This window comes from Daucus carota, chromosome 2 (assembly GCF_001625215.2).
Source record: "Daucus carota subsp. sativus chromosome 2, DH1 v3.0, whole genome shotgun sequence".
NCBI classification, from domain to species: domain Eukaryota; kingdom Viridiplantae; phylum Streptophyta; class Magnoliopsida; order Apiales; family Apiaceae; genus Daucus; species Daucus carota.
This window is the reverse complement of record NC_030382.2, coordinates 11,721,539-11,843,434: the sequence shown is the minus strand read 5'-3', so window position 1 is coordinate 11,843,434 and position 121,896 is coordinate 11,721,539. Positions and strand designations below refer to the sequence as shown.

The 121,896-nt window shown below is 35.7% G+C and overlaps 16 protein-coding genes and 3 long non-coding RNA genes across 24 annotated transcripts; 17 read left to right on the top strand and 2 right to left on the bottom strand.

The window, feature by feature from the left end:
- Positions 1-1,474: 1,474 nt before the first annotated feature.
- LOC108205939 (uncharacterized) lies at positions 1,475-7,433 on the top strand. The gene is made up of 8 exons (XM_017376072.2): positions 1,475-1,772; positions 1,858-1,951; positions 3,416-3,538; positions 3,624-3,672; positions 5,683-5,782; positions 5,909-5,970; positions 6,072-6,130; positions 7,111-7,433. Exons 1-8 carry the CDS (start codon positions 1,621-1,623, stop codon positions 7,213-7,215), a joined length of 744 nt encoding a protein of 247 aa, XP_017231561.1. The 5' UTR covers positions 1,475-1,620; the 3' UTR covers positions 7,216-7,433.
- Positions 7,434-7,551: 118 nt separating this feature from the next.
- LOC108205938 (uncharacterized) lies at positions 7,552-9,307 on the top strand. The gene is made up of 4 exons (XM_017376071.2): positions 7,552-8,171; positions 8,277-8,388; positions 8,609-8,742; positions 9,004-9,307. The coding sequence occupies exons 1-4, from the start codon at positions 7,785-7,787 to the stop codon at positions 9,154-9,156; spliced, it is 786 nt and encodes a 261-aa protein (XP_017231560.1). The 5' UTR covers positions 7,552-7,784; the 3' UTR covers positions 9,157-9,307.
- A 5,478-nt stretch (positions 9,308-14,785) lies between these two features.
- Positions 14,786-18,956, bottom strand: LOC108208279 (protein MAIN-LIKE 1-like). Its single transcript, XM_017378797.2, has 4 exons — positions 18,498-18,956; positions 16,423-17,276; positions 15,838-16,321; positions 14,786-15,685 (listed from the first exon to the last, which is right to left on the bottom strand). Exons 1-4 carry the CDS (start codon positions 18,507-18,509, stop codon positions 14,834-14,836), a joined length of 2,202 nt encoding a protein of 733 aa, XP_017234286.2. The 5' UTR covers positions 18,510-18,956; the 3' UTR covers positions 14,786-14,833.
- Positions 18,957-19,089: 133 nt separating this feature from the next.
- Positions 19,090-21,870, top strand: LOC108205870 (uncharacterized). The gene is made up of 3 exons (XM_017375985.2): positions 19,090-19,348; positions 21,095-21,307; positions 21,381-21,870. The coding sequence occupies exons 1-3, from the start codon at positions 19,136-19,138 to the stop codon at positions 21,600-21,602; spliced, it is 648 nt and encodes a 215-aa protein (XP_017231474.1). The 5' UTR covers positions 19,090-19,135; the 3' UTR covers positions 21,603-21,870.
- Positions 21,871-22,318: 448 nt separating this feature from the next.
- LOC108205869 (acyl-CoA--sterol O-acyltransferase 1-like) lies at positions 22,319-23,558 on the top strand. Its single transcript, XM_017375984.2, has one exon. It carries the CDS (start codon positions 22,449-22,451, stop codon positions 23,526-23,528), a length of 1,080 nt encoding a protein of 359 aa, XP_017231473.1. The 5' UTR covers positions 22,319-22,448; the 3' UTR covers positions 23,529-23,558.
- Positions 23,559-23,924: 366 nt separating this feature from the next.
- On the top strand, positions 23,925-25,462 carry LOC108208813 (acyl-CoA--sterol O-acyltransferase 1-like). The gene has a single exon (XM_017379363.2). The coding sequence runs from the start codon at positions 24,269-24,271 to the stop codon at positions 25,340-25,342; it is 1,074 nt and encodes a 357-aa protein (XP_017234852.1). The 5' UTR covers positions 23,925-24,268; the 3' UTR covers positions 25,343-25,462.
- Positions 25,463-28,042: 2,580 nt separating this feature from the next.
- On the top strand, positions 28,043-28,674 carry LOC135150089 (uncharacterized). Its single transcript, XM_064086253.1, has one exon. It carries the CDS (start codon positions 28,268-28,270, stop codon positions 28,568-28,570), a length of 303 nt encoding a protein of 100 aa, XP_063942323.1. The 5' UTR covers positions 28,043-28,267; the 3' UTR covers positions 28,571-28,674.
- A 1,528-nt stretch (positions 28,675-30,202) lies between these two features.
- Positions 30,203-31,580, top strand: LOC108208571 (long-chain-alcohol O-fatty-acyltransferase-like). The gene has a single exon (XM_017379100.2). The coding sequence runs from the start codon at positions 30,256-30,258 to the stop codon at positions 31,330-31,332; it is 1,077 nt and encodes a 358-aa protein (XP_017234589.1). The 5' UTR covers positions 30,203-30,255; the 3' UTR covers positions 31,333-31,580.
- A 3,554-nt stretch (positions 31,581-35,134) lies between these two features.
- On the top strand, positions 35,135-36,975 carry LOC108209913 (BAG family molecular chaperone regulator 5, mitochondrial). Its single transcript, XM_017381124.2, has 2 exons — positions 35,135-35,956; positions 36,768-36,975. The coding sequence occupies exon 1, from the start codon at positions 35,362-35,364 to the stop codon at positions 35,929-35,931; it is 570 nt and encodes a 189-aa protein (XP_017236613.1). The 5' UTR covers positions 35,135-35,361; the 3' UTR covers positions 35,932-35,956; positions 36,768-36,975.
- A 45-nt stretch (positions 36,976-37,020) lies between these two features.
- Positions 37,021-39,530, top strand: LOC108209911 (5-OH-xanthotoxin synthase). Of its 4 annotated transcripts, XM_017381123.2 has the most exons (4): positions 37,021-37,134; positions 37,240-37,382; positions 38,045-38,636; positions 38,782-39,530. In XM_017381123.2, the coding sequence occupies exons 1-4, from the start codon at positions 37,021-37,023 to the stop codon at positions 39,391-39,393; spliced, it is 1,461 nt and encodes a 486-aa protein (XP_017236612.1). In that variant the 3' UTR covers positions 39,394-39,530. The 4 variants fall into 4 exon arrangements, with proteins under 4 accessions (XP_017236612.1, XP_017236610.1, XP_017236609.1 ...); XM_017381121.2 differs by having other exon boundaries at positions 37,021-37,382; positions 38,048-38,636; XM_017381120.2 differs by having other exon boundaries at positions 37,021-37,382.
- A 298-nt stretch (positions 39,531-39,828) lies between these two features.
- On the top strand, positions 39,829-41,808 carry LOC108206594 (5-OH-xanthotoxin synthase-like). The gene is made up of 2 exons (XM_017376947.2): positions 39,829-40,904; positions 41,088-41,808. The coding sequence occupies exons 1-2, from the start codon at positions 40,017-40,019 to the stop codon at positions 41,697-41,699; spliced, it is 1,500 nt and encodes a 499-aa protein (XP_017232436.1). The 5' UTR covers positions 39,829-40,016; the 3' UTR covers positions 41,700-41,808.
- Positions 41,809-42,339: 531 nt separating this feature from the next.
- Positions 42,340-42,992, top strand: LOC135150261 (uncharacterized). Its single transcript, XR_010288572.1, has 2 exons — positions 42,340-42,394; positions 42,504-42,992. It is a non-coding gene; the product is annotated as an uncharacterized LOC135150261 (long non-coding RNA).
- A 2,569-nt stretch (positions 42,993-45,561) lies between these two features.
- On the top strand, positions 45,562-49,299 carry LOC108207059 (umbelliferone 6-dimethylallyltransferase, chloroplastic). Its single transcript, XM_017377525.2, has 12 exons — positions 45,562-45,694; positions 45,868-46,175; positions 46,265-46,348; positions 46,568-46,642; positions 46,778-46,861; positions 47,164-47,253; positions 47,748-47,849; positions 47,947-48,042; positions 48,179-48,250; positions 48,667-48,762; positions 48,833-48,937; positions 49,032-49,299. The coding sequence occupies exons 1-12, from the start codon at positions 45,598-45,600 to the stop codon at positions 49,071-49,073; spliced, it is 1,251 nt and encodes a 416-aa protein (XP_017233014.2). The 5' UTR covers positions 45,562-45,597; the 3' UTR covers positions 49,074-49,299.
- A 5,481-nt stretch (positions 49,300-54,780) lies between these two features.
- Positions 54,781-62,798, top strand: LOC108208950 (umbelliferone 6-dimethylallyltransferase, chloroplastic-like). Its single transcript, XM_064086625.1, has 23 exons — positions 54,781-55,026; positions 55,121-55,204; positions 55,285-55,359; positions 55,445-55,528; positions 55,649-55,738; positions 55,801-55,899; positions 55,995-56,090; positions 56,181-56,252; positions 56,548-56,643; positions 56,756-56,860; positions 56,954-56,990; positions 58,117-58,202; positions 58,398-58,481; positions 58,577-58,651; positions 58,898-58,981; positions 59,720-59,809; positions 60,550-60,651; positions 60,721-60,816; positions 61,172-61,243; positions 61,642-61,737; positions 61,814-61,918; positions 62,076-62,167; positions 62,450-62,798. The coding sequence occupies exons 1-22, from the start codon at positions 54,781-54,783 to the stop codon at positions 62,115-62,117; spliced, it is 2,016 nt and encodes a 671-aa protein (XP_063942695.1). The 3' UTR covers positions 62,118-62,167; positions 62,450-62,798.
- A 4,980-nt stretch (positions 62,799-67,778) lies between these two features.
- Positions 67,779-76,589, top strand: LOC108208949 (phosphatidate cytidylyltransferase 1). 2 transcript variants are annotated; one of them, XM_017379588.2, is made up of 13 exons: positions 67,779-67,958; positions 69,488-69,588; positions 69,660-69,896; positions 70,605-70,858; positions 71,250-71,401; positions 71,632-71,773; positions 73,277-73,433; positions 73,722-73,769; positions 73,868-73,954; positions 74,883-75,011; positions 75,101-75,157; positions 75,919-76,002; positions 76,119-76,589. In XM_017379588.2, the coding sequence occupies exons 3-13, from the start codon at positions 69,822-69,824 to the stop codon at positions 76,206-76,208; spliced, it is 1,275 nt and encodes a 424-aa protein (XP_017235077.1). In that variant the 5' UTR covers positions 67,779-67,958; positions 69,488-69,588; positions 69,660-69,821; the 3' UTR covers positions 76,209-76,589. The 2 variants fall into 2 exon arrangements, with proteins under 2 accessions (XP_017235077.1, XP_063942509.1); XM_064086439.1 differs by having other exon boundaries at positions 67,798-67,958; positions 69,488-69,896.
- A 1,897-nt stretch (positions 76,590-78,486) lies between these two features.
- Positions 78,487-82,559, top strand: LOC108208947 (protein RECOGNITION OF PERONOSPORA PARASITICA 7). The gene is made up of 3 exons (XM_017379586.2): positions 78,487-79,633; positions 80,020-81,895; positions 82,163-82,559. Exons 1-3 carry the CDS (start codon positions 78,625-78,627, stop codon positions 82,170-82,172), a joined length of 2,895 nt encoding a protein of 964 aa, XP_017235075.2. The 5' UTR covers positions 78,487-78,624; the 3' UTR covers positions 82,173-82,559.
- A 431-nt stretch (positions 82,560-82,990) lies between these two features.
- LOC108207057 (putative disease resistance protein At1g50180) lies at positions 82,991-85,482 on the top strand. The gene is made up of 3 exons (XM_017377523.1): positions 82,991-83,369; positions 83,456-83,803; positions 84,641-85,482. Exons 1-3 carry the CDS (start codon positions 82,991-82,993, stop codon positions 85,480-85,482), a joined length of 1,569 nt encoding a protein of 522 aa, XP_017233012.1.
- A 351-nt stretch (positions 85,483-85,833) lies between these two features.
- On the top strand, positions 85,834-88,842 carry LOC108206720 (uncharacterized). Its single transcript, XR_001804172.2, has 2 exons — positions 85,834-88,167; positions 88,340-88,842. It is a non-coding gene; the product is annotated as an uncharacterized LOC108206720 (long non-coding RNA).
- Positions 88,843-99,729: 10,887 nt separating this feature from the next.
- LOC135150260 (uncharacterized) lies at positions 99,730-114,608 on the bottom strand. Of its 2 annotated transcripts, XR_010288570.1 has the most exons (4): positions 113,636-114,608; positions 112,030-112,287; positions 106,393-106,650; positions 99,732-101,011 (listed from the first exon to the last, which is right to left on the bottom strand). It is a non-coding gene; the product is annotated as an uncharacterized LOC135150260 (long non-coding RNA). The 2 variants fall into 2 exon arrangements; XR_010288571.1 differs by lacking the exons at positions 112,030-112,287; positions 113,636-114,608 and adding an exon at positions 107,999-112,022 and having other exon boundaries at positions 99,730-101,011.
- Positions 114,609-121,896: the final 7,288 nt, after the last annotated feature.

Sequence of the window (121,896 nt, the reverse complement as noted above, 5' to 3'; positions counted from 1 at the left end):
AGGTAAACCAACTCACTCTTTTTGGGACGGAAGGAGTAATTGGTGTTCTAGTTCATATTTCAATTTTTGATTAGTTCATATTATGTGCTTAAATCTGTTATTGTTTGGGTTGTTTTGTATCATATTTGTCGTTTTGTCCGTTTTGATTATCCGTGCATGAAAAGATTGGATCTGTAAAATCAAACTTTTGTTATATGATTAGTTGCATATGTTGTTCAGTATACTGATATTCTTTTATGTTAGTTTTATCGTTAGTGAACATTGATGAGCGCGGTAATGGTATTGAGGTGGCTCAATTAGTAATTTTGGATGGTGACAACTTTTAAGTTTATTGTTTGATTTGAATAATAATAAATGTAGATATCAGTTTCAGTTTTTTTGAATGATTAGTTGACTGTATGGATAATTGTTATCTTTGAAATTTTATCTTTCGCTACCTGTTTTAATTTAAATTTAAATTTGTGTGTTGTCATTATCTTTTGCTGATAATTGTACCTGAATTTCTTAATTCATGGGGCCATATAAGATTGGTTTATAGCGCCTTTATGAGGTATTATTGTACCATTTATGGTTGCTCGATGTATACCAAATTTTTATTGTGCACATGAAAAAAAATTGGCTAAAATTATGACATATTTGTTTTTTTACAATATTTTGTCTTTTAATTTTAACTATATTTTCAAGTTCAAATTATATTTTCTTATGATTTTATTCCTATTAATAAGCAATTATTTTTAAGTGAGATTTAACCTTTATTATATATTTATTTATTAAGTATCTTATATCTAACAAAAGAGATTTTATTGTCTCTTTGGTGTAAATTTTTAAAATGTTCCGATTTATTATAGTTTTTTGCTAAATACTTATTATAGTTTTAAGTTGGCTTTTTTATTCTTTAAGAATCTTTATAATATTTTTTATATATTTATTTTTATTTTATTAGTAGTTTGTTGGCTTTTCTCTTCAATTTTGTTTTTAATCGATTTTGTCATATTTCTTGTGTATATAAACTTCTTATGTTGTATTTTTTCAGGGTATCCAACAGGAATAAAGGATGAAAATTGATTAAGACCTCTTATAGGTGTTTCTTATCGAACGTTTTATTGTCTAAATATCCAACATGGTTCTACTTATTATTTTTAAAATTTTCTTTTTCTGAATTAAAATTTATAATTTATATTATTATTCATAAAAAGAAAATTTTAAAAATAATAAGCGGAATTATGTTTTTTACTCTCCTTAAGTTACATGCAAAAAATCAAAGTGACAAGTAAAAAAGGACGGAGGTAGTAACATATTTATAATGCAAAATATGATACCAGAAAATTTGAAATTTTAACAAGGAGATAAAAATAAAACTTTACAGGCTCTTTTGGGTTTGTGAGTTATATTGTTAGTATTTTTTTTAAACAGGCCCACAAATAAATACAATCAAAATCATATATCCAATAATCGAAAAGCCCAAAACTAAGACCGTGTTTGGCAAAACAAGTCACAAACCAGACCATCCCACTCCGATGAGAACAAGAAGAAACTATACATCAAATACATCAAAAGCAGTTGAGAGCAAAGATATAAACACAAAAATAAGCTGCAAATCAACAACCCCAGATCAAGAAAATGGCAGAAGACTTAGTGTTGGACACAGCAATAAGAGACTGGGTACTTATACCATTATCAGTTGTTATGGTACTCATTGGTGTTCTTAGATACTTTGTTTCCAAGCTCATGCGTTCTTCTCAAACCCCTGATCTCAAAATTGTCAAAGAAGGGTACTTTTTGAAGATATGTTTAAGTATATGTGTATTTGTTTGTGGGTTTATGTGTGAATGATGCTTTTTTGAATTTGAATTGCAGGCAAGTTATAGTGAGAGCTAGGAATTTGAGGGCTGCTGCTAATTTTATTCCTCTCAAGGCTTTTCGGGCTCGAAAAGCTTATTTCACCAATGAGGTTTGTTTACTATTGCATTTACCCTCTTTTCTGTGTTTAGTTGTGTGATGTAAAGGTTTCATTTTGATGAGTCTTGAGTGGTAAAGATTTGAGCTTTGTGTTTTTAGGTGATTTTATTTGTAAGTCGAGATATTGCTGCTGTAATTGAATAGTCGGAAATGATAAATGCACCAATGAGTTTTTTTTTTTTCTTTTTTGGGTGTGTGTGGGTGTGTGTGTGTGTGTGTTGTCAAATGGTATAAGATATTAATTGGCTATCTTATTTGGACTCGGCGAAAAGTGTCCAACATGCATACGTCAATATTTTGAAATCTTTTCATGTTTTTGGCCTGAAATAAGCCATGTCCAAGTGTCAAATTTCTGATATGGGTACCGGAGGGTAAATGAAGAGTCGGGGTAATATAGATGATTCAATGATCCTTAAAGTGTAAAAGATCAAAACTTTATGTTTGTAGGTGAATTTCTTTGTTCGTTTAGGCTTCACTTTGAAATTGAATAGTTCGGATATATGATGTTCTTTTTTTCGAAATTAGTTTGTGGTTTATGAATTTTGAAGGGATTTATAATTTCAATAAATTTGGTTGGTGTAATTTCTTTATTGTTTTACACAGTTTAAAAATGGTAAAAACATGGGTGTTTAACATGCTGATTGTGATTGGCGGTTATGGTTATGGTTTGGATCCAATAAAAACGTTAATGCACCCAAAAATTGTTAGGATGATAGAGTTCTAACTACATCAGCATTTGTGAAAGAACGCAAAAGTATAGTATCTTTATTTGTGCAGTAAAGATTGGAAGCTATTTGATTGATTTGAGTCTCTAGGATTAGGATTATAATTAAGGTGTGCATTTATGTGCCATGCAGTTGTTTCAAGAGGTTTTCAACCACTTGAAACAAAAGTGAGAAAGGAACCAAGCATAAAAGATAGTAGTAAAAGAAAGAACAAGAGGAAGATTAGTAATCTAGAGGCTTTCGCTTGCATGCTTATTTACTTTCTCACATCTTTGTTAACTCATGTACAAATTGACATTGAAGATTTGAAAAGAATTGCTTGTGTTTTATTTTCAATGTTGTGTAGGGAAGAAATAATTTTAGACATTCTATTGAACCATACTACTTGGGCAGGAAACCATTTCTACAGTCTATGCAGTCGATATCAAGGTCTCGTGCTTTGCCATATAGATTTTTATAGTGGAAAAGGGTAACTTTGTTGAGAATATGATATAGAAATCATCTGTTTCTCTCTTGTATTGACGTATACACTGGAATTGAAAATAGCATGTAATTGATAGACTTGGTCAAATTAAAAGTATAAATTAGAAATAGCATACAACTGCTGTGCTTCTCCCTATATATGTTACTAGGCAAGTGGTTGCAACTCTGTACTTACAAGAGCTAGTGCACTAGCTAAGACTGATACTGATATTCTGACTATATGTACTTAATTGGGTACAACATTGCAGGAAAATGGATTACTTCACGTTCCTAAGGGCCAGGCTGCTTCAAATCCACAGGCTCAAATGTTCTCTGATCCCAACATGGCGATGGATATGATGAAGAAAAACCTCTCTATGATCATCCCCCAGGTAATATACTTTGAAAAATATAATATTCTCATTTAAAATTTACTGAGATTGATTTCTAATGTTATAAGATACATTTTCTTACCAGACTCTCACTTTTGCATGGGTTAACTTCTTTTTCTCCGGATTCGTAGCAGGTATGTATGCTTTTTCCCCCTAGTTCTTTTTTTTTTTTTTTTTTGCTAAATTAGAATTTGGATAAAAGAGGAACAAAAATAAAAATTCTAGGGGCATTCCCCGCGAGAAAAAGCACAGGAGACTAACACTAGGGAAAGCCAGCTAGAGCATACAATTGTCACAGAAGACTAAGAGGGGTGTATTGGATTGGGATTTTAAAGCATTTTTTTGCATTCATGAAATCCGAGGGTATTCGATTGGGATTGTTTGAAATCCATTAAAATCTTGAGGTATTCAATTGAGATTTTAAATTATGCTACAAAATCTGATGGTATTCAATTGAGATTTTAAATTATGCTTTAAAATCTGATGGTATTCAATTGGGATTGTTTAAAATCCATTAAAATCTGATGATATTCAAATGCTGATGGATTTTTTTGCATTTCATAAAATGATGGATTTTGTGGCATTCTTCAGTGTATTTTAAGTTTTTTGAAATCCCATCAAAATCAATGAGATTTTGAAGTATTGTAATTAAATCCTATCAACTCTGTGACATTTTATGAAGAATCCGCACAAAATCAAAATCCCATACAATCCATTAAAATCCATGGACTAAAAACAATCCATTAAAATCCCAATCGAATACACCCCCGTAACTTTGACTGAGAACTATAGATGAAACAACTAATACAGCAGAGATGCTAAAGAAATATTTCTACTGATGCAACGCTGAAGTTGAACACACGAGGCCAATTTTTCACGAACATCCCTTTTAACTCCAGCCACAAAATTTCCAAGACTACAATGGTGGCCACATTATGAATTCTGAGGTTCCTCTCACGCCAGATTGCATAAAAAAACAGCAGAAACAAAGTGGTAGGTATCATCCTTCTCAACAGCTACAGTGGTGGCCTTAACACAAATATTCCCATTTTGAACTTCAGCGCAGTTGCTAGAAATAGAAATGTCCCAAGAAGACAAGACACGTTGAACAAAGGCGCACGAACAGAACAGATGCTCATGTGTTTCATAAGCTACACCGCACATAACACAGGTTCTGTCCACATTCATCTGGAAATTTACCATTCTGTCTTTAGTGAGAAGCCTCTCCTGAACAATTAGCCAGGTGATGAAGGAGAACCGGGGCACAGAGTACTTACACCAAACAAAGTGTAACCAAGGAGGCATGGTGCTTAAGGGCCATAGTCCATTCCAAACTATGCTAAGAGAAACCAATTTAGCAGGCTTACCGTCCCAGAACAACTCATCGTTTTTATGAATCACAATATGTGATGCAATACTCGAACAGTGCAATCATTAGAAATTCCGGTGCACCACTCCCCGTCCCTGATAATAGTCCCAACCTTAGCCAGAGTAGAAGATTCGAGTAACGATATGACCCGTCTACCCAACCTTTCTATCAAGGGTCTGCCTGACCAAGGATCATGCCACAATAAAATAGACGAGTTCCTCCCAATCTGAAATCCAACATGATTTTTAGCAACATCTCTAGCATTCAGAATTTTTCTAAGGCCCCAAGAGGATATAGCTGGTATCTTAACAGTCCATAGAGCACTATTGCGCAGAAAATATTTGTGAACCCATTGCAACCACAAGGAATCTTCATTGTTGTTTATAATTCTCCAGATTTGCAACAAAATAGCGCTTTGATTCCAGCTTAAGAGCTCCTTGAATCCCAGACCTCCTTCGTCTTCCCGTAAACAACAAGAATGCCAAGCAACTTTATAATGACATGAGCCCCGCAGCAGTACCCTTCCATAAAAATCGAGCCATAATACCCTGAATGCACTTGAGGATCTGTTTAGGAAGGTAGAGAAAAACTGACCAGTGCCCCCTAGTTCTTACTTTTATTTAATGGAACCTGCCTGTAGTTTTTGTCTTTCAATAAAAATTTCGAACTTGTCATCTTATATCAGTATACACACTTCCTTGTCTACTATCTACTATCTCTTTATAAACCCTGACTCTATGCTGATCTGGATCCCTGTAATTTTTTTTCTCTCCAGCAAAGATACCTTTTCCACTGACTCAGAGGTTCAGGTCAATGCTTCAGAATGGAATTGATTTAAGTACAGTGGATGTTAGCTATGTCAGCAGTCGATCATGGTACTAATTTAACTTTATGAGTAGGAAGTCGGTTTCTGTCGGCTTTGCATCAAGTTATATTTGTAGTCTTTATTGGCAGAATGGCAGTGATTAGCTAACGATTTTTTATTATTTTGTTTTTATCAGGTACTTTCTCAATTTATTTGGATTAAGAGGCTTATTTAGTCTTATCCTAGGAGAAGAAAATGGTTAGTGTATATTGCGATGTTTTAGACTTCCACAAGTTTTCTTTGCTGCATACATGCAGCAAGTTGTATTAGTATTGGTTTAAAATGCCTATGTGATGCAGCTACTGATGACACACAACGCATGATGCAGATGAGTGGATTTGGCTTTGACCCTTCGAAGGTAGATGTTATATTAGTTTCATGATGCTATTAAACTAAAAAGTATCTCCTTTTTGGGTTTCAAACTTCTAGAAATCTTAAATCTGATGTAGTCGGGGTGATTGAGGAATGGAAGATTAGCCTTTAGGCCATTGCTTTCCTATTCCATATATTGCAGCAAAATTGGCAGCAATACATGAACTGTGCACCATATTTAGGATTATGTGGTGTTGTTAAACAACTTGTGAGCTTTAGACTTGTAAATTGAGCATTAAAAAAGGATCTCCAGTATTATTAATCATGCATTGCATGTATGGTCCACAAGTAGTCTTTAGATAATCTGACCACCGACTAGACCTGGATATTATTATCTAATGAGTTGCAAGTTTCCTTGTCAGGATCTGGTACTTTCCTGACCTAGTTTGGGACTTTGTTTGGTGTTTTCTATATGTATAATGCAGAAATAGAGTAACAGCAGAGAATTGAGAGAAGAATAGAGAGAAAGAGAGGTGAGAAACAGAGTTTAGATGAGAAGAGAAGAGAATTCTAGAGAGAGAAAGTAGTTATAGAGAGAGAAGCAGAGAGAGAGGTTTTGGAGGCAAAAGCCAATTTTCATATCATATCTGGAAATGAAAACTACATCAGTATTTATAGGTCTGCTTCTCCTAACAAACAGACTAGCATTACAACTACCATAGAAACTTACTAAACTTACTAAAGTACCCTTACTACTACCCTTACTACTATATTCTGTTTTACTATACTATTCTGCTACCAGGATCCTGACATTCCTCTGAAAATCTATTAAAAGAAGCCATGCTTTTGTCAAATACTTTTAGTTTTACATTATGCCATTTTCTTTTTATGATGTTTTAAAAATTTTGCGGAGAACCAGAAGTGATCTGTCTCTTTGATTTCTGTATGTATTGACCTACCAACTTTTTGCATTAATGCATTCTGTTTCATCATCCTCACTGTTGTTTTAATTTATATACTTATCAGAGTTTGGGTGCTGAGAAAGATGGGCTTGACATAATTCAGCACGACTGGGCAATGCCAAAGTTTGAGCAGCGAGCTGAGGCTGTACTCAGGAAGCTAGTTAGCTGAAGTGGCACCGTAGAACCTTATGTGACTAATGCACTGTATCCTTTTTGAGTGCGGTTTTGCTTTTATAGTAAAGTCAGAAAGACTGCATCACAATTGTGATGGTCAAAATATCGATACCTGTCTATAACCTTATTCAGATAAAATATTTTTCAAATTCTGGATGTGTAATAACATTGTGATTCAAAGGCGTAATTATTTTGATATTTCATTTTTAATGATCCTCTTGTGTAATAATATTACTACTTTTATTAAATGTTTAGCTTTTACGTATACTAATGATTGTAATTAATAAGATAGTTGGATGGTATATGAATGGTTTTTTAAAAAGGTGTATGAGAATATATTTATATAAGTTCTAATTTAAAATTTAAAAAAAACAAAATTGTTCACAAACTTTGAACAAGACAAAAGGTGAGCATTGTAGGGTTAGTTTGGAAGTCTCCCTGCTTAAATACTTGGCAGTTTCCGAGGAGATCCTTATCTTGCTACCAGTGCATATAGCTTTATTCTTCAGCAAGTCTTTATATGGCTACTATCAAATGTTCTAATTTAGTTCACTCAACCTTCCAATGAGTTCACCTTCTTTACCATCAACTTGTCATCTTCAATCATGTAGCTTTCCACCAAAACTTAAACATAAAAACTCATACTATAATGTGATATTTAACAAGGCAAATTCAACTGAAAGATCACATGTTTCGGGTTCCAGTTATTGTACTCATGATCATGCATTGATAAAGTCAAGGTTTTTCCCGAGCCACTCCAGCTTATCAGTCATAGCACGAAATGCTAAAGGTTCAGGAGGGGAAGAAGACGGTAGAGCACTAGAAACAGTTCTTAAGCTTTATACAGCGATCAAAGATCGTGATCTTGACGTTCTTTCAGATGTCATCGGAGAGGAATGTCGATGTGTGTGCAACTTTGTCTCCGCTTTTCAGCCCTGGGAAGGAAAGGCTGTAAGTTGATTCTGTTTATGTATACTTTTTCCAGAATTTCAATATCAGCACATGTATTCTTTTATTTTGTAAAGATACAATATCCATTGAGATTTTATTTTGCAGCAAGCACTTGTATTCTTTTCCTATCTGCTGAGAAAACTAGGAGAACACATTGACTTTGTGGTGCAACCAACATTTCATGATGGAATGACTGTAGGAGTTCATTGGAGACTAGGTAATCTCATTTTATTCAACTTAACAACACTAGTCCTGCAATTATTCTGAAATTTAGCTTGTTTAAGGTAACTTTATTTGTGTTCTGGATACCTAGATGCTAGGTAGTAACTAAAATCAGACATGAAAGGACATTCTTTCTAAGTTGATAGAGTTGCTGTACTTGCATGATCAATATTTTTTTTTTATTATTATGAATTCTGCTGATTACTTTTCTGCAGAATGGAAGGAGACAAAGATAACTCTTGGCGAAGGGTTCAGCTTCTATATGTGCCACGTTTACCACGGAAAAGTGCTGATAAAGAATGTGGAAATGTTCATGGAGCCCTTGCTTCACATTGAGCCTCTCCGACTGGTAAGCCAGTATGAACATTATATTACATTTCAATTGAATGAACTGTGGAATTAAAGAGAGCTAGCTAGCAGTTTAGGGTAAGAGGCGAGGGAGCATGCTGGTGTTGGGAGTAGGTTTTTAGCATACCGATCTTTCTAATTATTCTGTCTCTTAATGTTTGGAGTTTTTTTTACACACATCTTTATAACCAAAACAAATTTTTAGCCCATCTTGCTTGATCTGGTATCATCTACATAGTAATATTTATCACCATTTTGGCAGAAAATTATGGGAACCATCATGAGTGCAATTGATAAATTGGGTTCAACAGAGCTGTCAATAGACATGGCGAAAGGAATTATTAAACATACATTGCTAGCTTTGCTCTTCTTGGTGGCGGCACTGACAGTCATTCTGAGATTCGTTTTGTATTAGTCCAGCCTTATGTGTTCAAGACAATATTTTTCTGTTTTTTGACTTGGCTCTTCAATTCAGGTGAACAATAGCAGGATGCTTGGCTGATTCCAGTAATATTAATGTCAAATGATGAAATTTATTAATAAATTTACATGATTCACATCTTAAATTTGCTTTTTAGTGTCTGATTATAGACTTATAGTACTACATGACCCAGTTAGCTCTGATTTCAGACACAAAGGAAACACACTTTTTTTTTTTTTTTTTAAATTTAGAAAGACTAAGAATTTTGATGTTCATTCTGGTTCAAATACTTCAAATAAAACAGTGCACAAAATTTGTATGACTAAAAGTAATGCTTGCTCCTGTCATTCATACAGAGACTTTTCCTATCTGAACTATGTAGTAAAGGCCTGGTGCTTATTATACTCTTATGTATTATGTATTAGACACTAGTATTTTTACCCGCTGCCCATGGTGAGTTTTTAAATATTTGAAGTTAAAAATAAATCATGTTTATTATATTGTCTAATGTTATTAAAGAAGTTTGTTTGTAAGAAGTATTTTACGTTTTAAATTTCTTGATTGTGAAACTATTTTTCTACATAAAACGGGTTGTACCTAAATCATAATATACCACCTGTTGCGAGAGGAATTGATACAACACCCCCAGAACTATATTGCACAATTATAGGGATATTCGTTACAACTACATAAAATACGGCTAGCTCTTAGGGGCTACCGTTAACATAAACTAATAAAAAACAAATGTGTTTAAGGGTTGAGCTGGAAAAGGTAAGTGGCTCTTAAATCACCAAGAGCCTTATGTTTCTCTCTCCTATCTCCTCAGAGTTAAGAGCCACTACATTGCTCCTAACTTATTTTTTCGGGTAAGGGCCCTAAATAACCAGATTTGGGGTTAAAATGCCCCAAATAACAAAATACCCAAAATAGGGCCCAAAATAACCAATAGAGACGATTCTGTAGTAGCGTTTTTGTTTAAAAACAAAAACGCTACATCGCGTAGCGCCTTTAACCAAAAATAAACTAAAACGCTACATTGCATAGCGTTTCTGTTGTTTTGCATAAAATGTTTAAAAACTACAACGCTACACGAAGAACCGTTTTGTCTTTAAAAAACAACACGCTACAGAAAGAAGCGTTTGGATGCAATAAAATAATTCAGAAACCAAAACGCTACATAAAGAAGCGTTTTGATGCAATAAATTAATTCAGAAACCAAAACGCTACATAAAGAAGCGTTTTGATGCAATAAATTAATTCAAAACTGGAAACGCTACATAAAGAAGCGTTTTGTTGAAGAAAACGCTAATGCCTCTAGCGTTTTCATTAATTTCATGTGCCAAAGGCAGTAGCCAGAAGGCTACTGCCATGCCACCTTAAAAAACCAATTCACACCAAATTCAACTTAAAAACCAAAACGCTTTACCCGTGTAAATTACATAAACAACATAAACTAATTCAATGTAAATTACATAAATAACATAAGCTAAATTCATAACAAGATAGAAAATTCATATCATAAATCATTCATACAATATTCGCCAAATTCAAACAACCATATCAAATTGTACTTGAACCATAGTACTACAACAATAAAAACAACTAGAGAATCAACTATCTCTCGATGAAGTCCCTCCATGCTTTCCCCGGCTCTGGAAATCCATCTCGTTCTTGTACCTCGTTGATTTTCTTCGCCCCTTCTTCTTCTCCATATCGGGGTCATGCACAACTCTCGGGAAAGCAAGCTCGGTAGGATATCGAGGATCACCCTTGTTTGGAATTGGCTCAAAGATACCATTATAAATCTTCGATTGGTTCTCTAACTTATACCAATCACCAACAAACCCATGGAAGTCCATCCTCACATGTGAACAACATGCAATTACATGGGAGCAAGGGATTCTATAAGCTTGAAATTTTCCACAAGTACAACTAGACTCCATAAGACGAACCGTGTGTGTGTTTCCCCCTTTCAACCCATCCTTCCTTGTAACTACTTGGAATAACCAAGTCCCCCGATCAAATATCTTCACACTATGACCCGTGGAACGTCTTACAGCACGGTTCAAGAGATGGGATGCATATTTGGTGAAAATATGACCTTTCGATACTTGTGTTGCAATCTCAAGGCGACGTTGATCAAAGTACTCAACCGTCTTATGGAATAGTACTCGCACCAATGAAGTAAGCGGGAGCCTCCGAGCATCGACAATTGCATTGTTCCAACTCTCAGCATGGTTGGTAGTCATGATGCCAAAACGATGATGCTCGTAGTCATGTGCCAGTGACCAGTTCCTTACTGGTTTGTCCTCAAACCATGCAAGTGCTCGAGGCTCTAGTGCCAACAACTCACCCCATAGTAGTTCAAATTTCTTAGGCTGGACCTGATATGCCAACTCAACCAATCTATCCTTCAATCCAGCTTTCTTGAACTTGGTGGCAAAGTTTGTGGCAAAATGTCTCACACAGTACCGATGATGATTAAGTGGCTCACACCATCCCTCCTTCTGCATAGCTGCCATGATCCCTAAATGTTTATCAGAAATGATACATATCCCGTGCCTCCGACCAACCACCAAGCTCCTCAACCTATCCATGAACCACTCCCAGCTAGAGTTGTTCTCCGACTCCACTATAGCACACGCCAATGGTAGAATGTGACTAAAACCATCTACAGCTGTTGCACTCAGAAGAACACCCGGATATGGTCCATACAAATGAGTCCCGTCTATCAGTATGACGGGTCTGCAATACTCGAAGCCATCAATGCATGGCTTAAAAGCCCAGAACAATCTCCTAAATGTCACTTCCTGTTCCAAATAAATAACAAACATTACATTAGAAAATGAATAACGGAGTCCAAATACTTAATGAAAATGAATTAAATTACACGGTGATAGAACATACCTCTAGGTGCTCTGCATCATCCTCCTTAAAGCACCACTCCACCTTCGTGCCCACATTGAAGGACTGAAGAGTTTCCATCAAATGTGGCAAGTCCTCATATGATCCTTCCCACGAGCCATGAATATCCTCCAATGCAATCTTCTTTGCATTCCTAATCTTCTTTCGGCCCGGCTCATATCCAAACTTATCTTTAGCAGTGGCTAACAACACCTTCTCCTTAATTGTCGGATCAGCAACAATTTGAGATTTAATGACTCCAGCAATCTCCGAGGCTGTCAAATTGGGATGATCTCGTGTGATGGTAGTGCTCAAGCAAGTATGTGGTCCTACACTCTCCATGATTTGAAATTTACCATGTGAAGTCCTCTTTCTAGCTTTCAACTTCCAAATACAACCATCATTTCTATACTTGCAAGCAACATACCAACTACTCGGATCTGATCGTATCACTCCAATCTCTAAGTGATTCTGAATGTGGTATTGCTTCACCACATGCATCAAATCCTCTTTCGTGCTAAATAACCTTCCCTCCTTCAACTCCAACGGGACCTCATTATTTTCAACCTCGACATCGTCGAATGAGGTCATCCTCTCTAAATGGGAAGTATCCACAGACATATAGCTATCACCCACATCCTGATCATGTCTAAAATGACTACCCCCCGAATCACGCCCACTACTCTTCTCCCCCACACTCGAACTACTCCTTACCAAATTTCCATCACAAGACAATTTCTCTACATAAAGTTCAACAAAAAATGGCATCCCTTTTGACACCACAACACCAAACATTAATTCTACATCATCATCATCCTCAATAGGTATAATCCCGAATTTCAAATTATCGGGATTTTTAGACCTATAAAATATCCTCAACCTACTACTACTATCAATCTTCAACTTGGAATGTAACAAAGCACATAAATTGGCATAATTCATAGATAAATCGAGCTTAACATGCTTTGAAACAGGTTTATCATAAATAAAACCTTCTAATTGAGATTCGATAATATTACCGTCATGGTATATCCATCCAACAACCGTATTCCCAGCTTTCGAACCCGAACCCGAACCAGAAGCCATGATTGTATGTATAGGATGTTTGAGATATGAATTAGGGCAGATTTTGGGGGAATTAGGGTGAATTAGGGCACAAAATGTATGGCAGTGTGTATATGTGTATGGCAGTACAAGTGTTATGTCTGGGAGTATAGCATTCTGTTCTGCTGTGGGGGTATAGAGGAAAAACAAAAAACGCTAGACGCACTAGCGTCTAGCTTTAAAAAACTAAAACGCTATTTTAAAAAGCGTTTTCATGCTTTACTGTTAAAGAAAAACGCTACACGCTTTCGCGTCTGTAAGTTTTATTCATATAAATTAAAGAAACGCTACTGCCAGTAGCGTGTTCATCATACTAATTATTGAATTTCTTTTAATTTAAAAACGCATTTGTTTGAAATATATTTTAAAATCAAAACGCTAGACGCATTAGCGTCTAGGTAATGTATAAAATATATTTTAAAACAAAACGCTACTAGCTGTAGCGTTTTTATCTAATTATTTTTTTTAAAAAATGTTTAAAACGCTGATTTTTAATTTCTTTTAATTTAAAAACACATTTGTTTGAATTAAAAATGATTTGTAAAATGTATATTGAATTTGTAAAATGTATATTAAATTAAAAATGTATATTAAAAATGATTTGTAAAAATATCAAATCCTTTTTGATGGAAATTTGAATTAAAACCTTGCATTAATTTAAGTTAAATTAAAGTATAAAATTATCATTCCGCCGATCCTACACCCTCAATCCTAAACCCTAACCGTCGGCCAATTTATATACAGTATGAATTAATCTTTCTAAAACCCAAACCTAAACCCTGAATGTTAAAGGTTGTAAATTTATTTATTCCGCCGGCGTCTCGGCTTCAGGGCCTTCGGCCCTTCAGCCTCGCTTAATTAGGGTTTAGGCTCGAGGGAGTAGGGCCTACCGGCCCTACACCCTCAATCCTAAACCCTAACCGTCGGCCAATTTATATACAGTATGAATTAATCTTTCTAAAACCCAAACCTAAACCCTGAATGTTAAAGGTTGTAAATTTATTTATTCCGCCGGCGTCTCGGCTTCAGGGCCTTCGGCCCTTCAGCCTCGCTTAATTAGGGTTTAGGCTCGAGGGAGTAGGGCCTACCGGCCCTACACCCTCAATCCTAAACCCTAACCGTCGGCCAATTTATATACAGTATGAATTACTCTTTCTAAAACCCAAACCTAAACCCTGAATGTTAAAGGTTGTAAATTTATTTATTCCGCCGGCGTCTCGGCTTCAGGGCCTTCGGCCCTTCAGCCTCGCTTAATTAGGGTTTAGGCTCGAGGGAGTAGGGCCTACCGGCCCTACACCCTCAATCCTAAACCCTAACCGTCGGCCAATTTATATACAGTATGAATTAATCTTTCTAAAACCCAAACCTAAACCCTAAATGTTAACGGTTATAAAATTATCATTCCGCCGACGTCTCGGCTTCAGGGCCTTCGGCCCTTCAGCCTCGCTTAATTAGGGTTTAGGCTCGAGGGAGTAGGGCCTACCGGCCCTACACCCTCGATCCTAAACCCTAACCGTCGGCCAATGTAATTATTAAAACTTTAACGCTATACTAAAACATAAACATACGACATGAAATTAAAATATTTACAAGATCCGTGCTATCATATATCACAAGTTCAGCATCCTATAACTAGAATGTCATCAAAAACCGACAAATATCATCATCCCCTATGTGAACCAGTACCACAGTCAGGAACCTTCTTAGCCCTCTTTGACCGTCGAACATAAAAGACGTCAAAAGGGGGTACACTAGGCTGCGTAGCAGGCTGACTAGGCTGCGTAGCAGGCTGACTAGGCTGCGTAGACGTAGCAGCCTGACTAGGCTGCGTAGACTGTGTAGACTGTGAAGAGCTGCCCAAGTCAAAAGGGGGTACCTCTGGTGTACCATGCCAAGGCCGAATCCTGTGCTGACGCTGCACAACAGGAGGAGGCTGGTCTGTACTGGTATCTGGCATCTGAGAAGTCTGCTGCTCAGGTACTGGCTGTGAAGGCAAACTTAGGCCTAGAGAAAAACTAGGCCACCAGTCACCGGCACCGGTAGTAGTAGCTGCAGCGGCAGCAGCAGCAGGGCGAGTAGAAGCCTCGGCTACAGTAGCAGTAGCTGTGGCAGCAGCAGCAGAAGCATCAGCAACAGTAGCTGTAGCAGCAGTAGCAGAAGACTCTGGGCCTCGATCCTCGCCTGTACCTATATGATCCGCATGATCAGCATCATCATCCGGCTCATCAACTAACCGTCCACTGCCTCGGCCTCCATCGCCACGAGCACGGCCTCCTCTGCCACGAGCACGGCCTCTCTCGGCACCACCACGGCCTCTCCTGCCACCACCACGGCCTCCTCTAACACCTGCATCCTCCCCTCCCCCGTCCTGTCTAGCATCCTGCTCCTCAACTTGACGTGGATCAAACCTGTATGCATTCCGATCTCGGAGATGGTGCAGACTCTGAGTGGCTAGTTGGGACATATCCGGGAGGACGTCTGCTGTCCTGGCTGCTATAGTCTCTAGCACAACTCCCTGAAATACAACGAATACAAATGCAATATCAACTACTAGAACCCATCAAATAAAGCATGACGACTAATACAACTAATACCCCAACTACAGATAACGAAAACACACGACACATATCACAGAAAGTACAGATATAATAGTCAAAAAATACTTACCAGGTGGGTATGCAGTGCACCCAACTGACTAATGAACCTCACAGTCCGAGGCAAGTACCAATCCATGTACTCTGGGACTGTAGCATGACCATCAATCACGTCATCAATCCAAATATGCTCCAGACGATGCTGCCAGTGTGTCATACTGGGCTGATGTACGACTGCATAATCCAAGACCTTCTGGCCCCTCAGCGTCATAACGTGATGCTCGTGGGAGTAGTGTGGCTGATCGGGAATACGCTGTATCATGCCAAACTGTCTAGCAACTCTGTCCGGCTGATGTGGCTCGACTATGTAAACACATATCATGGGGCCGCGAAAGCGCCAGAGATGACGGCCGGCTAAACAATAGTCTGGCAGTGTATCAAGAATCCCAGCATAAGGCTCCCAAATAAACTCATGTGGAGCAAGCGCATCCAATGCCGCCCGAGACGTAGTCACAGTGCTTCCATCACTCTCAACGAATGAATGTCCAACAAGCCACCTATAGACATCATAGGAATACAAAAAAACACATTAGTCAATTTAAAAAGACAATTCACAACTTGAAATGTACAAACCAGTAAAAACACAACTACTATGTACCTGGCTCCATGTGGTCCTGGAAGCTGATGCCCCCAAAAAGCAACATCCTCTAATGGAACAGTGGTCCGAACAGGGGCAAGAGTGGGCAACCTCTCCCATGCCCATAGCTGCAGTAAGAGAAGGCATCCAGCTACCTCCTTAATACTCGCTTTGCAACCATTGCAAAGCTCCCTGTATAGACGAGCTAGAACAGCTGGACCCCATGCATAGCCTCCGAGCGCCTCCAGGTCACGAACAAAATGAACCCACGAGGAGTGTATAAGTCCACCAGAATGGTCGGTGAACAGTGACCCCCCAAACAACTGTAGCAAGTAACACCTGGCGTGAAGCCTGATCTCCTCAACGCCTGCATCATCACGTAATCTCGCTGGAGTGAGACCCTCTACCCATGTGAGCCGTAGCCTCGAGTTATTGAAAGCCTCGGGTGGAGGAATCTGTCCAAATACCTCACCAACGATGGTCTCCCATCTCTGTCCAGGTGGAGGGCCTACAGGACACATAACGGGCTCTCCGTCAATGGGTAACCCGAGCAAGACACCAACATCCTGCAGTGTAATAGTACACTCTCCCATCGGCAGGTGGAATGAATGTGTCTCTGGTCGCCATCTCTCTACCAGAGCACCAAGCAAACTCCAATCAAGCTGAAGAGTGGATACCCGAGCTACACCATAAAAACCGGCTGCCTGCAGAATGGGGATCAATCGAACATCAATGTTCAAATCAGACTGGTTGGCATCACGACGCCTGAAATACTGCGAGGGCGCAGCACCGGTTCTCCAGACAGAACGAGACCTATGAGTGGCCTGTAGGTGAAGAAGGCTAGGATCACGAGGTCCCTGGTCTCTAACAATAGCCTGTGAACAAAAACAAGGAAATACAAAGTCAGCACATCATACTAACTTTAGAGAAAAACTAATTAAATTAACACAATACAAATACTACGATTCCCGCAGAATGGTATATAATAGTATCATGTAAATCCAATAACCAATAATATGATAAAATAGCATGTATATTATTCACCAATAAATCATGTCTATCAATATTAATCATGATAATAACAAAAGCAATGTTATACTGAATTGATAACATATATACAAGTTCTTAACATTCGTTCTCCATCAACTTAATACTATTTGCTGATTTACTCTTTCTCCCGTCCACTTAACTGCTTTGATTTTTCTTTTTTCAATTTCATTAACTAAAAACACCTCCCACAGGTAGGTTCCGATTCAGCCCAGGGAGCAGGTGCGCCAACCATGTTTCAGGCCATGCGAAGGATAGTTGATTCTTTGGTTCATAACTATGTTGGTGAAAGTGTTTACGAGCGTTCCATTCGCCAGTCATTTCTTGGTAAGTTGGTTAAAATTCTGCATCTGCAGGTATATGGCTGTCAATATCTTTCCATAATGATGTCTAGTTGCTTTTCACAAAATTGTTCACTGTTACATTGTATCTCAATCTCGAAATGTAATGGATGATCTGGTAGCAACCGATGATTTAAATAAAGCTTATTTGCTTCTGCTTTGCTATTTGATTTAATTTTTTGCGGAAAATAGCAAAAGAGGAACCTGTTTGGTGAAGGTATACTTTTATGTCTGATTCTAGGAAATAACATTATCAAGTTTCTATCAAGGCTAGTATAGTGTGAAACAGGGCTTAGATTAGCACTCCCTCTGTTAGTTCCTCTAGTCTTTATTGTGCGCTCATACTAAGAACTACTAGGTTATTACTTATTACTGCGACTTCACTTTCCTCTTTTCTGTTAATCAAATGAGGTCTACATCTAGCTATGGTTCTTCACCACATATCCATTCAGTATAACTTTCACCACATATCCATTCAGTATAACTTTCACCACATATCCATTCAGTATAACTTTAAACAATGGTGGGATGGAGTTGGACACAGTTTAACACAATTAATCAAGCACATAGCCTATGTGAGCTCAAAGTCAGAGTAACTAACACTCCAGTTTAACACAGGAATTTAATCAAGCACATAGCAACCATATCAAAACAGTGAAGATTAACACAGCTATGACATTAAAATCGCTCAAAGATTAAAGAACATACACTGAAATCCATGGGTAGTTGCTTCAACTCGTTGAATAATCTCGCCTCACTCGATGGTATATATCAGCTGCTTCACCTCTGCTTCACCTCTGTATAAACACTACACTCGATGGTTAGCCGTTGAGGTTAAAGGGCAGTATATATATAAAGGGAAAACGCTACAGCGTGTAGCGTTTTCTTCTTTATTAAAAAAGAGTAAAACGCTACACGACGTAGCGTCTTACTATTAAACATAAACGCTACTTAGTCTGCGTCTCTAATGGTTATTATGGGCCATTTTATCAAATTCGGTTATTATGGGCATTAACACCAAAAATATGGTTATTGAGGGCCTTTTTTCTATTTTTTCACAATAAAAAAATCCTACCCTCCAATTCACCTCCATCTTTTTATATTTTTTGTTATAGTGGAGCCCAATATATAAATAAAATATGAAATAGAGAAGAGATGTAGAGAGTATTGTTGAAATTTACACTCTTAACTTTGTCCTAAATTGCTAAGTCACATTTTTTTATATTATATTTAAGAGCCAACAAAGAGGCTCTCGGAGATGCTGTTATATATTGTTTCTTTGCAAACTGTACCATATATACACAAACGGAGGCATTATGTAAAAACAAAATACCCAAAGAGACAAGATGCAGGTTGTTCTAAACCCTAACCTCCGACCTCCTGTTCAAACTCCAACTCTTCTTGTATCATCTTCTGCACCTGTCTGGTCTCCCCCTAATCGGGTCAAGGCTCCGACCCGATACCCAGATAGCAGCCGTAATAAATGGGCCCTTTTGCAGCTTAGCCTCAAGTGCACCTCTCGCTTCTCTTGCTTCTTCTCTCAAAATGGCTCCAAACAGGTACTTATCGAATCCTGATCATCGAATAAAATGTATCTTTAATCTCGATTGAATATAATTATTCAGTCCCAAGATAAATGAATAAAATTATTCAGTCCCAAGTTAATCATTTTTTGAGAATTTTATGTGGAATCACTATGTTAGACAGTTAGAGTAATTTGATATGTAGGATTGAGAAAATTGTAAATGAAAGAGTGAATCTTGTTAGGTATTTGTTTGTGTTTATAGTTATGTATAATTAGCTTTTGAATGAAGTAAATTGAGAAAGGTCATAGTTCTTTCGAGATCTCTTTCGCTACGAGATGGTTGTAATCCTTTGCTTTGTGTGGCTTTATAGCTTAGTAATTTGTTTTGATTGTGAAATGTGATTTTTGATTCTGTTGGAGTTTTAATTAGCTGAAGGTTTGCCCTTTTTGACGATATTTGAGTTATGAGATGGGCTTCCTCTGCGTGAATCTTGATAGTATTATTTGTTGGTTCTGTAATTCAGATTGCACTTTGACTAATACTTGTGAAATGAAATTGTTGGTTGAGCATGAGCTAGTGTCCACTAAGAAATCAATCTGCCTTCCACTGATTTTTCCGTCTGTCTTGAAAGCCTTGAAAGTTTAGAATTCTTTGAGACAGTATTGGCATGAAAAGAGACTTTGGCTGCATCTGACGTTTTATCAAAGTTATATTTGTAGGTTCTTTGTCATCCTTAATAAGATTCAGATTGTTAGCAAGGAATGATTATGAAACATATTGTTTTTGCTCTGTTTTCAGTAATACCAATGAAACTGTAGGTTTTTTAGCTTTGGGTCATTTATATATGCTAGTGTTAATCTCCTAATGTCTTTGTTTGTGTATAATCTTTAGTGGTTGGTTACTGGCATCGGTGTCATTTGGGTTTTTGGGTTAAATTACGTTATATTTGTTAAATTTATTGAAGTGGTCTTAATATATCGTTTGTACCTCTTGTCAAGAAAATTTAAGAATTATTCTTGGCATCTGGTCATGACACTGTCTTTTTGTAACTCGAAGGACTATGCTTATATTTCTAAGAAATCTTCTTCGTGAGTTTACTTATGGAATATCTATGTAATACGATTCTCCACAAAATCCATTGCAACTCATTATGCAGTTTTTGAGTTCATCAAACTGGGTGATATTCGTCAACTCTTCCTTTTGCACATATTGTTGAATTGCTCAAGTACAATCTCATAACCAGCTTTTAAGAATATATGACAAACAAAAGTAGTGACTTCTGACCAACACATGTTCAACATTTCTTCCTCAATATCAAATTACAATACATGTGGTTCCCTTTCCATGTATATTGATGCACATAAGACTATATATAGAATCAATAGTGTAGGCGGGTTTTGTACGTTCAAGTGTTCTTGTTGATCCTAGTGTTGCTCCGGTTCTGTACATTTAAGTGGTAAAGTGTTTGTATTAAAGGTTGAGCTCCCGGAAAGTAGATACTTGATAGGAAGTTGTTTGCTGAAAGGTGACTGAGTTTAAGTTGAAGTCTGGATATGTAAGTGAAAATTACATATGCAAGGTTGTTGGGATAAATGGAGATGAGACTGGGTAAAACTTTTGCAGGGACTTGTGAGTATCAGTATTATGTAGTAGCTGAAATTTGTTATAGGCTAAAATCAAACCCTGGAAAGTTTGATTTGTTTTTTCTATCTTCTACTAATAGTTCATTATTAATAATTTACTTTGACATTTGTGTTTCATGGGAAATATCTTCTGCAGGACCAGGCAAGGAAAGCATTAGAAAGTGCACTTGGCGGTAAAAAGACCGAGTTTGAGAAATGGAACAAAGAAATCAAAAAAAGAGAATCAGCAGGGGGCGGAGGTAGTTCAGGTGGAGGGGGTTGGTTTAGATGGTTTGGAGGATCTGATGATGACCATTACTGGCATGAAGCACAGCAAATAAGTCTCACTCTCTTTGGAATTGTTGCTATGGTAGGTAGTTCGACGAGTCTCTCCTATCTCTTTCATATGGACTGTTTCTGATCTGCTTAGTGTTTTATTACAGTATATGATAATTGCAAAAGGAGATGTGATGCTAGCTGTCTTCTTCAACGCCTTACTGACTGCTATAAGGGCTACCAAAAACTCGTTTACATTTGCAACAACAAAGATTCTTAAAACAGTATCTCCATCTACTTTAGCTAAGTTAGAAAGTCTTCCTAAGGAAGAAGTCAGTGCTCCCGTGTCTGCTAAAGAAAGTGTCTTGAGAAAATGGGCAAGTAATTGATCTAGTCAGTAGGTTTGAAACACATCACTACATCTAGTTCCTATTTAGCTCTGGCTGGCTGTTTTCAGTGTAGATATTTATCTATAAAAAGGCCAGAAGTGATAGAATTTGTAAAACCGTGTTTTTGTTTACAAATAGAACAGCCTGCTCAGTTTATTTTTTTATTGCAACGAACTCAAATATTTGAAAGAAAATTTTGCAAGTGTTTGTGTAATCAAGTACCTGCGCATGTTGGTTAATGTATCCAACCAAGTGCTTACCCTCTGCCTATCTCATGTGTAAGCACATATTTGATTTGTAAGCGCCTTTCATCTGATGTTTATCATATTTAATAACCGTTATAGCATTTAACTCTAGAGTAGAATCCGCTTACAAGTTTATGATATTTCATTGATATCTGTGTCTACCATTTAGGATGGAATTAGTGATGATTGTTAGTTCCGTCTAACAGAAAACGGAATTGGGGAAGGGAGCTGTTTGTTGCAACTATAAGTGAAACTTACGTTATGTATAGTTGTGTTTTTGAGGCACCATTCTGGAGAATCCTTTACTTTTGCTTAGTGCCTTGATGCTTTTCTGAAAACAGAGATAAAGGCAGGATGGCGCAGCCTATGGTTAGAAACATGACATCGTAAGTGCCTTTATGCAAACAGAAATGTCTGTTTAACAGAAGAATGATAAGAAAAATCCTGATGCTTTTCAGCTGTTAGCTCGATTTTATTGACCTTTAGTCCTTTAGTTAGGTAAATCATTGAGCCTTCGTTTATAAATACAGACATGTGAACCATGTAGATCATAAGAAACTTGCCTTTCAGAATTCCCTCAGATAAAACTCAAAGACGCAGAATGGAAGGGGAGGTGAACAACTTTGCAATGGTATGGATCGCGGTCTTGGCCTCCCTTTGTTATTGTCACACCGTAGCTAAGTTCATTCCCAAAGGCGCCGCTAGGTTTCTAGCCATTCTTCCGATTTCAATCATATTTACACTTCTTCCTCTCAATCTTACCACTATGCATCTCGGAGCTACATCTTCTTTCTTTATTGCATGGCTAGCAAACTTCAAGATCCTCCTCTTTGCCTTCGACAAAGGACCTTTATATTCCAATACCCCGATTCCATTATCACTCTTTGTGCCTCTGGCTTGTCTCCCTGTTAAGATATATGATCACTCAGGTAATGAATTTAAAGAAACCCCATCTCATCAAGTTCCCGGAAAACAAAATAAATCCCTTTTAAACTATGGTATCAAGATCTATGTATTAGGTTTTCTGATGAATATGTATGTTTACAAAGATATTTTCCATAAAAATTTCATTTTGGTACTATATAGTATCCACATGTATCTAGGTCTAGAGTTGTTGTTAGCCATGTTTGGTGCCTTAGCTAGAATGATAATGCAAGTAGAGTTGGAGCCACAATTTAATGAGCCTTACCTTGCAACTTCATTACAAGATTTCTGGGGTAAAAGATGGAACCTAATGGTTTCGAAAATTCTGAAACCTACTGTATTTGAACCAACCCGATCAATTTCCACGAGCCTGGTAGGACGAAGATGGGCTACATTTGTCGGTGTCCTGGCTACATTTTTCGTATCTGGTTTGATGCATGAGTTGGTTTTTTATACTTATGGAAGACAGAAGACAAGGGGGGAAGTTATGTGTTTTTTTCTTATCCATGGGGTGACTGTGTGCATTGAAATCGGATTGAAGAAGGCGGTGAACGGAAGATTCCGGCTACCAGAGATGGTAACAGGACCCCTGACGATAATGTATCTTGTAGTTACAAGCTTTTGCCTATTCTTTCCTCCATTTTTAAGGGGAAATGCAGATGTAAAAGTTTGTACAGAGTTTCTTGCTTTTGTTGAGTTTGTTTGGAAGGGTAGACTTGTTGGTCCAAATAATATGTCTTGCTCATCTATACTATAATATAATAAGCCAACATAGGTTTAATTTGTAGTCGTACACAATTTTGGTTTGGTCATCTTCTTTATAACTACAAGTCGATCACATGTAGACTTCTCTTGCTCTTACAATATTAAAGAGTTTTATACTGTTCAAATTACAAACACTTGTGATGTAATACAAGAAAAAAAAAAACTCCTCCATTATTCGTTTAAATATAATTTATATATTATTTATATACTATATTATAATAAACTGATATTGGTATAATTTGTAATGTAATCAGTTGGTAAATATAATCTGGTTAAAATCTAATTCATTAATACTAAAATATTAATAAAATGATGTTAAAATTTAAATTATAATTAATAAATTACGAATTCTATACTCGCCCGTGCTTCGCACGGGTTAAAGGCTAGTATATATAATGGATTATGAGTGGATCTTTTCTTATATACGTCGATATCTAGGACTCTAAACGAGCCGAGTGAAACAGTGCTAGGCTCGTGTTTAAGCTCGACTAAATAGTTAGTGCCCGGGCTTAAATTTGAGCTTGTTCGAGCCATAAATCTATTTTCTGTTAGCAATATGTCATCCATGATCTAAACCAGTGTAAAAATAATTCAAATAGAATTGAATTTTATGCATCAGCTGGTAACAGTTAGCTTTATAAGTATCTATAGTCTCTATACGCAAATTTAGCAGCTTTCTCCTTAACTCAATTCTCTTGAATCCGATCACAGAAAATTTTTGAAGGCGCGGGGATGGAAGGCGAGATGAACAACTTCGCCATGGTATGGATCACAGTCTTGGCTTCCCTATACTATTGTTACACCATAGCTAAATTCATCCCAAAAGGCACCACTAGATTTTTAGCCATTCTTCCAATTTCGATCCTTTTTCTACTTCTTCCTCTCAATCTTACCACAGTGCATCTTGGAGCTATATCTTCTTTCCTGATTTCATGGTTAACAAACTCGAAAATCCTCCTCTTTGCCTTTGGCAAAGGCCCTTTGTCGACCACCCCGCCAATCCCTTTGTCACATTTCATCCCCCTAGCTTGTCTTCCCATCAAAATTCATGATCACTCAAATGATCAAGAATTGAAAGAAACCCCTTCTCAGCATACGCGTCAAAAACAAATCAAATCGGTTTTAAACTATAGTATTAAGATTTGTCTATCAGTCTTACTGAAGAAAGTGTATGACTATAGACAAAATTTCAATCACAATTTTATGTTGTTTCTGTATTGTTTGCACTTGTACTTAGCTCTAGAGTTGTTATTAGCTATGTTAGCTGCTCTCGCTCGAATTCTCATGAAAGTAGAATTGGAATCGCAGTTTGATGAACCTTACCTCGCAACTTCTTTACAAGATTTCTGGGGCAGAAGGTGGAATGTAATGGTTTCTGATATTCTGAAGCCTAGTGTGTTTCAACCGACCCGAGAAATCTTCTCGGGTCTAGTTGGGCGAAAATGGGCTACGTTTCTCGGTGCCCAAGCCACGTTTTTTGTTTCTGGTTTAATGCATGAGTTGTTTTTTTACACTTATAGTAGACAGAAGACAAGATGGGAAGTCACTTGTTTTTTTCTTCTTCATGGAGTGTCTTTGAGTGTTGAAATGGTACTGAAGAAGACGTCGAAAGGGAAATTCCGGCTTCCGGGGATGGTTTCGAGACCTCTGACAATAATGTATGTTGTGATTACAGGCTGCTGGCTGTTCTTTCCACCGTTTCTGAGGGGAAATGCAGAAGCAAAAGTTTGTAAAGAGTATCGTGCTTTTGTTGAGTTTGTTCGGAATGGTAGGCTTGTTAGCCCAAATAATATGTCTTGCCCCTAGTTAGACTCCTTCCGTCCCTTTTTACGTGTCCTGTATAATTAGCCCGGTTTATCCGTGCCGAGAAAATATATGATAAACGAATCAAAGGTCCTCGTGTTAGAAACACTTTACCATTCTGAATTTTTGATGTTGAAGTTCAGAACTTTATTCAAAGGTGCCGTTTGGGTGAGTTTAAAAATAAGTGATTCTTTCTTAAAATAAAAAGTGAAGTAGAAGTTAGAAGAAAATTAAAACTTATAAATGATTAAAGTGTTTGATAAAGAGGTAAAAGTTACGGAACAAAATTCAGTATTCTCAATTTCTTACAAATGGTACGAATAAAGACTAGAAGCCGGGCTTAAAAGCTCGGCCAACACTCCCAAAGAACTACGGGGAGGTCTGACTCGGCCATGATGTATGCTACGGTTACAATATTTGGCTGTTTTGCCATCGTTTTTCTCAAGAAAAAATGATGCGAGGTTGCATAACAGAGTCTGTTTTTTATTGGCGTTGTCAGGAGAGTTAGTTTCATTTCATAAGATACAAACACCGTGGTCATCAATCCAATTCGATTTTCACATGGAATGAAACCAATATCGAGATTTTTTTTTCTGTAGGTAACAGAAAAAGATGTCATCTTATTAATATCGAGAATTTCACCTTTCGCTATATATTTCTTAACTTTTTTAATATTTAGAATATTAAATTTTATGATTTTTCGGTAAATAGAAACCAGACATGTTTGGATTTGGATTTGATATTCCAGTTTTTTTGGGGTTTGGATTCGAGTTTGCAATAAAATCATGTTATGATCTAAATTTAGCAAAACCAGTTTCAATCAACTCATTTGTCATCGTTGCTTCCTTCCGGGAATGTGTTTTTTTTTTGACAGCTTTACCGGAGGATATTGAATAACAGTTACAGATTGCTGACACCAACGATTTATATAATCGTAATATTCCTAAAATTATAGTAACAAAAATTGTTGTCATCATCTTTTGAATTTGTTTTCTCAATTAAATTATCATACTTTTAACTGCCAGAAACTCATAGCTAGTAACATTGCGGGCAGGTGCTCCGCCTCTTTTGACACACATTTTTAAATTTCTTATTCACATAATTAATATAATTATTTTCAAAAATATCATTCAAATAAAAAATTATAAATAATAATCAGGGCCGTGCCTGAGATTCATGCCCTCTGCAAAGTTAAATATGTGCCCCAACAACAAAAAGATAATAGTATTATATAAAATAACAATAATCATTTTGTTCTTATTTTAACATAATTATATAAAAGTAAAAACTGGAAAAACAAGTACAAAAATAGTAAGCTATAATAATTATAAAAAATAATAATCATACAAAAACTATTTTAAATGTAAAATATATTAAATTTTGATGTAAAATTTTAACTAACTTATTAATTAATTAATTCTAATTTAATTTTTTCATTGAATATATAAACATTAAATAGAAACCTAATCAAAGAGATTATTAAAATCAGTAGTCTAAATTACTAATCAAATAGATTAATATTCTTATTACATATTTTTTTTATTAATTATATTTTAAAAAAATTATAAATTACTTTATCATTAAAACTAATATAATATTTTTTAATTTTGCTAAGATAATATTTTTTTCAATTTAAACAATACATACATATATAGAGAAAATGCCCTAAATAACTAAAATTTGAGAACTACATGCCCAAAATACTGAGAGTCAATAACAATGCCCTTTCTGCCTACTGACCCTCGCATTTTCTAAATGCGTATATGAAGTTTATTAAATTATCCAATTGTTTCTCTTCTTCTCTTATAAATAACTCATCTATCTCTAAAAAAGATGGTGAACGTGTGTAGAGTGATGCACATGGGATTAAAGCCATGATGTTGGTAGGTTGCTCGTCGATTGTTGAGAGTCTTGTATTTGACCACTATAGCGAGGAAGTTAATATCATTATGAGAACAGAAGAGTATTTGATGTATATGAGCCGGAACGCATCCCTGAGATGCGTGTATAGACAAATTTTGTACAGTAATAATCAGAAGAAAAATATGCACGCATTCTGAATATGCGTGTGTTTCCAGGCAGTCGCATCAGCTGGATGCGTAACTCTTCTTTACTCTCTTATGTTTTGAGTGATGATGAATGAGGATAAGAGTATAGTTCACAGTTGTGATTGATGAATAAGAACGGCGACAACACAAAATTATTAAAACTAAAAAACTGAAAGACATTTGTGGAACACTGAAAACTTGTTGGGGGGTGAACTGGTTTTGTCTGGGGGGTGTAGGTTGAAGGGCAGGAAGTCAGAGAAAAAAAAATGGATGAAGCCAAAAAGAATGTGTTTTAAGAATTATAACCACACAACACACATTCCTTGCATTCGTGTTTGTACACGCACTCCTTGAATGCGTATTTGTTTGGTTATTTTGGACAAACTCTCGATTCTTGGTTATTTTGGACGCTGACAACTGGAAAATCGTCAAATAAGGCCTTCACCCTACATATATATACTTGTGCTCCTAAAAAATATGGGCCCTGTTCCGTCGAACAGCCCGCACACCCTCAGGCACGGCCCTGATAATAATGTAACTCAGAGAAGAAATTTTAAAAATAAATTTTTTTTACTGTTTCACCAAAACACGTGAAAAAGATAATTAGTAAATGACAGGGTTTATAAAACAGAGGGAAATATTTATTATGCTAACAGGTTTCAACCAGTAATGTCAGAAATGGGAAAACCAAGGATATCAGATAAACATTTGAGCAAACCAAGACTCACCCAACTCCTTAAATTTCAACAACATTAAACCATAATCAATGAGGAACCAGCTGTTCTTAGACATGTATCTAGTCAGCTGTTAGAATTTTCTTAATATAAGGTGCCAATGCACCAAAACTGAACCAACATAACCAGACTGCAACTTGTATGAGATGGGGAAAATGAAGATATCAACAATGTCTGTTGTGTACCTGCTGCTAATTGTGCTGTTGGTAATCGATTCGCCAGGTCTGGGGTGTTATTCGGATAGGAGCGGCTGCAGAGGCTGCATTGCTAAGCGGTTGAAGTCCGGATGCCCTCCGTGTCAGCAGATTATGCGATGCATGGCGCAGTGTTTGTGGGGAGGTACTTCTCAGAGTAAATGTATCAAGAAATGTGATTGCAATGGTGGCTACCCTAAGGTCTCGGACTGCAAGAAGTGCTTGTCCAAATGCAAGTGTAGTTGCTCTATGTAATAGGTAAAAAAACATATTGTACGCTCTAGATTCATAGCAGGACTAAGCGTATCGACTTTCAAATCCTTTCTATGTTTGTTATCCAAAATATTTGAGTTTCTTTTGTGCAGAGTGTCAAAGTAAATTGGCTCTGTTTGGAAGTTAGAAGTCTGAGGGGAAATTAGAGATTTGGGTCATATTAGAGATTTGGCCTAGAGAATATTATTGGTGTTTTGGTAGTTACCGCATTGAAATAGTTAAATGGACTCGAAGAGCTATTTCGAGGAGTTTCTTCGGTTAAAAGTTTGATGTGTGTCTAAGATGAAAAAAGATAAGTAAACAGTTATTTACCGAATAGTTTCATGCAAAATAAGCTAATTCAATCTGCTAACCAAATAACCTACCACAGTCAACTAGTCAAAACAGCTCATTTAATCCACTAACAGCTAACTAATAACCGCTAATTGCCAGACAGGGCAACTGAGTTAATTGTCCGTGGAACATACTGATTTCGTCAAATTCTGCTATCTCCCCTGTTTACAGCAAACTAGTGATAGGCAATCTATCTTCCTATAGAGTTTTTAACAATTACATGTATAATTTTTCCAGTTTCTAAAAAGATCTAAGATATATGTGGTGGCTTTCCAGGCTCTTTTGCCTTGAGATAGGATATCCTTTAAATGACTCAAACGATGAACTATTGGATCAGAGTGTTTGATAATACTATTAGATCCCCTGATTATCTGATAATTTACAGTTTAGGCTTCTTCTCCAACTTCTACCTTGTTCTCGGAAGTCCATCCATCTAGATTTAAGGGTGAACTAATTTCTGAGGATGTAGCGGTTTATTATACATTCTGATTGTCTCTTATATGTGTAGCTTGTCATTTTGAAAGGCGAGAAATTCTTGCATCATAGCATACTAGTTATTGGACAGAGGGTGTCCACTGTCCAGGCACTTGTGACTTGCCTGAGGTTAGAAGTCATGATACAATACATAGCTTCACTGAAATCCCATATCCTTAGTAACGAAAGGTCGAGGGTTTGAGTGTCAATGGGTGCTTCAGTGAGGTCATTCTTGGCCAATCTACATTTTAAATTGCATAGTTCTGTATGAAGTCTGATCCAAGTGTTGCTTCTTATTTTCCAATAATTACAGTGGCCTTTTCAATTTTCTAAAAACGAAGAACCTTGAAGTCTGACAGTCTGAAGGAGTTCTGAGCAAAACTTTTGACAATTGCAGCCATCTGTGGTACACAAGTGGAACACATGAATGCTCAGCTGGTTGACAGAAACCATAACAAACACATACAATCTACGGACATTCTAGAAGCGAAGCACAGACTTAAATCAGAGTTACCATAGACAATACAAATTCTGTGTAGATAATGAAGCTGTGGGTTATCTTTTCAGACATTAAAGGCCATATCGTCTAAACGTCGGGGAGTACTTGCTTACCCTTCGGTTAGATGGTACACTTTTATGGACGAAGAAAACTCTGTTCCATTGGACATTGTATTTTCGATACCTAGCATCAATAGAAATTTATTTTCCTTTTAAAAAAAATATTACAGTTGGCTCGATTTTTTTGACCCTTAGTCGAGTAAATTATTGAATCCTCGTGCATAAAAACACACATGCGAACCATCTGTATCATCAATACCCTGTTTTTGAGAATTCCTTGTGAAAAAACCCGAAAGGCGCATATGGAAGGGGAGCTGAACAACTTTGCAATGGTATGGATCACAGTCTTGGCTTCCCTGTGCCATTGTCACACTATAGCCAAGTTCATTCCTAAAGGCACCGCTAGATTTCTAGCCATTCTTCCTATATCGATCCTCTTCATATTCCTCCCTCTCAACCTTACCACAGTTCATCTTGGCGTCATATCTTCTTTCTTTATTGCATGGTTAGCCAACTCGAAAATCCTCCTCTTCGCCTTCGGCCAAGGCCCTTTATCCACCACTCCGCCAATGCCATTGTCACGCTTCCTTCCCCTAGCTTGTCTTCCCATTAAAATACATGTTCATCACTCAAATAATAAACATTTTAAAGAAACCTCGGCTGTCCAAATACGTCAAAAACAAATTAAATCATCTTTAAATTGCCTTATAAAGATTGGGCTTTTGGGTGTACTAAAGAAAATCTATGGCTATAGACAACATTTTCATTATAAGGTTATGACATCTTTATATTGTCTACATTTATATTTAAGTGTGGAGTTGATGTTTGCTATGTTAGCGGCTTTAGCTCGAATACTAATGCGAGTAAAATTGGAGCCGCAGTTTGATGAGCCTTACCTTGCAACTTCTTTACAAGATTTCTGGGGCAGAAGGTGGAATCTAATGGTTTCCGATATTCTAAAGCCTAGTGTATTTCAACCGACCCGAGAAATTTTCTCGGGTCTAGTTGGGCGAAAATGGGCTACATTTGTTGGTGTAATTGCTACATTTTTGGTATCAGGTCTAATGCATGAGTTGTTTTTTTACACTTATGGAAGACAGAAGACGCGGTGGGAAGTCACGCGTTTCTTTCTTCTTCATGGAGTGTCTTTAAGTATTGAAGTGGTAGTGAAGAAGATGGTAAAAGGGAAATTCCGGCTTCCAGCAATGGTTTCGAGACCTCTGACCATAATGTATGTTGTGATTACAAGCTGTTGGTTGTTCTTTCCGGCATTTTTGAGGGGAAATGCAGAAGCAAAAGTGTGTAATGAGTACCGTGCTTTTCTTGAGTTTGTTCAAAATGGAAGAGTTATCAGCCCAAATGTTTTGTCTTGCACGTAGTTTCATGTTAGGGTTTATGTAGTTTGTTTCCCTACGAAACAATCAGCATATTACTATGTTGGTAATGGTAGTTTTCGTGACACTTACTCTACTTGTGGTTGCATTTAAACATTTGGAATCATAGTGTCTGTTTGGGCACCAAAGCTTTCAGCTTTTTGTGTTAAAAGGTGACTTCTACTTTTCTTGACCGGTTTGTATAAAAAGCTAGAAGTACTTATAAGAACCTGAGAATGTTAACTTTTCTTTGATGACCTCTGCTTCTTTCCCAAATAGTTTACTCACTTATAAGTCTTAATTTATTTCTCACTTCTAGTCCACTTTTTTATTTTAAACAAGAAGCACTTTGTCTAAACTTACTCAAACGGTCCTATTGTCAGGTTTATACAAGAAGCACTTTGTATAAGAAGCACTTTGTCTTGAGTTTGTTCGAAATGGAAGAGTTATCAGCCCAAATGTTATGTCTTGCACCTAGTTTCATGTTAGGCTAGGGTTTAGTATGTTACTACTCATTGTTTCCCTACGAAACAATCAGCATATTACTGTGTGGGTAATGGTAATTCTCGATCGTAACACTCTTGTTACTACTTGTGGTTGCATTTAAACATTTGGAATCATTGTGCATACCTATCCTGTCTGGTTTATCGGTACTCTGTAGACCTGAGCACAAAGTTGAGGCTTATAGAACTTTGGTGCAGGTCTGATGCCGACCATCTTTGTGCTTTTTTGCTACTCCCTCCGTTTCTTTTTTCTTTCCTGACGTTTGTGATGTCGGTACTGTTCATAACATGAAACAAATTACTAATTTACATCTAATCTATAAAATTAAATCTAATCATGAGTGATCTTGTTAGATTCGTATTCACGAGTACTTTAATACAGTGAAGTTTTTATATTTAATGTTACTACAAAATGAAAGATATTAACAATTAAAAGTGTGTGTTGGCAAACGTAAAAAGTACAAACAGGAAAAGTTTTTAGAGACGGAGGGAGTACCATTTTTGGTGAAAGTTATGATGTAAAAGGTTGCCGGCGATTGTTGTTTCTCGTCCTTACTACAACGGTTTATGTGTAATGTGCATATGTTAAGCATGTTGCTTGATGATTCACAGGAGCATGAGTAGTTTAATGAAAAACGTAGGATTTGCAGAGGAAGAAACTTAATTCTGCTAATTTTTTGTTTTTACGGAACTACCCTCTTCAATTTATGTTTTTTAAGCGAGTTAACAGCAGAAAATTAACGTTCTTGATGGCAGCCAAGATTTTGAAAAACGGAGTCGAACTTCAGCCACATTTTTGCAAATTTTAAAATTCAACCACATTTTCATAAATCAGTGTAAAATGTACCACATCCTTGAATTTTACTCCCCTGTTTCCTTCATAATCAAAGGTTGAAATCTTCTCATGACAAAAAAAAAGAGTTTAAAATCTTCTGTCAAAAAAATAATAATTTTGAGATCCTTAATAATATATCACCATAATACGTGTTCAAGGTCATCTGTTAAAAAATATGAAAAATATTGAACATTATCATGTGTAATTATAAAATTCTATTTTTCTTTAAAATGTCTTTATTTTTTTAACTAATGTATTAATATTTATAATTAAAGCAATTATCTTTCAATTAAACCCTTGGCTAATCATATTTTCAAAAAGAAAATCTAGTTTTGGAAGAAAAAAACATATAAAATTCTATTTCTCCATACAAAGTCTTTATCTTTTAACTAAACTAGTTGAGAAGCCGCGCGTTGCGACGGCCTATAAAAATTATTTTAATGATTCAATATTAATATTTGTAGAATGCAATAATTTTGTGACGGTCTATAAAAAATATATTAATGATTAAAAATTAATATTTGTAGCATAAATAAATTTTATATTATAAGAATCTTGATGTAATACCAATACTAATATATAAAATTGAAAAATTGGACTATAATTCATGGTGAAAAATGATAATAAATTTCTACACGTAATTAACAATTTAAAGCACGACGAATCTTAATTTTATTTGTTTTTTTTTAAAAGTAATCATGTTTTTAAATTGTCACTTTCCTTCAATTTTTTTGAATAGATTGTGCACAAAAACATCAAACTTAAATCCGTGAGATAGCGGTTTATAATACCCTTGGTTGTAAGGACTTTTATTTTTTAATACTGTATAAACAACATTCACGTAAAAGTTGTTTGAACGGAGCAAACAGATAATGCATCAATAATATTTTCCTGTATACAAAGTAAATCATATAAAAATTAACAACAACAAACATATCCAATGAACAAAACAAATATTATAAAAGAATAACCAACAAACATACATCACTAATAATTAATTTATTGATATCAAACATCAAAATCATGTCAAGGCTATATTCTTCTCCACTGTTTGGATTTGTCGACTCCCACGTAGCGGTCTATAACTACCTTTGCTTGCAACAACTTTTATTTTTTTAATACCGTATAAACAGCCTTCACTTATCGTTGCAGCAGAAAAACGGCACCGCCGAGTTAGAAATCGAGTAAGAAAACTATCACCAGAAATCGAGCAAGAGAACTATCACCAGAGAGAGGTAGGGTTATGGTATTGAGAGAGAGTAGGTTGTGTTTAGATAATCCAAAATCCTGCAACCTATAGGGGTATTTATAGGTGCAGAGAGACTTGTGTGCTACTCTTTCCCATAATTAAATATTCTGAAACAAAATCAAATTAAAACTTTCAAGCTACTATATTCCATAAATAATCCGAAACAAAATCAGATTCTGAAACTTACTTCTAATATATCCGAAACTAAAAAAGGTAGCTCTAATTTTTGATATTTTTCATCCAAAAATTTCAGAAAATTTGAAAAATAGAATGGAGGCGCCACCTACACACCCCTCGCTTCTCCTTTATATAAGTATATTGATGATTGATGATTGATGAGAATGTACTGATATTTATAATTAAAAAATATAAAAATATATATTTATTAAAAAATCAGAACTTAAATTTGAAAGTAAAAACCTGTCTATACCAATTGTACTTAGGGATGGCAGAAAAAACCGATCCGAATGGATACCCGACCGTTTTGACCCGAATGGATCTTACCGAACCCGATATTTTGGATTTGGATTTGGATTTGATTTTTAGACCCGAACGAGTTTGGATTTGGATTTGGATACTAGGTATTCCGTATCGAAACCCGACCCGAAATCCGAATCCGATCCAAACCCGATCCAAACCCGAAACCCGAAAAAAAGTCTAAATATATATATATACACACACACACACACATATATATATATGTATGTATGTATGTATATGTATATGTATATGAATACTAATATATTTTTTTTTTCAATTTTAAATCTACTAATTTTTGTTTATATATATATATATGGGTAGAGTGTGAATGTGTATATTCTTGGGTTATAGTGACTTTTTTTTTTTTAACTAATGAGTTACTTTAAAATATCATACTCCATATAGTGAAGATTTGTGTTTAGAAATTATAAAATACGGTTCAAGATTTTATTAATGTGTAATACTTTATTATTAAAGTAGTTTAGTTTTAAATATAATGTAATTTAAGGGCGAAAAAATCAAAAATAATAATCTTACAATAACTATATAAATTTCAAAATTCAGGTTTTGGATAAATCCGAACAAACCCGAACCCGATCCGAAACCCGTGGATTTGGATTTGGATTTGATATGTGAAACCCGATTGGATTTGGATTTGGATTTTAAAAATAATTTGGATTTGAATTTGGATATCTCAAATATCCGAACCGATCCAACCCGTTACCATCCTAATTGTACTTCCATCAAATAAAAACCCGGCGCACTCATCTATTTTTCTTTATTTTTAATTTTGATTTAGTCATACATTAGAAATTCTTCTTCTTCTAAATAGCTCTAGAAAATCCTGAAAAGATCTATATTACAATTATGCCCCTCTCAACAAACAATCCCAATCCAATCATCCACACCAGTCCACCTTCACCCTCTCTATCCCCATCCGCAACACACTCTTTCCACTTTCTTCATCTATGAAACCAACACACCATTCTCACACCTCCACTTCCATCCCCATCACCTACAAAAATGACCATTCTACCCCTCCCTCAAACCCTAACCCCATCCCAATCCCCACCGTCGATTCCGCCGCCGCCAAAATCCAATCCACCTACCGGGCCCACCTAACCCAAACCCTCTTCAAAAAACTCTCCGCCGTCCACTCCTCCGCCGCCGCCTTCCAAACCCTAATCCAGCGCCAAGAAACCGTCGACGCCGTCCGCTCCGACGACCGGAGACGCCTCGAAATCAACGAGGCTCTCATGGGGTTGCTGCTGACTCTCGACTCCGTGCCGGGGTGGGACCCGAACATCCGGGAGCTGAGGAGAAATCTGAGCCGTCGGATCGTAGGGCTACAGGAGATTCTCGATGCCGTGTCGGGTTGTCGAGTCGAGAACTGGGACGAGTGGCTCAAGTGGGACGAGGGTGTGGAGTGGATGGAGAGAGAGGTGTGTGAAGAACGAGGAGGTGGGGCCGAGATGGAGAGATTTTGTGCGGAGAAATTAGGGTTTCGCTGCTTACAGCGGTTTCTTCGGGATCAGTGAAACTTGGATTCTATGGGTGTGTCAGGTCTCTACTTTCTGCTACTACTAGATCTTCTGTCTGTTTTATGTTTTGTCTGTTAACAGTGATGCGAAATTACGAGTCTACCCTTGGACACTGATTTTCCTGTAAATTTATACTATTGGATATAACTTTATTTTCGGAAATTAAATTGAAAATTTATATTCAGTGTCACTTGTCTCGCTCTTAATTCTCAAATTCACATTATTCTCCTCTAAAAAGATATTCATTGTCCTAAAATGAAATATTATTATTATGGGGTGTATTCATATTCGATCGGGAAAAAATTCACATTATTTTCCTCTAAAATATATTGAGTAATGTGCTAAAATGAAGTATTTAGTTAGTTCCACAAAATTCCTTTTTTATCGGGACATGATAATGAGATGTGTGTGAGTATTTAAATTTTTGTAATCGTACGTAATCAAAACTTTTTTGAGCGCGATTGCTCAAGTTTGGACAAACTGAACAATATAATAAGAAGTTCCATTGATTTTTGGTAAGCATCCCTTTCATCTGAATCAACTTTCAGTATCTTAACAAGAAACATCAGTGACATCCACGTACTCGAGTTACTAACCCCGATGGATTAGCTTAAAACACAGAAAGCATGTCATATTAACAATGAAGTCAATTATCAACTTGTCTGCAGTGTAGAACAGTTCAATAAAAACCTTTAACACTACTTTCAAGCGAAAACTAATAACAATCCGTAAAACGTGGTGTATATTATAAGTTGGGTGCTTGTGTAAGAGCACGACAGATTCTATATATCAAAGATAGCGTATCGAATCTGATAAGGACCTGTCTAAATCAGTGACACCTGTCTCTATGGGGACACGGACCCGGCCTCAGACAACGGAGTGTTCATCGCAACCATGACGGGACCTTAGCCCGAAGTAGCAAAATAGACGGAAACCAGAACCAAGGCACTTCCCCGTCATGGCAGGGGGAACACATGTTGATAAGGCCCTCCCTGAACAACGGGCGTCCTACCCCGCTCACCACAAGTCATCCGCCAACACCTTTAGCTGTTCCCGAATCCGCAGTCTCGAGACGGAAGTTAGTTCATGAGCCCCCGTTATCTCTTCCTAGCCGGGGGGCATGTACTGATTCATGCGAGGCCAAACATAAACCATGCTAAGCTCAGAAGGTATAAAAGGAGGAAGTTAGAGAAGAGTCAGGTATGCTCAAAACACTATCATCATTTTCCTCTCAAATACTCTCGACTGATTATCACGCCGGAGGTGCAAATCGGCCACCACCACCGGTTTTGCATTGTTTTGCAGGACCTTACACCGTTAAACAACATCACCTCTCCTGGAAGGCTAGAGATGACACCGAGCTGTGGACGACGACAAATAATGCCTTATCAGAATCCATCAAGAAAAGTTCAGAATCAGGAGTTGAACTTTAGGAAGTTCTTGACGAGGTTAAGAAAAATGCTACTCTGTCCCTCTCATTTCCTTACGGTTTTTTTCACTGATTGGCACACATTTTAAGGTGCATATATAAAATATAGTTTCTTAACTTTTTAAATTTTTATTTAGAAGAAAAAAATTAAAATAATTTGTGAAACTACATTTTATCGGAGTTTTAAAATGTGTGTCACGCTCCCGTCTACCTAGTAAAGCACGCAAGGGACATAGGGAGTATTTGAAGAAAGTGTTTAATAAAGAGAACTGAGTGATCATATGACACTGATCATGTAATTAATAGTAAATTTTTGGCTAAACCGGTGAATGAAATCTATAAAAGAGCAGCTATTTACAGAAATTCTGAACAAATAAAAGCTATGGCCTTAGTTTATCTCTGTCTTCTTGTTGGTATCCCTGTACTCTGCATTATTCTTCTTCAAAAGCTTCTTGGTAACAAGAATTCGAAACTTCCTCATCCACCTGGTCCCCGGGGACTTCCTATAATTGGAAACTTGCATCAGATCGATGTCTCCATCTTTCCTCAACATCTGTGGGAACTTTCTAAACAATATGGTCCAATCATGTATCTTAGGCTCGGTCATTTACCAACTCTTGTCATCTCTTCACCCGAAATAGCTAAAGAATTTCTGAAAACTCATGACTTGAACTTCTGCAGCAGGCCATACCTCTTTGGGTTGAAAAAAGTGTCTTATAATGGGCGCGATGTTCTGTTCTCTCCATATAATGAGTATTGGAGGGAAATGAGGAAGATTGTCACCGTTCATCTCTTTAGCTCCAAAAGAATACAATCCTTTCGTTCAATTCGCGAGGAAGAAGTTTTTCAGATGATTAAAGGAATTTCTGAAAAGGGTTCATCAAATGAGGTCTTGAATTTATCGGACACTCTAGCACCACTGACAATCGCCATGACTTCTAGGCTTGCTTTCGGGAAGAAGTTTAATGAAGTTGACATGAAAAGATTTAAGGGGCTACTTAAAAGGTTCCAGGATGTAACAGCAGCTTTTTACTTTTCGGATATTTTTCCTTCTCTGCAATGGCTGGATAGGTTCACTGGATCCTCTGCTGAGCTGGATGGTTGTTTTCGTGACATGGATTCGTTCTACCAGGAAGTAATAGATGAACACCTCGACCCATGTAGGCCAAGCTCCATGGACGGTGATGTTATTGACATCTTACTTCAGTTGAAGAGGGATGATCAGATATCTTCAATAGATTTCACCTTCGATAACATCAAAGCAATTATAATGGTAAAGCTCTCAAACTAACAATATTTATGCATACGCTTAGGGGCGGATCAAGTAAGGGGCACGGGGTACACGTGTCCCCTATAAGTTTTTTTAGACTTTTTTCACCGTTATAAATTTTACAATTAATCCATTTATTTTCATGCAGAACATATTTTTTGCTGGAACGGATACAACAGCAAACACACTGTTATGGATCATGACAAGCCTAATAAAGAATCCGGAGGTAATGCACAAAGCACAAGAAGAAGTAAGGAAGTTGATGCATGGAAAAGAGAGAATAGAGGAAGAAGATCTTCAGAATGTAAAGCTTCCTTATCTGGAGGCAGTTATCAAGGAGACTATGAGGATGTACCCTGTTGCTCCCCTCATTCCCCGAGAGTCTTTAGACAGGATGGTCGTAAATGGATACGAAATTTTGCCTAAAACTATAGTCTATGTGAATCTTGTGGCTATTGGCAGGGACCCTCTGGTTTGGGAAAATGCAGAGGAGTTTTTCCCTGACAGATTTCTCGACACTGACATTCAGTTTAAAGGACATGATTTCGAATTCATTCCTTTTGGCACTGGTCGAAGAATTTGTGCTGGAATGTATATGGCTGTTGCTACCCTGGAGCTTGTCCTTTCAAATCTCCTATACTCATTCGACTGGGAGCTTCCTCCAGGAATACGGAAGGAAGACATAGACACTGATATTGGCCGCGGTATAACATTGCACAAGAAAAACGCTCTCTGCCTCAAACCAAGAATCTTTTTCTAGTACTACATTAGTTTAGCTAGATCAAGACTGCTAGTTTGATTTCAAGCGAGTTGTGAACTAGTCCTACAAATGTATGCCTCGTTTTAAATAATCTGATTTCAATTAAAACTGGCGTGTGTATGCTACTTAACTGCTAATAGTCAATGTTAATAATCGTGTTCATTACCAAACTGAGAAAAACATTTGCTTGATAGTTTAATCCATTGGTCTATTATAGCTTAGATTTTATGGGTGTTGAGAGGTGGGCCTACCACGATTATATTATATTCTCGTGAGCCTGAGCTCTGATATCATGTTGAGTTACCAATTCTTCCAAAACATTAAGGTGTTTGGAGAAGGGCTTATCAGGATCATATTATATTCTAACACTAGTCAACTCCCTCACCCCTGATCCATCTATAGTAGAAAAAGTTATTATATCAAAGACAGTGTATCACATTCGTCGATTAAAAAAGTCGATATGAGTCATCAAGCACTCCAGCTAGGGTTATACTATACATTTCTAAAGATGAACTAGTGTATATTGTTTATTAAGATAGATGATGATGTGATCAAATGATCATGTGTACAGTACCTCAATCCAATCTGATCGGCTAGTTGTATCGTATTTGAAAGCCAAAGTCATGGATTTAATGGATCTTTACATCCTTGTTGGTGTTTCTGTACTCTTGATTGTTCTTCCCAAGCTTCTCCAAAATTACAAGTCAAAACTGCCCCATGCACCCGGTCCACGGGGACTTCCTTTCATTGGGAACTTGCATCAGATTGATGTCTCCATCCTGCCACACTATCTGTGGAAACTCTCGAGGCAATATGGTCCGATCATGTATCTGAGGCTTGGTTATTTACCAGTCCTTGTGATCTCCAACTCAGAAATGGCTAAACTGATTTTGAAAACTCATGACTTGAATTTTTGCAGCAGGCCTAGCCTCTTTGGGTTGAGAAAAGTTTCTTACAATTACCGTGATGTTGTGTTTTCTCCGTATAATGAGTATTGGAGGGAAATGAGAAAGATTGTTACCATTCATCTCTTTAGCTCCAAGAGAATACAATCTTTTCGTTCAATTCGTGAAGAAGAAGTGTTTCTGATGATTAAAGGGATTTCTGAGAAAGCTTCATCGAATGAAGTCTTGAATTTGACTCAGATTTTGGTGCCACTTGCAAACACCATCGTTTGTAGACTTGCTTTTGGGAAGAAGTTTGATGAAGCTAGCATGAAAAGATTTGAAGTCTTGCTTGCAAGATTCCAGGCCGTAACAGCAGCTTTTTATTTTTCAGATATTTTTCCTATGTTTGCAAGGCTTGATAGATTAACTGGATCCTCGGCTGAGCTGGACAGATTTTTTATGGACATGGATTTGTTCTATCAAGAACTAATTGAAGAACATCTCGTTGCTAGTAGGCCGAGTTCCATGGAGGGTGATGTCATTGACATCTTACTTCAGCTAAAGAGGGATGACCAGTTATCTTCAATTGATTTCACCATTGATAACATCAAAGCAATTATAATGGTAAAGCTCTCTATCTGTTTCTGGTGATCTGTATTATTGATATTTATAATTAGAAGTACTTTGATCATGATTTATAGTTTTGTGATTGTCAGTTTGTTGTACTGCAACACATCATCTGAAGGTGACTAGGTGTTTAAAATGGTTTGTAGTAAAGCATGACATAAATATGTGGTTAATTTGCAGAATATATTTTTTGGTGGAACGGAAACAACTGCAAACACATTAATATGGATCATGACAAGCCTAATAAAGAACCCAAGAGTGATGCGCAAAGCACAAGAAGAGGTGAGGAAGTTGATGCATGGAAAATCGAGAATAGATGAAGAGGATCTTCAAAGTATAAAGCTTCCTTATCTAGAGGCAGTTATCAAGGAATCAATGAGGCTGGACCCTGTTGTTCCCCTCATTCCTCGAGAATCTTTGGATAGGTTGGTGATAAACGGATATGAAATTAAGCCAAAAACTATAGTGTATGTGAATGCTTTGGCCATTGGTAGGGATCCCCAAGTTTGGGAAAATGCAGATGAGTTCTTGCCTGAGAGATTCATGGACAGGGACATTCAGTTTAAAGGACATGATTTCGAATACATTCCCTTTGGATCTGGCCGGAGAAATTGCTCTGGAATGTATATGGCTGTTGCAATCCTGGAGCTAGGTCTTTCTAATCTTCTATATTCATTTGACTGGGAGCTGCCTCCTGGAATAAGGAAGGAAGACATAGACACTGAAATTGGCCAAGGCGTAACAATGCATAAGAAAAACGCTCTTTACCTCCAAGCTAAAAACTATTGCTAGCGGTGCATTATCAAGTGTCCATATTCTATCTGTAAGATTAAAGAACTTGAACCTCCAGATATCGCTTTTTCTATGAAAATAAAAATATCAGAGACCGTGTTCTTGTTGCTGCTGGTTTTATGTCGACAACTGGTCAATGCACATTTGTTTTGATTAATGTAATTTTAAATTATTGATGCCCTGCAAATGCTACAAGATCCGATCTGAATTGTGCTATTCAAATGGACACTCAATTATTATAACACAATGTCTGTAGCTTCTTCCAACACCATCATCAGTAACCAAGTGGAAAAAATGGAGAAACAACCCGAAAACATTCTGAAGACTATAAGTCTATAATCATGGGAAATGACTGTGTTCAAGATTGTACCTTTGCATGATGCATATTTTATGAGAAAATATCATGAAGATCAAATCCATTAATAGATATATTAGAAACATCCTGTTGCACAAACCAATACAACCCTTAGTTCATTAAACCTAAACATTAACAACAAACCTTATGGCTATTCTTTCTATATGGAGAAAAACAGGTCGTACCGCATGCACCAAAGCCTTTACCTGTTTGAGAGGGACAGACGTAGTTGATCTTACACTTATTTAGAAGGAAACTGTGTCCGAAACTTGACCAGTGATTAAGTAATAAAGAAAGTAAAGATTTCATGTTAGCAACAACTTGTCGAATGACTCTTCAGGTGAGTAGAATATTATGATATCCGCCTCATCTGGTAATTTGAAGCTTACCCTCTTCTTAACCTTCCCACCTGAACCTTCATCGTCCTCCTCATCAATCTTCTGCAACAGGCCTAATTTATCAGACGAGAAACTGAGTCTTGGAGTAAAGAAGTCAGTCTGCAAATCAGGAGAAAACATGTTGATTTTCTGGTACTTCTCAACCAAATTAGACTGATCTTTACCACCAAATTTATTAGGGCGTTGAGAAATGTTCAATTCTGGCGACTCCAGCAGACACTGCTCTAATGTCAAAGGCTCTGTCCCTGCAAGTTTTTTCGCCACTGGACTGTTGAAATATTTCTGATCTGGACTAGTGAAGTGTTTCTGATCTTGCTTTATTTTCATTTTTGATATCGGAAAAACAGGGGTACTGTTATTTGAGTCACAGGGATTAACCTTTTTCGACTCATCTTGCAAAGTAGTCTGCTTCATGCAGCATAAAAATTGCCCCATTTCAGTATATTCGAGTAGAATCAAGCTACAAAATTTTCATGATTCTTTAAAAGAGAGGTCTGGTTTGTTTTATCTGTACTAATGATTGAAAGGGATATTATCTGACGGATTGTGCAAGACGAAATCATCACCGTCTGGCCTTCAACTAATACCTTATAAAATTAAAGCAATGGCAACTGGTATTGTTGAAGATGGAGATTCGTTTAATTTTCATTGTTTATAACAATATTGGAAAGATAGTTAACTTATCTGTTGTTAATTATGTTTAATTTAGCTAAACATATGCCAAGTAATCGCTTAATCTGGCTTCAGAACATGTCTAGCTGAGTACACACATGGTGATTAAAACAAAGCTTCTTTTGTATTTATTAAAACTAGTGGATGCAACAACTGATCACACACACAATAAGTACTCGTGTTATATATATCTGAAACGGATAAAGGGTCTTGTCGGGCACTACCAGTGCTTGATGATATCAATAACTGATTGAAATCTTATTGGTCGAACTTGAAAGAAGCGAGTACTAAGTTACTGGAAAGAATCCTTTGCCGTCTTACTGTCTTAGTAACAATCGCTTTGCTCTGGAACGACTCTATAGTAATAGTTATTGCTGTTAAACCTCACACAGACATGGAGCACCTTTTCTTCCTTGATTTATGCCTGGAAAAATTTATGTACATTATTCGTTACTCAGTGAGAAACGGGCGCCCAAGATTCTAAACCATTCTCTATGAAGAATTTTGTGTTCAAGTGCAACATTAAGTTGTAAAAGTTCTTACAGTATCCTGTGTTCAAGTGCAACATTAATTTATTAGCAATTTTTGTGTACTTAAAACATAACCCTGCCTATCAAACTATCTATTTATTGAATCCCATCAGAATTTTATGAAATCTAGCGCAGAATCTGAACAATCTTCACAGTGCCTTAACTTCATCACTGCACTAGTGTCTACTGGTCCATGGCTACCACTGCAAGATTAAGAGTCAAAACCAACTGCTGAAACAGTCCGCTTTAAGCCTTAGACGTGTCAGCCCCACATTGATGACATGGCAGTGAAAAAGTAACTGTGTTTTCAACTAATATACTGAGGTCTAGTGTGAAGAACTTGGATCTCAGAGGGCACCTGATTAGCACAGAGCTACTTAGGTCTTTTGCAGTCGAATTCTTATGTTTGGATGGTTCTGTTCATTCTATTTAAACTTGATAATGATTCTTCGGATTTTATGTAATTCCACCCCCTTCCCCCCTAATAAATTCAACGCACCAGATGAGGACAGGAACTGAAATAGAGTATCAACAACATTGTTGCCTCACTGTATCCAGTAGCACGTCAAATATTGGGATTGAGAACGGAGATTAAGAAAAATGTATAAAATAGTATGAAAACATAAGGTGAAGTGGTGGGACCTATTAATATTTAGTTGAAACATGGAGAAAGATGGATGAAAATAGTGGATGGACTAGTTGCATATATATGTAAACCGGTTGGTTAAACATTGACAAAATCGTTCGAATTGAGGAAGGAATCGCATAACTTGAGGCCATCTGTTCGACTATATTGGAGGGCATCACAATCATCAACCAGAAAGCGGATGGCATAATCAATGTGCGTGTTTGGCAACACGGACTTCCGGCTTTTTTCTATAAGAAGTCGACTTCTATTCTTCTTGCCCCTATATGTAAAAAGCCAGAAGCACTTATAAGAAAGTGAGAATGCTAGCTTTTGTTTCACGACTTCTACTTCTTTCTCAAACAGTTTAATCACTTATAAGTCTTAATTTACTTCTCACTTCTAGTGCACCAGAAGCACTTTTTTTAACTTTACCCAAACGGCCCCAATCTAAACGCAAAAAATTGATATACTCGGCTTCCATATCAACAAATCATTGTTATATATACATGGCATCATCTATGTCTTTGCGACTAACAAGTGAACACTTACTTTAAACCTTAATACATACTAGTCTTTAACCCGTGCGAAGCACGGGCGGGTATATAGTTCATAATTTATTATTTAAAATTTAATTTTTAATATCATTTTATTAGTATTTTAGTATTAATGGATTGAATTTTTATTAAATTATATTATTCAATTGACTATATTTTCTCCCGATTATTTAAAAATGGACAAACTCTAATAATGTTATGTAATGGTTCGTATTTATATTGAAATAGAACACGTTAAAGTTAAAAATAGTTATATGAAGGTTTTTTGTTAAAACAAGATATTCAAAATTGTATATTTATATCATTATTATAATTTTTTTAATAAAATATTATATGATAATGGATTGTTATGAGTGTTTTTAGTATTTGAAACTGTTTAACAATATAATACTAATAGACTCCACATTTGTAGACTTATAGTACCAAAAGGAGAGTACCAAACCGAAAAATATAACTAAAACCTTGGCTTACAAATTATACCCATGTTGGCTTATTATAGTATAGTATAGATACTTATTTATATATACGGTCTTTCTAATGTGTGCCCAAGGGCACACAATAAGCACCAACTTTCATGAAAATGACTTGTTTTGATTGGTGGAATTGATGTGAATGCAGGGGGGCCATTTACATTTATTATTCATCCACCAATCAAAAGCTAGAATTTTCATGGGAGTTAGTGACTATTGTGTGCCCTTGGGCACACCATAGAAAATTCGTTATATATATGGTGCATTTAGGAGACAAATACACAAACTTTTATGCCAGTAATCACTCTGTGGTGTAAACAGGACATGATTCGAACATTTAAGCCTTCAAGCTTCTTCTCGCGTCACAAACATACCCCACGAGGACAAGGTACTTATCTATTTCTGTTCCTGGTGTCTACCTTAATCTAATACTTGTACGAACTTGGAATTTGACAAGATTCGAACCCTCAACCTCGAGTAAAGGAAACGAGGTTGATACCACGAGATTAAGAGAGCGCCATAGTATTCAAGTTATGATTAATATACACTCGTATTTTACAGATTTTCTTGAATCACCTGAGCAACAAAGAAGACTGATAAGAACAATAAACCGAGATTACGAAGAAAACAGATATTGCAGGTTTTCTAGCAACAAAATCAAAGCCTCAATAGAGAGTATTAGCAGCAGCTGTAGTGACAAGCCCACAAGAGACATAAACCAACTTGGACAAACTTTTGGTGCATCAACACTGGAACATGAGTTTATATTACAGCCCAAGGACGACGAAAAGGCAAAACCACAGAACGATTTATGGAGGACTTGGGATGCATTTTACAGATTCTGTCGTCTATACAGTGTCATTGGCACCGTGAGTACTGGTGATCAATATCTTGCTTATTCAGAATTTTGTTCTGTAAGGTCATCTGATAATTGTTTTAATGATTACCGCGGAAACAGATTATTGGCGTGAGTTCAGTCTCTCTGCTGCCCTTAACTTCAGTTGGTGATTTGTCGCTTGGATTTTTCGTGGGATCACTGAAGGTAGCATACTATTATTCTTGTTTCATCCCAAGTCGCGTTTAAAGGAGGTGTACTCAATTGGGATTTTAAAGGATTTTTCAACTCAGATTATAAAAATGTATCAGAATCTTGGGTATTCAATTAGGATTTTAAATTATGCTATAAAATATTGTGATATTCAATCGGGATTTTATTTTATGCTTAAAAATATATTATTATAATTAGTTCTTCTAATTGCAGGCAGTGCTTCCCCTGGCATTTGTGAACATCTATGTGGCAGGAATAAATCAGTTGGTTGATGTCGAAACTGATAAGGTAATACAGAAGTTGAGCTTCTTCAATGTCGAAATTCACAAGCACAGTATTATTAGTTCCTAAATATTGATGTTACATTACATGTTAATGTTCATTATGATGATGAATTCTCTTCCCTCTGCAAATAATTCTCAGGTAAACAAGCCATATCTGCCACTAGCTTCTGGAGAATATTCCATGGGGCAAGCGACGACGATTGTCTCAGCATTCGGGTTCATGGTCGGATAATGTACCTTCTTCTTTTATTCCGTTTCATATTATGTTTTGCTTTTAGTAGAACTGGTAACTCGATATAGGATTAGAGGTAACATTGGCATTGAAATACCCACATAGTCTCATAATTTTTAGACTTGAAGGCTGATAATTGGGATTTCGAGTGAGGCGAGTAAAACTTTTTCCCAACACGTTGAGGTTTAAAGAGAACTGATCAGTTATCCCTTGTAATTAGTAATTAGCATTAAGATATTTTTGTAATTTGTGAGTCGATATTAATATGAAATTTTGTTTCTGATGACATGCAGTGTTTGGCTATGGGAATCATGTTTCAGTCCCCACCACTGTTTATTGGAATTCTTGTTTATTTTTTGCTTGGAACTGCATATTCTATTGATGTAAGTTCAGGTGCTTCTATTTGATGGCTAAATTCATAGACTTCCATGCTCTAGATCTCTTTGTAACTTTGCGAAAAAGGAAAACAGAGTGCCAGTGGCATTGGCATGGTGACTCGCCTGAGTAAGTCATACAGAAGCCTTTTAGTGTTAAACACTGTCGGTGATGAGTGCCAGTGGGATCATCCTGTGTATTTTCACTTCCTTAATCTCCCAGATCGATAACACAAAGTGATAATTTAGTTCTGTCCTAATATATGGGCTTGTCGACTTTGGAAGTAGGCGCTTCCGAACACTTTTGAGATCTGCAAGGCTTTAACCTAATGACTAATTCTCTCTTTTTGATTATAAGAGATCGAGGGCTCAAGTCTCAGTGGAGGCATGTGTGCATATGTATTCAAAAATAATGATAATATAAGAGTACTAAAAGATTTTGTTCCTCATTTCCCTTCTGAAACATTTTTCTTACACCTTTTTACCTGCTAAATTCCTCGCAGCTACCTTTACTCAGATGGAAAACAAATCCCTATCTTGCTGCATTGTGTATGGTCGGTGCAAGTGGACTCACCATTCAACTTTCCGTCTTCTGTCACATCCAGGTAATAACATGTATTACACACCGGAACACCTAATTAACCGATGCTCTGTGCTTGTAATATATCTTCACATAACCAAACTGAGCAATTAAATCTGCAGAGATATGTACTTGGCAGGCCAATAGTGTTCACAAAGTCATTAAGCTTTTCCGTCATTTTCTTTAGCTTGTTTGCCGCTGTTCTTGCAATGTTCAAGGTAAATAAACTCTTAGAGATGGAACAATTTTCTTAGTATTGTACAGTCTATCTAATTAGCAAACTTCTTTTGATTAAAAACTGCGTGTTTAGCTCTGGTTTCTATGCACTAACACGAATTCAATGTACTTTGACAGGACATACCCGACGTAGATGGTGATCAAGAGTTCGGGAATCGAACTTTCAGTGTTAGGCATGGCAAAAAGAAAGTTAGTAACTAAGCATTTTTTTTTGCACGTTAAGTATGCAAGATGTACCAAAATTGAGAGAGCGTTAATAATCAAGCGAGTCAGTGAAGTGAGCTCAATATATCAAGTTAGTCACCAAACTCAAAACGGTATCAAACTAGTCACTTAAGTCAATAACACGTAAATTATGTTAATCAATATCAAAATTTTATGAGGGGAAGAACATATATGTTAAAATTTATCTGATGTAAGATATATTTGACAGGGTAACGTCTCTTTTTAGCCAAGTCAGCAATATAACGCCTCTCTTTTTTATGCGTTATATGTACATCTATTTTTATAAGCCCACTTTTATTAATCCATTACAAAAATAGCCAATTTCATCCTAGAACTATTTCAGTTACATGGTAACATAAGTTTCATCCTTGCATTCTCAGGTCTTTACTCTTTGTATAACCCTTCTGCTGATTGCCTACGGGTCTGCTGCGTTACTCGGAGCTTCATCCTCCCTTCTCCTAAATAAGCTTGTGTCTGTAAGTTACATGTTCCCCTACTAAACGTCTCGGATAGGTCATTCTCTATGTTAATTTTCGCTTCTCACAGGTGATAGGTCACTGCATGCTGGCCTCTTCTCTTTGGCTTGGAGCTAATTCACTTGACCTCAATGACAATGCATCAGTGCAGTCCTTTTACATGTTCTTATGGAAGGTATATGTAACTAAAATGCATACCACATTTAATTTTGGACTAATGTTTCTTGATCGAAGATGTTTGCCTAACTGTTTGCAATCTGCAACCGCAGCTGTTTAATGCAGAGTATGTACTCATTCATTTTATCGGCTGAAAAGATGTGCAAGTATCTTTCGATCATTTGGTGTTGCGGAAGATGTAAATTTCTTGTCATTATCATTTCGCAAATACCAAACTTTGTGTCGTCAAAAAGTGTTTTGTAGTATTTTTCTCCGTTTGAACTAGTGTAGTCAGAGCATCTCCAAGGAGATAATTATAACTGTTTTTCGAAGAGATAATTATAACTATTGGTTAAAAATATAGATATATACTAATATTTATGCCCGTCATGCTAGGCGTTTGCATTTTTTAAATTATTTATAAAATAAATTATTATCCTATATTTGGATGATAATTCTAATAAGATTAAATGATTAATTTTCTATATATATATATATATATAATATTTTTTATTTAAAGATTTAATATTATTTTGTGAGTCACATAAAAGTTCATTCGATATAAAAATTAAAAAAAATCAATAAGAAATAAGGAATTCCGTATATGTGTCTTTTTTTTTGTTTTCAAAAATGCATAAAAATTGTAACTATATAGGGAAAGTGTCTGTATATATTACAATATTTTAAAATTATAGAATTTAGTGTTTTCTCTAGTCCTCTTTATGTTAATATGACTTTATTATATTTAGTTTTGCTTGAATAATTTTATATGCATGAAAAATAGGGTTTGAGTTAAAAAAATATTAAATATAACTCGTGATTTTGTAGTGAAATATGCTGTCAAATTTAAAGTATTAAATTATATTATTGGTTTGGTATATAAGTTTGATGAATATTTTAAAATATATCAAATCCTATATTATTTATATTTTTGTATAAGATTATTATAATAAAATTAAATTAAATTTGTTTCAAGAAAAGTATAATATAATAGAAGTACATCATTTACATTCTAAAATTATGTAATATATTTATTTTTTTACCAAAGCAAAGATGAACTTTTATTGACCAACTGAATCCATCATAATACAATACTGAACGTTGATAGGAATAGAGGTCCTATCAAAACTACGATCCGAAAAGAAACATGCCTCCCTAGCAAGCGTATGGGCTACCATGTATTGCAGACCGTTTAATAAAATACAAAGTAATATTGTTTGACTGAAATAACCTTCTTCGACACTCTTCAATAACCATGCCAAAGTATGATCTCATTGGTGTCTTGCTGCGAATAGCCTGAACCACTACTAGACAATCCGATTCCAAGATCACCGTCGGCCACCGTGAGCTGTCTAACCAACTTAACGCCTCTTTTATTGCCATGACTTCTGCTGTCGCTGGGGAAACAACATGCTTATGCACCACTGTTCTAGCCTCGATAAGGTCCCCCTCCGAATTTCTCGCCACCATACCAAAACCAAAACTTCTTCCCGGTCATCAAAAATAGCTACGTCAACTGTTATCTTAACTGCATACTGTTGAGGCATAACCCAAGAAATGACTCCGTCCCCGTCTACCTTTGGTTGGGGAGAAGCAGTGAATGACCTCTCTTGGGTTGCTTTCCACTGTGTAAGATACTGCTTTGCCGTTGTGACTACCTTGTTAACTGTTGAGAATCTTTGATTCCAGACCACATCATTTCTCGCCCTCCATAATTCCCAACATAAACTTATAATCTCAGCACGTTGATCCTTGTTGTTGATGTTAAAAGCTTACTCTAGCCATCCTGCAAATTCCCGAGACCCACTACCTCTGAGTCTGTTGTTTAAAAGCTTCCAACAGCTCTCAGCAAATGGACAATCGGTTAATGCATGGGTTATAGTCTCCATACTATTTGAGCATTCTGGACACCAACTTTGCCCCTGGACCTGTTTTTGCTGCAATTGAGACAAAGTAGGGAGGCAATCAGGGGCGGATCTAGTAAGAGGCACGGGGGACACGTGCCCCCCTAAAATTTTTTTTTACATCTTTTCACTATTCTAAATTTTACAAAATGCCCCCCCTAAATTTAAAAATATATAGGTGTTTTCCGAAAATTTGCTTGGTGCCCCCCCTAAATTCCATCTCTAGATCCGCCCCTGGAGGCAATATGACAACGCACGCCATACCAGATTTAAACATTTAGGTGGAGCTTTCACTAGCCAAAGCAAATTCCAGATAGAAACGTTATGATCCACCCTCCAGTTACCCTTCTGTTCCTGAAGAAAATTGTACGCGCTCTTCAATGAATAGTTACCTCGATCAAATCTCCAAAATAATACATCCTCCCTGTTGTCAATATCCACATTCAAACTTGATATACACTTATGATCTCTGTCATTGAATAAATCTTTAACCAGATCAATACCCCAAACTTTCCAATCTGTGCACATTAAGGAAGCCACTGTATTATTCTCAAAAGATGGAGAGCTGGTGCTGATATAGGGATTTTCTTCCTCTACTAACCATGGCTGGCCAGAAATAAAATTTGTTCTCCTGAGCCCACCCTCCAGCGAGCTCCAGCAAAAATCAGCTCCTTTGCCTCCAAAATGCTCCGCCAAATAAAGCTAGGATTACTCCCCAATTCAGCATGTAAAAAATCTGTGTCACTAAAGTATCTCGCCTTGAAGACTCATGTCACCAAGCTGGACGGAATACATAAAAATCTCCACCCCTGCTTCCCAAGCATTGCAAGGTTGAAATCTCTAAAATTTTTAAAACCCAAACCACTAGCTGCTTTGTGCCTTGCCATTCGATCCCAGCTCATCCAGTTCATCTTTGAATTGTTGTTTTGAGAAGACTGTCACCAGAATTTCGATAAACTTCTTTCAGTATTTTTTGTGATGTCCAACGGCAATAAAAATACATTCATAGCGAATGTTGGGAGAGATTGAGCAACAGCCTTTACCGGAATTTCCTTACCTGCTCTTGAAATCGTTTTAACATCCCACCTTCTAATTTTCTCTGCAACTTTATCTTTTAAGTACCCCAGAATACTGGACTTATTCCTACCTAACATATTAGGCAGATTTCTGAGAGATCAAAAGGGGCACGGATGCTTTCTCATTCGCTTCAGACATCCGTAGCACGCTGCAGATCAAATCCCTGTTATAGGGAATTATATTAGAACTGAAGAAAATAGACGATTTCTCCCGACTCACCTTTTTGACCAGAAGCATTTTCATAAACCTGGAGTAACTCAGCTACTTTCCTTGCTTCCTCTGTGTTTGCCTTACAATATAAGTTTCTGTTGTCAGCAAATAACATATGTGTTATTACCGGAGCTTCTCGAGAAATCTTAACTCCATGTAATAATTGCTTAGACTCATAATTTCGGATTAAAGCTGACAGCCCTTCAGCATAAATAATGAAGAGATAAGGAGATAAAGGGTCTTCTTGGCTAATGCCTCGAGTAGAAATACTTGTCTCCATTACATTCGCCCCATGGATTATGTTATAAGACACTGTAGACACGCATGTAAGTACCAGTGGCATCCACCATGAACTAAACCCCATTCTGAGAAGAATTGATCGTAAAAAATCCCACTCAATACGGTTGTACGCCTTATTCATGTCCAGCTTCAGAGCCATGTACCCATCTTTACCAATATTTTTCCGCTTTAAGTAGTGCATGACTTCATACGAAACCATGATATTATTAGAGATTAAGCGTCCTGGAACAAAGGCGCTTTGAGTGTCTGACACCACTGCATTCAACAGATCTTTTAGACGATTGACTATTACTTTTGTAATGACTTTCATCAAAACATTACACAGAGCTATGGGTCGTAAATCCCCCACTGTTGTTGGCTGCTTCTTCTTAGGGATGAGCACAATGTTGGTTCGATATAACTCTGTATCAATAACCCCGGAGTGAAGAAACTCCCTTACCGTCTTAACAACATCCTTTCATACAGCGCTGATAGAAAGCAGGAGTCATGCCGTCTGGGCCCGGAGCCTTATCCGGGTGCATGATATCAGTTGCCATATAGAACAGAAGTTAATTTTGTTCCAATCTAACGGTGTTTATTTGATCAATATGCGATCCAACGAATAATAAGCTTTTGGACCATACGACCCTGCGACCAAATTATCTCCTTTACTCTTATTATAATATACTAGCTTATAGCCCGTGCAGGGCACGGGAGCTTTTTAATTATTTATAAATTTTTTAAATATATTTTAAATGGTGTGAAAAAATTTAATTTATAAATGTTAAATTAAAATTGTATGTATCAATGCCAAAGTATTAAATTCTTTCTAAATTTTAAATTATTTTAAGTAGTGTGACGCCAACTCCTATTAGATTATATTTATAAATGTATTTTATATTAGAATTATTATAATGTGATTTAAATATTTTTCTAAAAATTTTTATGGTTCGAGATTAAAATTGAAAAACATAATTTGTTTTGAATTAAGAAGATGGATCATAAACATGCAATAAGATGGTAGAATTTGTTTTGGATTAAGAAAAAGTTTTTGTATTCGTTCCTCACATAAATCGGGCTTATTAATTTAAAAATATATGAGATAAAAAATAATTCTGTGATGGTGCGATTTATATGATTATACAAATAAAACTGGTAGAAAATATTTATTTTGGATTAAAAAAAATCATAAACACATGAAAGATAGAATTTGTTTTGGATTCAGAAAAGGAATTATAAACATGAAGTAGATATCAGTTGTCTTATGGAACAGAAGTTAATTTTGTTTTAATCTAACGATGCTTATTTGTTCAATATACGATTTGATGGATAAAATTAATTTTGTGACGGTGCGATTTTATACGATTTGATGGATAAAAATAATTTTGTGACGGTGCGATTTATACGATTCTACAATTAAAATTGGTAGGAAATATTTATTTTGGATTAAAAAAATCAAAAACACGTGAAAAACAGAATTTGTTTTGGATTAAGCAAAATAGGAATTACAAACATGCAAGTAGATATCAGTTTCCTTATACAACATAATTTAATTTTGTTCTAATCCAACGGTACTTATTTGTTCAATATACGATCCAACGGATGATAAGCTTTTGGACCACAGGACCATGCGATCAAATTATCTCTCTTACGCTTGTTATATATTTGTATCCAAGTAACCTGCATCCTCTCGTGCCACGTTTTCCTTCCTGTTGTTTCTTTCGTTTTACTTTTATATTCTTATCACAATTTCTTTTAATATCTACAAGTTACTTCTCTTAGCTAACTTCCAAATCTGTATCCATTCCACGTCAATCCGAACTTAAACGCAATGACTTCTGTTTTCATTTTCCAAATAAGTTTAAAAAAAAATACATATATAACCCTCCTCAAAAATTTAATATAAAAATCAAAATTCATGCTGGTGAAATTACACCTCAAATTAGAAGATAAAGTGCTTGTTTGGACAGCATTGCTTCTGGCTTCTTTTGGTAAGAACTTTCACTTTTTTTCCAAACAGTTTAATCATTTTAAATCTTCATTTAGTTCTCATTTTTAGTCAATTTCTTTATTTTAAGCAAGATGTACGTTTTTGAAGTTACCCAAACGGTCCCAAACTTTCAAGTTCTCTTAATTATCGACACACGTATATCTTGTAAAGTGTTTAGCAACTGGTAGCTTGCAAAGGTGCTTGAACTCCACCTTAAACAAGAGCTGTTCAAGCGTTCTGCAAACAATCAATCATGATTCTAACATTCAAATCTTCATTATTCTCCCTGCATCTTCAACATCCCCGACAAGACCAAGGTATATCAATGTTATTAATGCATGCTTCATTCTAGACCTTTTTTTCCTGACAGTGCATGTGAAATTTGCAGGCTTTCTCAGACACATGCAGATAATAAACCAAGATAACAAGTATCACAAATTTTCTGGCACTAAATTCCAGCTTCATCCAAGAGTTCTGAAAGCAACAGTTAAGGCATCAAGTGAAAAAAATCAGTCTGGACAAAATTCTGATGACGCTACTTCAGAAGACAAGGTTTTATCACAGCAAAAAGATGGTCACAATGCAGCACTGTGGAGGAATTGGGATGCATTTTGTCGATTTACTCGTCCATATACTGTCATTGGCACCGTCAGTACTGATCAACATATTTTCAGTTGTATGAAGCTGATGAATTTTATTCGTTTAAAATTTGGTCTAATAAGCATGCTTTTCTCTCTAACAGATTAGTGGTGCAGCATCGATCTCACTACTGCCTTTGACATCAGCAAGAGATCTGTCCCCTGCATTTTTTGTGGGATTAGTAAAGGTAGCTAACAAGTTTTGGAGAAATTAGTGTTTATTTAGACCACTTAATATGGATTGATGATATCTATGTTGGAAATGCAGGCATTGATCCCACTGCCTTTTATGAACATTTATGTTGGTGGTATTAATCAATTGTTTGATGTAGAAATAGACAAGGTAATAGTACAGTTTAAGTTGTATTGATACACTAATTAAATAGATAAATGTCTTCATTATTCATTCTGATGTAGTAACTTGTCAGATTAACAAGCCCTATCTTCCGTTGGCTTCTGGAGAATACTCAATGGCACAGGGGAAGGCAATTGTGGCAGCATCCGGGCTAATGGTTGAATTTAATTTTGTATTAGATTTTAGATATTGATTCTATAAAATTAATGTATGAGATGGCGAGATGCTAGTCTTTCAAGATAACTAAGTTTGATATTCTGTCTGGAACGATATGTAGTGCTTGGCGATGGGAATCATGTTTCAGTCCCCACCATTGTTCTTTGGAAATCTTGGAGCTCTTTTAATTGGAACCGCATACTCTGTCGATGTAAGTTTCACCAATTCCTCATTTTTGCAAAGTGGCCTTGTATATTAATGGATTCTTTGCAGTTACCTTTACTCAGATGGAAAACAAAACCATTTCTAGCTGCATTCAGTATTGTCGGTTTACCACTCACCTCTCATCTTGGCGTCTTCTACCACATCCAGGTAATTACGTATATTGCACACTTGGAACAGATGCACAAATGATGCTAAATGCTTTTAATTTTCTATGTAAGTCAAGGGATAATTTATGTTTGCAGAAGTCTGTGCTCGGGAGAAAAACAGTTTTCACAAAGTCCTTGGGGTTTACAGCCATTTTCCTCACCTTGTTTTTCATTTCTATTGCAATGTTCAAGGTAAAATTTAGACATGGAACACATTCTTGGGATTGCACGGGGTAATACACGTCTGATATAAAAAAATTGCTCAATGTCTGATCATACCAGGACATACCTGATGTAGACGGTGATCAAGAGTTTGGCAACAGAACATTCTGCGTCAGTCTTGGCAAAAAGAAAGTTAGTATACATGCCCTATATGTGTATTTAGTTTAGCAGGTTATATAAGAAAAACTTAAACTAAGAACAACTGAAATAGAATAGAATAGACATGTTCTGTTTTAAATAGATGGAATTACCACCAAGAGTCAAATAGACAAATTGTTCTTACTTTTTTGTAATTCAAAGCCTGGTCTTTGCCAGAACTACCTCTCCCGTCGTATACTACAAGAAAACAGAGTTGTTCTTACTGCCATAATTGGTCAGATTAAGGCACAAATGGTCCGAATGACATGTGGTTTATTCATCTTTGTAGGTATTTTCTATTTCTCTGACAATTCTGTTGATTGCCTACGGGTTCGCTGTGGTGATCGGAGCTTCATCCTCAATTGTACTGAACAAACTTGTTTCTGTAAGTTTCTGCCTTAAGAAACATCTATGTGTGCCTCTTTGTATAATACAACAGTACTTATCTAAGATTTCCCCTTGGATATCTTCCTAATTTTTTATCCCCATTCTTTCAGGTAATAGGTCACTGTACAATAGCCTCCTTTCTTTGGCTTCGTGCTAGTTCTCTTAATCTCAATGATAATGCATCCGTGCAATCATTTTACATGCTTTTGTGGAAGGTATGCAATTACGGGTTGAGCTCTAATTTGACCAACTTATTGTTAAAACTTAAAACCTCATCCAAATTTTCTCCCTGAAATCTTCAACTGCAGCTGCTTAACGCGGAATATGTACTAATCCATTTCATACGCTGAGAAGAAATGCAAGTACACTTTCAGACAGGCTTCAAGGATGTTTTCTTGATATGAATGTTGTATTCCTTTCAGATGTACTGACTGCTGTCATGATCTTATTATTGCAGTCATACTGCAGAATAAGTCCTAGAAATCATCACAATCTTTTATTTAGTACTTATTTTTAATATAAGAGAAATCTAGTAGCCAATTTGTGGCTAGCATAACTTCTGCTATGTTGGCACAATGAGCTTCCATCATTTCATGAGCCTTGAGATCAGTGATGCGACGAAGATTTTAAAAATCTGGATTAAGTAATTAAAAGTAATTTACGAATGAGCCTGCAGACCAGAATATTGGATCTTTTCCCTTCCGGAAAAAGGTTTTTAGTTGAATAACTATATACTTTTGTCAGAAGATAAGTGATGTTCTTGCACCAATTTTAGCAGAAATAATTGATTTTCAAAGAGTACACAATGTGCATCAAGATACTGTAGTAGGTTCCAAGATGGGATTTTAAAACGATTAAACTAGTGCATGCAAATATATCCAGCAGATCAGTGCATCCATAAATTTCAGTGAGATTTAGAAGCTCAATAACGGTGTGCTGCAGAATCGTCTATAAAACACAACTAACTTGAAAAATGAATGTAATATAACATTCTGTATCAATAAAATATATTATAAATAAGTTTCAACAAAGAATGTATGATACAAATATATTAGATAATTTATTTATGATGGGCGGTGTCAATGACATCTTAGAATGCCAACAACAATTCAATTGTCACACGACGTTGACACCTCTCTTTGGAGTCTCTGAGCGGGCTAGCTCGTGTTGACAAGTGCAGCACTTGAGCTAGCAGCAGTAGGATGGATGTGATACTCAACACTAACTCTTTAAATATGTACAACGTTGGCGTTTATAGGTCATCTCTCACAAATTTGCCTCTTCCGGATAAGGCACTGAGAATATATAGCAGATTGAACAATGGCGCCTCAAGTTGACAATGCATCACTCAAACAAGGTATGTCACTTGGATATTTCAGGAGCTTCTGGTGCTTCATTCATTTTGTCATAAAATTTTAGAACATAAAATTTTAGTACATAAATTTTTTACATTGGCTTATATTACAACCAGGAGTCTGTCTTCGGTTAACTAGCAATTTCTGGTGCAAAGTGGATACATTTTACCGTTTTACTCGTCCACATACTATCATTGGCTCTGTAAGTGATCATCGATCAATATCTTTTTCATTTGAATTATATCATCTTAAAACCGTCAATTTCAGAAATTTAAAAATTCACATGCTCTGGTGCGCATGGTATACCTAAACTCAGTTTATCACCTCTGTGTTAATTATAACATTTTACTCTACATCAAGTTTTGCATATATAATTTTACACATTCTTGATTAACAGATTGTTGGAATAACATCAGTTTCCTTACTGCCTCTGGTCTCAGTTGGAGATTTGTCACCTGCTTTTTTCGCGGGTTTACTGAAGGTAAATGGTTGAGCTAAAGTAGTTTTTTGACGGTGTAATTTCACTGATATCACAGTTTATATTGATCCGGTAAGTTTTTCTTTGAATGTACGTAGGTGATGATCCCAATAGTTTGCATGAACATTTATGTCGTTGGCCTAAATCAGCTGTATGATGTCGAAATAGACAAGGTAGTTATGAAGAACATGAATATTTGCCTAGGTGCACATAATTGTGTACAGAATTTTTGTACATAATGATGTGGAAGGTGATGTGGTGGGTTTTAATTGGGGTTGTTGATGTAAATGCAGGGGGCCCATTCCAATTAAAACCCACACATGTCATTATGTACATGTTTTTATACACAATTATGTGCACCAAGCATTTTCCTCTTTGTTATTCATATAATTATGTGCTCACCTGTTCATGTTTCTAAGGTAAACAAGCCGGATCTTCCAATAGCTTCAGGAGAGTATTCCATGGAAATGGGGAAGGCAATTGTCTCAGCATTCGGGCTCATGGTTAGTAATTTCTGTGCATCAGATTATTATTACTTGAATATTGACAAGTTTCGGACAGCTGATGATCTAAGAGTTAGACTTGACCTAATTCTTGTATCTGGTGCTATTTGAACTTCTTAACATCAACCACCTGTCATCATGAAACTGAACCAACAAAATTCGATATCTTCCAGCATACTCAGTTCACTCTGGTATTATATTTTTGAAAAAATAAAGAGAACTTCTCCATGTGTACCATCAGTAATGCTGTCAACACGGGCTTCAACACTGCGTTTTGCTCCTTATTACTGTCCCTGTCGGAGATACACTTGACCACAAATTCGCCATACCTGAAATATTTAGAGGAGTATCTCAGGAGAATATTTGAGGGCCTTAATTATAACGAAAAATGTTTACGGAAACTGTATCCTGTTAAAATTATCTTTTTTTAGTGCTTGAGAACCATTATTGATGTATCCTACAAATGATTCAGTGATAATTGAGAACTCCAGGCAAATACAGGCCACTTAGTTGTCCCGTTTCAGAGCCTTTAACACGGAACTTGTTCCAGACTCACATTATTTGTGCACATTCTACATGCATACCAAAATTATCATTGTTAAAATTCTCATGTACTTACCCTACACAACATATATATATCCTAAACTTTTATGGTGTCCCAGAAAAAGTAGTGTTAGGTATGATGCAATATTGGCATTATTACTGATGTCTGTTATCTCTGTTTGACAAATTTTGCAGAGTATAATCATGGGATTCATGTTTCAGTCCCCGCCAGTATTGTTTTGCCTCCTCATTTGTTTTTTCTTCGGAACTGCATATTCTATTGATGTAAGTCATGTATTCTGCTTTTACTTAGCCTACTTGTTTGACAGTAGCAGCCATATAGAGACATTGGCCAAAAGGAAGTGAACTTTAAGAAATTTTGGTATTTTTCGCTTTCTTGACTCATGTTCACATTGCACCCATGAAAAATGCATGTGGGCACTAGGATAGTATACTTTAAAGAATTATCGTGCCAAACAGGAGTGCTGAAAGAGCCCTGCATGTCTCAATCTCAGTATTCTTATACTAATAAGGACACAGAAACATGATAGCAAACCTTGGTAAACCCAATGTTCTTCAGCTGCAGCTAAGCGCTAGGGGGGTACTTAAAGAATATGCTTACCCAGGGCAAGCTTAGGCCATAAATATCTTAAATTATGGAGTTTTTCTCTAAAGCAATTTCCAATCTGATTCATAACATTCTAAAGATAAATCTCAATGTAACTTCGAGAGAAATGAATCATGGATTTAAGAAATTGAACAATAACATGCACCTAAAACAAAGAACACATGTACATTAGCTTGGTTGATTAGTTGATCTTACTTGGTTACTCCACAAGAGTGTAAATGAAACTAATACAATTTCAATAGAATTTTGATAAAACTACGAAAGTCCTTCACTGTTACTTTTTAAAACTGCTTGGGAATGAACTCAAACCTTATTTAACCCCTCATATTTTCCTGTAATAAAATTCAACTTCTCAGTCTTTTAGCTCAGAATTTTTCTACTTACTGAAACTTTGCAGGTACCTTTTTTTCGATGGAAGAAAAATGCCTTCCTTGCTGCTATGTGTATTGTCATTGTAAGAGCAATTACCGTTCAACTTACAGTCTTCTATCACATCCAGGTAACTTACAGTCTTCTATCACTCTGCATTTGTTCTTTATTTAACTCAAAGGAGCAAGAATCTCTGCAGCAATATGTGCTTGGTAGACCAGTGATATTCTCAAGGTCCTTGGCATTCGCAATCATTTGTATGACCCTGTTCGTCACTGTCATTGCGCTATTCAAGGTAAATACTCCGAGATGCAACTCTTTTAATATATAGCCGTTTACACAGAACACTGGAATATGTCACTTAAAATCATGACAAAATATTATTCTGGTTTAAGGAACAAGACACCTACCTTAATGCGATTTATTCAAAAGTTTCAACCCTTAAGATATTGAATACAAAATAAAAATAATGATATAAAACTTCCAATCTCCAGACTAGCTTGATCCTTCCAAGCACTATCTATCCATCTCTTGTTATTCCTGTTTTTCAAAATTAAATTAGTGTGAAAGCACTTACAATATTCTAGCTCAGCTGCGATTTTACATCTTATTTACTAATATAATCTACTTCTATGAATGTGCTTTAACAGGATATACCTGATGTAGAGGGTGACAGAGATCATGGCATTCAAACTATCAGTGTCACCCTTGGAAAAAAGAGGGTTAGTTACTAATCAAGTTTTCTCTTGCTTTATCCTGTTTTTAATCACGTAGAATCAAGACTTTACAAACAGCATTATAAATGATGATCATCTGTTCTCTCGCTTATTACCAAGTACTGGTGTCAAACGTGATTAGCAAGAAGCAACACTTTTGAATAAGTACATCCAATCATATGAAGACATTAATACCTAAAGAAGAAGCAAAGTCGAAAACAGACATCCTTGGAATTTGTTTGTGAAATATCTCATCGAAGAACAATTTCAAATAGAATCAAAATACTAATACTTTAAATTTCATTCAGTGCTTCTTGATAAATATACCTTTACTTTGTTGATACCAATAGGTGATTAAGAGTTACATATCCTGATAAATTCTTTTTAACCTTTGCTTAATTAAGGTTTTCTGGCTTTGTATTACCATCCTGCTAATTGCATATGGATCTGCTGTGGTGATCGGAGCATCGTCCTCATTCCTACTGAGCAAGCTTGTTACTGTAAGTTGAAAGTGATGCAACCACAATGAGCTTAGATTGTGTAAATTACATTAGTTTTCTTATGTGTTTTTTGTAGGTGACAGGCCATTGTATACTAGCATCCATTCTTTGGCTTCGAGCTAATTCTGTTAATCTTGAAAGTAATACATCAATAACTTCCTTTTACATGTTCATATGGAAGGTAATTTACATAAAGATTATACCGGGCCTTCGTGTCATTTCATAAATGCCTTGCTTTTCAAAACTAAAATAAATTAAAAACTAATTTCATATTTCTTTTACTCATCATACTCATAACATACATGTTTCAGTCCTTCCTAACTCCTAGGTTTTTGCAGCTGTTTTACGCGGAATATCTACTTATTCCTTTTGTTCGTTGAGAATCTAAGAAACTCCTTACAGAATGATGTTTTATTTGCTGCTTCTTCTGGTAACTGCTTCGGATATAATAAATTTCTTGTTCTTCTGTAGCTTTGTATAAGTTTTTCATGTAATTGTTGTGATATATAAGGTCAAGTTCCACTACTTTAAACTACAATCTCCCCTTTGCAAATATACAGATGATATGTTTATTTACGTTGATAATATCACACTAATATCTTGACTCGAGTAGCACCAGCCATCTCTACTAGAATCTTGATCTCTTCCATGCCTTAAACCCCTCTCTGAGTATCAAGGTTATGTGCAATGCTGATGAAATTACTCTGACTAGGCCCCTCCTCATATAGAACCTACGATGTCCTCAGCGAATGGCACAGACTAGACTCACTAAAACGCATTGTTGGGAATGTTCAATTGATCTTCACTTGTTCGATACCTATATATGTTCAGCAAGACAGTGAGGAAAGCAAGCATCAAGTACATTCTTTATTTTCTCATTGTAGTTGATTTGCAGCCATAATTACTTCCAGAATGTCGGGTATCAAAAATTATTACGCGTTCCATTGAAAATATAAGTTAAGAATAGTACAGCAGAATCATTACACATTCATTCATGAAAACACGGTAATTAAGGCCTGGATAGAGTTCCGTCAATATAGCTGCTGATTTTTTTAGCTCCAGGCATCGTTTTCAACTCCTCGCTAATTTAATCAAATTGTCACCATTGAAAAGTCTTGTTCCTTGTTGTCTAGAACGATCAAATTCACAAAGCATCATTTATTGTGATATTTTGAGAGTTCATGAGAATTTTCACAATTTTTGCCATTCCAGGTGGCAAAATGTCCAAAAAGGAAAACCCAGAAGGAAAATTGCAAAAAAGGCAACCTAGAGGGCCTTTTTTAAAAACAGGAAACACTTTTTTAGTTATGAACCTAAACAACTAGCGATCCTCTGGTACAATGTAAAATCAAGCTATTTACACCACACCAAACTAGTAAGCCCTGTAAACAAGGGTGAGGAAAGGTGAGAGTCCGCCGATAACACATTTTAATTCGCACAACTAATACGGCGTTGGTCTCACTATTACAATTTTCAAAAAAATGGTCCCAAATATTTTTGTCGGAGAAAATGGTCCCCATCTACCATTTTTTAATTCAAAATGCTAGATTATTTAGCGTTTATCATCTTTTCCTTCTTAACGCTACATGATCTAGCGTTTTGTAACTCTAATTTTATATAGTGTTTTTATTCATAAAACGTTAGATCATGTTACGTTTTGTAGGGTGTTTCAGACCAAAAGTAACACGGTCTAACGTTCCCTTTCAAAAATCAAAACAGTGGACCACCTGACATTAATAAATAATATTTTGGGTCATTTTTCTCAACTCTGTTATTTTGGACATTATTTGTGGGACTTTTCTCAAATAATAAAAGATCAATTATTTGTGGGTTTTCTGTCAAAAAAATAAATTATTTGTGAGTTTTGTGTTATTTGAGGGCTTTACCAAGAGATGCTTAACGGGCTCAACTCCCGGTCTAGCATTGATTTGCGGGAACACATCGACAACAACATACAATCCTCAGTGGTCTCAATATATTATTCGAGAATCAAGGTAGAGAAAATATTAGAGTCTGCTTATTTAAGCTTTAAGTTTCGGGACTTAAAGTTGTTTCTGGTTTTAAGATGAAAAATGTCGATTAAATTAATAAGACAAACTGACTTACATTCAGAAATAAGTCAGAAGCTAACATAAAGTCAAAAGTTAGTTTGAGGTGTTTTCCACAGTGACTTAATTATTAATTTTTTTTATATATAAGTTACCCATAAAATCAATTTTTATTTTTATTAGAGTTAATTGTATTTTGCGCCGCTACATTTGGCCCCAAAAACACACAGTATGCAGATTTTTGGAAATTTCATATAGCAACCCATTGATATTTTATGCACTTCATTATGCACCCATTGCATCAAACTTAGCATTCTACTAAAAATTGAGGACAAATTTAAGACATTAAAAAGAAATTAAAAAAACAAACCCACTAATCATGGGTTAATTAGACCATAAAAACCATCGCTCAAATCTAAAATCACTAAAGCACGCTAAAATCTCCATTCTTAAAAAGAGGATTTAGATTATTAAATTCTCTTCATCCATATCAAAATACGCTATTTATGTAGGTAATCGATTGTCGTGTACATGTTTATATGCATATCTGTGTGGGTATATATGTTGTTGGTGTAATTGTGATGGTTGATTTGGTGCAGGCTGAATGACGGTAACCCTGCAATGATTGTGTCGAGACAGGGAAGAAAGTGAAGAAAAGAAGGTTATGTTACGGGTTGACAGAGGATGGCGAGTCATGGAGCTGGTGCCTGAAATTAATGATAGTTGAAATCGACTGTGAATGATGTTAATTATTCGACGGGGTAGGGAGGCTACAAATATGGATCAAGGAGAATAGGTGGAATCTCATTCTCTCCTTCTTTGTTTTAACTCGTCAAGATGTGTACGTGTCGATATTGAGGTTGGACGAATGTTCTGATGTGGGTGTTACTGCAACACTTGGCCGAGGGTTAGAAGTGTAGAGTAAACTAAGGCTAGTACACATATTTTCAAAGTGTATATAATGTTAAATGGGGAAGAATATGGTTAAAATACGGTATTCTCATTTTACTCTTGCTTAAGCAATGGTAACGGAGGTTGACGTAAAAAGTGCAGGATACAGCACACAAAATACCAATGGTTGTGAAATGCAATTTTCAAAAGTGTGTGTATATATTAAAATGTTTTTGGGTCTAAGTAGGGGTGCAAAATGTAGTTAACTCTTTGTATTATTTCAGTTTTAATAAACTCATTAGTCGGTAATTAATCAAATTTACCCAAATTACCAAACTGACATTTTTAATTCCAATCTTAACGCTTGTTTGGTTGATATCTAGATATGTAGGAAGTAGAAGTTCCCGGAAGTAATATTTGATGAAACTGTTTGGTTGACATCAATTGGAGAAGTGTAAGTTCCTTAATAACTTAAATACCTACAAATCATAAGAAGTTATTAACCTAGACCTCCCTTGGTAACTTACATTTGTGGTAGGAAGTTAAAACCTATCCATCAACCAAAAACAATTTTAACTTCCCATTCATTATAATTTCCATAATAATTTCGAATTACATAGGACTTAACTTCCTATTGATAATCACGGTAAATCATGAATCACAATCTTAAACTTGACCAAATGATGTCGGCACCTTATCACCGAAATATGCAGATTACCGGGCTACCTTCATTTGTTTAACAAAGCTGCAAGTTTCCTGAACTAAACTTGTTTGGAGACCATTAACACACCCCTCAACAGTGTGTGACAGCTCAGGCCTCAGAGCATGCCAGTGCTATAAATAAATTCATTATAAAATATCTAATCCATGCTTATAGAAGATTTAGTATTTTAGTGGGTGTTTGGGATCAACTTTTAAGCCCGGCTTCTCGGTTTTAAGTTAGAAACACTTATCTGTATCGTTTGTGTAAAAAGTCAAGAAGCACTCATAAAAAATTAGAAATGCTAGCTTTTGTTCAGAGTTTCTGTTTATTTTCCAAACACTTTAATCACTTATAATCACTTATAAATCTTATCTTGCTTCTAATTTTTACTCCACTTAAACTCACTCAAACGTCCCCTTAATTTCAAAGACAAGCTGTTTAGTCCTCTCTACATCACCACTTGCAACCAACTAAACTACTGCAAACTGAAACTAAGCAGCCTTTTTTGACTTGCACAAAATTTTTTTATCAGGCAAACAAAAGTTTGTCAGTCTGGTGGTGCTCTGGTAAAAACTATAAAAGGCTTGTTATATTAACATATATACATAAATAAGATTAGAATTTTATATTAAGATAAGGAAATTAAATTTTATTAATTTTGCAAGTTATGTTAAAAAGATTGCATATATTAATACCAAAAAAACTGTAGCTTCCTGACAAAAAGTTAAAAATAATTGCAGCTTTAGAAGCCAGACACAAAATTATAGAAATACATAGCTCAATAAAACACAAAGAATAATTTATTAATTCAGAATATGTATTGATTCTGTTAAATTAAAACTAAAGAATAATCATTAACTCGTGTTAGTAAAAGTGATAGTGCTATTTGTGGGCCTCCCTCAACCAGATTGTATCCATCATGATATCTATACTATCTATCTATACTATCTATACTATCTATCTATCTATCTATACTATAATAAGCCAACATAGGTATAATTTGTAGTCGTACAAAATTTTGGTTTGGTCATCTCTTTTGTAACTACAAGTCTGTCACATGTAAACTTCTCTTACTCTTACAATATTAAAGAGTTTTATACCGTTTAAATTACAAACACTTGAGATATAGTACAAGATAAAAACTCCACCATTATTCTTTTAAATATAATTTATATACTATATCATAATAAATCGATATTGGTATAATTTATAGTTGTCCAAAAAATATAAACAGTTGGTAAATATATTCAGGTTAAAATCCTCTTCATCAATTCTAAAATACTAATAAGATGACGTTAAAATTTAAATTACAATTAATAAATTACGATATCTATACCCGTCCGTGCTTCGCACGGGTTAAAAGCTAGTACTATAAAAAGCCAACATAGGTATAATTTGTAGTCGTACAAAATTTTGGTTTGGTACTCTCCTCTAAAACTAAAAGTCTACAAGTAGATATTTATTAAACAGTTTCATATACTAAAAACACTCCTTATGTATATTAATATCTTTTTAAATATAATTTCTAATTAGTTAAAAAAAAGGTGAAACTACTGTTAATAACATATATTAATATTAAAAGTTACTTATAGATAAACGTATAACTAATTATAAATATACAATTTTGAATATCTTTTGTCTAAAATACATATAAATAACTAATAAAGACGCTACTTTTTAATTATAACGTATTCTACTCGAAATTTAACACTTACGTATTCTATTTAATTACAAACACGAGCCATTACCTAACATATGCAGATATATGAAATATGAAAAATTTGATTTAAATTGAATAATAAACTGTCACATATTAATATAGAAAAATATTTATAGATAGATAATAAATTGTGAAAGCTAAATTTCCGTTAGAAGATATAACGAGTTGGTTAATATAATTTAACTAAAATCCAATTCATTAATACTAAAATACTAATAAAATGGTGTTAAGAATTAAATTATAATTAATAAATTACGAATCATATACCCGCCCGTGCTTTGCACGGGGTTAAAGGCTAGTAATAATTAATATATCATCTTATATTTATTAGTCAAAACACAAAAAATCTAATATATATTGATATCATAATAAAAGAATATATAATTACTTAGTAAATAACCATAAATCATCCACTATTTAATTAACTAAAATGATTAATGAATATATTTAGTACTTTGCATCTTCAGTTCAATTCAAGTATGCTTTTATAGTCATCTTAAATAAAAGAAATATTTGAAATTTAATAGTCAAATAATTTCACTCATTTATGAAAATTCTTGATGTATCAAATTTATAGATTATATATATTTGAAATGAAAAAGTAATCCCTGACAAAAAAATAATGAAAAAGTAACAATTTTTTGAAAAGAGAAATCTTATTTTCCTTGAATGATATAGCGTTCCTGTGTAACACATTTTCAATACATACATATCTTGTGTCTATACATATATTGGGTGGGCATCAGAACTCAAATATTCTGAGGGCAAGAATCAAGAAATCGAAGAAGCACAAGGCACCACCTTGTTCTTTTTCAATTTTAGCATCTGGGTCACTTCAAAATCATCACTTCTTCAACTGGTTAGCTCTCCACTGTGTATCAAACTTACATGATTATGTATGCTTGTGTATGTATAATTGAGTGTATGTCTGTTAGTGAATTATTCGGCTTGTGGCTTAATTTGTTTGTGTTTATTTTGATGTTTAGTTTCATTTTGGTAGTTGTTTTGAGTTAAAGATTGAATCTTGACGATTCGTTTTGATTGTATTGTTTAATTGTGAGTGGTTTGTGTGATAGTTGATTTGCAAGTTGTGCTAGTAGTGTGATTAGTTGAAAAGGGTGATTGGTTTGTCGAATGGTGTGTGTGTTTTGTTGGGGTAGGGTGGAAAGGTGGGTGCTTGGCGATTTTCGGGCTGTATGATGGTTTAGCCTTTTTTTTTCCTTTACGCTATTGAATATGTGTGAATTGGAATTTTAATGTGTGAGGCAATGGTTGATAATTATTAAGTGGCATATCTAGGGGGTGTGCAATGGAATTTTAATGTGCGAGGCAGTGGATGATAACTATTAAGTAGTATATGTAGGGTGTGTGCTAATGTTGTGTAGGGATGATGATGTGCTATTGCGTTCAATATGGGTAAGGGAAGAAAAACTGGTAAGGGAAACAAATAATAGATTTCTGGAGTTCCATACATACAAGCAATTAAAATTATTATTGGGTTATACATCCTCGCTCCTATATATGTGATTGCGCTGTGATACTACGTCAGCACTATGACATAGTATCAAGTAATACCTTGGCTTTTGGTTTAACAATGATATAATTTCTTGGAAAAAGTTGAACTTTTCTAGGGAATAGGAGCTGATTATGCAATTATCCTTCTTGGTAAGAAAGCAAAATCGGTGTTTGTTTTTGTAAGGTGAACAGGTTTCATACAAAATTTATGTGTTGTCTGTTGGTTGTGCTTAAAAAGGTCTTTACTTGGATTATTTCCGGCTATAGATATATTATTACTGATTTACTTTCCATTCATTACCCTACTATTAAAGAATTAAATGATATTTCCTGTGTATGATTGATATAAGGTTTTATTAATATCATGAGAAAACATGAAGAAACCAAAATAATATCTATTGGTAGCTAAGAAGTAATAACAGTGGTATGCCAGTGTTTCCATGTTAGAATGCTGATGTTGTATCAGACCAACTTACAAGAACGCGATAGATATTGGGTGTTTTGTGCAACCAATCACAATAGAAGAGAATATATTATTTGACCCGTCGCTCATTCTTTATATGTGACTGAGGTTTATACGACATCTGTATTATGACATAATATCAGGATGATACCTAGGAGTCAGGTTAAACAATGATTTACTTGTTTAGGGAACTTCAAACTTTCTAGAAACTTATTACAAAAATATACATGTTTTTTCAAACCTGGATGTTATTGGTAGTACACATCTCTCGCCGTGTTACATTACTATACCCCACAAATAACACTTCAAATAAACTACATGAATCAATATTGACATTGCCGACGTTCTTGAACTCTAAATATGTTACTTGCACCCTCCAAGTTTGCTTCAATTTTTTATTTCTGTTTCAGGTATTACTAATATGTGCTCATATATGTTGGTTCTTGGCTGAGTGTACAAGCAGAGCTATCAAGTGCCCGGGAGTACTGCTTTTGTATGCTCATCTCTTCTGGTAAATGGTCAAATAATAAAGTTAGATATTCATATACTCATGTCTCAGTGATGCCTCTAATCTCTTGTTAGTTATTACTGAGGGAAATTACCAGGGGAAGAGAAGAAGAGAGTATACGCTAGGATAAAAGTTGAGGGACTCAACTTTGTTTGGTTCGCCAGTAATCATAATTTGCCCCCGTCAACAATTTTACTGGCTGAAATTGGCCGAGTGTAAAGTTAATAAACAACACCATGCATAAAGATAGTAGTAGCAGTTTGCCTGCAACACCCACTTCACGCCTACGGCGGCGTAGAGGATCCACAGAGGTTAGTATTTCTGGAACTATTCACATTTCATATGATATCCACAATTCCACATATCTTCTCTCAGAGCTATAGAAAGAGATGAGAATAATTGTCTTCAAGAAAAGGTACACTCTGTGAATACAACTAATCACGATTACATAGACAATCTTTAGAACTAATAGTTTGTTCAGAATTATTGTTATATAGCAAAGTGTAGGAATAGCTCAATTAACATCTTGTAAATTCTGCACAGAATTCAAGAAATATTGATTAATATATTAGCTAGTGGACTAGATAATAGAACCTAAGTTTTCAGCCTTTATAGATGAAAGGCCTCAATCATTAGACAGTAATTTCTCAGTTAAAGTTATAAACAAGTCCTTTACATATGTAAATTTTAGTTTCACGAGGCTTGGAAAGGTCTCGGATCATGCTCTGTTTCAGTCAGTCTTTAATGCATGTGAGAGTTTGATAATGTTTGAGTAACTCACTTCTAAGGCCTCAAGGTATCACGCTTCATATATAGTAGTTTTTTTATAATAAAAATTGTGTTCTCTACATCGAACCCTAGAACAAACCATTGTTATTTTCTTCTTGTAAACAATTTTGTTGATCCCTCAAGTTGTTTCAACAGCCGGATAGCAATTTCAAGTAGTGTGTAAATCTCTTTTTCTAATTGTTTAGTTTGTAATTGTCTTTGAATATTTTCCCTTGTAAATGTGATGCCAGATTTCTCCTGACGTAAGCAAATCAAATGGAGATCAGCTACTGGTCAGTGATAAAAATAAGTACAGGTCAATGTTGGTACGTGCATATTCAACTGTATGGATGATTGGGGGATTCGTCTTAACTATCTACATGGGGCATCTCTATATTTGGGCTATGGTTGTTATCATCCAAATTTTTATGGCGAAAGAGCTGTTTAGTCTACTAAGAAAAACACATGAAGACAGTCATCTACCTGGATTTAGGCAATTAAATTGGTGAGCAAATACATTTGCTAGTGTGTAAAATATCTTCCTGTTTATTTTGTACCCTTTGGCCTATTCCCAAAACCTGACCGCCCATAAGATATCGCCAAGTAGTTGGTACATTGTGCTGCTGACAAATATCTTAATTCTTATGTTTAGCTTCGCTGGCCATGTGGTCACATCGCTGTGGATATGGGTGTCAAACAGATATAACTCATTTTATTTTTTAATATTCCTAAAGTGACTAAATTGTCTTGCAATGATACTACTAGATAGTGGCATTCTATGTGTCACGTGTTGCAGTTAGATTATTTATCCAAATTTATCCAGTTTAAAGGTCTGAACAAATTCTTATAATGTGAAGGGGCAAGTGATCCTATGTTTGTACTTGCTACTTCTGCAGGCACTTCTTCTTCACTGCAATGCTGTTTGTATATGGCCGCATTCTCAGTCAACGGCTTGTTAATACTGTCACTTCAGACAAATTTCTATATCAACTCGTTGGAAGACTTGTCAAGTACCATATGGTAACTTGTTATTTCCTGTATATTGCAGGTTCGTTCTCTTCCCCTGTTGTCTTGATCTAGACGTCATTCACGAAATTATGATATGGAAATCGTTGGTTGTTTATTCACTATCGGCAAATCAGTTCAGCTTCAAGCTAAAATAGCTCACCTCGTGCTACTTTTTTTTATGACCTAGCAAAACTTCTTTGTACTTGATCACATCATTTATTCTATGTCATACTAGTGACCCAGTCTTATATCGATTTTAATTGGCATCAGGTTTTATGTGGTTCATTCTTACTTTAAAGAAGAAGATGTACAAGTATCAGTTTGGTCAATATGCATGGACGCATATGATTCTTATCGTGGTTTTCACACAGTCCTCTTTTACTGTGGCAAACATATTCGAGGGAATTTTCTGGTAATACATGATACATTTTTTAATGTTATTTTATGTGGTCGCTAACCTGCAAGATTTAATTTGTCAATGGCTGTATATTTTGAAACTTGTTTCTTGTCTTGCCTATATATGAAATATTTTTCTTGCTATCAGTTTAAGTACTACGAAAGGATATTGAGGTGTTTTTGAGGATGTGAAGTACAAAAGACTCTTATTTCATTCCTTAATCTAATATAACAAATTACTTCCGTCATCCCTTTCATTTTAGCCACATTTCCTACTATCAGTCCTAAAATTGTGGTCCACATTCAGTTCTTCCTACTATCGGTCCTAAATTTGTGGTCCACATTCAGTTCTTATGGTAAATTAAGTGTTAATTATTCTACTTTTTTTTGGAAACCAACACATTTTTTTGTAACTATCGGTATGGTTAATATGATTGAATAAAAGGCGGAAATCTGATTGTTCACACTATGAGTAGACAGAGGGATTAGTAAATTAGGACATAGATATTAGATAGGTATTTTCATCTCCAACAATACTCCTTATTTGATAATATTATAAGTACCTTCCATCACTAAAAGTACAATAAACAGAAAGAGAAAAATTATACTTTGTTGTATGTTGTACTTTTAATAATTTATTATAAAATACAAAACAGGAGACTCTTAGAAGAAGGCAGAGGCGACTGATATATAAGAAGTGAAGGAAAGCTCCTAGTTATTAAGTAATTACTAGGAGACTGTTGGAGCATATTTTTGTATTTATTCCTTCAGTTTAACATAGGAGCATAGTCTATTGGACTTGCTCTGAGGAAGTGCTTTAATCATATTAAATTTACAGTAGATGATGACAGTGCCCTTGTGTTGCTCTATGTTTTAACTACTTGTAGTTTGTCTTTCAACTAGTTAGTTCTAAGGAGGTTGTTAATGAGTTAAGTTGTTGATTATTTGCTATTGGGAGCCTTTTCCAGTTCTTCCTATCAGTAGTTTTGTTTGTTATAGTCACTAGCTTCACATTCCCGCTTCCTACATGTTAGCTATCATGTCTTGTGAGCCTTTTCAGTACAGCGTGCCAGTAGTGTTTTTTCATTGTAATCCGCTTCACCTTCCCTATACCCACCCCCTCTCTCTAATAGACTGTTATTTCATTATTCTCTAAGAACCTTCAAGTACCTACAAATGAACGTATCCTGTGCATTATGCCCATCTTCTGAACCCTTCTAAAAGGAATTCCAACTGTAATTTCTCCAACTTTACTGATAAGTGGGAAGTAAAAAAAATATTTGGCCTGTTTGGTTCCTTCAATTTCTTTGATTACTTGAATTATAATTTTTATTGGATTTGTATGCAGATTGCAGACTTATTGAATTGTATTTGCCATTCAGGCTTCTAATGATTTATAGTAATATATTGCATTCTGTCCAATTTTATCATACGTTATAGCTCAGTAAAATTGTGAGTGTATGCAATTTGAGGTCTATACACAGAGTACCAGAACTTAAGCACATTTACTATATTGCAGGTTTCTTCTTCCAGCATCACTTATTGTAATCAATGATATTGCTGCTTATATATTTGGATTCTTCTTTGGCAAAACCCCTTTGATCAAGTTATCTCCAAAGAAGACATGGGAAGGTTTTATTGGAGCATCTTTTACAACTATCATTTCTGCATTTGTGGTGAGCATATAATATCAGTTTTTATTACTGTATTTATCTACCTTTTAGTCAATGGCTTTGGTACTGTGTCTGCTAAGTGCATATGCAAATTTGTTGCCTTTTCCCGATATTTCGGAGTTTTGAAAGCTATATGTATTTACAGACGAGTCACATGTCCGAAGTTGACATACATAAATGTGGTCTGTGGAGAAACTTCATAAACGTGTGAAATAGAATCTTGCTATAATTTACCGATAGCTCTTTTCTTATAGTTTTCCAGTGCTAAAACATTGTCTTATATTAATGCAGCTCGCCAATGTTTTGGGCAAATCTCAGTGGCTCACATGTCCTCGGAAGGTGAGTTTTTTAAGAAGATATTTTTTTAGCTTATATGGATGAATTATTTTTTTCAGAATTGTGAGAAAATAACTAACCTATCATGAGAATAATTGCAGGATTTGTTAACTGGTTGGCTTCATTGTGATCCGGGCCCTTTGTTTAAGCCAGAATATTTTGCACTACCTGCATGGTTTCCTGATTGGGTAACGGGATGTTTAAGTAGATTAAAAAATTTGCTTAAAATTTCTTCTGTTTTCTTGGATGCTGTTTTATTACTTATAACTGGCATATGAAAACTCCATGCTTTTAGATTTAAATATTCCAGAAAAAACTGTTTGTATAAATTTTTCAGTGATTAGTCATCAGATGCATGTGCCAAGTAGCACTAGGCACTCATGCATATTTTCCACCGGAAAATCAGAATAGGATGCATACATTGTTCACGAAGCACTTGACCTTAACGGTTTGCTTAGTGATGAGTTTTAGTAATAAGAAAGCAGGCATGTGTATCTGAAGCTTACCCACTTCTTTTTTTTTTCTTTCTAAATTTCACTTTGGAATATATAAGCAGAAGTACTAGTGGTTGGACCATTGGAGTGCTTAGCTAGCTTGTATTACCTCAGATTCCAGTAGCCTCAGGACAACTTATCCTTCACATACCATGTTTTTCTGACATCAATAGTTTTGCGGCTAACTTCAGGAAGCATGTTTTAACTCAATTTTAACCAGTGTATCATCATTTTGTCTGCACACTTTAAATACTGTGGTCCTACTAGATTTTAAGTTGAGTTAAGCAGATAAAAAATGAAAGTAAATTAAATTTTGATTACTATGTGTGCTCTTAAGCTTTCGATCGAGAAAAGAACAGTTTTACACAAGTTAGTTTACCTTCAATATTACTGAAGCTTGCACTTTAATACTCGGATGAAGGGGTAGTACAGTAAATTATAGCTTTTAAAAATATGTTTCTCAAAATAAAGTAGCCCTTTATACTTCATATTGATCTTTCCCATTTCCATCATTACCCCTTCTAATATTCTACTACTGTTCTTTTAATATTATGTCTTTTTACCGCTGATTGTAATTATTATGTTAAGGTAAAAGTTCACGTATCTTTTCTCTCTTCCGCAGTTCCCTTGGAAAGAAATTGAAGTTTTGCCGGTACAATGGCATGCATTGTGGCTCGGGCTTTTTGCTTCTATAATTGCACCTTTTGGAGGCTTTTTTGCTAGTGGTTTTAAAAGAGCTTTTAAGATCAAGGTTCATTGGTTTCTTCTTCACTTTATGATTCAAATTTTGTAGAAAAATATTTGCAAAATTTTACCTTTGCTTTTTGGTGTTATATGCAGGATTTTGGTGATAGTATTCCTGGTCATGGTGGAATGACGGATAGAATGGATTGCCAGGTAGGCTTTGAATTTTTTGGAACAAGTACAGAACATAGCTCTTTTTCAGCACCTGTTATTGTAAACAATTGCAAGTTAACAAAATAATTAGTGTCGTGAAATCAACAATTTTGTGGACTACTTCCAACAGAATTTTTGTAAGCGACTTCTTCCATAGATTAAAATAGGGTTTTTTTATCAAAGTGCCCACTGTTCTCGTCCAAAACTATCCAGTGACTACCCAATCTCCACAGGGACTTGTTTTAGCCACTAGAATCACTCTATATATTACTATGTTAAATCTTGAAAAATAATTAACAGAAAACTAAAAGGTATCCTAATTCCTAATCAGCAGATGATGAGGCATGGATTACAAAGAAGGACTAGAACGAAGATTACAAAGAAATATGAAAAGATTGTAGCAAACAAATCATCTGTTCGTTAACTTTTTCATTAATATTTTTTCAAGATTTAACGGAGTGATACATAGATTGATTATAGTGGCTTAACTGACTCCCTGTGGAGATCTGGTAGTTGCTTGATAGTTTTTGATGAAAATGGTGGGCACTTTGATATAATAATAGATTGATTAATATTTCTATCTCTATTTCTGAAGAACTGAGATCTGCTTAGTTTAGTTGTTCTATGCTAAGTTTAAATTTGCTAAAAATCTGCTCGAGTGGTTTATTGTTGCCTCAAATCTCCATGTGTCACTACAAGCCCAATATGACTATAATGTTTGTCAGATGCATGTCAAAGCAACTAATCAAATATTTCTGCAGATGGTGATGGCTGTGTTTGCGTACATATACCACCAGTCATTTATTACACCTCAGAGTGTATCAGTCGAGATGATTTTGGATCAGGTAGAGCTGTGAGAAGTATTTCACCTCTTCCCCTCAGCACACGCATTATATCAGCTTATGCTCATTTCATATAGTATCATTGGATTTAGATACTGAGACTGATTTCTATGATATAGATATTGATGAACCTCAGCTTCGAGGAGCAGCGGGCATTGTACACAAAGCTTGCACAGATTATTCAGGAGAGCCAATTTGGAAGATCCTAAATTGATCGCCTTTGTAACTTTATCACCTTTGTAACTCACAACAATCTAAAGGAACGCCGTTTAAAGAACCCTACCGTAGAGTGACTAAACCAAGCTGTGGCCTGTAATCTGTACATCCCATTTGCAGCCTCTGCAAGGATAGCGACTTTGAAGAGTCTCGACTCATGCAGCATATTAATTTGTGTTTTGTGTTTCGGTTTCCAGCATGTTGTGCATGTTTCTATCTTTCTGCTGTCGTAAGAAGTTCTACCTGGATTTATACTTTAGCTGAACTATATGTATGTCAGTAGTCATATAGTTGTAACATCTGTACAGCACTTGCTTCCTCATCGGAAGATTTCTGGCTGCAAAGTCTCTCTTCCTAATCTTCTTTTTTCATTACCCTTGTTTTGATTCAATAATGCGTCTCAATATACAAATTACAGGAGATCTCTCTCTGTCCCTTCAAAATATCCGTTCTTTACGCCGCTTTAGTTAGCTCAACAGTACTCATATTAAGCCTGTCTAAACATAAAATGTCGTTTCCTAGAAACTTCTTGTTTTTTACTTTTTTAGGCTTAATCTGATGACTTACCCCATGTAAAGGTTAGTTATGCATGGTAGTGTATTTCAAAACTGTTGTGCTGCTTGAAATAGTTCCATAACTGGTTGATTTTTTTTTTTTAGATGTTTTTATTAACTTCGATAGAGAAATTTGTGATAGTTTTTATCTCATAAATGCTAAAAAATAGTTTTTTCAAAAACATGGGATGACTTGCTTTTTACAATATTTTAGTTGTTAGGATTTAAATATTGCTCGGTGCAAAATGAAAATTTCTTTTTCCCTCTTCTCTCTAGCCGTCTTCCTCGTTTTCATCTCCGACGGGTAGGGGTGTTCGCGGTGCGGGCGGTGCGGTTTTTTCCTAAAACCGCAAACCAACCCGCGTATGCGGTTTGGGGAAATTCGTAAACCGCAACCGCACCGCGTAATATAAAAACTGCGTAAACCACACCAAAAAATTGCGGTGCGGTGTGGTGCGGTTCATGCGGTTTGCGTGGTTTATACATTCAAAAAAATTATACTTTTGAATGACAATATATATATAATGATAAAATATATGTATTTAAAAATAATTTTTATAATACACACACAAATTTAGAGTTACGATACTCATTAAAAGAAATATAAACTAAAATATGAGTATGATAATGATGAAGATGAAAAGATTTCAACACTTACAAGTCATTTTATTGGAAAACAAATATAATTATAATATTTAATTTGTCGAATTAAAAATAACATTAATTTGTATTGTAAAATTATTAAAATTAAGTTGAGTAACTTGAACATATATACACACATATAGGAGATAATATCATAATAAATAATCTATCTATATTCTATATAATATAAATATTTGTAATTATATGTGATATATTTTTATATATTAGAAAATGGCGGTGCGGTGCGGTTTGAACCGCGCATGTATAATGTCAAACCGCAACCCGCACCGCACCGCGCGGTTTGTTAAAATTTCAACCCGTAACCGCACCACGAAAAAGAAAAACCGCATTTTACGGTGTGGTGCGGAGCGGTGCGGGCGGTTTATGCGGTGTGGGCGGTTTGATGAACACCCCTACCGACGGGGCTTCCATCGGTTTTCGGTGGAAAGCCTCAAATCTTTCCTTTTCATTGTTAGTTCTTTGATTGTTCTTGTTTTTTCATTTATTCTTAATAAATCTCCTTCTTCAGGGAAAGTTTTATTAGATCTATATCACCGAAATTTTCGATTTTCGTTGTTATTCCGGAGGTCTTTTTGGATTTGTGGGTGGATCGATTATCTCCCAAGCGTCGTGGTGCAGGTCTAATTGTTTTAGTTTGTTTTGATTATAGTTTGATTTCTCTCCCTGATGAGAGTGTGTGATTTTTCTCTCCTTTTGTGAGAGTGGTTTGGATTCATCGATAAAGCCTTTCGGGAATTGCATTTGTGGTTGATAGCTCAAACGGAGTTTTTGGAAAAGATGGTGAATACCGAGCAAGGATATATACATGTACCATCGTCAATTTCAACATTGCTTATTTGTCTCATCTTGGGTATGAATGTACGAAGACATGCATGTTAATTTTTTCTATGTTTGTTCGACTCGATCATTTTTGTAGATGCCGTATGGCTATTATTTATTAAATTATCTCCTTTTCTTAAAAAAAAAAAGAAAGGAATTTCCTGAAGCACACTACCTAATAATTCGAAATAAAGCAATCCAAAGATTTGAAGATCCCTTAATAGTAAAAGTATCAAAAAATGGCCGACAACTAATAAAGCATATCATATTTTAAACAAGAGTTTTCATAGACAAATGGTTGTCAAGTGCAGTATTTCCACATTTGATCTATATTTGAGGTTTCTTACCAGAAGTTTTTTTTTAAGAATTGCAAATGGCTGAAGCAACTGTGTCAATTGTTGCAGGGAGGCTGAGTGATCTATTGACTGAAGAGGGTCAACTTCTGCATGGAGTGAAGGCTGAAATTGAACAAGTAGTCACCGAGCTCATGCGGATGAAGACATTCTTAGCAGACGCTGATTCAAGGTTAGATGAAGAAAGAATCTGCATTTTGCTGCAGGAGGTACGAGAGCTTGCCTATGATGCTGAACATGTTGTGGAAACGTTTCTTGTTGAAGCTTCTTCGTCCCCTGGAAAGATAATGCAGTGGATGAACACAAGGAAGTTTACAAGAAAGATAGAAGGTATTCAAAGAAAGATGTCTGTAGTCTTCAGTGGCTTTCATGATTGTAATATCAAATCAACATCAGAAACCGGAGAGCCATCAGATTCAAGTAATGGAATACGTGGAAGGCTAAAGCGATTCCATAGTTTCACTACTGTGGAGCCAGAGATATTTGTTGGACTTGAGGCAGATGTTGATCACTTGGTGGGACTTCTGGTGGATGAAAGTGATGGCTGTTATCCGCTCATATCTATTTGTGGAATGGGCGGTCTTGGAAAGACAACTCTCGCGCAAAAAATATATAATCATTCCACGATCAGGAGGCACTTTGCTGGTTTAGCCTGGGCTTCCATTTCACAGAAATGGCAAACAAAAGAGGTGTTGCAGAGAATTCTTATATGTCTCGTCCATGACAAGAAAGAGGAAATCCTTACTTGGGATGACGACAAGTTAGTGGAGAATCTCTTAGAAATTCAGCAGAAGAAAAAATGCTTGATAGTTCTGGATGACATATGGTCAACTGATGCTTGGGATTCTATAAAAGTGGCATTCAAAGCGGATAAATCTTTAAGCAAATTAATGCTTACAAGTCGTAATGTTGATGTTGCTGAGTATGTAGATCCAGAAGGACTAGTTCACAAACCAGAGACTCTAAGCGCGGATGAAAGTTGGAAGCTACTTCAGTTGAAGGCACTTCCCACTAGAGGAGGATATATAGGTACAAAAGCAATTTACATGCACTCATTATATTTCTTTTCATTTCTTCAATAGCAGAACTTAATGGCCTACAATGTTATGTGATATCTTAGTACATGTAAAGTAAAACTAGACTTTGAAAATCCAACATAGTTAGGGTATGGAAGTGACATGTTACAGAGAAAGGAAGTACAAGAACCATGTTACAGAGTGGCTAGAACGCTTACTGAGTAGACGTGACCTGTTACAGAGAAGGGAAGTACAGGAATATGCAATCTCAATCAAATTGAGATGACTATGTGTCTTACCTATTACTATGTGTCTCTTATTCTCTTGGCTAAATTTATAGGCATAGCTTCATATTATGCCGGCTTATATATATTTTTCTTGTTGTTCTCTCTGTTGCAGACATTGCCAGAGACTATAAACGTATGGAAGAATTAGGAAGAGAAATGCTTAGAAAATGTGCTGGTCTTCCACTAGCAATAGTCATTTTGGGGGGAATTCTTGTAACAAAACCGTCGCTGGTAGAGTGGGAGAAGGTATATTATGATAGTTTATCATCCCTAAAGAGAGGGAAGGGGTTAGGAGAAAATCAACAAAATGAATTGTTTTACATATTGCTTTGGAGTTACAACGAATTGCCTCCTCAGTTGAAGCCATGCTTTCTGTATTTGGGCAAATTCAATGAAGATGAATGGATAGATGCAGAGACTTTGTATCAGTTATGGATTGCGGAAGGGATGGTACTATCCAGTGACAAAAGGGAAGGAGAAACAATGATGCAAGTGGCTGAATCGTATATGGGAGAACTGGTCCATAAGAGTATGGTTCAAGTGAGAGTTGATGACTCAGAATCATTGCTTACAAAGTTCAAAAGTTGTTCTCTTCATGACCTTATGAGAGACCTATCTTTATCACTGGCCAAAGAAAAACACTTTTTTGAAGCAATTGATCTCCGAGAAGAAAATGATTTTCATCTCTCCATGTTTCCTTACACTCGGCAGCTTGTTAATCGTGATTGGACTTATAGAAGCAAACAATCTGATTCCTATATTGTCAAGATACCAAATCACCAGCACTATCGATCAATGTTACTTATGCAAGTGAGTGACAGTAGAAGTTTTCCACCAGTATTGGGGTCAAATACTGCCAATTTTAGGTTGCTAAGAGTTTTGGCTCTGGAAAATGTTAAGCTTCGAATTCATGCACAAACTGTTTCAGGTAATCGTTTTGGTACTAGTATTGGGAGCGTAATAGGCAGCCTTATTTACTTGAGATATCTTAGTGCACGGAATTCTAATTTGATAATTCTACCTTGGATACGAAAGTTGGTTCTGCTACAGACTCTCAAACTGGATGGAGACAATGTTACCCCTTATCCAGCAAAGTCAATAGCAATATTGAGCAAGTTGTCACATTTGCGACATGTGTATCTTCCAGACAGCTTTTACAACTTTGAGAAGAATGCAAAATTACGCCTCAACGGGTTGAGCAAATTAGAGACATTGGAGAATTTTAATACTGAGTGGTGTGAGGTTAAGGATCTCCCGGAATTAACCAGTCTTCAGAGACTAAGGGTAAGAGCAGACGATATTCATTGTGATGTGGAAGAGCTGATGAAATACTTAGCAACACTTGCCTTGTCATCAACTTCAGTTCTCCGATACTGGGTCCTTCATTTTGAGATAATTCATGGGAGGTCGTTTAATGATCCAAATATCATAAGACAATTGTTCTGGAATGACAAGTTCAACCTTCAGGAATTATTTATACGAGGAAGGCTCCCAGAGTTGGATGAATTATTTGAGTATCCGCAACAACAACTTAATAATACTCATATCGATGCATCTTTGATTTGTATCACCAAGTTAAAACTCTGGTTTTCGTACCTAGAGAAAGACCCGATGCCAGTACTGGAGAAGATTCCAACTTTAAGGTATTTGGATTTAGAATTGAATGCATATATGGGAAAGGAAATGACATGCTCAGCCATCGGTTTCCCAAAACTCATCCACCTTAAATTGTCAAATCTTAGCAAATTGGAAAAGTGGAGGGTGGACGAAGGAAGCATGCCAATTCTCTCTGAGTTGACGATTTCTGAATGCAATAAGTTGAAGGAGCTTCCAGAAGGACTCGTATTTCTCGATTCCCTTAGGAAACTAAGGGTGGGGCGGATGCCTTTAGAATTTTCCTTGAACATTCGGCTGTTAAATGGTAAACAAGGACCAGACTTTTACAAGGTTGCTCATGTCCCTTACATCACTTTTGACTGCAGTAACTGGTAAGTTGGAGGAGCTTCTGTATTACTCTGTCTCCCCTTTCCTGTTTGAACTATATGAAGTTCTTAAGTGAATAAAATTTTTTTAACATGTTGCAGAACAACCAAATAATTATACTTTATATAAATAGTTACCGGCAATCTGCAAGATTTATAAAAAACAATCCAACAATCGTAATTACTTATTTCCCAAGACATTCACAATTACTATTCTTAAAGTCACTGACTATAGCAGTATAGATAATATTAATGGACTGATCTGTCACACAGGACTGAGTGATCCTGCAAATGAAGAATGTTCCAGTATCCGAGATGATCAGAGTAGAAATCTACAAATATTGATAAGATGAGGAGCTTAAGAACACTTGTTCTGTTAAGCTTTAACAGTAGCATTTCTGCTAATGAGTCACTAGTGGAGAGTAAAGGGAAGTCCTTTAACACAATCATCATTTTTCTCCAGAGCCGAAACAATGTAAATACTAGTATAAAGCTGAGAATTTGAAATGACACGTCAAATCATGTCATTTGATGATCTGAAATCTAAAATTCAAAATGAAATAGTTGTTTTCAAACGCAATCTAAATGAAATCAGGGCCTTTGGCGGGATTGGCAGCCCAGCATCGTTTTATAACGTGTGCAAGTGTTGGTTGACGAGGACATAATCCGTTTTTAAACAAGGAGCCACTCGAGCTTCCATGTAAACATGTAATTTAAGTTGGGACCATGATTGGGGTACAATCTAGGAAGCACGGACTCAGATGTGGCGACACGGGATATGAATACAGGTACATGAGAGATCGTCAATTATGCAAGAGTCTTGGATACGAGACCCAACAAAAAATATATTATCAAATAAGATATATAAAATCACACGTTAAACAATTTCGTTCATAATGAAAATACTTCTCATACAGTAATAAAATGGTCTTTACATGTGGTAATCGAATATAAGATTAATTGTGATGCATTTTCATTAGAAGAGAATGACCACCTTCTTAGATGAGAGAAAAGAGATAGAAGAGATAAGAGGGGAGAAGTTTAAAAGAGATGCACATAAAATAAATGAGAGACTTCGAAAATGAGAGATAAATAAATGAGATGAGCACTTTGCTCGCGGAGATACGAGAGCTTGCCTATGATGTTGAGAATGTTGTCGAAACGTTTCTTGTCAAAGCTTCTTCATCCCCTGGAAAAATAATCCAGTGGATGAAGAAAAGAAAGTTTTCAAGAAAGATTGAAGATATTAATAGAAAGATGTGTCTCGTGTTTAATCAGTTTGATGATTGTAATATGAAATCAAAATCAGATTCAAGTCATGGAACACCCGGAAGGCTAAGGCGATTTCACACTTTCACTACTGTTGAGCCAAAAATATTTGTTGGACATGAGGCAGATGTTGATCACTTGGTGGGACTTCTGGTGGATGAAAGTGATCGCTGTTATCCGCTCATCTCTATCTGTGGAATGGGTGGTCTTGGCAAGACAACTCTCGCTCAAAAAATATACAACCATTCCACTATCAACAGGCATTTTTCGGGTTCAGCCTGGGTGACCATTTCACAGAAATGGCAAACAAAAGAGGTGTTCTTATACGTTTGATCCATGAAAGAAAAGATGAAATTCTGAATATGGACAATGACAAGTTAGTGGAAAATCTACTTCTGATCCAGCAAAAGCAAAAATGCTTCATAGTCCTCGATGACATATGGTCAACTGATGCCTGGGATTCTTTAAAAGCGGCATTCACAGCTGAGCGGTCTGTAAGCAAATTAATGCTTACAAGTCGTAATGTGGATGTTGCTGAGTACGTAAATCCAAAAGGACTCATTCACCAGCCAGAGACTCTAAGCCCAGATCAAAGTTGGGAGCTACTTCAGTTGAAAGCACTTCCCACAAGAGGAGAATATATAGGTACATATATATTTTTTCATACACAGAATATATAGGTAAAAAATAATGTAGTTAAACTGTGTTCTGAAACTTATGAAACTCCGGTGGCTAGAACAAGTGACTTGTTATGGAGAAATATGTTAAAAGTCAATTTCAATCAACTTAATTAGAGGGGTGTATTCGATTGGGATTTTAAAGCATTTTTTTCATTCATGAAATCTGAGGGTATTCGATTGAGATTGTTTGAAAGCCATTAAAATCTTGGGATATTCAATCGGGATTTTAAATTATGCTACAAAATCCGGTGGTATTCAATTAGGATTTTAAGTTATGCTTTAAAACCCGATGTTATTTAATTGAGATTGTTTAAAATCCATTAAAATCTGATGGTATTCAAATGATGATGGATATTTTTGGATTTCATAAAATGATGAATTTTATGTCATACTTCAGTATATTTTAAGTTTTTTGAAATCCCACCAAAATCCATGAGATCTCGAAGTATTGTGCTTAAATCCTAAAGAATCTATATCAACTCTGCGACGTTTTATCAAGAATCCGCACAAAATCAAAATCACATACAATCCATTAAAATCCATAGACCAAAAACAATCCATTAGAGTCTTACCTGATTATAAGCATAGCTTCAGCGAGTGATTGAGTTCAGTAGTTCCTCATATAAAATTATTGACTCTAGAGATATAGTAATATGGAGAAGACAAAATTGTTTCAAGAACCGACAGAACCGGAAGCGCTTCTTCTTTATAAAAGAAGAGGACGGGTTATTCACATTTCATTTGATGGACAGAGGCATATTATGCGGGCTTATATATTTTTTTCTTGTTTTCTCTGTTACAGACGTTGCCAGAGACTATAAACGTATGGAAAAATTAGGAAGAGAAATGGTTGGAACTTGTGCTGGTCTTCCACTAGCTATAGTGATTTTGGGGGGAATAGGAATTCTCATAACAAAACCTTCACTGGCAGAGTGGGAGAGGGTATACTCTGATAGTCTATGGTCGCTAAAGAGAGGGACGGGGTTAGGAGAAAATCAACAAAATGAATTATTTAACATATTAGTTCGTAGTTACAACGAATTGCCCCCTCAATTAGAGCCATGCTTTCTATATTTGGGAAAATTCAGCGAAGATGAATCGATAGATGCAGAGACTTTGTATCAGTTATGGATTACGGAAGGGATGGTACTATCCAGTGACAAAAAGAAAGGAGAAACAATGATGCAAGTGGCTGAATCGTATATGGGAGAACTAGTCCATAAGAGTATGGTTCAAGTGAGATTTGATGATTCAGATTCATCGCTTACAAAGTTCAAAAGTTGTTCTCTTCATGACCTTATGAGGGACCTATCTTTATCCAAGGCAAAAGAAGAACACTTTTTCAAGACAATTGATATTCGAGAAGAAAATGATACTCATCTCTCTGTGTTTCCTGACACTCGACAACTTGTAGTTTATTCTGAGGGGAATTATAGAAGCAAAAAACCTAATTCCTACTTTGTCAAGATACTGAATCACCAGAAGCATCGATCAGTGTTACTTATGAATATGAGTACCAATAGAAGTAGATTTTTGCCAGCACACGTGGGGTCGCATTTTGCCAATTTTAGGTTGCTAAGAGTTTTGTCTCTGGAATATTATTGGGTTCATCAACAAACTGCATCAAGGATGTTGGAAACGTGATGGGCCTTACAACGAAACCTTCGATAATAATAAGATGCAAACACAAACAACTTTTATATTAATGTAACACGCAGCTACAATACTTATAATTTTCTTACACACACTCAACGAGCTTCAGCTCTTTACAATTCTCTCTTCATATTTTCTCTTCACTTGTTATTGTATACTGGAGAGTCGTTCCTATATATAGACTCAAAACCATGCATTCATGTCATGCCTTACATCACCAGGCATTTACTTCCTTGTTTCATGGCCACGCTTTTATATGTAGTATTCAAACTCCAGTTTTCCATATATTAGGGTTTGAACAAAGACTTGCAGCCTGCTTTTATTGACTATGTGAAAGCTGTTGCCACGTGTCCTTTGTTTTCTTCTGCATGTGCCACCTCCTGTTATTAAGTTTACATTTGAGCTATGTATTGTATTTTGCACCAGCCACCTTTCTTCCTGGCCTTTGTATCAACACAGCTGCATGGTGATCACATGTACTTGTAATCTGCAATTCTTTAAATTTCTTGTATGCTGGATATATATGACCACAAGTGTGAACTTACATATTCAACCTAGCTAGCTGTTCAAGTCCACAAGCAACGAATGACTCGATACGAGAATCAATCGGAAAAAATACTAGAAAGTAAGGTATCCGGCCATTACAATTCTAGCAGAAGCGGCTTTGTACGTGGAAAAGGTGGTTATCAAGGCAGACATAAATGTGGAAGGAAACCGTTTGAGAGACGCCAGAAAAATGAAGGTCACCGATCATTTGGTCGAGGTAAAAATTTTAAAGGCTACAAGAAGAGATACAAAATTTTTAAATGGCCTGACAAATATTATCATGAAGCTGATAAGGTGGCATATATTTCACAAAATGGAAAAGAAGCTCGGGATAGAAATACGAGTTTGAGGGGGAGTGTTAGAATTCAAACTCGTATTAATTATAATAACTAGGTGATCCTGAAATTACGGTAGGCTGCAAGAATATATGCAGAATAAATGGTTGGCTATTAAGTGAGGGTTGGAGTTCAGCTTGTGTGTACCGGATAACATGGAAGACCATATTAGCAGCTGATATAAATGCTAATGTTATCCTGTTACGCAAGTAGGACTTGAGTCATAAAGCTGGGTGTGTATAAGATGTATAGATGTAGTAGTATCAACGGAAGAAAATAAAGGTGCTAGTTACAATGAAGACTTGAATGTATGGACTGTTATATGGGAGAGATCGAAGAAAGAAACATAGCTCCTGGATATAAGGTGGGCTCTCTTTAATTAACACAGGCTGGTGACAATCTGCAACATACTCCAGGTCAAAGATGGCAGGCTGATAAAAGTCTAGAGCAGCAATAAATATGTGTTACAAGTTGTAATCTGTAACCTATATATAAGGCTGCTAGAGGAAGAAGAAATAGAGAACACACAGAGGAAAACTACAACAGCAGTTGTAGAGAGAAATTTAGAAGAGCTGAAGCTCTGAGTGAAAAGGCCGCGTGCCATCTCTGTGTGTAATAGGAAAGGCTGAAGCCTAGCTAGCGTGTGTAACAAAATTATAAGTAGTGTAGCTGCGTGTTACATTAATATACAAGTTGTGTGTGTTTGTATCCTAATATATCGGAAGTTTTTGGTTTACACGTTTCCAACAAAGGAATCTTTTTGGTACTAGTTTTGGAAGAGTAATAGGAAGCCTTATTTACTTGAGATATCTGAGTGCAAGAAATTCTAGTCATATTTTACCATATATACAGAACTTGGTGCTCTTACAGACTCTCAAAGTCGATAGACGTGATAACTATTATCCACGAAAGTCAATTAACATATTTAACAAGTTGACAAATTTGCGACATTTGTATCTTCCCAATTTTTCCTATGTCAGGTTGAAGAAGAATCCAAAATTACGTTTCAGTGAGTTGAGAAAATTACATTCTCGGTGGTGTGAGATTAAGGATCTGCCAAACTTAATCAGTGTTCAGAGACTAAGGATATTTGTACAAGATTATTATGGTAATTTGGAAGATGTGATCACACACTTAGCAGCACTTGCCTTGTCATCAACTTCCGGTCTCAGATACTGGGCTCTTCATTTAGAGATAACTGAACCATGGATGCTAATAATTACAATGCCAGAAGACAATTAATTTGGAATCATCCAAACATCGTAAGACAGTTATTTTGGAATGATAAGTTCAACTTTCAGGAATTATCAATAAAAGGCAAGCTCCCGGAGTTGGCTGAATTATTTGGTCGGCATATTGATGCATCTTTGATTTGTATCACCAGGTTAAAACTATCACAGTCGAACCTAAAGACAGACCCGATGTGTGCTAATGGTGTGCTCAGCTACGGGTTTTCAAAAACTCACCAAGCTAGCACTGAAGTGTCTTTTCAGATTGCAATCCTGGAGGGTGGAGAGAGGAAGCATGCCAGTTCTCTCTGAGTTGGCTATTTATGCATGCGATAGTATGAAGGAGCTTCCACAAGGACTCGCATATCTGAATTCCCTTCGAAAACTAAACTTGACGGGCATGCCTCCAGAATTCTGTGATAGGGTCGGTGTGGTAAACGGTGAACCAGGACCTGACTTTTACAAGATTGCTCATGTTCCTGAAATAATCACCAAACTCTGAGCAAGTTGGAGGAGCTAGCTTCCAAATTATGGACTCATAATTTTTGTCATAACTAATCCTATTGGTACGTTTTTTTTTCGCTCTTCTGTTTTTATACTAGATTTTTTTGTTGAAAAGATGTTAAAAATTAGCCTCTGTTTCTTAATTTTATTATTGAATATGGACTTTATGATAGAAACATATTTTAATTAAGTTTATATTCATTGATACGTTCCTTGTGGTGGTCTGAGGTTTAGGATCTACGAGAATTAAGGGGTCTACAGAATAAGGGTAAATGCAGATGATATTGATTGTGATGTGGAAGAGCTAGATGATGAAATACTTGGTAACACTTGCCTTGTCCCTCATTTTGAGATAATTGATGAGAGGTTGTTTAATGATCCAAATATCATAAGACAATTGTTTTGGAATGACTATTTCAACCAAGTATGGCAATTCTCTCTGAGTTGCCTTTCCTGTGGATGGTGCAGGAAGGAAGTATGTCAATTCTCTCTGAAGTTTGTAGCAGTTACTTGAGCAGCATGATTTCAGGAGGGCGGTTTCTCCGACAACATCAAATATCACTGTGTTTATCTACAAAATATCTCTCGGTTCTTGTACTTATTGTAGTGATTCTCGTTACCTCCAATTTATCGAGAAATCGAAGAAGCTATATAGGGTTTTGTCGGGCCTGTTGATATGGTTCGTAAGCTACGACATATCCCTCGACTATTATTTTCAAAGCTTAAATTTGTTGTTCTGCACTATCTTTTTGGCTTAAATCTCCCGTTGTAATTCTGCGATTTATGCCGATGTTGTTCTCTGCACTCGCTTTGTTATGTCGTACTTATCCCAAAAATTTCTGGATTTGATTTGGAGGAGAAAGTTTAGGAGGATAATTGACTTGTAACTGTCACTTAGATGCCTAGTAGGCTAGTACTACTGGATTTTGATTGTGCAAAACTGTGGTAGACAGGAGACAAAAATATGATAGTTATACAGTAGTTTTAAAATTGAATAGAGATGCCACTTGTCCTTCGAATTTGTCGTTCATTATATTTTTAATCTAATAGTGTAGGATATGATCTCCAAATATTCCAAATTATTTAGGCTCCAAGGAGCCTGACTCAAATATTATATTTAAAATATTATTTGTCAAAATTATGATATGATCGGCCAAAATCCTTATTTTAACAACATAATAAATGATGTGACATTTTTTTAGAGTTTTATCTAATGTAGTACGTAAGATAAATGATTAAAATCTTAATTAATGGAATAACCTATTAGAGCAACTCCAAGCAACTCCAAGCAACTCCAACGGATATCTGTTACTCTCCCTCAACCCTTAATCAACCCTTCAATCACATCTTTCTGAACAGTCGAGTACCTATAAGGCCTCAAATTTATGGCATCTGTTCCTTCTTTAAGAGGAATTGTATGGTCAAACTGTGGTCTTGAGGGTGGCAGGCCTTGGATGTCCTTGAAAACTGTGGAATACTGTTTTAACACAGCTGCTAAGTCATTATCATGGTTCACTTCACAGTTGAGCAAAGTCGTTGTCACTTGGGGACTGTAGCCTGGGGCTATAGGCATAATTTGCAACATTGAAAGCTCCCCAGCAGAGTGCACTAACTTGTCCAATTTAGTTGATGTGATGTGTTTCAATCTTTTATTTTCCATGCCTCTCGCAAACTAACCTTCTGACCATCATATTTAAATTGCATGGTTAATTTAGAGAAATCCCAAAGAACAGGTCCCAAGCTTGAAAACCAGTGGATACCCAACACCATATCGCTGCCTGTTAACGGCAATAATAACACATCAGTCCTGAAAGAGACCCCTTGTATCTTCCAAATAAAGCCACGAATCATTATATCACATATAAGTTGGCCCCTATCCGCTACTCTTACCGCCCTTGGTGTGATGCTTTCTACCTTACACTGTAGTTTTAAGGCCTTGTTCACATCAATAAAATTGTGTGTACTATCAGTGTCCAACAAAATGTGTAGTTCTTTCTTGCCCGCATGGCCCGTTACTCTCATAGTTTGAAAGGTAGAGACACCTTCAATTGCTTCAAGGGAGATTTGGGCACAAACATTCTCAACTTCAGGTGCTGCCAACTCCGTGTTTAGCTCATCTTGCGCAATTTTGTCGTCTTCATCTTCCACTTCAATATGGAAGAATTGAGGCTTCTTCCCCTTACATTTGTGTCCAGGAACATACTTCTCATCACACCAAAAACAGAGGTTTTTAGCTCGTTTGTCAGCAAGCTCGGCAGGTGTTAAGGTACGTTTATTAGTGGAGGGTGTTGTGAGGTGGGCAGGAGTTTGTTTGGTGTATGGTGGTTTGGTGAATGATGGAGATGATGGTTTAGTAGAGACGTTTGTGAGGAAGGCTGATTTATTGGGGTTGGGTGAGAGAGGTGTTTTTAGTGTTTGTTTGGTGAGCTTGGCTTTACTTGAGGCTTCCTGTAGTTTTGCTAAGCACAAAGCCTGTTGTATAGTTTTAGGTGTAAACATCCGGACATATAACTGGATTTCCTCCTCCAGTCCGCCTAAATAGCAGCTTAAAAGATATTCTTTAGGTAAATTTAGCCGACTAGTAAGAGCATCGAATTCATCATGATATTCCTATACTGAGTGTTGCTGTTTGAGAGCCTTTAAATCTGCCATGGGATCATCATATAGGTTACCAAACCTCACAGTAATATCAGCAGTGTACTGTGCCCAAGTGGGTAAAACATTATTGCATCTCTGCATATAAGTTTGGTGCCACATTAAGCCTTTCCCTCCAAGTGAATAGCAGCTAGCCTTACCTTCAGTCAGTTGTTTCATCAAGTTGAAAAAACTGATTACATTTAAACAACCAAGATCTCAAATCTGTGCCGTCGAATTTTGGGAAATCAACTTTTGTCATTCTAGCTGCATATGAAGTAAACTTATTATTATTGTCCGTACTGGAACTCCCCCTCACTCTTTCATGATTGTTGCCAACATTATCCGAGTCTTTAACCTCAGAAGAAACTAATTTAGAGACTTGCATAGACAGACCCAAAATAAGATCATTCAGATGAGCAATAGACTTAGCATTTTGTTCTATGTTGACATTATTCGTGTTGCAAGTGTTAAGTAAGCGTTAATTCTGGTCCTCAAGTAAGGTGCGGAAATTTACCTCCATTTTTGCAAGATCTGGAAGTAGGTTGTCACCTCCTTCATCATCCGAAGTCTAAGATCTGGTGTTGCGGCCATGTCCCATCGTCCAAGGTTCTACTGGCTCTGGGTACCAATGTTGTGGTTTCTAAATATAAATACTAGTCCAACCTGATCTCTAGAATGAGATGGAGATTGATAGAATAAACTCAAAGAATTATCCAACAGGAAAGGAAATTCTGATAAGCAAATTCTGGGAAAATTAGTGACAGAGTTCAAGACAGGAGAGTATAACATCAAAATAGCATGCCTAACAAGTAGCCAACCCTAGACTTAATACTACTGAAATGATATCCTGATAAACATGAAATGTAAATGAAATTCAAATGCAAGTTGATATGTCAGTTGGCTCCTGTGGTCCTTCCCTCATTATTTGTTGTTGGTCCAGCTGTCACCTGATCCATCTTATTCTTGTCACCTTGCATGTAATGCTGAAATGTAGTTTTGCTTGCTGTTTGGCCGTTTGTTTCTTTACATCCTAGTAACATATCAGTCGCGACCTCCATTTCCACATCTCACCTCACACCATATCTCAAATTAGGGTTTGGTATGCTCGATTTGGGGATTTTGCTCGGTTGTCAACATCACAACTCCATCACAACATATATCAAATAAGCTAGAGAATATGCGGAGAAAAAATAAATTTAAATATAGACAAGAAAATAGAGAACATAAAAAATGTTATAAAAAAGGTACAACAGTATGATAAAACAAGATACAATAAAAAATAAATTATATAACAAATAAATTACAGAACATACGAAGAAAATATTAAATTCAATAGTGACAAAAAAATACATCACATCAAAAATTATATAAAAAAAAGTGGGTTGCTTTTTATTTTTTATAATACATAGTATGCTTACTTTTTAATTTTTATACAGTATAGAACAAGTACAGAATGTACAAGAAGTACAGAACATAGAATAAGTACAGTCTTGCCCGTACTTGTCAGCATCTCTCCTATTCTTGGGCGGTGTCAATTTTTTAGGTTAAAAACTCGTAAGGAAAGTTCCTAAGTTACTAGATTAATTAGAGGGTTGTTGGAAGAGAAGGCCTATATATATATATATAGGGTCCTACTCCAATAGAAACTACTAGAATAGAAACTAAATGGAAACCAATGCGATTAAGTAGAACGATGCGGGTTTTGGGACTGGGGATGGACCCCGAGATGGGCCTAGACTGGGTCTAAGTGGGGCCTAATAGGCCCCGGTCGAGGCCTAGTGGGACCATGGTGGGGTCAAATTTTTGCTCTTTAAGACTGTCTAGAGCCTGTCCAGGGCCTGTGAGGAGCCTTGGCGAGGCCCTAGCGGGCCCAGGGTGGTTCTGGTGGTTGGTCACCCATTGTAGTACTCTCTTTCGTTTCTTCTTTTACCAATGCTTCTTTACGGGCCTGAGAACGTGTTCGCATACACGTCACTCAAGTACCTGAAACACACAAACGAACTAGAGTGAGAAAAGAATCCAAGTCAGTTATACTTTGACGACCACCGATGACAAGCACATAAACTAAAATAAAACATCGTGTCCCCGGCAGCGGCGCCAAAAACTTGTTCGCACAAAATCACGCAAGCGTACGTGGTCACAAGTAGTATAGAATCAAATTCAGTTCGTTCCCACAGAGACTGGTGTATTCAGAAATATGCACTTATGCAACAATGTATGATTATTATTCAATGCTTGGACAAATAGCAATTTGGTTGGTTTTATCTAAATTAACTAACTGTAGTCGAATTATAACTAAGAGAATTAAAATCGAATTACTAAAGAAAAAATAAAGCATGGGATTCTAACTTCATTATATACTTCATTCATAGTTATGCCTATATCGATATGTAATGGTTGATAACTAATCAGATAACACGAGACTGATGCACGCTAACTGTCGTTATACGTGCACCATACTGTTTCACATCCACAATTAAGATAGAAGGTAAACAGACACCAATTATGCTTAGACCCTATATGTCTATAAGATTTGAAAACATAACGGTTGAAGATCAAGTTATCTATGAAGATTACATAGGGCGATGCAAGATGGGTAAAATCACATCACAATTATGCATATCGAACACATAAACCTATGGTCGCATGGCAAGTTCTAAATCAATAAATCCACTGTCGCTTCAATAGAGTTTAACAAACAATCTAAGATGTTAGCTACGCATCCAAGACGAATAAGCACAACCAATACGTGGAAATCAAGACAATCACATAAATAGTTGTTGTGCCATAAAATCTCCCTGGGCTTATTTTATAGCCCATCATATATTATTTGGGCTTTATTGGGGCTTACTGGAATCATCTGGTTAAGGATAATGGGCTTCACCATGGCTGGGTGAATCATTGGAGGCATACAAGGAGGTATATGGACTTGCATTGGAAGCATAATAAAGACTGCCATCAGAATGGGGTTGCACCTGAAGGTGCTTTACGGGTTACCGCTGCTAGGGGTTACCACTAAGTGCATCCTGGCTTGCAGCTATAGGGCTGCAGTTAGGGGATGCCGCTGGCAGGGCTTCCGCCGCCTGGGCAGAACGGCAGGCAGACTTCAAGCAGGACTCTTCTTCCTTGTTTCTAGGAGGACGAATTGGAGGTGGATTGGGAGTATATCAGCTATTATTTATCCACCACTTAAAGGATAATCATGCTTATATGGAGATAATTACAACATATATACATATCTAGTGCAAATATTCGGATATACTGTTAGGTCCTGAAACGATTGTAGAAGGGGGGGTTGAATACAATCGTTACTAAAAATCGCGGCGGAATAATCTGATTCGAATTAAACTTGTTAATCAGATTTTAATTAATTAATATAACAATGTTTTAAGTCGTTATATAATTAATAAGGTTCGTTTTAATGTCCACTAAAGTTCGTAGAATAAATTCGACAGGATGTATTCTAGTTTAGTGATTAAAACAACCGAGTGATCAAAGCACAGAAAACTGTGGATATAACAATTGCAAGTTACAAACAACTTGAAAGCTTTTATAATGCTTGAACAACATACAAATGAAGAAGTGAAGCCATATTTATAGGCAAATCACTTGGATCTAGGTATGACATTGAAAGGAATGACTTTCTAGCTTAGAAATGACATTATAAAGCAAAGCCATGCCAAACACTAAGAAGGAATGACATTAAAACACAAAGTCATGCTAAACAAAGGGAAGGAATGACTTTTTATGAGAAAGCCATACTGAAAAACTCGGTATGACTTAATCAGACTTGGCCATCAAGGTCATTCGGTATGACATATACAACAAAAGCCATACAGTCCATTCAGTATGACTTTCCTAAGTCATAACCAAGCAAGTCATACACACAATCAAGAAAGCCTGATAAAGGGACACGGTATGACATATTAATGTCATACCAGATGAAGTCTGTTGAAAGCAAACGGTATGACTTTTAATTAGAAAGTCATACCGATTGATTTAGACTAAAAACAAGTATCAGAATGACTTTCACAAGTCATACCCTGGAAAGACATGTAGCAGGGCACGGTATGACATTATTAAATAATGTCATACCGAGTCATGTGATGCAATAAATCAGTTTTGATAATTATATAAATATTAGATAATTACCCACTTAATTAAATTAATTATATAAATTCATAAATTAAATTAATTCGAAGGTGAATCAATTTAATAAATAAATCATACAATCAGTTTAATTATTTTGATTAGTGAGATAATTAAATACATACTTATAAAATTATATTACTTAAGCAGCAGAGACTTCAGGCTTTGTCGAACGTTGTAGATCTTCGTCTAGATTGAACGACCACTTATAGTTGATGCAGAACACTTAATCTGAGTAGCTGACACACAAATGTACTATCTGGTTCATTTGTATCTAGCTGAATTAAATATTCTTTATCAAATAAACATTTGAGACGTGGCTTGTTCGCCGATTCTTTGTCTTCGTAGTTCTTCTTCATAAGTAACAATAGTATGGAATCTTCTGAATAAATAAAGTATTAAAACTTTATACCTTCTGGACTTCTGGACGTGCTACAAAAGATTATTTGTACACTGAGGCTTGAACATATTAATGAACTTCTTCCAGTGGTGTGCAGCAGCATCCTGAAATTCTTCAGACATATAATTTCAATAAATCACTTGACGTTCTTCGTACGGATTCCTTCAACAGTACTTGCTATTTACCTTGCTTTCTTATCAGAGTTGAGTTGGTACCTCTTTAATTACATATAGGCTAAACATATGCCTTTCATATACATTGAAGATGAAGGCTTCAAGTGACCTACTTGGAGTGGGATGCCGCTAGATAACTACAAGAGGAAGTTGTTTATTCCAAAACTAGAGGGGATAAGAGCTTATCTCTTCAGAGTCCCATCGAGAACTATATGGGCTTGATCCCTATAAATATAGGGTATGTAGGCACATTGCAAAGGGACGAATTCGGATTCATGAACTCACGAGTTCTACACTCTAAAGAGAGGCACGTGTAACCTTTGTGACATACATTTCCGGGCAATTGCAGGGCGGAATTCTAATATTCCGGCCTTGTTGTTTGGTTCTTTGCAATCTCAGCCCTTAAACACATTTGTTTTTCTTTAATTTATGTTAACGGTAGCCCCTAAGAGCTAGCCGTGATTTTCGTAGTTGTAACAGATATCCCTATAATTGTGCTATACAGTTCTGGGGGTGTTGTATCAATTCCTCTCACAACACTTTTTGGCGCTAGAAGGAGGGGATTACTGATCTTAGAAAGGAGAGATGTCAGAAATTCCCGAAAACACAGAAAACCCCAAGACGCCGGAAGGCGCTACGCAAGGTGAAAGCGACGTTCCGAGCGGGGAATTAACACGCGAGGAGATGAAGGAAAAAATGAAGAGAATGAGTCGGAGAATTGCTTCTCTAAAAAGGAAATCAGAAAGGTCGAAAAAGGCTGGCAAGGTGACTCCTACAAAGCTAGATTTTGATGGAGAAGGCGGTAGGAAAGAAGGTGGCAACCCTGAGGATCGAGTTGACCCCGAAATGGATGACGGAGAGCACTCACAGGCTGCTAGTGTGTTCGACCGCCTTAGAAGGAAACTGACCGAGCAGGACTTGAGGCACAGGCTTGGCAACAAGGCCCCTAACGGGGATGAACCTGAAGGCTCGCAACGCAGGGTTCCTCCCAGCCAAAGACAGGATAAGCCCGTGTCTGAAGCTCGGTCAAAGGATAAAAACCAAAGGCCGTCGAAAGTTATCTCCATCCACGATGATGAGGAAAGCTCAGGGTCGCACAATGATGAGGAAGTAAGCAAGAAAAAAGATCAACCCCTGGATGATGACTATGAGGTTGCACTTGATGATGGGGATGATAAGTGCAAGATGGAAGAGCTGGTGGAAGCCCTAAAGAAGGTGAAGGCCGATAAGAAGTCGAAAGCCGAGCTTACCGTCAAGTCACCCTTTACTAAGAGGATTAGGGAGTCACCCCTACCGCGTATCTACAGGGGGGTTGGCGACCTGCGATTTAACGGAACCACGGATCCCGTGGAATATCTTATCGGTTTGACACTGAGATGGAGGCCTACCAGATTCCAGACCTCACAAAATGTCGCTTATTTGCTGCAACCCTCAGGGATGACGCTCACCACTGGTTCAAGAGGCTTCCTGCTAATTCTATCAGCTCTTGGAGGAAAATGAGCGAGCTGTTTGTGGGACAATTCAGGGCTTCTGTTACTTATGCCCCACCTGCCAACACTCTAGCTAATATTAAGTAGAAGGAACACAAGACGCTAAGAGAGTACTTCAAACGCTTCAACTCAGAGGTACCCCGTGTCAGGCCAACATCGAAGAAACCCTGAAGAATTTCTTGATAGCAGGGGTAAGGCCTGGAACAAACTTCTGGAAGGAGTTGCAAGGACGGGAGCCTGAAACCCTGGCTGACTTCTTTGCTAGGGTTGAGCCCCATAAGGTGATCGAGGAATCTCTAGCCAAGCTTAAGAAGGAGTCGAATTCTGAAAGCCGTAGCAGCTGGAAGAATAAGAGGGATAGGTCTTATAGCTCAGAAAGGAGGAACACCTATAAGAGGAATCCCTACATAAGGCCTACTAGTGAGAAGCTTTCAAGCCAAGATCGCAAGACTTCACCCATTATTGTGAACACAACCAGCACGCAGGGCTTCGACAAGTCGAGGCTAATGATGAGGAAGACAAGAGAAACAAGGTACCATGAATACACGCCTCTAACGGCCTCCATAGATCATATTTTCGAGGTTGGAGACAAGGCGAGACTCTTCCGGAAGCCCTTAGGAAATGGACCCCCTGGGAAGAAAGACCAGGAAAAATATTGTGCTTTCGATGACCTAAACGGGCATGACACGGCGGAATGTGTTCATCTTAAAGACCACATAGAGGATCTTATTATAACAGGGTACCTGACGGAATTTGTAGCCCAAGAGGCTAAAAATTATAAGGAGAAGAAGGCCGAAAGGGCAAATGACCAGGGAGCCAACCGCAATACACAGGCTGGTAGTGTACGAACAATCATCGGAGGACCCTTCGTGGGAGGCCAGGGACGCAGTGCTATGAGGAGATATGTACGGGAAGCCCGAGGGCCACCCTTAACCAATGTGTGCCACCTGTCTAAAAAGCCTCCCAAGATGTTCAAAGGGGAGACCATGGACATTACCTTTACTGAGGGGGATGTTGCCAGAGAATACGGCGTGCCTAAATGTCAAAGAAACCAAACCAAAAGGAAGCTAAACGGAGACTTCCAACAACAATTAACCACCATCCCAATGCTTTCATTTTCCAATGCTTTATCTGTTATAGATGCAACAGTATAATCAATTTAAAAGTCTTAAGTATAGCTGGCCTAATTTCTTTTATAGAAATAAATAAATAACACCCCTATTCAGTTTAAGATGAAAGTTTTGTAGGTGGGGGATAGAAGTGAGAGGCAAAAGATCAGCACTGAGCAGTAAGAATGCAAACTGGACAAAATATACATTTCAGAAAAACTGACGGGAATGCCACATTCTAATATATTTTTTTACCCATGATACCACATTTGAAATAAATAGTCAATTTCACATAATTATACTATGGTGGCAATTTCGGGAATCAGGTCAAACTCATATAATGTCAACACAACACATGAATGAATTTAATATTCGTAATTGTGTTTCAATTTTCACAGAAAACGTTGCTAATATTACTCTGCTCGCCCTGGTAATTAGATTTCAATTAATTTATTATATAAAAAAATTACTTTTCACTTAAAAATAATGTGACCACTTAAGTGAAAAAATGGAATTTGAAAATTTGCTAACAGTGGTCATGCGGAACGTTCCAAAGGACGTGATGAAGAAGAAATAAAGGGAACCAAACGACATAGGCAAGAAGTTCAAGAAGATGATGGTGATTACATTATTGGTTGCGCAGCTTGTTGTAAGTGAAAGTATCGCTTTTATAATTATAAAGTAGGTAAGCATCATGTTTATTTTATATATATTGGAAAATTCTTGTTTTAAGATTAAAAAATACATAAATTCTTATTTTTATATATAAGGCATATATTTAAGCCCATATGAAGAGATACCCGGCCTGTCAAAGCCCAATAAAACCCTAGGATCAAAATTAAGTACTATATATGTTGTGCCGCCGTGAACAAACATCATAAGTATAAAACAAATCTTCATACCATTTACATTAGTAGATTGTTCAACATAGAGATTTATCAACTACACATCCATTTATGATATGAACTTGTTTTCATGGGTATTGATTTAATAGCTAGTGTTTACGCTACTGACTTTGTTCGGCGTTTGGGATCGGAATTCACGGATTCTATCATGATTGAACTCGCTAATACATCTACAATTTTGAATCATCATTACAGGTATGATATCTAGTTACGCTTCTTTATCGATTGTTAAAATTGTCATATTAAAATGGAGTTTAGTCATAATAGATGAGTTCGAAACTATCCTCAGCTTGTGAATTGTAGTACCTATACTAAGAAATTTCTAATATAGTGAATAGTCACAAAAATTTTTGTGACAGCCCCCAAAATCCGGGGGTCTGGATTTGGTGCCACTAAAACAAAATCATTTAAAAACCTGTATTTTGCGGAAGAAGGTAAAACAGATATTTGAAAATCTGAACATTTTAAAAGAGATTAAAACTAAAATCCCTTTGACCCCCTAAAAACAGGATCGCTAATAGGTTACAGCACTGAAATCAGAAACTAAAACTTTAAATCTTATTACAACTTAAACTACATTACCAGTTAGACCTCGATAAGAAGAGTAACTCTAACCAGAACTACTCTTGCAAACATCTCCCTGACAATCTCGCCTAGCATCAATCTTACGCGCAGCTTATACAGGTGACATCTCAATCCCTAGCTGAAAGGGTTAGAAATAATAGCAAGAGTGAGCGAAAATGCTCAGCAAGATAATTAGAAAGGCAAGAGCCACAAGATATAATTTCTTTTGAATGAAATTAGAGTATTTGAAATAAAGCAAACTTTTGAAGTAAATCATAACAGTTGTAACTCAAAGATTAGCACAGCAACAACAAAGGAAGAATGAGCAACTAGAAGGCTCAACAATATATATATATATAAAATGCTTAAATGTAAAGCATTAATAAGTGCTATCCTTCTGGAAGTAAAGAGATAAGAAACAATAGTATCCAATGGAAAACAAAAGCAATATTAGCTTAAGTAATCAAATCATAAATTTTGATTGAAACTTCCACTGACGGGTGTACTATCACAGCTGATCAGCACGTGTAATAGTACGGGATCACACTTCGTAGAAGCATGTCCTAATTCACAGGTACCAAATATAAGGCAACACATTGGCCTTTGGCAGAAAAGTATTATCATATTTCAATAATACCCAAATAGCCCTTCACTGGACCGCCGTCCCGGCCTCTTACGCAAAAACGTTTTATTTTCTTAGGGAGTTGAATCACTCAACTCTCTCGATCAACAAACTCGCCATTTCACATGGTCCGGAGTAGTCATATCAACTGATGGCAACATAACTAGAATAATTAGTTATTTGCTAATTATGAATTTCAACTCTTGTACTGTTTGGAGTATATCTGGATAGCATAGTTTTTCACTATCTATCTTAGAAGTAATTTGAGAATTCTAGTAGAATGATTACTAGAATGTAGGGAATTCAATCATTGGAATGTATTGAATTCAATCATTATTGAGTATCTGTATGGTGTATGGAATATCGAACAATAATTAAATCCAAAGCATATGATATTCTATGAATTGAAATACAGAATATAATAATTGCATTGGCAATAATTAATAATTGTGGAATAAATCACTTGCTCTTAATAAATAAGAGAAGAATGGAAATACTTGCATTATCAAAAGAAATTGAAATACTTGCTCTTTAAATAAAAGAGAAGAGTAGGAATACTTGCACTTTCAAATATATAAGAGAGAAATGAGAATACTTGCCTTTGGTCCTTAGCTTTTACACTCTTAGCTAACATCCTTATCTTATTCTGCTTTCTCAAGACATCACCATCAACTATTCCTGATTCTTTGCTATGTCGCTCATGCGGTTACTGCAGCCTGATACGAATCTTATCTAAGTTCAGTCTTGATCCCCAATGTCTGGTTCTACTCGTCTCGAACAATCCGTAACTACTGAACCGCTATACAACTCTCACCTTTTCTTGCCTTTGCTTGGTATCACGCCCTCAATGCTCGATCCTATTATAAGCAAAAAGATACTACTTTAGTATCCTTCCGAAACGACTATCCTATTTCTACCCTTTCGTGATATATATATACATATATATACAGCACATAACAAGTAGCACACATTATAGCTTATAACTTACAACCAACTCAGAATATTATTTAACACGAGAACGCGTAACTTAAGTTAATATTTCTACGGAAAATTCGGCATGACCTATTCGTAAATAGGACTATCCCCCTGTTTTCAAATCAATCATATCAATCTCTTTAAACTAAATAAAATACTAATATAAAGAAAATCTGCCTTGACATGCAGCAACACACATAAGAAAAGTACCCGCCCCGACATGCGGCACCTAACACATAATGATAAATAATCCGCCCAGACATGCGGCACCTAAACACATCATGATTGAAAGAAACTAGCAGCTTATCTTTAAAACGGAAAGTAACTCAATATTAATACATTATACTATCAAGAATAATACTCTAACATTTAACACGTAGCACTTAGCAGGTATCACATATTTCCATACATTTACTTACCTTCTACCATAATACTCAATTTAGATACTATTCAATTCAAATATATACAAGTTGAATTAAATAAGCATAGCATTATATCTATTTAAGATATCGCATATTTATATTATTAATTTATATTATTTACTATTATTACTACTAGTGAAAGTAATAATAATAATAAAGAATAATACTAATATCTATTAATATTCGACATCCTAAAATTACCAAGTAAACACGGTTTCACACATTAACATCAATAATAATGCTATGTAGTACTGCTATTACTACCAAATCACATAAATATTATTTATAGATTTAAAAAAATATCACGAATCGGTAGCTATGGAAATTCGATCAATAGTCCGATAACTATAGGATACGCTCCCGTATAATTTAAAATCTAATTTTATTTGAAAATCAGGCAGCACCTCCTCTATCACAACAAATCCCAACAAAGCCTGTAACCAATCCGAATAACTTACTTTATAACTACCATCCAACAATCAATACTCAACCCAACGAACCAACCGAAATAATAAATAAAAGCATATAAAATCAGTTTTATGACTCGAGCCACACCACGAATTACACAGCCACATAACTAATAACACTCGGAGAACACACACACCCTTCACTAAACCCAGTACACACACTGATACACACACAGGACACACACACAAAACGCACACACTCAGTCGAAATACACACACAACACACACATATACACGCGTATATACACGCAATCCCAGTAGCGAAACAAGGCAGGGGAGAGAAAGTGAGAGAGATGGGGAGAAACCCACGAGAGAGAGGGACTGAGACTGGTGGTGGCTTACGGCCGGCGGCGGCGGCTGAACGGCCGGAAAAGGAGGCGGCGACGGGCGGTGTTGTTCGGGGAGAGAGGCGGCATGGAGAGAGGGTCGACGGGGAGAGACGACCGAGGGAGAGGGAAAGCCGAGAGAGAGAGCGGCGGGAAAGAGAGATGAAGGAGAGTGGAGAGAGATGGTGAGGGAGAGATTTGAGAAAGAGCGATTGAGAGGAGAGAGATTCAGAGAGAGGTGAGAGACAGTGGGTACAGGGAAGAGAAAAGGGAGTATATGTAATTTTAAAACAAAACTTATAAACTGAATCTATACTGTGGTGCCACGTTTCCGAATAAAGGACACGTATCCTCCTACTGGCCAGCCTGATCTCGGACTGATTTAACAAATTAACGAACAAACTCGCAGATAAAATGATCCAGATAAATACCGAAATAATTTTAAAAATCTTAAAATATTTAAAAACTAATAAAATATGATTTTCATGATTTTTGAAATTAATAGAAACACCCCACTTGAAACTACACAGAAAATCATTTAGAGCTGAAAAATTAACAAAATATCATTCTATGAATTTTATAAATCTCTAAAAATATTTAATGAAATTATAAAGCGATAAAAATGATTTTATAAGCAATACACAATTTTATAAAATCCATTCACTATAAAATTTATAACAAATAGAAATCGATAACACAGCTCGACGATCAAATTAAAATGAAATACACCGACTCTCAAGAATATAATCACATAATAATCATAATTAACTATAATTAATTATCGAACAATTCCACCAGTATCACTTAATCACATAACACATATATTCACATAATAATCATTTAGAATTGTTCAAAACAATATATGAAACTCATAAAGTCATTTTTGAAAACCAACAAAATAAAATAAAATATAAAATTTTATTCCTCTATTAGAAAATTAATACCAAACTAATTAATAATTGTCGAAAAACTCGAGTCGTTACAGACTTCCCCCCTTATAAGGATTCCGTCCTCGGAATCAGCGAAGAGAGAACTAGAGCATGCTATTGCTTGCAAGTAGCATCGTGATCCGCTTCTGTAGTTGTAGTTATATGCGAAATCTTGAAATGTATTGGTTGCATTAGCTCGTTCAAATTTAGCTGGCATACCCTCAAAATTGGTCGAAAAATAAGAATCATGGAATCTTAGAATTTATCAGATTTTAGATATCAAGGCAAAGGGTATAGTATGATTTTGCAGAGAAAAACTAATTTGGAATTAAAAATTACTGAGAGATCAATATGATCAAGAGAACTTAATGTTGCGTATCTTAACAAAGATACTACTAAAGGTATTTAGCCTTCTTGTAATGCACAACACACAAGTGATGGCGTCCCATCAAACTTCTATCACACAGACAGATAGTCCTTGTGTCCCCTATAAGTAGGGTTGTTCATCTCAGTTAGAGTAAAAAAAATATGAGAGAAGTTCAGAAATCAACTAACAATGATTGTCTTTTGATGAATGAGACATTCTAGGTTCAGAAATGAATACATAGCAAAGGTACTAATTCCGATGAAAAGAATAATTGATAATGATATTGTAAGCAAAAGTATCATTCTATAACTCATGAGAGAGAAGATATAATTTCTAATAAAAATCTCTATGAAAAGATGTCAAAATCGATAGATTTCAAAAGTGCTAGGTTCGATGAAAAGAATAGTCAAAAAAAGATACAATAACCATAAGCATCATTTGATAACTTACGCAAAAGAGAAACTGATACTTCATCAAATACCTCTATGAAAGAGATATCAAAACAATTCACTAAGGAGAAAAATAATCAATATAATCAACGAATGAGGAAGGTATTACCAAGATTTTCACAGATGCCTTCTTGACTGATTCCTCTGGCTCGTTTCGATTCTAGCAGTTCTTCTCGATGTTCTAATATTCTGGCCGATTCGTACACGACTCCAAAGATTCCACCACCGCTATCTACTTTAGTAAAAAGTCCTATCCAGCTTGACACGATAAGAAGCCATCTTCAACTTTATACAATCAACATTGTAGAGCGTTGACGTTCTAGCCTACTCATAGCACTATATCTAGTATTTTAACACGAAATCTATATAAGCTCTCAAACCGAGAACTATATACCTTTCTTACTCTGACCCAACAATTCTCATACTTATTTTATATGTCTCTATAGAAACAATAGATGACCCTCGAACAAACACTCAAAAGTGGTAGAGATGACAAGGAACATTCTAGACTAGATAGGTTTCTCCACAAGTCTAGCTGGCAATGGTTAGTCAGAAAGTCAACATCAAGCTCTGAGAGATTGGCAACTAAAGGTGTACTAATGTTTCTCTTGAGATCCAAACTCACTAGCTCTAGATATGGAAACTAGGATATACCCAAAATGATTACTCAGAATCATTACTCCAAACTCAGTCTCAGTTCCATCAACAAAGACTATAACCAATAGTCTTGACTTACCTCTATATGAGGTTCCACTAAACAAAATCCTATCACACTCTACATTCTGATTTCAATAACTTATAACCTATAGCTCTGATACCAACTGTGACAGCCCCCAAAATCCGGGGGTCTGGATTTGGTGCCACTAAAACAAAATCATTTAAAAACCTGTATTTTGCGGAAGAAGGTAAAACAGATATTTGAAAATCTGAACATTTTAAAAGAGATTAAAACTAAAATCCCTTTGACCCCCTAAAAACAGGATCGCTAATAGGTTACAACACTGAAATCAGAAACTAAAACTTTAAATCTTATTACAACTTAAACTACATTACCAGTTAGACCTCGATAAGAAGAGTAACTGATAACCAATAAATAAATTATTATACAACTAAACTGGAATAAATCAACTCTAACCAGAACTACTCTTGCAAACATCTCCCTGGCAATCTCGCCTAGCATCAATCTTACGCGCAGCTTATACAGGTGACATCTCAATCCCTAGCTGAAAGGGTTAGAAATAATAGCAAGAGTGAGCGAAAATGCTCAGCAAGATAATAAGAAAGGCAAGAGCCACAAGATATAATTTCTTTTGAATGAAATTAGAGTATTTGAAATAAAGCAAACTTTTGAAGTAAATCATAACAGTTGTAACTCAAAGATTAGCACAGCAACAACAAAGGAAGAATGAGCAACTAGAAGGCTCAACAATATATATATATAAAATGCTTAAATGTAAAGCATTAATAAGTGCTATCCTTCTGGAAGTAAAGAGATAAGAAACAATAGTATCCAATGGAAAACAAAAGCAATATTAGCTTAAGTAATCAAATCATAAATTTTGATTGAAACTTCCACTGACGGGTGTACTATCACAGCTGATCAGCACGTGTAATAGTACGGGATCACACTTCGTAGAAGCATGTCCTAATTCACAGGTACCAAATATAAGGCAACACATTGGCCTTTGGCAGAAAAGTATTATCATATTTCAATAATACCCAAATAGCCCTTCACTGGACCGCCGTCCCGGCCTCTTACGCAAAAACGTTTTATTTTCTTAGGGAGTTGAATCACTCAACTCTCTCGATCAACAAACTCGCCATTTCACATGGTCCGGAGTAGTCATATCAACTGATGGCAACATAACTAGAATAATTAGTTATTTGCTAATTATGAATTTCAACTCTTGTACTGTTTGGAGTATATCTGGATAGCATAGTTTTTCACTATCTATCTTAGAAGTAATTTGAGAATTCTAGTAGAATGATTACTAGAATGTAGGGAATTCAATCATTGGAATGTATTGAATTCAATCATTATTGAGTATCTGTATGGTGTATGGAATATCGAACAATAATTAAATCCAAAGCATATGATATTCTATGAATTGAAATACAGAATATAATAATTGCATTGGCAATAATTAATAATTGTGGAATAAATCACTTGCTCTTAATAAATAAGAGAAGAATAGAAATACTTGCATTATCAAAAGAAATTGAAATACTTGCTCTTTAAATAAAAGAGAAGAGTAGGAATACTTGCACTTTCAAATATATAAGAGAGAAATGAGAATACTTGCCTTTGGTCCTTAGCTTTTACACTCTTAGCTAACATCCTTATCTTATTCTGCTTTCTCAAGACATCACCATCAACTATTCCTGATTCTTTGCTATGTCGCTCATGCGGTTACTGCAGCCTGATACGAATCTTATCTAAGTTCAGTCTTGATCCCCAATGTCTGGTTCTACTCGTCTCGAACAATCCGTAACTACTGAACCGCTATACAACTCTCACCTTTTCTTGCCTTTGCTTGGTATCACGCCCTCAATGCTCGATCCTATTATAAGCAAAAAGATACTACTTTAGTATCCTTCCGAAACGACTATCCTATTTCTACCCTTTCGTGATATATATATACATATACATACAGCACATAACAAGTAGCACACATTATAGCTTATAACTTACAACCAACTCAGAATATTATTTAACACGAGAACGCGTAACTTAAGTTAATATTTCTACGGAAAATTCGGCATGACCTATTCGTAAATAGGACTATCCCCCTGTTTTCAAATCAATCATATCAATCTCTTTAAACTAAATAAAATACTAATATAAAGAAAATCTGCCTTGACATGCAGCAACACACATAAGAAAAGTACCCGCCCCGACATGCGGCACCTAACACATAATGATAAATAATCCGCCCAGACATGCGGCACCTAAACACATCATGATTGAAAGAAACTAGCAGCTTATCTTTAAAACGGAAAGTAACTCAATATTAATACATTATACTATCAAGAATAATACTCTAACATTTAACACGTAGCACTTAGCAGGTATCACATATTTCCATACATTTACTTACCTTCTACCATAATACTCAATTTAGATACTATTCAATTCAAATATATACAAGTTGAATTAAATAAGCATAGCATTATATCTATTTAAGATATCGCATATTTATATTATTAATATTATTATTTACTATTATTACTACTAGTGAAAGTAATAATAATAATAAAGAATAATACTAATATCTATTAATATTCGACATCCTAAAATTACCAAGTAAACACGGTTTCACACATTAACATCAATAATAATGCTATGTAGTACTGCTATTACTACCAAATCACATAAATATTATTTATAGATTTAAAAAAATATCACGAATCGGTAGCTATGGAAATTCGATCAATAGTCCGATAACTATAGGATACGCTCCCGTATAATTTAAAATCTAATTTTATTTGAAAATCAGGCAGCACCTCCTCTATCACAACAAATCCCAACAAAGCCTGTAACCAATCCGAATAACTTACTTTATAACTACCATCCAACAATCAATACTCAACCCAACGAACCAACCGAAATAATAAATAAAAGCATATAAAATCAGTTTTATGACTCGAGCCACACCACGAATTACACAGCCACATAACTAATAACACTCGGAGAACACACACACCCTTCACTAAACCCAGTACACACACTGATACACACACAGGACACACACACAAAACGCACACACTCAGTCGAAATACACACACAACACACACATATACACGCGTATATACACGCAATCCCAGTAGCGAAACAAGGCAGGGGAGAGAAAGTGAGAGAGATGGGGAGAAACCCACGAGAGAGAGGGACTGAGACTGGTGGTGGCTTACGGCCGGCGGCGGCGGCTGAACGGCCGGAAAAGGAGGCGGCGACGGGCGGTGTTGTTCGGGGAGAGAGGCGGCATGGAGAGAGGGTCGACGGGGAGAGACGACCGAGGGAGAGGGAAAGCCGAGAGAGAGAGCGGCGGGAAAGAGAGATGAAGGAGAGTGGAGAGAGATGGTGAGGGAGAGATTTGAGAAAGAGCGATTGAGAGGAGAGAGATTCAGAGAGAGGTGAGAGACAGTGGGTACAGGGAAGAGAAAAGGGAGTATATGTAATTTTAAAACAAAACTTATAAACTGAATCTATACTGTGGTGCCACGTTTCCGAATAAAGGACACGTATCCTCCTACTGGCCAGCCTGATCTCGGACTGATTTAACAAATTAACGAACAAACTCGCAGATAAAATGATCCAGATAAATACCGAAATAATTTTAAAAATCTTAAAATATTTAAAAACTAATAAAATATGATTTTCATGATTTTTGAAATTAATAGAAACACCCCACTTGAAACTACACAGAAAATCATTTAGAGCTGAAAAATTAACAAAATATCATTCTATGAATTTTATAAATCTCTAAAAATATTTAATGAAATTATAAAGCGATAAAAATGATTTTATAAGCAATACACAATTTTATAAAATCCATTCACTATAAAATTTATAACAAATAGAAATCGATAACACAGCTCGACGATCAAATTAAAATGAAATACACCGACTCTCAAGAATATAATCACATAATAATCATAATTAACTATAATTAATTATCGAACAATTCCACCAGTATCACTTAATCACATAACACATATATTCACATAATAATCATTTAGAATTGTTCAAAACAATATATGAAACTCATAAAGTCATTTTTGAAAACCAACAAAATAAAATAAAATATAAAATTTTATTCCTCTATTAGAAAATTAATACCAAACTAATTAATAATTGTCGAAAAACTCGAGTCGTTACAGACTTCCCCCTTATAAGGATTCCGTCCTCGGAATCAGCGAAGAGAGAACTAGAGCATGCTATTGCTTGCAAGTAGCATCGTGATCCGCTTCTGTAGTTGTAGTTATATGCGAAATCTTGAAATGTATTGGTTGCATTAGCTCGTTCAAATTTAGCTGGCATACCCTCAAAATTGGTCGAAAAATAAGAATCATGGAATCTTAGAATTTATCAGATTTTAGATATCAAGGCAAAGGGTATAGTATGATTTTGCAGAGAAAAACTAATTTGGAATTAAAAATTACTGAGAGATCAATATGATCAAGAGAACTTAATGTTGCGTATCTTAACAAAGATACTACTAAAGGTATTTAGCCTTCTTGTAATGCACAACACACAAGTGATGGCGTCCCATCAAACTTCTATCACACAGACAGATAGTCCTTGTGTCCCCTATAAGTAGGGTTGTTCATCTCAGTTAGAGTAAAAAAAATATGAGAGAAGTTCAGAAATCAACTAACAATGATTGTCTTTTGATGAATGAGACATTCTAGGTTCAGAAATGAATACATAGCAAAGGTACTAATTCCGATGAAAAGAATAATTGATAATGATATTGTAAGCAAAAGTATCATTCTATAACTCATGAGAGAGAAGATATAATTTCTAATAAAAATCTCTATGAAAAGATGTCAAAATCGATAGATTTCAAAAGTGCTAGGTTCGATGAAAAGAATAGTCAAAAAAAGATACAATAACCATAAGCATCATTTGATAACTTACGCAAAAGAGAAACTGATACTTCATCAAATACCTCTATGAAAGAGATATCAAAACAATTCACTAAGGAGAAAAATAATCAATATAATCAACGAATGAGGAAGGTATTACCAAGATTTTCACAGATGCCTTCTTGACTGATTCCTCTGGCTCGTTTCGATTCTAGCAGTTCTTCTCGATGTTCTAATATTCTGGCCGATTCGTACACGACTCCAAAGATTCCACCACCGCTATCTACTTTAGTAAAAAGTCCTATCCAGCTTGACACGATAAGAAGCCATCTTCAACTTTATACAATCAACATTGTAGAGCGTTGACGTTCTAGCCTACTCATAGCACTATATCTAGTATTTTAACACGAAATCTATATAAGCTCTCAAACCGAGAACTATATACCTTTCTTACTCTGACCCAACAATTCTCATACTTATTTTATATGTCTCTATAGAAACAATAGATGACCCTCGAACAAACACTCAAAAGTGGTAGAGATGACAAGGAACATTCTAGACTAGATAGGTTTCTCCACAAGTCTAGCTGGCAATGGTTAGTCAGAAAGTCAACATCAAGCTCTGAGAGATTGGCAACTAAAGGTGTACTAATGTTTCTCTTGAGATCCAAACTCACTAGCTCTAGATATGGAAACTAGGATATACCCAAAATGATTACTCAGAATCATTACTCCAAACTCAGTCTCAGTTCCATCAACAAAGACTATAACCAATAGTCTTGACTTACCTCTATATGAGGTTCCACTAAACAAAATCCTATCACACTCTACATTCTGATTTCAATAACTTATAACCTATAGCTCTGATACCAACTGTGACAGCCCCCAAAATCCGGGGGTCTGGATTTGGTGCCACTAAAACAAAATCATTTAAAAACCTGTATTTTGCGGAAGAAGGTAAAACAGATATTTGAAAATCTGAACATTTTAAAAGAGATTAAAACTAAAATCCCTTTGACCCCCTAAAAACAGGATCGCTAATAGGTTACAACACTGAAATCAGAAACTAAAACTTTAAATCTTATTACAACTTAAACTACATTACCAGTTAGACCTCGATAAGAAGAGTAACTGATAACCAATAAATAAATTATTATACAACTAAACTGGAATAAATCAACTCTAACCAGAACTACTCTTGCAAACATCTCCCTGGCAATCTCGCCTAGCATCAATCTTACGCGCAGCTTATACAGGTGACATCTCAATCCCTAGCTGAAAGGGTTAGAAATAATAGCAAGAGTGAGCGAAAATGCTCAGCAAGATAATAAGAAAGGCAAGAGCCACAAGATATAATTTCTTTTGAATGAAATTAGAGTATTTGAAATAAAGCAAACTTTTGAAGTAAATCATAACAGTTGTAACTCAAAGATTAGCACAGCAACAACAAAGGAAGAATGAGCAACTAGAAGGCTCAACAATATATATATATAAAATGCTTAAATGTAAAGCATTAATAAGTGCTATCCTTCTGGAAGTAAAGAGATAAGAAACAATAGTATCCAATGGAAAACAAAAGCAATATTAGCTTAAGTAATCAAATCATAAATTTTGATTGAAACTTCCACTGACGGGTGTACTATCACAGCTGATCAGCACGTGTAATAGTACGGGATCACACTTCGTAGAAGCATGTCCTAATTCACAGGTACCAAATATAAGGCAACACATTGGCCTTTGGCAGAAAAGTATTATCATATTTCAATAATACCCAAATAGCCCTTCACTGGACCGCCGTCCCGGCCTCTTACGCAAAAACGTTTTATTTTCTTAGGGAGTTGAATCACTCAACTCTCTCGATCAACAAACTCGCCATTTCACATGGTCCGGAGTAGTCATATCAACTGATGGCAACATAACTAGAATAATTAGTTATTTGCTAATTATGAATTTCAACTCTTGTACTGTTTGGAGTATATCTGGATAGCATAGTTTTTCACTATCTATCTTAGAAGTAATTTGAGAATTCTAGTAGAATGATTACTAGAATGTAGGGAATTCAATCATTGGAATGTATTGAATTCAATCATTATTGAGTATCTGTATGGTGTATGGAATATCGAACAATAATTAAATCCAAAGCATATGATATTCTATGAATTGAAATACAGAATATAATAATTGCATTGGCAATAATTAATAATTGTGGAATAAATCACTTGCTCTTAATAAATAAGAGAAGAATAGAAATACTTGCATTATCAAAAGAAATTGAAATACTTGCTCTTTAAATAAAAGAGAAGAGTAGGAATACTTGCACTTTCAAATATATAAGAGAGAAATGAGAATACTTGCCTTTGGTCCTTAGCTTTTACACTCTTAGCTAACATCCTTATCTTATTCTGCTTTCTCAAGACATCACCATCAACTATTCCTGATTCTTTGCTATGTCGCTCATGCGGTTACTGCAGCCTGATACGAATCTTATCTAAGTTCAGTCTTGATCCCCAATGTCTGGTTCTACTCGTCTCGAACAATCCGTAACTACTGAACCGCTATACAACTCTCACCTTTTCTTGCCTTTGCTTGGTATCACGCCCTCAATGCTCGATCCTATTATAAGCAAAAAGATACTACTTTAGTATCCTTCCGAAACGACTATCCTATTTCTACCCTTTCGTGATATATATATACATATATATACAGCACATAACAAGTAGCACACATTATAGCTTATAACTTACAACCAACTCAGAATATTATTTAACACGAGAACGCGTAACTTAAGTTAATATTTCTACGGAAAATTCGGCATGACCTATTCGTAAATAGGACTATCCCCCTGTTTTCAAATCAATCATATCAATCTCTTTAAACTAAATAAAATACTAATATAAAGAAAATCTGCCTTGACATGCAGCAACACACATAAGAAAAGTACCCGCCCCGACATGCGGCACCTAACACATAATGATAAATAATCCGCCCAGACATGCGGCACCTAAACACATCATGATTGAAAGAAACTAGCAGCTTATCTTTAAAACGGAAAGTAACTCAATATTAATACATTATACTATCAAGAATAATACTCTAACATTTAACACGTAGCACTTAGCAGGTATCACATATTTCCATACATTTACTTACCTTCTACCATAATACTCAATTTAGATACTATTCAATTCAAATATATACAAGTTGAATTAAATAAGCATAGCATTATATCTATTTAAGATATCGCATATTTATATTATTAATATTATTATTTACTATTATTACTACTAGTGAAAGTAATAATAATAATAAAGAATAATACTAATATCTATTAATATTCGACATCCTAAAATTACCAAGTAAACACGGTTTCACACATTAACATCAATAATAATGCTATGTAGTACTGCTATTACTACCAAATCACATAAATATTATTTATAGATTTAAAAAAATATCACGAATCGGTAGCTATGGAAATTCGATCAATAGTCCGATAACTATAGGATACGCTCCCGTATAATTTAAAATCTAATTTTATTTGAAAATCAGGCAGCACCTCCTCTATCACAACAAATCCCAACAAAGCCTGTAACCAATCCGAATAACTTACTTTATAACTACCATCCAACAATCAATACTCAACCCAACGAACCAACCGAAATAATAAATAAAAGCATATAAAATCAGTTTTATGACTCGAGCCACACCACGAATTACACAGCCACATAACTAATAACACTCGGAGAACACACACACCCTTCACTAAACCCAGTACACACACTGATACACACACAGGACACACACACAAAACGCACACACTCAGTCGAAATACACACACAGCACACACATATACACGCGTATATACACGCAATCCCAGTAGCGAAACAAGGCAGGGGAGAGAAAGTGAGAGAGATGGGGAGAAACCCACGAGAGAGAGGGACTGAGACTGGTGGTGGCTTACGGCCGGCGGCGGCGGCTGAACGGCCGGAAAAGGAGGCGGCGACGGGCGGTGTTGTTCGGGGAGAGAGGCGGCATGGAGAGAGGGTCGACGGGGAGAGACGACCGAGGGAGAGGGAAAGCCGAGAGAGAGAGCGGCGGGAAAGAGAGATGAAGGAGAGTGGAGAGAGATGGTGAGGGAGAGATTTGAGAAAGAGCGATTGAGAGGAGAGAGATTCAGAGAGAGGTGAGAGACAGTGGGTACAGGGAAGAGAAAAGGGAGTATATGTAATTTTAAAACAAAACTTATAAACTGAATCTATACTGTGGTGCCACGTTTCCGAATAAAGGACACGTATCCTCCTACTGGCCAGCCTGATCTCGGACTGATTTAACAAATTAACGAACAAACTCGCAGATAAAATGATCCAGATAAATACCGAAATAATTTTAAAAATCTTAAAATATTTAAAAACTAATAAAATATGATTTTCATGATTTTTGGATCATTTTTGAAATTAATAGAAACACCCCACTTGAAACTACACAGAAAATCATTTAGAGCTGAAAAATTAACAAAATATCATTCTATGAATTTTATAAATCTCTAAAAATATTTAATGAAATTATAAAGCGATAAAAATGATTTTATAAGCAATACACAATTTTATAAAATCCATTCACTATAAAATTTATAACAAATAGAAATCGATAACACAGCTCGACGATCAAATTAAAATGAAATACACTGACTCTCGAGAATATAATCACATAATAATCATAATTAACTATAATTAATTATCGAACAATTCCACCAGTATCACTTAATCACATAACACATATATTCACATAATAATCATTTAGAATTGTTCAAAACAATATATGAAACTCATAAAGTCATTTTTGAAAACCAACAAAATAAAATAAAATATAAAATTTTATTCCTCTATTAGAAAATTAATACCAAACTAATTAATAATTGCCGAAAAACTCGAGTCGTTACAATTTTGGTTAGGGATCACAACAGGTCCGATCGGTTCGCATATCGAAGATATCTAAATCAAAATTATTTTTAAAATCCAAATCAAAATCCAATCGAGTTTCATATATCGAATCCAAATCCAACTCCAAATCTACGGGTTTCGGATTGGGTTCGGGTTTCACATATCAATTCCAATCGGGTTTCACATATCAAATCTGAATCCAAATTTTTTAAGCAGGGCTCCATCCTTGTTCCGACTAGATATGCACAAAAGGTCCATCAGGCCGTCGAGTTATGGTGGGACCCCAAAAACACTCGGGTTTTTTTTTATCAAAACCGCCCTAGACCGACTTTGACTTTGAGTGGGCCGGACTTTCATAAAATAGTGGAGTCCATTTAGGTCCCAACCAGGTTTGTATGAAGGCCTCATGCCAATTTGATAAGAGTAATTCTGAATTACAACTTGTGTAAATGAGTTAGTATTATATTGACTTAGACATTTTTTTTTCTTCTTATTTTTAAATATTTTAAGAATTAAATTATATTTGAGTATGATATTGAAAAATCAAGTTAAAAAGATATTAAAATTTTATATGAGAAATAAGTATATATTAAACACATGAATCAATTTAATATTTTGTAATTGTCTTTCAATTTTGGCATAAAAGGTTGCTAATATTATTTTAGAAAATATTTTCTCAATATGTTAATATTACTTTGCTCTCAAGTAGTTAGATTTCATTTAATTTATTATCAAAATTAAATTAGGCTCTCCCAACAGTGAATGATGTTCTTGATGGGAATGGGCAAGACTGCTCAAGCCATCGCACTTGTGATGCAAAATGAGTATAGTGAAGAGACCATTTGATATTTAATGCATGGACTAAATATGATTGATGTAAGTGTGCAGTTGATTTTTATATAGAAATTACTAGGTACCCAAAAATTGTTTCCAAATACTTTTCCCAAATACTAGTTGGCGGTGTTTGATTAGTTCCACTTACCTTAAAAATAATGGACCCCTATATGCACATGAACCACCTAATTAAAATCAGTTCCATGTCATTTAATAAAATAATAGAGGACAAGATTTGAGATATATAATATTATTATTTTTATATTATAAAGATTTCTTTTTTTGATAAATTTTGTAATATAAAAAATCGAAATTGATATTTTTTAGAAAATAGTTGGGACGAGTACTATTTGTTTACCCGGTAACTCTTAAACATATGGGTGATGTGCAGGGTTGTGTGGCATGGAGAAGAATAACTCCGAAAATACTGTTTCCAGACGTAGAGTGGTGCCCATAAAGATCAACTCCATCTTCATCGATTTTAGCAGTTACCAAATGAAGCAAGTTGGTGGACACAATCATAATAATCTACCAAGCAGGTGACCAATTAAACTTAAGCACTTTGCGTCTTCTTTCAAACTTGAGTGCAATGTGCATCAGTATTGACTTGGCACAAGCTCAGCTTGGTTCATGATGTTTTAATTAAGTTAATGTAGCAATTAGAATGCACATATATGACCAGAAAAAATTGTAAACAAAACATGTGTGCAGGAATGACTCCGGGCAATTCGAAAAATCTAGAGAGGACGGTGCTGGTATAAAGGCAAATGAAAATTCTGTGGAGCATAGTTCTGGTAAAAAGGCAAAAGGAAGAGATGATCTGGTTGGTTTTAGTTTGAGGTGAACTTTCTATTACCTATAGGTCATATTACTAATATTGTGTTTTGTTAGGAACAATGAAACAGAATGTAATCGAATGATTAAAAATAAATGAAAATAATAGATGAAGAAGGGAATTTGAAAAACATTTAGAGAGTGCAAAATTGATATAGTGAGATTTGAGAAAAAAAATCAGTATAGGAGGAAATTGAGCATAAATTGTTAGAGTGTCTTCTCTAAGTATATGATTTAAGAAATAAAATGGAGGGATATTCAATAAATTGATAAACTTACTTTAACATAGTTCAAATTTAATTGCATTTATTTCGAATTCATTCACCTCATCTAAACACAACATAAGATCTGAAATAAGCTCAAATGAGGGAAACAATAATGATATATTATTATGGAGATGTTCGGTTACATAGTTATATCTTTTAGATAGTGTCAAAAGTTTTAGTTTGAGAGGAACTTTCTATTGTTTGCACATCATCTTATTCATATTCTGCTTCTTGTATTAAGAGCTCGAATTTGCACAAATTGATGGATATATGGAAATTATTGCTGTATTTAATTGGGGTGAATGAATTTGAAAGGATTGGAATGAAATTCAAACTATATGTAATGGACAATTATTTATATATTGCCTTCCTTCCTCCAATCTTGACATCTTATACTAGAGATCACACCTTCTCAATTTACCAAGGAATGCTTCATTACCTGCTAAACACTTTTTTTTTTCAAATGTTAGGATAGCAGTTTTGTACTCACTCAATTTTTTCAAAACTTCCCTCTTAACTCTATTATTTGCATTTATATTTAAGCATTTCATTCCTTTCTCCTATATTAGGATATATTATACAAATGTTTTTTAGGGTGATCTGAAAACTCAGAGAAATTTGAATGAGCTCAGTGTTAAAGTTATTTGTTATGAAATTGTACCAATGACTTGAGTACTCTCTCTTCTTCATTGGCAAATGTTCTAGTCTATCTTGCCTTCTATAGCTAGCCATAAACTTGATCTTTATATATTGGATAGAGTCCCTATTTAATTAAATTGGCTGATGTTAAACCACCAACAGTACTTTATTTAACATTCTCAAGTGACGCAGAGAACATGTTGCTGAGAAGACTCGAAAGAAATATGAAGAACGCGGTGAGGTCGACCTGCATATTTTTTTATTTACTTTACTATTTATTTTATTTCATATAGGAAAGCTGATAATATTTTTCTTTGTTATAGAAAAATGTTAAAGAGGCTTGTGCAATTGATACAAAAAAGGCAGTTTACTCCGAAACCCGTGAGGGTCACAGAAAGAAGGTAACAAATGGCCATTTTATATTTCTGGACATATATTATAAGTATTTTTGTTTTCTAGATTTAGCATATTTATATTTCATGACCAATTACTTTTTTTAACAAATTACATGTAGGCAAAGAAAAATGGTGAAAATCCTGAAGAAGGTGTTGATGAGGTTCAGGAGATTGAGGATGAGGAGATACCATACCTTCATCTTGAAGCTGGTGGTGCTAACTCGATTGTTGGAAGAAGTGGCATAACAAGGAAGTCAAAGAAAAATTTGACAAAAAATGACAATGCAACATCTATAGAATTGCAAAAAGTGACCGAAAAGTTAGCTGCGACAATGGAGGAGAAGATGCAGAAGAAATTGAGGACATTTTTTGAAAAACTTGGTGAATTGAATCCAGGTCTGAACATTGATGTAGAAGAATTGTGTGCTGAAAGTTCTGCTAATGCAACTGAAGATCGAGTTTCGGAGGATGGAGAAGAAGTGAATGGAGATGAAGGCGATGCAGATGGAGAAGATGCTGCATTGACATAAGTCAGATGTTGAATTTACTTTTGTTTAAATTCTCTCTCGAATTTGGTCTAGCTTATGTGTGCGACTAAATTCTCTCGCGAATTTGTTTTATTATTCCTTAAACTTACTTTATGAACGGTTTATCTGATGATGTTGTGACAGCCTGAGTGCTGATTTTGAATTGGTATTATGGTTATGAATGATATTGATGCTTGGATTTGTGGCATAAAAACATGCCTCGATAGTCTATTTTCAGCAATATCCTTTTGTTTTTTTTAAAAATTTGTTGCAATTGTGTCCCAATTTGTTGCCATTTAGTATTACAACAGCTAAACAATTCATTGCAATTGGACTGATTAATGTTGCCTTAAGATGGTTAGTTAGCCAACAAAAACTACTACTGCAATGATTTCCCTGTGTTGCTGTAAAAATTATTTTGTTGCTACATAGGCTTTATTGTAATAATTGTTTGTTGTTGCATTACATTGCACAAATTGTTGCTATAAGGCCTCTATTGCATCACGGGCGGATGTAAGGCCAAAAATTTGCATATTTGTTGCAATACAATGTACTGCCACATACATAGCCCATAAGGCAATATATTTTTGTTGTTGCTATATGCATTCTATGGTGTAGTGGTCCTTCCATTACAACTAAATTCAAGTGTGTAGTTCCCGACACTAACTTTATAGCTTCACATATTATGTATATATGTAGAAAGAAAACATAGACTTGTAAGATGCTTTGTTGTATAATTAATTAGGTCAAGTATATGACAATTTTGTAATTTGTTTATTTCTACTAATATTTTACGTTGTAATTAGGAGTTGCTGATGACGATCAACCCATGGAAGATAACACATTGGAGGTTTTCATAAGGGCACTTTCCTCGAGTAAAGCACTAGGTGAAGTCATCAAAGGTAGTTCATAGTTGATACTATCATGTAGATTTTTTGCCAGCTCTCACATTTCTTTGTAGCCATTTATCTTTTTTGCCAGCTCACATTTTTTTGTAGCCATTTCTCCTCTTTGTTTGAGCCTTTCTTGAATATTTAACTTCAGAAGAAAACGATGGGTTAACTGATATCCCGGCCGATGATTCCGTTGGCAAGAAAGTTTTGGTTGTACAAAAACGACAGATTCGTCGACGAAAAGTGCAGAAGCCTAGGCTGGTGTCTGAACTTGTTCAGATAACAAAGCCTATTGGGGAAACTAATGGTGTAGCAGGTCTTGTTGCCCGGGAATTACTACTAGTAGCATCTTCAGGACATCATCTGTCATCACAGGGTCCACTGATAAAGGAGGATATACTGTGTCAAGATCAAGATCCATCAAATGATATGCCAACTCTTCGACGCACCACCACATTTCACGTTGTCAATGTGGTTGAGGACTTGGACTTTGAAGAAGAATATTGCAATAATATACACGTCAGGAGGAGGCGGAGGCAGGCTTGAGAAAGTGGTAAGCACTTTTACACATATAGGCCTATATAATTGAATTGATCACTTGTTATATACTAAACAATAATTTCTTCCTTCAATTAATATAAACAGAAAATGCTATAATTTCTTTATACATAACTAGTATTAATTGTGTTCAATACTAGAATTCGACCATGCATTAATCAAATTTCATGGAAAACAAACATGAGTCGAAAAACTGCAAAGAAGTTTACTTTATCATTACTTGCAAAGCGTGAACATATCTTTAAGTTGCAACTGGTTTTCATCTTTCCATGTGCATATTTAGTTGGTGCAAGTTAATTCTCATCATATTTGGGGAAGTCAATGCGAAATATTGCCGAAAACATGCACATTAACCTTTTAATCCGTACATTATCACTATATAAATATACTATGTCTGTCTTGAGAAGTATCCAGCAATTATTTGTTAGAAGTGGTGCTAATGTATAGAATTGTGTTCTTGTTTATAGGTCTGGATCAGTCAGGGAGTTTTTTGGGAACATAAGTCATGACCAGGTTTCTCGAAACTTGTGATAAACATGTGGCAATGTTGTTCTATAAGACTATATACATTTCTAATGTGGTGGATTGCCTTGTTTGGTGTTAAAACTGAGGATATATGTCTTTGCATGTTGGAAGACGTGGAAAATTTTGAAATTTGAGCAACTACAGTCAAAAAATTCAAAATTTTATACAAGCATGAGAATATTTATGAACCAATATCTATACCCCTATTGTGGTTAATATTTTTATTAGATATTATAATTTAGTTATTATTATTCATACAATATAAAATAATATTATTATTTAAAGGTGTTTAATATACAAATTTTAAAACATATTACTATTTATAAGTTATTTATTATTTCAGATTTTCATATTACAAAAAATTATAAATCATAATGATATAATATATATATATATATAGGGTCATGTTCTCGTACAAACTGCTTATTGTACAAACCTACAAACTAACCCAAGCCCAGCCCAGTTCCTAAGGACAGCCCAATTAACTAACGCCAGCCCAGTTTAATAACGGTTTAATAACGACTGATTTAAAATTAAAAAAGGAAAGTACACACACACATATACATACACAACAGTTATTGTTTTCGCACCACTTCTCTCGCACTGTTCATCTCTCTCGCATATACAAGGTTAATCACTGTTCATCACTACTTTTCTTCTTCGATTTCTTGCGTTTTCTTAAATTCTTACAAGTTTTACTACCTTCGTTTCGAACAAAATTAGCAGCAAATCGGAAAACTCGCAATGGACTTAGCATCGTACTCAAACTGAAGGAGATTACATTCAAATTCTTCAAATCGGTAACTAACTACACTCAAAATCTCGTATTGTAGTTATAATAATGCTATATCTTCAATGCATGCTAGTGCGGCAATTTTTCTAGGGTTTTAATTATAAATATTATCAAAAACTAACAAATTATGTTTATGTGTTCTCAAAACAGCAACTAGTTGTCTAAAATATCACTGTGAAAGCAAAATATTATGGCTAGGACTAGAGGAGGTATGTTTTTAGGATTTTGTATTTTTTTATTACTGATTAATGTTCATGATTTGAAGTCAGATTGTGGTTATTTATTGCTAATTCTGAATATTGTTACTGATTTTGTGTTGATTTGGTATTTTTGTGATGATTTTTTTTGATTTTGTAATGATTTTCTAATTTTGTGTTTCTGATTGGACTTCTTTGACTTATTTAATGGATGTTGTGATATTTTGTTGATTTATTGATTAGTGATTTCAAATTTAGTAATTGTAAGTTTAAAATTGACAAGAAACCTGGTTATTGTAGTGCAGAGTAGTGAAGTCAAGAATAGTTGAATTTGTGAGTAGTTATTTGTGATTTGTGATTAGTGATTAGTGATTTGTGTTGATTTGTGTTGATTTGTGAGTAGTTTACTTATAACTCCCTTTGGTCATGGCGGATCTGCCTATGTTAGACATAACTCTTTGTATACCTTTAAATCAAAATTATTCACATGAAACAATACACTGATTGTGTTATCACTCTCTCCGTTAAAATGTAGTTCATTATAACTTTCATATGCATTACGACCTGCTATTTTATGTTCACCTGTATTAAAGTTTTTGGGATGACTTGAATGTACTAGGAAGGAGTACATCACCGGATCGTCAGTCTACTGATTCTGTTGATTTATTGATTAGTGATTTCAAATTTAGTAATTGTAAGTTTAAAATTGACAAGAAACCTGGTTATTGTAGTGCAGAGTAGTGAAGTCAAGAATAGTTGAATTTGTGAGTAGTTATTTGTGATTTGTGATTTGTGATTAGTGATTTATATTGATTTGTTTT

Excerpts from the sequence above, each read along its gene's own strand:
- LOC108205939 (XM_017376072.2), top strand. The coding sequence starts at position 1,621 with ATGGCAGAAGACTTAGTGTTGGACACAGCAATAAGAGACTGGGTACTT. Across the intron at positions 1,773-1,857 it reads CTCAAAATTGTCAAAGAAGG|GCAAGTTATAGTGAGAGCTA; the intron begins GTACTTTTTGAA and ends TTTGAATTGCAG. Across the intron at positions 1,952-3,415 it reads AAGCTTATTTCACCAATGAG|GAAAATGGATTACTTCACGT; the intron begins GTTTGTTTACTA and ends ACAACATTGCAG.
- LOC108208813 (XM_017379363.2), top strand. The coding sequence starts at position 24,269 with ATGGAAGGCGAGATGAACAACTTCGCCATGGTATGGATCACAGTCTTG.
- LOC108205869 (XM_017375984.2), top strand. The coding sequence starts at position 22,449 with ATGGAAGGGGAGGTGAACAACTTTGCAATGGTATGGATCGCGGTCTTG.
- LOC108206594 (XM_017376947.2), top strand. The coding sequence starts at position 40,017 with ATGGATTTAATGGATCTTTACATCCTTGTTGGTGTTTCTGTACTCTTG. Across the intron at positions 40,905-41,087 it reads ACATCAAAGCAATTATAATG|AATATATTTTTTGGTGGAAC; the intron begins GTAAAGCTCTCT and ends GTTAATTTGCAG.
- LOC108208571 (XM_017379100.2), top strand. The coding sequence starts at position 30,256 with ATGGAAGGGGAGCTGAACAACTTTGCAATGGTATGGATCACAGTCTTG.
- LOC108209911 (XM_017381120.2), top strand. The coding sequence starts at position 37,021 with ATGAGCCCCCGTTATCTCTTCCTAGCCGGGGGGCATGTACTGATTCAT. Across the intron at positions 37,383-38,044 it reads TTTAGGAAGTTCTTGACGAG|CAGGCCATACCTCTTTGGGT; the intron begins GTTAAGAAAAAT and ends GAACTTCTGCAG. Across the intron at positions 38,637-38,781 it reads ACATCAAAGCAATTATAATG|AACATATTTTTTGCTGGAAC; the intron begins GTAAAGCTCTCA and ends ATTTTCATGCAG.
- LOC108208279 (XM_017378797.2), bottom strand. Across the intron at positions 16,322-16,422 it reads CCAGGACCACATGGAGCCAG|GTGGCTTGTTGGACATTCAT; the intron begins GTACATAGTAGT and ends TGATGTCTATAG. Across the intron at positions 15,686-15,837 it reads GTGCACTGCATACCCACCTG|GGAGTTGTGCTAGAGACTAT; the intron begins GTAAGTATTTTT and ends GTTGTATTTCAG.
- LOC108208947 (XM_017379586.2), top strand. The coding sequence starts at position 78,625 with ATGGCTGAAGCAACTGTGTCAATTGTTGCAGGGAGGCTGAGTGATCTA. Across the intron at positions 79,634-80,019 it reads CACTAGAGGAGGATATATAG|ACATTGCCAGAGACTATAAA; the intron begins GTACAAAAGCAA and ends TCTCTGTTGCAG.
- LOC108208949 (XM_017379588.2), top strand. The coding sequence starts at position 69,822 with ATGCATAAAGATAGTAGTAGCAGTTTGCCTGCAACACCCACTTCACGC. Across the intron at positions 71,774-73,276 it reads ATATTCGAGGGAATTTTCTG|GTTTCTTCTTCCAGCATCAC; the intron begins GTAATACATGAT and ends ACTATATTGCAG. Across the intron at positions 75,012-75,100 it reads AAAGAGCTTTTAAGATCAAG|GATTTTGGTGATAGTATTCC; the intron begins GTTCATTGGTTT and ends TGTTATATGCAG.
- LOC108207057 (XM_017377523.1), top strand. The coding sequence starts at position 82,991 with ATGAGCACTTTGCTCGCGGAGATACGAGAGCTTGCCTATGATGTTGAG. Across the intron at positions 83,370-83,455 it reads CTGTGGAATGGGTGGTCTTG|AAATGGCAAACAAAAGAGGT; the intron begins GCAAGACAACTC and ends ACCATTTCACAG. Across the intron at positions 83,804-84,640 it reads CACAAGAGGAGAATATATAG|ACGTTGCCAGAGACTATAAA; the intron begins GTACATATATAT and ends TCTCTGTTACAG.
- LOC108205870 (XM_017375985.2), top strand. The coding sequence starts at position 19,136 with ATGCAGGTTGTTCTAAACCCTAACCTCCGACCTCCTGTTCAAACTCCA. Across the intron at positions 19,349-21,094 it reads CTCAAAATGGCTCCAAACAG|GACCAGGCAAGGAAAGCATT; the intron begins GTACTTATCGAA and ends TATCTTCTGCAG. Across the intron at positions 21,308-21,380 it reads TCTTTGGAATTGTTGCTATG|TATATGATAATTGCAAAAGG; the intron begins GTAGGTAGTTCG and ends GTTTTATTACAG.
- LOC135150089 (XM_064086253.1), top strand. The coding sequence starts at position 28,268 with ATGGGGAAAATGAAGATATCAACAATGTCTGTTGTGTACCTGCTGCTA.
- LOC108205938 (XM_017376071.2), top strand. The coding sequence starts at position 7,785 with ATGAGTTCACCTTCTTTACCATCAACTTGTCATCTTCAATCATGTAGC. Across the intron at positions 8,172-8,276 it reads AGCCCTGGGAAGGAAAGGCT|CAAGCACTTGTATTCTTTTC; the intron begins GTAAGTTGATTC and ends TTTATTTTGCAG. Across the intron at positions 8,743-9,003 it reads ACATTGAGCCTCTCCGACTG|AAAATTATGGGAACCATCAT; the intron begins GTAAGCCAGTAT and ends CCATTTTGGCAG.
- LOC108209913 (XM_017381124.2), top strand. The coding sequence starts at position 35,362 with ATGAAACCAACACACCATTCTCACACCTCCACTTCCATCCCCATCACC.
- LOC108208950 (XM_064086625.1), top strand. The coding sequence starts at position 54,781 with ATGCAGATAATAAACCAAGATAACAAGTATCACAAATTTTCTGGCACT. Across the intron at positions 55,739-55,800 it reads GAACCGCATACTCTGTCGAT|TTACCTTTACTCAGATGGAA; the intron begins GTAAGTTTCACC and ends GATTCTTTGCAG. Across the intron at positions 58,203-58,397 it reads CACATACTATCATTGGCTCT|ATTGTTGGAATAACATCAGT; the intron begins GTAAGTGATCAT and ends CTTGATTAACAG.
- LOC108207059 (XM_017377525.2), top strand. The coding sequence starts at position 45,598 with ATGCCAGTAATCACTCTGTGGTGTAAACAGGACATGATTCGAACATTT. Across the intron at positions 48,043-48,178 it reads CTGTTCTTGCAATGTTCAAG|GACATACCCGACGTAGATGG; the intron begins GTAAATAAACTC and ends GTACTTTGACAG. Across the intron at positions 48,763-48,832 it reads TCCTAAATAAGCTTGTGTCT|GTGATAGGTCACTGCATGCT; the intron begins GTAAGTTACATG and ends CGCTTCTCACAG.